Raw genomic sequence first — 144,179 nt, 5'->3', positions numbered from 1 at the left:
TGCAACAGTAGGGAAAGCATTGGATAGCGGGAGGGTAACATTTACTATTCCCACTCCAGTGAGTGCAACAGTAGGGAAAGCGTTGGATAGCGTAGGGGTAAAAATTACTATTCCCACTCCAGAGAGTGCAACAGTAGGGAAAGCGTTGGATAGCGGGAGGGTAACATTTACTATTCCCACTCCAGTGAGTGCAACAGTAGGGAAAGCGTTGGATAGCGTAGGGGTAAAAATGACTATTCCCACTCCAGAGAGTGCAACAGTGGGGAAAGCGTTGGATAGCGGGAGGGTAAAAATTACTATTCCCACTCCAGAGAGTGCAATAATAGGGAAAACATTGGATAGCGTAGGGGTAAAAATTACTATTCCCACTCCAGAGAGTGCAACAGTAGGGAAAGCGTTGGATAGCGGGAGGGTAACATTTACTATTCCCACTCCAGTGAGTGCAACAGTAGGGAAAGCGTTGGATAGCGTAGGGGTAAAAATTACTATTCCCACTCCAGAGAGTGCAACAGTAGGGAAAGCGTTGGATAGCGGGAGGGTAACATTTACTATTCCCACTCCAGTGAGTGCAACAGTAGGGAAAGCGTTGGATAGCGTAGGGGTAAAAATTACTATTCCCACTCCAGAGAGTGCAACAGTAGGGAAAGCGTTGGATAGCGGGAGGGTAAAAATTACTATTCCCACTCCAGTCAGTGCAACAGTAGGGAAAGCGTTGGATAGCGGGAGGGTAAAAATTACTATTCACACTCCAGAGAGTGCAATAATAGGGAAAGCATTGGATAGCGTAGGGGTAAAAATTACTATTCCCACTCAAGTAAGTGCAATAGTAGAGAAAATAATAAATGTATTTTTATTTTTAAATTAATTAATTATTAATACAAAAACAAGTATTACAATTAATTACCAATCACACAAGAATTGATTATTTATAAATACCAATACATTTTTGTTTAATTAATTAACAATTAATTATTAATTAACAAACAATTGTTTTTCAATAACAAACATTAATAAATGCAAATAATACCAATTAATAATTAATTTATAATATATTAATTAAGGATATACACAAATTATTTAAATAATTATTTTTTTCCAATTATATTACTTCCCACCATATTCCCGTATAAACACAATACCCGCTACAAATATTAATTGAATACAATTAACATAATTATCAATTTACCTATTAATACTAATTAATGACCAATTAATACTAATTATTTACCAATTAATAATTAATCAACAACCAATTAATTTGCAATACCAATTATTAATTAACTAATAACAATTGCATTACTTCCCACCCTATTCCCCTATAAACCCACAACCCGCTACAGAAGTAAAATGCAAAATTAAATTAAAGATATATTAATTAACAATATACACAAATAAATTAAATAATTATTTATTTACAATTATATTCCTTGCCACCATATTCCCCTATAAACACACTGCCCGCTACAAATATTAAATAAATACAATTAACATAATTATCAATTAAACAATTAATAAAACTTAATTACCAATTAATACTAATTATTTACCAATTAATAATTAATCAACAACCAATTAATTTGCAATACCAATTAATAATTAACTAATAACAATTAAATTACTTCCCACCCTATTCCCCTATAACCCCACAACCCGTTACAGAAGTAAAACGCAAAATTAAATTAAAAATAATTAATAATTCCTATAAATTATTAATTAATAATCTATAATTAAATTACTTCCCACCCTATTCCCCTATAAACCCACAACCCGCTACAGAAGTAAAACGCAAAATTAAATTAAAAATAATTAATAATTCCTATAAATTATTATTTAATGTACTATAATTAAATTACTTCCCACCCTACTCCCCTATAAACCCACAACCCGCTACGGAATTAAATTACAAAAAAATAAAAAAACATAAAATTCAATAATTTAAAAATATTCTAACATACATTCCAATATTAATACATACTTTTAACACATATACTAACACTTAAAACACTATAAAAAATTCGATGTTTTTAACAACTATATTATGACTGTCGATATTACTTACTTCTATATTATTGCAATCGATATTTCTTACCTGTTTTTCGATATTCTTCACCACTATATTTTTGCAAGTCGATATTCTGTCCATTCGATATTAAAAACTCAATATTCTTGCTACTCGATATTTTTTTTTCGATATTATGTCTAGTTACCGTTTATATTACAGGCATCAATGTGTACTCCATTATCGTATTTTACGATTATTCTAATAATGTATTTTACATTGATTCTGCTATCTCATCTACCATACGTAATTTTATGTTGCGGTGCGATCTGAGTATATTTTCTATGCCTATTGTTAAGTAGCACACCTTATGCAACTAGAAATACGCTAAGCAATTGCACTTTAAATACTTTCCTCACGCCCTCAAACGTGTCATGTGATCAAGGCCCCACGTGGTCTGAAACGCGTAGTGGCAGCAATGGTGTTTGGCACTGAATAAACGCTGGCACGAATATACTTTGGGTTCGCTTCGTCTTTTTCCCAAGGATTTGGTTACCTGTAGACGATTTGATTCATATATGAGCAACCTGACCCTAACATGCTTAATGAATGGGCGGAGTGTAACCTGGAGTCATCGCGCAAGTTGGTGGTTATTTTGGTCAAATATGCGGAGAGTGATCGCGCAGCACTGCAGACTCAGATTGACATTGTCGAGAATGAAATCCGTGCTTTGGATTCCTCTGTTGACTGTGTCAAATTCAGGGAGGAGATGGTCTTTCGTCTTAGCAAAGAGGAGGAAATAATCAAAAAACGCAAGGCGTTTAAATTTCAACGCGACAAAATTGATTATCAAGAAGGTCGGATTTTCACCTTTGCTAGGAAGTTCAATGCCATCAAAACTTCCAAACCACCTCCAATGCAAGTGTCATCCGAGCCAGGCTCAAGTGCTAATCAAGTACATCAAGGGGCATCTTCAATCTCTGACCTGAGCTCAGTACCCGACAGTGAGTCTGACAGTGAACGCCATAGTAATTTAATGCGTTTGGGGTTTACCAAACATTCCCTAGCGCAAGAGGTAGACTGCTTGCGACAAGAACGGCGCGAAACTTTGAGACCAAGACGCCAAAACTCCAACAGTGTAAAAGAATCAACCAAAAGCGCAGAGCGTGCCGACAAGCAGCCTCCAAGCGCCAAGCCAAAAAGAAATTACAACAGAAAATGGAAGAAACAGTAGATGGGCAACATTTGGAAGGGGTAGAAAGCAGCTCCATATCTGTTCTAAATCTCACAGATATTCAATTGAGCCAAGCCGACATCAAAATCCTCCATTTGGGCCTGTCTTACAGTCCAGTCAGCAATTTCAGTTATTCCAAAACACGAATAGACCTATACAAGTTTATTCGCAAGCTGAAATTGCAGAAGTACTTTCGGCTTAACCCTCCAGCACCACGACCCCAACCTCTGCCTATGGCTACACAATTTCATGGACTTAGAGCCAGTGATTTTCAATTGCTGCAAGATCTACAACAACTGCATACTGACTCCAGCTCCAGCCGTATTTATGATGAATTGATTCCTAACGTGGCAGGCCTTACCAAATTTAAGTCCAAATCAACGTTTTCTCCTTTGATGCTGCATGATAATCTAGACATTTTTCACGAATTATCTATAGCGGGCATGAAAAAACTTTATGCATCCACGCTTCGTGAAAAAACGCAACACACCGCACAGAATACCTGGTATATCCAGTTGGTTAAAAAACTGCAGGCAAACAACATCATTATCCGCCAATCAGACAAAGGCGGCAATGTGGTACTTTGGCCTCGTCAACTTTATCTAGATGAAGCCCACAACCAGCTTAATGATCCTCTTTGTTATAAACGGTGTGAGGCAGCTGCAATGAGGAAAGCACAGAATGACTTCTATGCACGTTTGGTCGCTTGGAGAAATACCGGACTTTTGAGTCAGGATGAATTCAAGTACCTCAAGAATGAGTATCCAATCACCCCGGTGATTTATTTCATCCCAAAAGTACACAAGGACCCCGTCAAGCCTCCTGGCAGGCCTATCATCTCAGCCTGCGGGGGGTTATTGGAAAACACATCTGTGTACATTGACAATTTCTTACGGGAACATGTTCTAACCCTACCGTCATTTGTGCAGGACACAGGTGATTTTCTAAGAAAAATCGCAGACACCCCTTGGGAATCTACGTGTTGGTTGATTACACTTGATGTAACAGCGTTGTATACAAGCATACATCATTCTTATGGCTTGAAAGCAATTGTAAATTATCTGGGGAATAGACCCATTATGCTAGCCAATCATAATAAGATGTTACTTGATATGATTTCATTTTGCTTGTACAACAACTTCTTTATGTTTGGTAACCAATACTTCCAACAGGTCAGGGGTGTAGCCATGGGGGCCTGTTTTTCTCCCAGCTTTGCCTGTTTGCACATGGGCTGCTGGGAGGAGCAGGTCCTCTTTGGCCAACACCATGACACCTTTTCCAAACATGTAATTGTATGGCTCCGCTATATCGATGACATCTTTTTGATATGGCAGGGTACCAAACAGGCAGCCCTTGATTTCATTAGTGCACTTAACATCAACACTCTTAACCTCCACTTTACGTCCAACATAAGCCAGGAGTCGGTGTGCTTCCTAGATGTAGAGATTGTGGCCAGCAATGACCAGTTAATAACGCGACTATTTAGGAAGCCCACTGCGGGTAATATAGTGTTGCATGCCTCAAGTCACCATCCGGCACATCTCATACGCAGCATACCCTATGGGGAGATGTTGCGTATAAGGCGTATTTGCAGCACTGACCGAGAATGTGTTAAAGCTCAACAAGCTAGCAAAGCACGTTTTATGCAAAGGGGCTATACTGTTGCTATGGTTGATAGTGCAATTCAAAAAGCCAATCGTATCCCTAGGAGTGAGGCCTTAAAGAAGTCTGTGCCTATCGAAATGAGCTTATCTACTAATCAACCGATCAGATTAATTGTGACCTATAATCGTCAACATCAGGCTCTACGCAAAGTACTTAAGAAAAATTGGAGCCTCGTTTGTAATGACCCTGTCATTGGGGACCTGATGTCAGCTAGTCCGGTCATTACATTCAGAAAAGCTCGTTCGATGAAGGATGCGCTAGTTAAATCCAGTCCTGAAAGTGCTGCGACTAAAACATGGTTGCAGACGAGAAAGGGCTTCAAACGCTGTTCTAGCTGCAAAGCGTGCAGGCATGGGGCTAACAAGATGGAATATTGCATTCCGTTCTGTGACATCCCTCGCCCCATCAATAAATTCCTTACCTGCAGGACTGAATTTGCGGTGTATGTGCAGGAGTGTCCGTGTGGCCTGCAATATGTTGGCAGTACCAAATTGCAGGTCCACAAGCGGATACTCCAGCATATACGGGCCATCAATGGCAGTGATCCCACATACCCTGTTGCACGCCACTTCAAGGAGTGCCATGACAACAAATGTGAACTCCTTAGGTTCTTTGTCATTGACTCTGTGCCCCCGTTGAGACGGGGAGGCAATCGTGAGGCCCTTCTCCGTGCGCTAGAAACCCGCTATATTCTCGAACTGGACTCTAAGACCCCTGTGGGTCTTAACGCTAGTGAAGATTTCTTCACCTGTCTGTAATCATACCATTTTCATCAACTCTGTCCATCAGTTTTAAAGATGTCCATATGTATTGTTCCATTGATGTATAGCCTCCATACCTTTTTAGTATGCAGAAAGAATTATAATTTTTGTAACATTACTATATATTATATTAAGATTGTTTTTAATATAGCACTATTTTTTGCACTTTGTATACTATGCATTATCTTGATTGGCGCTTTGATATAGTCATGCTAGTGTTCATCTATGATGGTTATTTGTATCATATATGCTCACTGACTACGAACATGATGAGGATGTTACCCACTTGGGTCTCATTTGCACATATTGCGTATTTTGCACAGCTTATTTCGTTGTTGCATATGTAGGTGTTCAGTTTTTTTATATATAAAACATTTAAGGTTTGTTTTAAACTGCCACTGCCCGTTGGTTTTACCTTAAATTTAGATCGCACCTTATATTTGTGCTTTCTTTGTTTTTAAGGATTGTTTTACCAACTGTCTATCAATGTTGGTTACTTTTATGTTTTTTACTATAAGTGAACTACAAATATGAACATATATTCTTTCCAATATATTTCTTCCATGTCTATCACGCCATTTATGCGTTAGCCAATCATGCACGTTACACACTTTGCACTTGCACTTTAAATTGCTCCTGCTCAGCCTCGGCGTCATGTGATCAAGGCCTTTCGTAGGCTGAAACGCGTCATGCAGGCATTGCTGTAAAACGAAAATAAATTAATTTTCTAACTTGCATCCTGGGTCAGCTTTCGTCTGTTCCTGTTTTCCCTAAGATTTCTGGTGCACAGGAGCACTCTTGACGAAATACTTTGTTATATATATATATATATATATATATATAGATTATCTACTGGCGGTCGCCAGTAGATAGTTATAGTTAGGACCGAGTTTCCATAGGAAATCTGAAAATTCTATTTTGAATAACTTTGGCGCCGGTTGACGAATCCTCGCGAAATTTTCAAAACTAATGGAGCGCTCCGTTCAGCTTCTACCCTGAAAGTCTTGGGGTGATTCGTCAAGCGGGGGCCGAGAAAAAAGGGGGGTCCCAAAACACGTTTTCCCCATGCATTTTTCCATAGGACCTTTAGTCGAAGGTACAGCCCGAACGGCTGAACAGAATTACTTGAAATTTGGCAGAGAGGTAGTCCTCAGGTCAGGGAAGTGCCCTTTGCAGGTCTGGTGTCAATCTGTTCAGTAGTTCCTGAGAAAATAGCATTTAAAAGCATATAAATATCTATAAGCGCGCACCGTGCGTGCACCGTGCGAGCACCCTAACGTGCGCGAGCGTAATTCTGATTGGTGGTTACATGTTAGTCAACGTTCGAATCGGTCGAAATCAGGAAGTGTCGGCCGCCATTTTGTTTGTTTTCAGTGCGAGAGTGAAAAAGGAAGGTGGCGAACATGAAAAGGGGGCAGGGTAGAGAGTTCCTGACCCCCTAGCCTTTGTCAGGGGGTCCCTGAAGGACCCCGAAGGCAGGAACAAAAATAATTTTTTTTTTTTTAAATCGCGGGGGTGCGCGCACGGTGAAAAACCAAAAAAAATTAATAAATACATTTTTAATACGTAGTTTATTGTAAAATAAATATATAAAAAAAAAATAATACATAAATAAATTAGCATTTAAAAAACCGTACAAATTCACTGAAAAAAACATAGGTTTCACACACGTTATAGTTAGGAATTAGCATTTAAAAAACCTTGCAAATTCACTTAAAAAACCATAGGTTTCACACATGTTTATTATGATATTTCACTCGTAAAAAAACAATGGAATTCCCCCGTTATAGTTAGTTCAGATAACTATAACTCGCGCGACCGCCACTCTATCACAAGGATGATGTCATCAGTGATGTCATGAGTGATGCCACTGACCATGTCATGAGTGATGTAATATGTGACGTCATGAGAAGTGGATTGCGGGTGCGCGAGTTATAGTTATCTGAACTAACTATAACGGGGGAATTTCATTGGTTTTTTACGAGTGAAATATCCACCTAACTATAACATGTGTGAAACCTATGGTTTTTTAAGTGAATATATATATATATATATATATATATATATATATATATATGAACGTAAAACGCCACTGTCAATGCCTTCTCAAGACACAAGAGACGAAGAGCGGACCCAGGTTTTGTGCCAATTAAAGTGCTTTATTCAGTTGCCCAGCCAGTCCGTCATAACGCGTTTCGACCCCCACATTTATTCTTCCATCGACCTTCAGATATACATACATAAAACATATGTAATTTTCAGAAAAACACACATTCACTGGATAATGTCATCAGTGATGTCATCAGTGATGTCATTTGAGATGTCATCAGTGATGTCATGAGTGATGTCAGTGACCATGTCATGAGTGATGTTATATGTGACGTCATCAGCAGTGGATTGCGGGTGCGCGAGTTATAGTTAGCTTAACTAACTATAACGGGGGAATTTCATTGTTTTTTTACGAGTGAAATGTCCAGCTAACTATAACGTCTGTGAAACCTATGGTTTTTTCACTGAATTTGCAAGGTTTTTTAAATGCTAATTCCTAACTATAAAGTGTGTGAAACCCATGGTTTTTTCAGTGAATTTGTATGGTTTTTTAAATGCTAATTCTTATATTTAACGTGTGTGAAACATTTTTATTTTATTATCTTTGTAAGGTTTTTTACATCTTTTTTTTTACTTTTTATTCCCTTTAAACACTATGGTAAAATTTAATGCATTCTGCAATATATAAATGTTCACCTTTTTTTAAAAAAAAACAGGTAAGATATAGTAGTATAACATAGTGAAACTTTTTTACAAATGTCTTTTTTTTTCGTGCGCGTACGGTAAGCTTACCGTAAGCGCACGTTTTGCTTTATGTACGTAATATTTCTACTCTGTTTGCGTATGGTTACGCAATTTGCGTAGACGTCCGTACTGCGTACGCGACGCGTAAGCACATACGTTTTAAGCGTACGCGCGCGTGCACGTTACGCGGAAGTGTTTGAGCGTGCCTGTTATGCGCATGCGTGCGTGCGCTTGTCTTTTATACGCGCATGCGTACTTTTACCGTAAGCGCTCCGTAAGCGCTCCGTAAGCGTTCCGTAAGCGTAACGTGCGCGCACGGTTGGTCATGTTATCAAGAAACAATACTTTTGATTGGTTTAAACTACTTTCAGTTCTAGAACCTTCCTACACCACACCCATTCCCCTCATTTCTGCTTGTGATCCCTTAGGAGAAGGAGCTGAGTTGTCTTTGTGATACGATGGCAGAACAGCAGTCCTCTTCTGAGAGTGAGCCTGGTAGCAGCATCCTCAGAGAGAGAAGGAGGAAACAAAAGACTTCTTTTGTATGGGATTATTTCACCTATCCAGAGGGGCAGAAAAAGGTAAATGCTCCTTTAGTCACCTGCTCACTTTGTGAGCGTGTCTTATCTAGAGGGAATCCAAGGAAGAAGTATTCCTTTGGAAATCACTCTATGGTTAGACACATTAAGGATAAACATCCAAGGACTTATGCTAGACATACTGGAGAAACATCTCCAGTAAGTCACCCAAGCACACCTGCAGAAGCTCAGCCGAGTACATCTTCGGCAGCTCAGCTGAGCCCTTCCTCTGCGGTGGGAGCATCACCCTTTTCTGCTCCTCTGGATATAAACCCTCATTTTGGGAGGGTTACAATGAGGTGCACAAGATGTCATGGCCTTATTGTTCATGCGGAGACCAGTGTTTCCCTCATAAACAATAGGATAGACCAGCACATCTGTGGTCCTTGTTAGTATTCCCATTCTTTCATTCCTCTTTCCCTTTATGAACACAACGGTTCTTTTAAGAGCCAACCTTACCTCTTAACTTTTTTTAAAAAATTTTAAATGACTTTTTTTTTTTTTTACCGTACGCGCATTTTTTATTTTATTTTTTTTTAAAAACAAAACATTTTTAATCACCCTACATGGTCCATGAGGGACTACTACAGAAATGAGAAAAGCATAGAGAAGAGTAGTGAAAAAAAGTGAGCATTAAAGTAAATGTGTGATAATTCCAGAAATTTCACACTTACCTGACAATGAAAATAACTTAAAGAAAAATAAGTGATTTATTTAACTTTCTATAAAGAAGTTTATTTTTCATATTTTTCCTTTCTCAGTCTGTAAAAAAAGATAAAGGTATTAATATTTAACAATACATTTTAGAATACAGTGCAGATATTTTCATATTTCAACAAACATTTTTTTGCCCTTTTTTTGCTGTTTTCAGAATATATTGCATTTTACTGTAAATCGTAAAAGCAATTGCATTCATCACTTAACAGCGGGCAAAAAAAAAAAAACAATCAGAAAGATTGTTTAAAAAAAGCCCAGAATCTCTTCTCACTAAAACATACCGTAATAGAAATGAAACATTTGCAATATAAATCTCACGTAAAAACAATAACTAATTTCAGTAAATATCGTCTGAAAATTCTGTTGCATAAGCATAATCACCAAAATAATTTGTGTCAAAGAAGTCCACAATGCAAATTATTACCTTTCCGTAAGGCCAAATGGTAATTTTTAAAATTATTTTTGATGACATTTCCGATGGTAAACCAATTAAATTGTAATAATGTTTTCTACAGATGTTGCAATTTCTGTCTAAAATTTTGGTTTCAGAAAAATTAAATAGGAATTTGCTAAATCAAAAGGCAAACGTTGCTTGAAAACCAATTGAGAATCATTACACAGTGTCCAGCCTGTTTCACTTTTAAGAAAAACTGTGTAATGACCAGAAGTTACAAAAGGCCCATCATGGATAATTATTGCAACTGTGACAAAAGTTTTGCCAGAAATTGATAATTGCTGTCCTGTAAGTTTCTTTATTAAAGTGTCCAATTTTGTTCCATCAGCTCTACAACGTTGCATCATTAAAGTTACATACTGTCCATATTTCTTTAAAAATAACGTTGAAAACATGTCTGATTTACATTTAGAACATTCCATGTTGTGATTGGCATCTTTAACTAATTTACTAAAAGTCACTGATTTAGTCTCTGGCAATGTTAAATAGATAAACCTTTCAGAATCAACATTAGAGCTGCATGTGTAGAAACAGTTTTCACAACTATGTTCCCATTTATAAGAGAGACCAAACATATTTTCTATTTCTACCCCTTCATCTTCAAGTACCAAAAGGATGTACATCAAGAATTCCTGTGCATCTTGCTGGACATTTTGAGAAAACTGTGTTCGTCCTGAACAAACATCTAATAGATTTCTAATTTCATTCGCACTTTCTATTTTAGCTTTATCAACACTCAGCTTCTCATAAAGAAGACTTAGCACAGAACAGAATCTTTTTTCATGATTTTCTATTATCTGCTCTTGCAAACTTTCAAGATAAAATACAACATTCAGCACTATATTTGCGTAGCAGTTGACACCAGAGCTATTTTCAAAATGGCAACCAACAACCTGTTCAACATTGTCCTTTTTCTTTTTGCTTGCAATCACATCACTGTCTTTTTGTTTTCTCTTCTGTACAACCTCATTACAGATATTCTCAATTCTCCTTTTCCGACAAACAACACGTTTCTCCAACACAGGATACTGACCTAAATGAGGAGCATAGGTTCTTCTTAATCTATTATACTCCTTAACACAATTTGCATCAGCACTAACTTTTGAGTCATCAAAGTCTATCATGAATAAACCAGATAATGTTTTCACTCGTGACAAAGCAACATATGCCATACCTTCTTTGAACACAGTAGATCCAATGTTTACAAATGCACTATCAACAGTTAATCCTTGACACTTGTGAATAGTTACAGCATATGCTAGAGAAAATGGAAACTGCTTCCTACGTACATATAAGTCTTTCACAAGCAAAAAACGGACTGAACAACGACTAATGTCTTTTACCTCTTCAATCTGATCAAATTTTATTTTTACAAACTCAATTCCTTCTTTTTTCTGGTAGTTAACAAAACCCACAACTTTACCCATAGCTCCATTCACTAAACCTTTTTCAACATCCAAATTTCTCCTTAGAAATACTCGACAGTTCATGCAAAGATATAGATTTTTTTCTAATCCAGTTGTTATCGAAATGTTCTTCTCTAGAGAATCCAATTTATTTTTCAGTTCGCCTGTTAATGTAATAGTAATTCTTTCATGTTGGATTTTGTCCACTGCTTCCATTTTCTTAATCTCTTCCTTTTCCAATTTCAAAAGTTCCTCATTTAATATTGAGCATTCACATAGTGTTGGCATTAAGCAGATTACAATATTTTTTTTCTGCAATGTTCTTGTATATTTTCTCTGCAACTATTTCTTCACTTGGAAATAAATTATGTAGCAACCGACTCTGTAATGCTTTTCTGCCAACTTCTGTGAGTAGTCCAATTCTGATATCTTTCAGAATACTTCCATATTCTTCATCATTTGCTTGCCTCATATTGGTAGTGAGTTCTTTGTACTCGAAGAATGACCAAATATTCGCATTACCAATGCTTCCTAATGACTTCTTCGTGTCCTCATGTGTCGCAGTATTAAACACTGGTTGTCCTTTAACTGGAGTGAGCTGCAGTAGATCCCCAAAAACTATAACATGTTTTCCACCAAATAGCACGTCATAGTCTCTTTTTAGAATTTGCTGCATTCTTAAATGCACAAATGCAAGCATTAAGTTTGATACCATGCTTACCTCATCAATAATGAGAACTTGCATCTTCTTCAACACTCTTGAAACTTCAAAACATGCTTCGCCAGTTAGCTTGTGATATTCTATTTTGTTCTCATGCTCCACTGGTAACATTAGCAATCGATGGAGAGTAATTCCTTTTATATTATATGCTGCTAACCCAGTTGGAGCAGTAACAACACAAGATAAAGTTGAATCAGTTTTTTGCTGTAGGTAGCTTCTGATGACTTTAATTAAGAAACTTTTCCCAGTTCCAGCTTGTCCACTCACATACAACCTAATTGGTTCAAATTATGTGCATGTGCACTCTTTATTTTCATGTAGTAATCCGCGATCAATTTTTTTTCTGACTTCTTCATAAATTTGTCGTTGATCTTCATTCAGTTGTTGTTCTAAATCTGGTAATTCTATTAAATCTTCCTGAGCTTGATTCATAGCCGTTTCCACTTCAGTCATGGCTATTGCTGCTTCATTTTCTAAGATTGGTTGTCCTAGTGGATCTTGACTGAGCGTTCCAGAACTTTGGCTGTCTTGAGAACTGTCTCTAGCTACTTCAGCTGCAATTGTAGCTTCCTGTTCAATTTCTTCGTTTAACATTTGGACAAAATTCCTGAAAATACTGCATTCAATGGTATCTTTACATGCATTAAATGAATCCTCATAGCTTTGAAATTCTCCAAGTAGTTCGTCCTCTGAACGCCATGGTTTAAACAACTGTAAAAGTGCCAAGTAGTAAAATTCCTTTTTGTCAGTAGTGTCACAACTCAGCTTCCTGTGATTAATCAAACTTCCTTTTGTTTGCTTCACTAAACATCCTTCCTCACCAATGACTTTATATTTTCCATTGTTGATGTCTTCTGTGGCTTTCCGTGAAAAAATGTAGTTCTGCAGCACTTCATAGAGACACATGTTCTCAAGATGATGACTTCTTTTTGGATAATATGTGTCCAACATGTTTGTTTTCAAAATATCTGTACTTTCTGGGTCGTTCTCGGCCAAATATTCAATTTATCCAACAGATTTCAGTACCCGATTTCGCATTCCTGCAAGGCCTAAACTGACCCAAATTCTTCTTCTTGATTTCGAGTATAGACTTGCAGATGATAACCTATCTGAACATTCGTAGGATCCAATTTCTCGATGCGATAACATCTTTAAACTGAAACTGTACAGCTTCTTACTGACAGTCTTCTCGTGAGAAATCTCTTCCCACATTTCCTTCAATTCTGTTTTTTCAGATTTAGTGATGTAAGATGTGACATACCGAGCAACAGCAATAGAATTGTCTGCCACATACTGAATATCCATGTTAGCATTCCACATGGATAAAATGACTGGGTTGTAGTCATTTATATATTTTGACTCTTCTTTTCTTCTTAGGTTGTACGTATTTTTGGGAGATTTTCTTGTAATAGTATGTCGCACAGCTGACATAAAACTGTTGACTCTTCCTTTTGAAAGAACAGGTCTAGGAAATCCAAATCGACATTTTGTGTAGAATTTATCTTTGGTCTTGTACTTCCGTCGACAGTATTTTCCACACCGATGACTTTGGAAACGTAAAACTTGCTCTTTTAACTTTTTCTCTTCTGTGCTTTTAGGTATAGCACATGTTGCATATTCTTCAATGAAAGGTAACACTGCTTCATCAGCATCTGTTCCAAATTTTGGAGCATCCTTGATCCACAACAGCATATGAATGTGAGGAGCACCTCTTGCTTGGTACTCTTTTCTCCAAAAGAAATCCACAACTTCTCCAAGTGGTGAATTTTTTTTATTGCAGATAAAGGACATCATAGCCTCAAATCTATGATTGAAATATCTGCAAACATTAACTGGATCCAATGAGCACAGTTCTCCTGCTGTCTTGTATTCAATGTTTTTAATGTTTGAATTTGCCTCTCGAAGAAAATCCAGAAGATCATCCCAAGCGTACTCGGCACAGCTTAGGGTTAGGAACCATGTTGGAGTTCCTAAATTCCGTAACATACATTTCAATTCTCCATGGCGTTGGTACCAATATTCATTCGTCCCACGCTGACAAGCCATAAGATTGATCAATTGTGATTCTAAATGATCATCTCGCTGCTGCACTTTGTTCATAAAATCCTTAGCAGACACATTATGTAGATGTGTTCCACTCTTTAAAATGTGGTTTACTGCATAAGATAGTGCAGACAAGTCACTTTCAAATAACAGATGGAACGAATAAGGAATACTTTGACGAAATCTGGGATCTTCTGCATATAATCTTGTAGTCCGATACTCAGAAGCAGGAATCTGGACTGGACGTTCATCATATCGTCCACCTTCTCCTGTAGGAAACAGCTGGGGAAAACAACGAGCTTCCAAACTCTCCTCCCATACACTCACGGGAGTTCCTTGTGCTTTTTTCATATGAAACAGATCAATGGTGTTTGCCATTACTTCTTTTGAATGAAGAGGATGTATGCGGAAATGTTCATACATTTCTTCTTCTTTTGACTTGTATACTTTTTCAATTTGCCCAGTTGGTGTGTCTGTGTCTCCTACTAAATCTTCTTCATCTTCATCTATATAAATTGATTCATACCATTTATTATTCCTTTTCAAATATAAATTTGCTCTTTGTACTTTCCGTACATCTACCAGCTCCTGCCAAATTTTCTTACTCCTTGTAGGTACACCATTAACCAGAATAACTAATGGTTCAGTTTCCAAAGTATCTGTATCAATAGTTTCCATATTTTTTTTTCAAATCCAACGGCAAATAGACTACTCTTCCTTTTAAACCTCTCTGTAAATCTGAAGGAGGTAACTTGCCTGTTTTTGGCTCCATACGTACTATGGCCTGGAACGGATGAACACATTGAATGAGTATAGACTCATACGTATTTAAATCAGAAAGTTCTGCAGGAACTTCAACCAATTCTAAATTATTATGTACAGCTCTAGCTGGCATTTTATTTTCTTCTAACTTGTTATAACAGTATTTACAAATACGATGATCTTCACCCAAATCAAAACAATTTTCAAGAAATATATATGTTGCAAAATCCTTCCACTTATAATTATCTTCTTCTTCACTTTTTTTGTAGAGATCAACATTCCTTGTTTGGATTTTGTAATGGCTTCTCTGGCAACAAATACAAGTCATATTTGGTCTTTCATTAGAGATGATAGCAAATTTTGTAATTTGATCTTCAAATTTCTTATTTACGGAGGGTTCTACATTCTCTTCCACATTTTCCTCAATAACTGTGTCATTCCCTGAACTTTCTTGTTCTGGACCAAAGTAACAAAACTGAATCTCATCAGTAACCTTCTCAACATCTGATACAGATCCACAAAACAGAGCCTTATTCAACTCATTTAACTTTAGTGCTGGACTTTTAGCAAAATACAATCTTGTCACAAATTTCCTAATTTCAGTATGATGAACTGCCAGCATCCTAAAATGGTGAAAACACTTTGACAAACGTTCCTAGATAGACAAGCCAGAGAGTGTCCTTGCAAACCAGTATTCTCTCTCACTCTGCATGGATCTAGTCCTTGAAGCACCTTAATCTTCTGTTTAACACTCTTTTTACTATATTCTCTTAAAAACTCACGTAATTTATCAATAGATTCCTGTCGCAAAGTACAAATACTACTACAATTCCAAGTATACACTGGGGCTTTAGGACGTCTCCCCATAACCTCATCTGCAATCACTTCTTCCTCATTTCTTGGAACCATTTTCTCCTTTTCCATTACACAACCGTCCTTAACTTCATATGCTCGACCACTGGTGTCAACTGCATGCAGCAAACTATTACTTTGAAGATAACTCTCTTCATTAAAAAATGGTTCAGTACTTGAACTATGCATCCCTTCTCCTAAAAACACTTTACAAAAGTTATTTCTTTTTACTACTCTTTTCGTTTTGCTTTGTGACTTCATTACATTAACTATTTTTTCTAATGTACGCATTCTGTTCAAAATTAAAATTAATAGTTTTCTTTTTAAATCTAAAGCCTTAGCTACAATGGCTTCAATATCTTTTTTTCTCTTGTAAAATTTAGCTCTTTTCTTATATTTTTTCTCATCCTTTAGCAAATTGGACATCACTCTTCTCTGAAACATTTTCCTGCGGATCTCTTTAAATGCTGATTTTCTTTTCAAGTTAATTTTTATAGCTTCTACTTGTACATTAGCATTTAGTAAATTCTCACTATTCTCCTGTTGTTTTCTACTTGAAACAGTTTTTCCAATGGGGGCATTTTTTAAATGTTTCCTTTTTCTGAATATATTTTTAAAGAATTCCTTTGTCTGCTTACCAGAAGACCTTTTCTTTTTCCCAACATGAACATCTTCAACTAACTTGGGTCCTCCAGTTGTCTTCAAATATACATTTTTTTTCTGTTGTTTTCGCTGTCTTGATTTTATAGGCATCTTATATTTCCTTCACTGCTCTGGAGCAATACCTGAAAGAAACTAAAAAAAAATACCTTTTTGTAATTTAAATATATTGCTATATTTGTTATGATCTTTTCTTTTCTTATAACACTATCTACCCCTTTCCTACAAGTGAAAAACACAAGAAAACCAACACGAATTTAATCTCTAAGAACAATTCCTGTGTGCACACAGACTCTTGGTGTAATTCTAGGCAGAACACGATATTTCATTTGCAATTCAAAAGCACACTTACTTTTTTTTTTTTGCAATTGTTAATTACTCTAACAGTCTGACACATTTTCTTTATAGTTTACAGAGGCAGAAAAGAGCACATGTCCAATCAGCTTTTTTAGAGCATGTACATGTGTAACCTGGCTGACTGACTGCACTCCTGCAAAGATAATGATCCTTGGTGATGTTGATTGCATTAGCGTTTGTCAGGGGGTCTAAGAAGGCCATAAAAGACTCATGCTGTGATTTTACGCAGAAAATGAAATTTGCTTGCCAATTTCAAAGCACACTTACTACTGTTTTCTGTGATTGTAGGCAGAAAATGAAATTTGCTTGCCAATTTCAAAGCACACTTACTACTGTATTTTCCTGCAAGTGTTAAGTACTCTAACAGTCGCATACATTTTCATTACAGTTTTCAGATACAGAAAACAGCACATGTGCAAGCAGCTTTTTGAGACCATGAACATGTGTGAACTTGGTGACTGACTACACTCCTGCAAAAGAAATCAGCCTTAGTGATGTTGAATGTATTAGCGCTACTCACTGCTACCTGAAACACCACTCACTTGTGAATACTCAGCATGATTCTACAGGATAAACTGTTGGGTGTGTGCTAACAGTCTGCTTATGCAGACTGTATATTTTCAGTTGCAAGAGACATATGCATGGTTACTTCCCAAAAGAACAAGAGAGACACGAAATACATCTCTGACACCAATTCCTCTGTGCTCACAGACTCATGCTGTGATTTTACGCAGAAAATGAAATTTGCTTGCCAATTTCAAAGCACACTTACTACTGTTTTCTGTGTTTTTAGGCAGAAAATGAAATTTGCTTGCCAATTTCTAAGCACACTTACTACTGTTTTTTCCTGCAAGTGTTAATTACTCTAACAGTCGCATACATTTTCATTACAGTTTTCAGATAGAGAAAACAGCACATGTGCAAACAGCTTTTTGAGACCATGAACATATGTGACCTTGGTGACTGACTACACTCCAGCAAAAGAAATCAGCCTTAGTGATGTTGAATGTATTAGCGTTACTCACTGCTACCTGAAACACCACTCACTTGTGAATACTCAGCATGATTCTACAGGATAAACTGCTGGGTATGTGTTAACAGTCTGCTTATGCAGACTGTGTATTTTCAGTTGCAAGAGACATATGCATGGTTACTTCCCAAAAGAACCAGAGAGACACGAAATACATCTCTGACAGCAATTCCACTGTGCTCACAGACTCATGCTGTGATTTTACGCAGAAAATGAAATTTGCTTGCCAATTTCAAAGCACACTTACTACTGTTTTCTGTGTTTTTAGGCAGAAAATCAAATTTGCTTGCCAATTTCTAAGCACACTTACTACTGTTTTTTCCTGCAAGTGTTAATTACTCTAACAGTCGCATACATTTCCATTACAGTTTTCCGATACAGAAAACAGCACATGTGCAAACAGCTTTTTCAGACCATGAACATGTGTGACCTTGGTGACTGACTACACTCCAGCAAAAGAAATCAGCCTTAGTGAAGTTGAATGTATTAGCGTTACTCAGTGCTACCTGAAACACCAGTAACTTGTGAAGACTCAGCATGATTCTACAGGATAAACTGCTGGGTGTGTGCTAACAGTCTGCTTATGCAGACTGTGTATTTTCAGTTGCAAGAGACATATGCATGGTTACTTCCCAAAAGAACCAGTGAGACACGAAATACATCTCTGACAGCAATTCCTCTCTGCTCACAGACTCATGCTGTGATTTTACGCAGAAAATGAAATTTGCTTGCCAATTTCAAAGCACACTTACTGCTGCTTTCTGTGTTTTTAGGCAGAAAATGAAATTTGCTTGCCAATTTCAAAGCACACTTACTACTGTTTTTTCCTGCAAGTGTTAAGAACTCTAACAGTCGCATACATTTTCCTTACAGTTTTCAGATACAGAAAACAGCACATGTGCAAACAGCTTTTTCAGACCATGAACATGTGTGACCTTGATGACTGACTACACTCCAGCAAAAGAAATCAGCCTTAGTAATGTTGAATGTATTAGCGTTACTCACTGCTACCTGAAACACCACTCTCTTGTGAATACTCAGCATGATTCTACAGGATAAACTGCTGGGTGTGTGCTAACAGTCTGCTTATTCAGACTGTGTATGTTCAGTTGCAAGAGACATATGCATGGTTACTTCCCAAAAGAACCAGAGAGACACGAAATACATCTCTGACAGCAATTCCTCTGTGCTCTCAGACTCATGCTGTGATTTTACGCAGAAAATGAAATTTGCTTGCCAATTTCAAAGCACACTTACTACTGTTTTCTGTGATTTTAGGCAGAAAATGAAATTTGCTTGCCAATTTCAAAGCACACTTACTACTGTTTTTTCCTCCAAGTGTTAAGTACTCTAACAGTCGCATACATTTTCATTACAGTTTTCAGATACAGAAAACAGCACATGTGCAAACAGCTTTTTCAGACCATGAACATGTGTGACCTTGATGACTGACTACACTCCAGCAAAAGAAATCAGCCTTAGTGATGTTGAATGTATTAGTGTTACTCACTGCTACCTTAAACACCACTCACTTGTCAATACTAAGCATGTTTCTACAGGATAAACAGCTGGGTGTGTGCTAACAGTCTGCTTATGCAGACTGTGTATTTTCAGTAGCAAGAGACATATGCATGGTTACTTCCAAAAAGAACCAGAGAGACACGAAATACATCTCTGACAGCAATTCCTCTGTGCTCACAGACTCATGCAAAAATCACCACATACATCCCCTCTCAAACTCATAACTCACCTTTAAAATTAGTTAGTTGAGAAAGAAATGTGGCACTCAAACAGCAGACTATCAGAGTCAGAATATTAGAGCTGTACACCTCTCTCCTCTGAGCAGAACCAATTAATGGCAATGTTTCCCTCTCTTTTTTCACACATATACATGTTAATTTCAAATCTCTGTGCTTCCAACTTTTTTTCAAATGAAATCATACATTTCTATAGGTTGAAAACTTCAACACTTTTCCAAATGTACCCTTCCCCCAACTTGACTTCTGCCTGCTACCATAGCAACAGCTCATGGAACACTGCTGTGAGTAGAGAGGTCAGAAGTTCACCACACAATGTTTCAAATCGAAAGACCAAGAGTGCTTCACCTGTCCAACCTAACAGCAAATCCAAACTATTCTTCTGTGGGAACACAATTTTCTGAACCAATACAAAACATGCTTCTAAAAATGTACACATACAGCCTAGTTTTTAGTGTAGAATGCTGTGAAACAGCCAATGAGTTCTTTTTATTTTAAAAAATGTCTTTCATTTCATATTGCAATTCTACTGAAAGACACAATCAGAGTGCATCCAGATCTCCTTGAAAGATGTTCACAGTGTGGATTGTAGGTCACAGCTATGTCTTCTGGAGTGAAAAGTATGCAGAAAAAAGAGGTATGGTGAGAGACCTTGCTTTGCCAAATGTAGACATTAAATGGATTGGTCAGAGAGGGTTAAAGTGGCACCAATTATTGCCTTTGGTGAAAACCTTTCAACATCTCCCACAGCCTAACCTTATTATTGTGCACTGTGGTGGAAATGACCTAGGCACTTTAACTGGTGTAGGTCTGGAAATGCTTATTAAGGACACCTTTGTGCAATTGATGTCGCTTTTTCCTCAATCTGCCTTTGTATATTCTAACATATGCCAAAGGCAAAAGTGGAACTGGTCCAACCAATTTTGTCTGCAGATTGACAAAGCAAGAAAGCACGTCAACAAATCTGTTTCTGCTTTCCTCAGAGACTATGGTATGGGTTCTATATACCACAACAACTTGCGTTACAACATGCAAGACATTTATAGAGGAGACGGTGTACATTTCAATGATGAAGGGAGCAGAGTCTTCCTCTTGAACTTTAGACTCTGCATCGGTACTTACTTGTAGGTACCAAAAAACACTCAATGAACACAACGGCTCTTTTTAGAGCCCCCTAATATCTTAACACTTAAATTTGTTTTTTTCTTCTTTTTTTTTTATTTTCTACCGTACGCGTACGGTAAGCTTACCGTAGGCGCACCCCGCGATTTAAAAAAAAAAAAATTAAATGTATTTTTCATACTTTTATGGCCTTCTTGGACCCCCTGACAAACGCTAGGTGGTCTGCAACTCTCTTCGTTGCCCCCTTTCCACGTTCTCCTCCTTTTTTTATCAGTGTGAGACACACAAAATGGAGGCCAACACTTCCTGATTTCGACCGATTCGAATGTTTACAGTCATGTAACCACCAATCAGAATTGACCTCGCGCATGGCAGCGTGCGCGTACGGTAAGCTTACGGTACGCGCTCGGAGCGCGCCTATAGATATATATAGTGATTTAAATGCTATTTTCTCAGCAAATACTGAACACATGTACACCAGACCTACAAAAGGCACATCCCTGACCTGAGGACTACCTCTTTGCCAAATTTCAAGTAATTCTGTTCAACCGTTCGGGTTGTAGCTTGGACTAAAGGTCCTATGGAAAAATGCATGGGGAAAACGTGTTTTGGGACCCCCCTTTTTCTCGGCCCCCGCTTGACGAATCCCCCCGAGACTTTCAGGGTAGGAGCGGAGCGGAGCGCCCCACCTATTTTGAAAATTTTGCCAGGATTTGTCAATCTGCGCCAAAGTTATTCAAAATAGAATGTTGCGGATTTCCTATGGAAACACGGTCCTAACTATAACTACCTACTGGCGACCGCCAGTAGGTAATATATATTATATATATATTTTATTATATATTATATGTGTGTGTGTGTGTGTGTAAACTTAGCTTACCTGTGATCATGCTGCTTGAAAAAATAATACAAATTTTTAGAAAACAAAAATACTACTCACCAAGCCCCAGAACCTTGACACCTAGCAGATCCTGTTACCAGTCTAGGATGTTGTCCCAGCGGTGCATCAGCTGGTGCTGGGTGCGCTGTATCCCTGTCCCGTGGCACACACACTGTCACAATTGCCCCCAGAGCAGCCATCTCTTCTTCAGGGCATAATCCTTAAAGGGGCTGCTGCCTTCTGCCAACATGTGGGGGAGGTGGTACTGTATCAAAGAGATTTGTGTGGACTCCTCTGCTTTGCTGACAGTGGGGCAGGGCTTCACCCCTGCTAGCCTGCATTACCCACAGGGGGTGTGAGTGGCACTAGCGATGCCTGTTTCTACCATAGTGGAGTAGGTAGAGTGGACTGGACTGTTTGGGATGGGAGGGAGTCGGTCTGGGATGGGAAACTTGGGAAAGAAAATGGAAACAGGAGGGCAGGCCAGGAAAGGAAAATAAAAAACAAAGTACATTTCAGTCATTTGAGGCGGAGGTGGGCTCTCTCCTGTCGGAGGGTAAGCCGCACCGCATTGCCCTCTGTAAGCTTGTGCGGAGCTGGTATGATGGTGGAATCACCCTGCCCAACATACGCCTATACTATTGGGCCTCCCAGCTCATTATAATTATTCAGTGGCTATATGCACCACAAGACGAACCGGCTTTGCGTATGGACACAGGCATATGCTGGGTACGAAGGGAGTCCTTAGCGCCTTGTATGATAAACCCCCGACAGCTACACTAACAGGCCCGACAGCGCACACTGTCAAGATATGGTACATGGCGCAACGAGCGCTTAGTTGGGAGGGAGTGATCACTCGACAGACGCCGCTGTGGATCTCCCCCAAGATAGGAAAGCTACACATGAGTAAAGGGTTTGCGGAGTGGGACCTCATCGGCATCTCCAGGGTCGGTGACCTCTGGAAGCGGGGCGGGGTGCTCCCATTCGAGCAGTTGCAGACCGAGTACCAGATAGAACGGACGGAGCAGTTTAGATTTTTGCAAATACAGCACGCACTGAGGAAGGCTATACCTAAGGGGACGGTCCTACCCGAGTCCTCCCCACTTGAGGATCGACTGCTTACGGACCACCTAGCCAAAAAAGCTATATCGCTGACATATCGCAAGCTGGTTAACCACCAGAAAGATCCCACAGGGATCCTTAAAAGGAAATGGGAGGCTGAGGTGGAGGAAATGGACAAACAGGAATGGCAGGAGTCGCTGGCGTCCCTGCGGGAGGTGGCGACCCCTTCAAAAATAAAACTAGTGCAACTTAAAATACTACACAGAACATACTATACAAGATCCACACTTCACAAAATAGGGTGGGCGGATACTCCACTCTGCTTGCGGGGTTGTGGCCTCCAGGGATCTTTCTACCATACTATATGGGACTGCCCTGGCATCACTGTATGTAGGAGGGAGGTCATGGCAACAATCTCCAGGGTTACCGGCCACGATGTCCCTCCTGAACCGCGGAAATGTTTGCTTAATGTGTGGGACGCTACAGATCTTAACCACGCCGAACAAACCTGGGTAGCCACGGGACTAGCGTTGGCGAAGAGGAATATTGCACAACACTGGGGGGGCGCAGTCAATCCCCTCCCACTTGCAGTGGTGCCGGGACCTGTACGGTGCCATGGTGGCGGAAAGGACGGTTTGTATTAACAGGGGTTGCCCCCGGAAATGGCAGAGGTTTGGGGGAAGTGGAACACGTTTAGGGGCAATATCTGTGAACCCCCTCCAGTAGACTCAGATCCGGACTTGAGCGACTAGAACACTGGCAACATAACGCCATATGAGACACTGGCATCCGGGGGGGGGCAAATACCCGAAAATGGACAATGAGGTGTGTGGGAATGATAGATCTAAATGGATAACAATACGAACAATGATGTTGTCTGATGCGTTCTGTTGTTACAATTTCGTCTGTGAGAATATTGTTGGTATTGACATAAGGTGCACAATTAACATTAATAAAAATTGTTTAAAAAAAAAAACTAAGTAAAAAAGTCACAAAAAACACACACAAATAAATAAAAGGTGGGCTTGGGAAGTGGGTGATCAGATGGTGGTCGATTAGGATGCATTGAGTTGGGAAAGAGAGCAAGCAGGGGAAAGCTTGGCAGAAGCAGTGAATAAACAAAATGACCAGGGGGCATATTATCAAGAAATGGTGTTAAAATTATCGTCACTTTAGCGGCAGAAAACTGCCGCTAAAGTGGCGATAATGGGCTTGATAATATGCCCTTGAGAAATTCCGTAGAAGCCCATGTTCTGGTGTCAACATGGGCTTCTATTGGAATTCTCTGTGGCAAATTATCAAGCCCATTATCACCGCTTAGGGGCAGTTTTCTGACGTTAAAGCAGCAATAATTTTAACGCCGTGCTTGATAATATGCCCCCAGATGCTTACACACCACATGGTACCATTCGTGCTGATTTTTCAGTGTGTAACACAATATTGGCACTAAACCTCAGCACAACATTTATTTTTCACCCCTCCGCGCAACTCACAATTTCTGTTGTAACTCCATGGAATTCCACAGAGTTAAATTCCACAAGTTCTATTGAAGCCTACTTTGGATCTTACATCAGGGTACTGACAGATGCCCCTTGGATTAAAGAAAGCCCCTGCCACCTTCCCGATGTTAGCAAACAGGGTCCTGCCTGGGACGGTGTCCTTCAGTGCTGCCTACCTGGATGACATAGATGTCTACAGTAGCAGCTGAGAGGACTACCTGCTCTACCTTCAGGATGTATGCTTTAGGCCATGCAACAGGCAGGCCTAACTATTAAGACCTGCAAATGACAGATAGGGAAGTAATCTTTGATGTATTTGGGACACCTGTTAGACAGGGGCAAGGTGCAGCCACTCCAAGTCAAGATTTAGCTTTCCTGGTCTGGTAACCCTGCAACTCAGATTGAAATGAGGGCATTCCTGGGCCTCACTGGATATTATTGAAGGTTATGTCAATTGGTATGGCACCATTGTTGCCCCCTTGAATGAGATTACTTCCAAGAAGCACCCCAATGAGGTAATCTAGCCAAAGGTCTGCCTGAAAGCCTTTGACACCCTCAAGGAGGCCATTTGTACACCACCTATATGCAAGGTCCATGACTTCTCCCAGGATTTCATATTGCAGACAGATGCTTCAGAGAATGGCACCAGTGCTGTACTGTCACAGTTAAAGGAGGATAGCCTAAACCAATCTGTAGCCTTCATCAGTAGGAGGTTTCTTCTCAGGGAACAGAGGTGGAGTGCTATTGGAAGAAAAGCTTTGGCTGTGATCTGGTCACTGCAAAAGCTGAAACCACACCTGTTTGGGACTTGCTTGCAAGTTCAGACAGACAAGGACCCTCAGATGGTTTATGCAAATGAGGGTGAGAATCCTACAGCGACTTCACGGTGGAACACCACCCTAGGTCAGACCACTCCAATGCTGATGGTCTGTCCAGGTTCTTCCGCTTTAGTAATGAACACTTCCAGGAGGTTGGTTTGTTCTCCCCACTTTTAGCTGTTGGGGACACATGTTAGACCTGTCAGCATTAGGGTGGGCTTCCCCCAAAATTTGTGCCCCTCCTGTTTTGTTGAAATAGTTTGTGTTGGCCATAGATTCTGTGCACTTTACCACTAATAACAAGCCCTAAAGTGCTTGTGCTCACTCCCTAAAACATGGTAAAATTGGCTTACAACTAATTGGATTTAATTTACTTATAAGTCCCAAGTAAAGTGCTATACCCTATACCCAAAGCTGGTAATAGTGGGCCTACAGCACTTATTGCGCAACCCACTTAAGTAGCCTCTCTCTGGAATCATATCCAGCCTTGTAGAGCCCTCGTCGGTTACAGCCTGTAGCTTAATCCCGCTAGATATTTTCCACTTCCAAAAAAGAGACTTACAGGCACATGCACCAAGAAAAGCTTTTGCGAGTCCTTAATTGCGAATATTAAGGAATCGCAATTAAGGACTCGCAAAAGCCTATGCATGTAGGAATCGCTATTAAAATAGCGATTCCTTAACATTCATTAATTGCGACTCACAAATTGCGAGTCGCAATTAATGAATGGCTTCCCATTCATTCCTATGGGCCTCCAGGCCCATAGGAATGCATTGGAGATTGCGGAAGCAATTTGCGAGTACCAGTAGGCACCCTGTGACACCCTATTGCACCCTTGTATTTGAACTCTGCACACATGTTGCATACACACATGCTCTAAGGGCATGTGTGTGCGCAACATGAAACTTAGAAGAATGCAAATAAGTGCATTTTTCTAAGTTTTAGCAAATTACCATGAAGTCCACCTTCATGGTAATTTGCTCCCGCTAATAGCGAAATCGCTATTTTTTAAACTTTAATGCATTACATTTAAGGAATCTCAATTAGGGATTCCTTAAATGCAATCGCTATTTAAGGAATCGCTATTTTGAGATTCCGTAAACTGCGATTTTTGCATTTGGGATGATGCATCCCAAATGCAAAAATACCGGTCGCAAAGGGGCAGATTCTGAGAATCTGCCCGTTTGCGACCGGTTTTGTGGTTGATGCATGTGCCTATTAGTCTGAATGCAGAAATCTTCACTGCAACTTTGTTATCATTAACTGGTTGCTGCTTGATGTTGGGCCTGGTGGAGATTTCTATCTTCAAACTTACACTCTTCTCTGGATGTAGGATCACTCCAGAGAGGCAATTCTACAGACTGCAGTCAAGAATGGATTCACGTCGTTGGATGCTGGATGTTGTGGGAGCTGTTTAGAAAGTCAGGCCCACTGGTGCTGCACACTCAGAGGATCAACTGTCAGGTTGGTCCTACTCCCACAACGGTTCTCTATGCAACATGTCTCCCTACTGCTAGGGTTAGGCAGGAGGAGTACACTTTGACACTTTTCTAAGAGTTCTGAAGCTTAGAGACACCCTTTAGAAGTGAGAACTCACTTGCGTAGAAGAAACCAGCAGCTGCAAGTGCCCAACTGGGCTTTTTTTAGAAAAGATTGAATTCTCACAGCTTTTTAGGCCCTGTAGCTTAACAGGAGGTCAGCCTTGGAGTCCAACTCTGTCCTGAATACAGGTGGGAGCAGGTCTAGTCCTAGGGGGTTCTCCTCACAAGTTCCAACGGACAGCAGGTAAAGTCCTTCTGTCCTCCACAGAGAGATGACAAGGGTAAGTGGAGAGCCTGAGTGCCATCCCCCTCGAGGGAAACACTCATCCAACACAGAGGCCGCTGAGTCCTAGTCCCCAATGACAAGTGATGCCTACACCACAGAGCTTGCAGATGACGGGTCTGCAGAAAAAGTGCAGACGGACCCCGCCAGAGGAGAGCCTGATCTCACCACATTCCAGGAAGAGCCTGGCTAACTAAGGTGCAGGCCCGAGTGTCGGACTAGAAGGGGAGTGGATGGTACTGAGAGATAGTAGGTTAGAAGGTGGGACAGTTGCATCATTAAATGTGGAGCTCTATGAAAAACAAACACAGGAGACGGTATGAAGGAGAAAGATTGTATTTTTATTTATTTGCCCTCAATTTCCTCCCCCACCCCCAAAAATAGATAAGAAAGAAAAGGGCACAAGTGAAAAAGCAAAGAGTTGTTAAAGACTAGGAACAGTCTTTAAACTTTGAAAAGAAGTATAGAAATAAAAAGAGTCAGCATAAGAAAGGCCAAACAAGAAGAGAAACGAAAAGGAAATAGAAAGAACTTAAAGCAGGACAAAAGCTTACGTGTGACTTTCTTTCTGAGGGCACCAGCTGGGGAGGAAGCCAAACCACCTGGAAGAAGGACAACAAAGAAGAATTTCCACTGAAACAAACATACAGGGAGATTGCATAAATTGGCATGCAGACTTAGAAAAAGAAACACAATGACCCACTATGGAGAGAGACTAAACCAAAGACTGGATTGTAAAGTAAAAGGAACTCCAATAAAAGATTTCGGGCATGCTTACCATGAAGTTGTCTTTGTTATTCGAAGGAGATATGTTCTGACACAGCCTCTCACACTGGGACTGATACCAGTCATACTACCAAGACAAGAGAAAGATGCAGCCTGATGTTAGTGACATGAGTGCGTGGCAGGAAAGGCTTCTTTGATGTCTCTCGAGTTCTGGGGGCTCTACCACCAAGTCATCCTTTCAGGGGAGAAAACAACTCCCCAAAGCCCTTTGTTCCCTTTTATGGAAGCCATTCACACCTCCTGCAGGGGAGACATGATACTGCCAGGTCTCAGTGGGAAACTTAATCAAAAAGGCTACTGGAGTCTTAAAGCAGTGACATAATAACTTTCCACAGCCAATATTTCCTAAATATTTAGATAAAATGTGACTTTATCTTTAAGTTGGATTTTGTTTAACTATAAAAATGAGTGTTTTAAGTATTTCGTTAGCTGCTAGATTAGCTGGAAGGTTAATCCGCCTCAGCTGAGCAGGCACACCCTGTGTATTGGATGAAGGTTTTAAACAAGCTTGTAAGGATTAAAGGTACTCATATTGTGCTAAACTCTACCTCTTACAGCCTTTACTTTCTTCTCCTTTTATAATGACTGAACCTGCGGATAGCAGGGGAGGTTCAGAAGAAGACGAATTAGCTAACGCTCTTAACATTACAGTAAACTGCAGACTGGCAGGAACTCTAAAATTGTTAGAACATGGATTACCTGCAACAGGTGGCCAGGTTACCTTCGTGATTGAGGCACACAAGGTGATCAGATCAGAGGTATTTTATTCCTGAGTAAAATTCCCACCTGCAGATCCGCAGACACATCTATTTCACGAATACATTGAAGTGGATCCATCGGAAGAATACATTCCATACGAGGACAAAAGTTCTGTTAACTTACCAGCAACATAAAAACTGGTTTAAGATCGCCCTCAAACACACACCTTCAGCCGCGATACTCGGTCCGCTTGAAATAGGAAGAGCAACATGTCCGGTCTTAGCGACTTACACTCCACATCCTGATATAGACAATAGACACATTCCAAATAGGGGAAGTGCATACACTTTACAAAGAAGTAGTCAGGCTATACAGACATATTGTCCAGTTTGTCTTGCAAACAGTCACATTACAACCTGCGAGTGCTGCTCCGCCTGGAATAGTACAGACCCAGCCCACACCAATAATTAGTCTGCAAACACTAATGCAATAATGGGTGCGTTTCCATCAAAGAGGGATCAAGTACCATTCTGATTGCTCAAAAAATAGCACAGTTGGAAGCAGTATTTCCCTGTACGGGTCTGCAGGAAAAACACAGAATGTTAACAATTTGCTTTCCAATGGGGATGATTCCCTCACTTGAGGATTGTACCACATGGAGAACAATCTTTGCTGCAGTATATATTCGAATACATGGTACCACAACCATATCAGTTATTCCTGAAGTAATAAAATAGATACAGAACGAGTAAGGGGCAGGACCTGCCCTGAACTTGGGGATGAAACTGATGGGTAATTTGGACCAAGTCTTGGCAATTATGCTGGGCAACATCAAGGGGGAAGCAGCAGCAGTGGCCATACGCCAACGCTTAAGGGAAACAACTCCTGAAAATAAAGCGAGTGCATTACCAAAAATTATCGAGGAAACCTATGCTTCACTAGGTAGAGATAGTTTGGGAGCCAAACCAGGGAAACCACAAATGGTGAGTAGTTCCGATAAGGATAACTCAAAGCAAGCACCCATTTCTTCTAAAAAAGAAATGGGATAATAATCAATCCAAAAATATTAATAATTACAGAAACACTGCAGGAACAATCGTGATAGCATTAGGAAACCCATCAGGTATCAGGATACTGATACATGTTTCTTTCATTCCTTTCAGGGTTCAACAAACAGGGTAACACATCGCGCTTCAGATTTCATTGTCAAACAAGAAGAGCAGCCTAAGGCAAAGACTCAATTCAAAAAGAGCAAAGCAGCTGGCTTAAAAATGGCCAGGTTACTGAGGACTCAGCTTCTGAATGGGTAATGGGCTCTGATGATGCTAGACAACGTGCCAGAAGTAACAATAGCTTGCCAGAACCTGAAGGAATTTCTGGTGACAGCAGTATTGAATGAATACATCACAGTGGAAACACCTGATACGAGATGGAGTGTCCCAATCCCTCTACATGAAATTAATCTCCAAATAGAGTTCAAGAAAAATTAAAGGTCTCTTTTGGGAGAATTTGACATTTGGATATGACATCCTGTTAGCAGAAAAAGATTGGCCGCCTGAATTTATAATGGATTGCCCAAAAGGTGAAAGTGTAATATTGCCTACATTTTCTGACCTCATTCCTGTTTCCTTAAAAAACATCCTAGTGGATGCAAGCGCTAGCTCCAGCATTATACCACAACCATGTAGGGTTGGACGTGGAGTCGAAACACCACGAAATCCCATTAAAAACTACTCCAACTCCAAATTGACAAAATCCTATTGAAACTGAGGCAAAGAAACAGATCAAAGAAATCTCAAACCATCTAGAATACCAAGGTGTGATTGTAACTTGCACCTCGCTAATGAACTACCCTTTGTTTCCAGTAAAGAAACCTGACAACACATTTCATTTGGTTTCAGATTACAGACACTTAAACACATGCACAAAAACATTTGCAGTTCAGAACTCACATAGTGCTGCATTAATGAATAACATTGTGAGGAAGAAATATAAAACAACACTAGATACCTCGAATGGATTCTTCTGCCAAAATATAGATTCTGAAAGTCAATATATGACCGGAATTTCTACCCTCTGCACTCAGAATCAGTTTTGCCGCCTGCCCCAAGGCTATAAGAACAGCCCCGGGTTATTCTCGGCAAGGGCGTCAGAGCTATTACACACTTACGATGAAGAGGCAGTGCCCTACACAGATTATATTTATCTGATGGACGATGGATTACTTGAATACTTGTGCAGGGTGAACAACATATTGGTTGGTTTCGCCAACTTGATTAACAAATTTAACTTCAAAAAATCAAACATCGCCCATCTCAGCGTCCTGTTTTTGGGATATGGGCTGTCAAGTGATGGAAAAAGCCTTGCAGCGAACTTCTCAGAAAAGTGCGCGCTAATCCATCCTCCAAAAACGCTGACGTGTTTACAATCCATTTTAGGATTTCTAAATTTCTGCAGAACATATATTCAAGACTACGCAGAAAGAATCCAACCTTTCTATGACTAGATTTCACAGCAAACAAGTGGATTCAAAAACATAAAGGCACTCAACGTTCAGCTGTCATGATAGATTCAAAACACTTTCATGCACGGGTAAACATTCGCAACCTGGTAATACGGGTCAACCCCGGGTCATCAGGGTATACTTATATCATGTTCAATGAAGGTGTATCGCATACAAATCTCATCTGTACACAAATGCTGAAAATCGATGTGCAGCAACAGTAAAAATTCTGACAGCAGTACAGACTGCTGTAGAGAGAGAAAGAGCAATAGCACACGGGAAACCGATTATTGTCATAACTCTGATACCAGCTTTAGAAGTGGTAACTAAAGCGAGCATTCCAAATGCAAAGGCACTGCATCCACATTGGATACAATGGGCTAATTCTCTCACTGCATCAGATGTAGAAAACAGATATGATCCAAGAATTAGAACACAAGCATTCCTGCAGTACAAACAAGAATACCCTCTCCCGAATGAAATCTTGCCTCTTGATCAGTATGAATACATCATTTACACTGATGGTTCTACCCAACCGGCACTTCAAAGTAAACAGCAGTATAGCGCTGCATGCGCTATAGAAAAAGGTCGCATGTGGGATGGTAAGTTCCATCCCAGCAAAACGACAACACAATCTCTAGGAGATTGTACAGCGCAGCTGGCAGAACTAAAAGCCCTGATACTAGCATACAGTACACGGAATTCCCCACACTGATTGTGTGCGATTGATTTTACTGTGTGTCATCTTACAATTAATATCTTCACTACTGGGGCCAGAATTGGTTCAGAGATTCCAAGGGTTGTCATGGGAACAATTGGCAAAGCTGAAAGCATGCCTGCCACGGGCTCAGGTTATTCACACCTTGAGTCATCAGTGCGTTGGCGTACACGTTGACGGAAATTCACTGGCTGATGAAGCCGCCAAGGCGACAGTGCGTACTGCTGCTGTTTCCACAATCACTCGTTCACACACGAGAAAGGACAGAGATATACTAGCAGCTATCCATGCCACAAAAACAGCTCTGCCGTACTGCCAAAAGGCTTTTCACTCAAGTACTCCTACAAGTTAGATGCGCACAACACACTGTATGCTCAACTTCCAGGAGTGGGGGATAGAGTAATACCAAACAAAGTTCATAGATTATGTTTAATACTAGCTGCACACGAGGGTCTGGGCTCAGCACACGCAGGAGTCACTACAAAAATGTCATTATTAAAGCAGCGTTACTGGCGGTTGGGCCTGACAAAACAAACAAAGGACTATGTCCTTCCGTGCAATATTTTCCAGCAGTTGAAGGGTTCCACCATTCACAGGCCACCACAAACACTGTTACTGATTTCAGACAGACCTCTAACATATGTCTATTTGGACCACTGCGGCTCCTTAAATACTGACGGGGCTTACAAGTACAGCTTGGTGGCAGTGGATTCATGCTCTAGATTTCTATGTGTTTCACCCAAGTGCTTAGCTGACGCTCAAACTGTTATAAAGGTTTTGCGAGTCTTCATTGGGACATACGCAATTGGCACATTACATTCCAATCGTGGTCCTGCGGTTATCTCTAGGGCTTACAAGGAAGCCATGGAATGTATGGGCATGACCTTGCAGTAATCCTCCTCCTACAATCCCAAGGGCAATTCGGTGGTGGAGAGGAAAAACCGGGATCTAAAGCAGTCCTTGACAGCAAGGGTATTAGGCGTGGGTGATACATGGGTCATTCACCTATATGGGGTCCAGAGGGCAATCAACAATATGCCTAGAAAATCTTTGGGAAACCTAACCCCTACTGAAATCTTGTTTGGGACAAGAATGGCGGGACCTGATCTCGATTGTGCCAGCACAGTGGCGGATGCAAAACCCTTTGAACTGAATGACAGTTTGGGTGTTTTAAGTAACTCAATAAATTCCAAGCGTTACAAAGGCACAGGCAAGTCAAACGCACTGCCACTGGGGAAGTGAAACCGGTTCCGGCAAGACCTGCCTGGGTCCTGAAAATTCAGGACTTTTTCAGGGAAAAGATAGCGGACAGAAGAGAGATTGGGCCATCTTATAGAAGAGCTGTACCTGTCCTGGGGGTAGTGGGAACAAGAGCAGTACTTCTTCCACCTCTTGACGGCTAGAAAGAAAAAAGATTTGTCTCCATTGATCTGATCAAACCGCATCATGCTGCCGATCCTCAACAGTAGGCCGTGTGGGGTCCTGAGTAGCCGCAGGACACCTCTTGCTAATATACAAGAAGTTCAGATGGAAAGACTAATAACCTTTCAAGACTCCACTACGCAATGTGAAGGAGTAACAACTAATGGAGCACAAATCACACCAGTTGAATTTGAAAAACATTAAGAAGAATCAACAACACAATTTGCAATTTGGCCCAACAATGATGTCTACATTAATGTGCCTTCAAACGACACATATGCCAGTTCGACAAAACCTGCGTCTGGCTTCTTCATCAACTTTGATGATTTCTCTTCAGATTCAAATGAACCTGATCAAACGCCACCCACTTCAAAGAAAGAAATATTTCGCCAATTCTATCTTTTGCTCAAAAAGACTTATTTTGTGTCACCTTGGTTGCATATTTGGTTCGCAATAGGGGTAGTATAACTGTTAGTTTGGATTGGCACAGTGACTGTCTTTAGTCTGCTTCTAAATCGACATTATCTCCCAGAACGCTCTGCAGTACAATCTGTAAACATGGTCCTGAAACCACATATGTCATCACACCGTGAAGAGACTTGTCCCTGGTGAACATTACAGCAATTCCAATACCGGATGGTATAGTTTGGGATAAGGTTTCTTATGATATATTTGGCCCCACTGAACATTTGAAAATTCAGCATTTGTCTAAAATGTCTTTAAATTATTTCATTACCCCCAGTACACTCTCTGGTGATTGGGACATTGAAACTGTAAATGCTATGCTTACAGATTTAGAACAGTCTGCTGCCTTCTATTACAGGGAATTGTATGAAGGTACAACTGACTATGATACCATGTTTTGTTACCAGCATTATGGTCATCATTTTTTGCATAGAGCAAGTGTATCACACACTGTTAATGTGTACCATCAATGGGAACATTGCCCAACGCCACCTAAAGGTAGTTCTGCCACATTCGCAGAGAAGTTCTCATACTTTTCGGGATACAAGACTTCCAACCCAGAATAGTATTATTACAAACTTGCACAGACTAATGCAACTGCGAAGAAGATTATCCTGACTAATACTAAACTGATATATTCAGCACCTTTTATCTCCCAACTGTCCATACAGGGTTTCAACTACTGAAGGGACACCATAGACACAAAATCCATCTGGAGGTCAAGAGAGTGACAGGTTCAGGGAACTGAGGCTTTATTTAGAGCTTGCCTCATACCAGTACAGATGATTTTCCTGAACTGAACAGTACAGCAGACTACCTGTTATGAGTTTTCAAAAACAAAAGACCTGAAAACATCAAGCATCCCTTCACCCACACCTATTAAGGTTTTCACAAATAGCATACTAACAAATGAGGGGACACATGGTACAAGTACATACAGCTCACCAACTCCCGATTGGAAGGGTTGGTTGGTTAGGCCTGTAGACATGAATATGTGTAATGCAAGATGCAAGGGTACCACCAAAAGGTTTAGTATCCATAGGCCAGACTCATGCTATGTACACACAGACGACCCAGGGGTAGTGACTTCCTATTGTGTTGGGAAGTTGTGCCTAAATTGGCTAAAAACCTTGACACTATCAAGGGTGAAACAACACTTGTCCCTTCTGTCAGACAACATGGATCTTAGGGATTTCTTGTTAGGTCCCAAGAAACCAAGTAGGAAATGCTTCTTGTATTCCATCTACAGTGAACTGCAGAAAATCTCCCAATAGAAAGCTGCTGAGAGACTTTGTGAAATCGATATAATTAACATAGAAAAGGCTTTAGCTGTGGTAGACAATGGCATGACCTCACTCTTGTCTCGTATTTATTCACTGGGCAACATTGTGTCCTCAGCTATCTATATAATGGAACAAGATTTGTCTATTTTCCAACATGGGCAATCACAGCTTCCCTCTATTATGCTTCGGAGCTGGACGCTTCAGTCATTGTGTTCTGGCCACGTTCCATGGCGATACATTAAAGACACAAATCTGTTTTTGGCTTACAATCTGACTGACAGACAATTGACAATGGCATGCAGAGATGCGAAGTACACCATGCTGCTCATTGAAAAACTAGAGAGGTTACCTTTTACTGTACCTGAGTCACCATCTACAGAATGGTTAATCCATGGATATATCACACTGCCAATCAAGACATTCCAATTCCAGTACTGACTGAAATATTACCCAGTAGGCAGGCATGAAGCATTGGGGTAAGGGTACATACAAGAAACCTGGGAGTTACCGTACGCATATAGGTGCGGGAACAAAGACAAGGATGTTTTTCAGAGTGGTTAAAACTGCGAAAAGGCCTTGAGTGGGTCTTTAGTGTGTAAGGAAATATGGCTGGACGGAACATGTAATGGGTCAATAGAGAACTTACTACCTAAATGGATCTCCAGCTGCCTTAATTCATCAGGTTTTTGAGTTACTTTCAAATGGGAGTTACTTGATTCTGAATGACCAAGGCTGCAGTGGTATGACGCCCGGTATTCCTTATCTGGCAACCGTCAACTCCAGCGCTGTTTGTTGTAAGCAAGTATTGTTTCCACCAGTTTGCATAGTTAGGGAGGGGCCATTGTGGCCTTCACTTAAAGATATCCAAAATAGGGTTTGATTCTCTGAGCAGGCTGAAAGCCATGCTGTTTCAGCATAATGTGGCCCTAACTTCAGCCCAAGAGAACTTTGATCTTCAAGTGGCAAGTTCCAAGGCAGAGATAAAGGCTCTGGTCCGTAAGAACTTCCCTCTCCATTTCAGAGAAATTATCCATCGTATCTTTAACATGTCGAATACGAGTGGTATTGTACACTTATTCAATTGAATTGTATCAGACCTGTTAACCACTTTTCAAACCCTTTTCTGAGTGATTCCATCATTCATACACTCTGTACTTGGAAGTTTTTTTGGAGGGCTTCCTTTGGTCCTGATTTCAGTAGCGGGCTTCCTGATTTTACTCCTATTGCTTTGCAATGGATGTCAACATCACTCGAGACATGGAGAGAACACTACTGGATTGACGTTATCTTGAGCAATTGGTGTTCTTCCTGGGTATACCTCGGCTTCGAGAGCTGAGTGAGCATTGCTTCCTGTCTTTCAGACTGGCCTGGCTTGACTGTATCCTGCCAGTATTCCGTTGCCTCTTTTGCAGATCCGGACATGTGTTTGACCTCTGTTTGACACTTCCTTTGGTTGCGCCGCCGGACATAGACATGCTCCTGATGCCTTTGCGGGCCCATGTGCACAGTTTTCCACAGCTTATTCCCATGTTGATGATTGTGTTCCTAGAGCCTCAACAGGGTGCTTCAGCTCCTGTTGGAATGGAAATCGGCTCCACCACGGATGTGCAGGCATCAGTCTCAGGCACACAGGCATCTAATTCTTCCCCAACGGCTGCGGTGGGAACTAGTAATGACCACCTCTGCTCCCTTAATATCATACTGGAGGTGCTAGAAGGACTTCCTCCTGTGGATTAATGTTCAGTGATGTTGAGTCTTCAGGGCAGGATTCTTAAACAATCTGGCCTCTCCTGTGCTGGGAACCGTTTGGCAACTTTTTTAATGTACCAAATTGAATGTCGAACTGACTTTGTTTTTCTTCTCTGCTCTATCTGAACATAGTGGCTTTCAAGGTGCTCAGAAAAACAATGACAATATGTATTCAAACTTATGAAGGACCTTTTTATGAACGCTTTTTAGGGCAAAGTGCTTTCACTATAGTCCTTACTTTTATGGACATTCTTTAAGACTTGTTAATTGTTTTTTCGTATATTTTTATATACACGATTAGTATGCTTTTTTTGGGGCTTTGCTATCTTTACCTAGCTGACCTTGTTGACTTTTTGATGAGCATTGGGTGTCATGTCCTTTAGGTTAGTCCCATCCTGTATATATTGATTGCATACATTGTGTCCCATCCATATGAAATAACGGTCTTACACATGTGACCTTTTACCTAGTAGCTTACTTCTGTCTCTCCGACATCAGGCTCTTGGTACCATCTCTTAATCCATGTAACTGACATACATAAACATGTCCCCAGGCACGGTAGATTTATTATATACACCACTTTTTCATCCATGGCCAACAGCCAGCTGTGCATGATCATGTTTGCTTAGAAAAGGATTAGCAGCGGATTAGCGAATGTTATAAAAATATATTGATTCTAGAAAAACCCCGGAGTGACCCCTTACAGACACAGAGGAGAATTTCTTCCAGGCTGGACCAAGATTCTGCAGGCTGAACCTTCGACAGGCAGAGACCTGACATCCCTTGCGGGGTGTCATCCTCGACGCAGAGACGGGGTCCTTCATTCAGAACTATCAGGTGAGGGATTAGTACTTCCATGGGGGATTCTTGGCTCAATTAGGCTTATTTAGGATCTATTCTGACATTTACATACACAGGCTTTACCCACATACCTAGGCTAGGTAAATTGTAGGTAGGCTATGTATCGTAGGAGTACGCCAATGCTATTGTTTTATATAATATGTTTTTATTCATCTTATTAGCACTAAGGTAGAAATGTATCTACTTGTTGTGATATTGGTTCTAGCGATTACATTGATCAATCTCTGGACTTCTCTGGAATGGGTCGAGACTAGAGGATGGAAACCGTCAGACTGCAGCTCTCATAAAAACTGAAGTCTCATTATTGTTTTTCTTTTCATTCCTATTTCCCCTTCAGCATACTTGCGGCTTCCCTGTTTGTATCACAGAACTGAAGGTAAACAGGAGAGAAAGGTGGCGCACACATTACTCCCTCAGGAGCAAAGGCTCTGTAAAGTTAAAACAGTTAGGGTCTGATGTGCAAAGTCATTTTGCTGTTGCAAAGCTGGAGATTTGCAAAATCACAGATTTTGTAACTGTAAAATAGCTAAATATCAGGCACTAAACCCATTCTGCGTTTCATTGACAGGTTTGGAAACTGACAACACATTGCTATTTGGAAGGAGCATGTTTAGAGCATGCACTTGAAACAGTGATAAGCGACTTATCAAGGGATGTATCAAAGTTTTGTGAATGTAATCTGGTCAAAAACAATGAAAAGTTGTCAACTTCCCAGTTGGGGTGGTGCAGCATTTGCAAATGCATCCCATTTGTGAATCTTAAAAAAAAGTTTGTTGGGAAGTAGTCAGTGGCCAAAGGTACAATGCTAACTCGCTAACTCTTAATCAAACTTTAAAAAAATTAAACTTTTCTTTTTAAATGCAGTACTGTTTCCATTATGAAAGATGGTCTGCATTATAAAAAAAAACATTTTGTTTATTTAAATGCAATCACAAACTTGGTGACCTGCTGAACCTAACATGCCACCATATTTGTGATGGCATCCAATTATAGTGAGTTGCAATTAATGACTTACCGCATGAAAATTGAGATAGGTCAGATGGCGACCGATCAAGTTTTGGAAACTTTTCCATTCATAAATAGTTATTATGCAATTTGGAACCACTTTTTGCAAAGGGAAATTTGCTACATCGGGCCCTTGATTTCGACAGCCTTGCACATGGTAAGAGGGGATTCCGATGGTCAATGGTGTGACAGGTCAGAAACATAGGGCTTCCATCGTACAGCATGGAAAAATTATTCATGTGTTAAACAACTTCAAACAAAAGGCCAAAGAAGTATCCTGCTCAGTATCGAACAATAAGCCAAAATATCATAGTTGAATATTGACCGCTAAAATATAGAAAGAAAGAAAATGAGACAACCAAACCTTAGTGCGAGACCCAAAAGAAGTGTAAGAAAATCTTCATTTGTCAGCATTTTCTTTTTTGTATGACGTAGATTTTCTTGTTCCCTCTTTTTCTGTAAATGATTCACATGTTCAGTAGCTGCTAGAAGCATAGCATCAATGTGAAGAAAGGAAGAGAAAGTCCATGGATGGTACTCTTTCAAGAATAAAAATGGTAAAACGTTTAAAACTGTGATTAGTTTGCTCTGTTTGTCCATTGGACTGAGAATAGTAATAAGAGCCTTGTAAACAGCCTTTGAGAGGAATGAAAAACATGTAGTTTCTGTCTGACTTTATTGTATGTGGTAACCCATAAAGAAGAGGATGAAAATGTATTTAAAAACTGATCCATTTTTTCATATGCATGTAATTTAGGCAAAGGGGAGAAAATAATCATCTTTGAGAAAGTATCAACTGTAGCCATGATGACTTAAAACCATTCTGAGGGAATTCAATTTATTATGGTATAAGATCCATTATATATATTATGATGTTGGGCAAGTTTCAGAAGCTACTAGCAGAGGATGAAAATATCCAAGAGGTGTGGAGTGTAACAATTTGTTTAGACCATGGGGCAAGAGATGACACATTATTAGACAACAGAATTGACTTTAAGCATCAGAAAGAATGTAGAGCATCATCTAACATGGTCTTGTCTCCTCTAGGGCCTGGAATTGGTGAATCATGACATACACATCACATTCATTTGCAGTCTCTTATTAGCACTGACTCTAGCTTGTGGCTGAAATCCAGATCTTATGTCATGTGTGTGAAACTTTAAGCAGAAGTCTTAAGATAAAGATCCTCTAACTACTCAGGATACATATGATCTAGTACCTCTTTGACTGTTTGTAAAAAAAAATACTGAATACTATCTTTCACCCTAAGAAAATGAATAATAGGTTGATCATGCATACATTTTGCTTCAGGATAAAGACAAGGCATTGCCCCAACACAATCTTTGAATCAGAAATACAATTTATGGTAAAGTGGTATAGAGAAAAGAAAAATACCCTTTGGGCTTGACCTTGACACATGCATTGAAGGTTTCATAAACAATGTAAGTCCTTGTGATAGGTTCAGATTTCAAAATGTTCCTTAGTGCCTATCAATAAATGTATAAATAAAATAAAATAAATAAATGTATCCAGTAATAGCTGTCTTCACAATTTGTAACTGTCTTTTATTTACAGAATAGTACTGCTAACTTTCTGACAAAATATTGGACGGATAGAGAGCACTGTGTTTTGACCCGTTACTTTTTTGCAGGTGTAAGAAAACTCCTCCAACGGATCGTTTGGAATCATTATTGGAAATCTAGTAAACGTTCTTTTGAGTATATTAAATACTATTTCAATCTTGGCAGTCCCAACAAATCCCCCTTTCATATTTTGCTTCTTTAAGGCATAAGTAATTTCAACAATTCAATATGTACAATATTTAATAATCTAACAATAAAAATTTCAAAATCCGAGGAGGCTTTGGGTTTCTTTGACAATATCTGGAATTGGAGTTCAAAATATAAGGGGTAGCTGATAATCTTTTTAGGTTCATAGACAAAGTAGGTGTATTCAGCCTGAATCTGAGATACTTAATCATCTTTTTTTAAATTCATTTGTTTTAAGTTTAAGTCAGTGGGTGTTGCTAGAGCCTAGACAATACTAATGTCACATGCTATCTATATTCAGTAAGAGTTTAAAAAAAAAGAAATGATTCAAATTCAAAGTGATGTCAGCAAAAACTGAATCAATGAAACAATGGAAATTGGCAGAGGCATAGCACAATCTGAACGACAGTGCACTGATCTTAAAATGTATAAATTGGGTGCAAAAGCCTTTTTTTAGTCGTCATTGTCCTTCATGTGCAAACCATAGCAAGTGCTTCAAGTTTGGTAAATACTTGCATCCCTAGTACATATTCTAGAATGTCTTTACTAAGAGATAAAGGATATTGATCAGTGAATGTGGTTTGATTTAAACCTCTAGTCAAAACAAGTTCTGTGATCTTGATGTTTCATTGGAACAAAAAACCTAGAGTACCACCTGATATGATAGAGTCAATACATTGGAAACTCTCCTGTAGATAAGCTTTTGCATCTTTTCTTCATTCTCCAAGACTAGATGGACAAAAATAGTACAAATGGTATGGCAAAATTATATTCCGAATGATTGGGTAATGAACAAGCCTCAGGTTTAACAAAGACAATAAAATATGCATAGAACTAAGGTGGCACTGGAGAAAGATTGGCCACAATTAGGTTTGGAGTGGATATGGAAAATTTCACTTCTTCAGTATGTGACTAATAACATCCTAAATCAAAACAATGGTCATAACAAAACTGAGAAGATAATGGAATTTTTCTGGTAGTACAGCTGACATATGGATTGTGTCTTATAAGGCAGGGAATTCAGAAAAATCACAGCATACTTTGCAGTATCTATGAGATGAAAAAAGGTACTTGAGTGTTCCTAAACAGAACCTGAAATAGCTATGAAGCCTCTGTTGTATTGTAAACATTCTGGACAACCTCAGGCATCTTCCTAGCTCTCATAGAGTACTATTCTAAAGAGTCCACTAATGATCAAAATCGATTCCACGTGCTCCTCCATCCAACAGCATCAATACCTTAATTATCCTTCATTGCTTAGTTCTTCAAGTGAGTTGCAAGATGAACAATTACTGTTAGAACTACCCAGGAACTACTCAGGAAGTACCAATATAAGGAAGCAATCATACCTGGACTTTCTTCCTGTTCCCATAGGTCAGCTATTTACTCAAATCACCATGTGGATGTACAGGCCAAGCAGGAATCAAATGTCTAGAAATAACTCAAAAAAGACAAAGTGCAGCATTTAGGGGATGTCCCTTTCCATCCTTTGTCAAAAGACCTTAGGCTTCTTCTGTTTGTGTATCTTTAGAACTAAAGTTTTTTTCTTATCTGTAAGGGTAAATGATTCTGGTAGAACTGGGAAGCCCCACTTATCTCTCCAGAGGTCAATATTCAATTAACAGAAGTATATTAGTTCAGAATATGAAGAGGGGGAATGAGTGTGGGATTTCTGACCTTAATATCTTCTTTTAATCCACAATGAAATAACTTCATTTGGGAGCTGTCCGCCCAAGTAATCTTGACTGCTAATTGCCCAAAACGAGTCACGTAAGTGAACAAAACCACACTATGTTGCTGAATATTATAGAGAGTCTCCTCAATTGAGTGCTCAATATGAAAACAGTCAAATAACATCTTAAGGTATGAAGGAAAGCATAACTTTCCAAGCAAGGATAGAGTTGGTAATTTAAAATGTGACCCAATCTAAGGCAGGCCCAGTGAGACAATGGATTGCATCACTCACATCGATTTTGTCATCCAGAGTAAAAGGCAATGCCCTTTTTGGGGGGTTTCCAAAAATTCCCTAAATTTCTGCAATCCCCAGAGATATATAGGTGCCAAAGGTGATTTCTGATATGTCAGTAGACATTAATGGTATTAATATTATTATTATTATTATTTTAGAGCCATATTTATGGGGTGAAATTGTTGAATGTGTGATCATGGTCCTGAGAACTGTCCAGAGCAAAGGCATGTCTATGGAGTAATTCGCATTGCAATTTGTCAAGGATCTGACACTGAGAATGCCCTTCCAGTTCCTTTTCGATTGTCTGAAGAAATTATGCATCCTGTGCCACGGTGCCACCACACATTTAATGCACATGTGAAAGATTCATGTGTCTCTTTAAGAGTGTGCTTCTTAGCAATATGTAGCAGTTCGTAAATGCAGATGATGAATGATAAAGAAGTTGTTAAGCGAGGTACTCAGATAACCCTTATTGAGGGTTGCAGAAGAGTTAAATATAGAGGTCTTCCAGGCAGGAGAATCCAACTAGGAACATTGAAGCACAAAAACAAAGCAAAACAGTTATAGAATTTATTTAGCATGTGATTACCCACACAGATGTCCTTGCACTGAAAGAATAACAAGAAATGGCCACGGTAACTAAATCCCAAGTGTCTACGAGAAGATCACATAATTAACATCTATACAACCAAGCCTTTCTGTAGGGTGAAAGTACTGGCAGTTTGACTTTGAAAAACAACGGGCCCCTGTAAACAAGATGTACTTGCCAATAACAAGGAAATTCACAATTGAAAAAGAAAGCCAAGGCTAGGCGATGCACAATACAAAAATGGGCAGAAAAATCTAGTACATGAATTATATAGTGAATACCAAATGGGTAAACATGCAATACTGATGATATTGTCCAATGTATTTATTAAATATATTCTATTCTTTAAAACACATTAATTTTCAATAAAATATAAACAGTTTTGTGGAAAACATTACATATACAAAAAGATGTCCACAGATATACACCAAATATTGTTACTGTTGTCTCAAAAGTTCAGTGAATACAGTACTGGCAGTTTGTGCAGGGTTATAGTCAGAGAATTCCACCATTTGAGAGCTGCCACAGAAAGAGCCCTACACTGAGTATGATTCCAGTTAAATCAGGGGTTAGAAAAAAGCAAGTCACCATGTGAGCGAAGTGCATGGCCAGGGAAATAGATATTACATATGTTCCTGAAGTGGAGTGGTCCTGAATGGTGAAGTTACCTTGCAGCGCAGCTCAGTGTCACAGGGAAAGAGCAGGAATGCGCTGTATTTAACCAATATGGTGTATTCCTGCCCCTCCCCTCTGCACTGGCACTATTTTGGTACCCTTGCACCATGGTGCAACGGTGCCTTTGTTGTAGGCAGGGTTGTTTTTCTGCAGGAAGGAGTATCTTCCAGCACAAAAGTAATCCATAGAGACGTTTTCCTCGTTCTATGTGTGCTGCAGAATGCTGCACACATAGGAAGAGGAAAAAAGGAGGAGAAATAGATATTTCTCCTTAATACGCCTCACCTGGGGAGGCATACCTTCTCAGCACATTCCCAATTTTACCAGGTTTGGTTAATCTGGGAATGCATTAAAAACCATGGAATTTGCGTGGAAACACCCCCTGCAACACACATGGCACGCCTACCTTTAGCAGAGTAATGAAGCGCAGTGAATTGTACTGCGTTGCATTACTCCATATTTTTGAAGCAATTCAAAGCCACACAAAGTGACTTTGCATGGCTTCATAAATACGACTTCGATGTTTGCATCATGCATGTACCACATTGCGTGGCGCAAGCATGATAAAAAGCCCTCATAAATATGCCCCTACGTTTTTATAGGCCTTGCAGGATTAGGAGGGCCAGACTAGGAAGGGACCAAAAGGTAAATGGAAAAGGCCTAGTAGGAGAGGTGTATATAATCCAGAGAACCTCAGTTATGCTGGAGTTAAACTTCAGGGCACTGAGTTGCAACCAGGAGGTCACGTGATATGATGGAACATTTCAAGAGTTCAAGAGGGGCTGGCCCTGTTTTGCCGAAGGAAATGATCAACTGAGTGTTGTCTGTATAATTGGTGCAGGTGACTTCAAAAGACCTCATTATTGTAGTCAAAGGATGAATATAGATATTAAACAGGGTTGTATGTAAAGCAGACTGCTTCTTCACCCTTTGACCCAATGTGAATGCCTTGTAAGCCTACACATTAGGAGGGAGGTAGACTGTTTGATGTCTATCCGCTCAATAGGATTTTCACCATTGATGCGCCATGCCTTCAGGCCAGGCCTTTGCAAGTCTGGATAAAATTATAGAATGAGATACTGTATTGAATGCAGCACTACATTTCAAGGAGAACTAGGGCAACTGGACTCGCTTTATCTACTAACAGATTTATTGTTTTTTTATTGAGAGAGTTTTTTTTTTACTTTATAGAACATGTTGGAAATTGGGTCTCTAGTTGACAGAGGTACACACCCTGTCCAAGTAGGCCCTTTAGTCAGGGTAAGCTAGATACAGCCTAAAAGATAACCTGTCGTCACCCTCTGGTAGCTCATCACAGAGCAATCAGGCTTATCTAAAGATGCAATGGGTAAAGTATTTGTGCAACACACACAAGCAGTAACACAGTAATGAAAACACCTCAAAAAAACATCCCACAGGGTTAGAAAAATAGATAATATTTTTATGATTAAATCAAGAAAAAATGACAATCATCTAATAAGTAGAACCGGAGTTATTTAATCAAACTAATATTATTATTATTATTTAGAATTTGTAGAGTGCATAGCTACCCAAGGGCATCCCAGCGCTAAAGTCTAAACAGAGGTTGTGGCTTCAGTTTATGAAGCTGATTGTTGGAATAACCAGGCCTTAGGAAGTTTCTGGAAGTGAGGATAACGGGGTTCAGCACAGATGGATAGGGGCATTGTGTTCCAGAGTCTGGCCACATTGTAGGAAAATGATCTACTCCGCTTATTACCCTTCTAACTTTCGTAATGACTGCAAGATGGAGACTAGTTGAGCAGAGGCAGTTTCCGGTATGGTGAGGGGTGATGAGAGGTCTGTTGATAGCCGGGCCGATACCCCAAAAGGCCTTATGGGCTATGGATAGAGCCTTATATTTGGTTCTCTCAGATACAGGTAGCCAGTGAGGCATCTTCTGGCTGACTTATTTTTTGCCACCCCCAGCAATAGTCTAGCAGCACCGTTCTGTGCAGCTTAGAGTTTCCTAAAAGTTGCTTTGGGTGCTCCAAGGTGGACAGTTTCTGTAGTCCAAGCGTGATAGGACCAGGGCCTGTATCAGGGTCCTCCTTGCCCTCATTGGAAGGACAGAGAGAACCTTGCAAAGTAGTCTAATAGTGCCAAAACAGGCACCAGCTACTCTTACTGCTTGGTCTTCAAAATTAGGGGCGCTGCCCAACCAGATGCCCTGGCTTTTTATCTTGGTCTTTGGAGTCAGGGCAGGCCCCAGGCTGTTGGGCCAGATCTGTTTACGGTCTAATTTGGAGGTGTTACCCAGGAGCATTCGCTCTGTTTTTTAGCCATTCAGCTTGAGGCAAGAGTGTCCACTTCCCCCAGGCAGGTTTCAAAGTCAGAGGGGGGGTTGGTGGGCTGTTGGTGGTGATTACCAGCCATGTATCATCTGTGTAGGTGACAATTTTAACCCGTAAGGTAGAATGATATCCGCCAGTGGCAGCATATATACATTAAATAATGTGGGGCTCAAGGAGGGCTCAAGGAGAATCCCTGAGGGACTCTGCAGCTGATCGCTAAGGTTCTAGAGGCTGACTCCCTGAGAAGACCTGAAAGGTTCTATTATCTAGGTTCGATTGAATCCATTTAAGTGCCTCACCTGAGATACGTCTCCTCCTGACTGAGTCTCTCCAATAGGATATTGAATTTCACAGATACGAAGGCTGAGCTCAGGTCTAGGAGGATGATGGCCACTGCTCCCCCTTGATAAAGGATCAATTTAGATTCCTCCACCACTACGAGCAGGGCAGTTTCAGTTCCATGTTGAGGACGGAAGGCTGTTTGTGTGGGATGTAAAAGATCATGGGTTTCCAGGAATTCTGAGATGGTTGAGCTCACATGCTTTTTTAGGGTCTTAATGATCACTGGGAGCAGGGATATTGGGCAATAATTACCCAAGTCATCCGGGTCCATGTTTTTTTTTTTAAGTAGAGCCCTCACCATGGCATGTTTGCCAAGGTGCAGGGACTCAACCGGTAGCCATAGACTGATTTATTATTTCAATCATGTGGGGAAATATCACTTTTCCTACTTTGCATAGTGCATGGGGGGGAGCTGGATCTAGGGGGGAGCCTGAATTTATTTGCAGGAGGATTTCTGATAGCCTGGCTGGATTCAAAGGGACAATTATATTAAGAGCATGGTCTGGGCTGGACTTGTCTGTTACAAGTAGGTCACTAGGGGGAGGTGGGCTAGGGAAAACAGTGTAAATGTTTTTAATTTTTCCTAGAATCACCACATCACTCAGGGGAGACCACAAGAGCAGATTCGGGTCTTTGGAGTTCTAAGAGGTCCGTCGTAGCGTGGAATATTTCTCTGGGGGTGTTAGCTGCTAAATTAATTCTCTCTTCATAGTACATTTCATGGGCGATTTGTATTTTGTTTTGATAGCGTTTTATGGCTTCTCTGTATTTCTGTTTGCTAACGGGGTTATAGTCTTTCCTCCATTTCCTCTCCAATCTTTTACAATCCTGTTTGAGTGATCAAAGTTTGGGGGAGTACCAGGGTGAGAGTTTCTCTCTCACTCTATGGCAGGGTTGGATTACGGTTTTACACTTTCTAGAGCTGTTGTCCAGGCTTCTACTGCTAGTTTGGCCCCTTGGCCTGACTCTCTTGGTGGTACATTTTGTATTGACAGAGGGAGTGGGTAGTTAACGTAAATGGGAATCAGGAAATGATCGGTCCAGGGCAGAGGGGTGGGATCGCACTATAGTGCTTAGAGTCATAAAGCGCCAAATGGGGACATCTGGTCATGCCAGAGTGGGGTAAATCCAAAGTTCAGGCCATCCACGAAGGAGGGCAGTCCAGCTACAGGACTCACGTAGGTCCTGCTGAAAAAGTACCTTGGATGGAAGAAGGGTTGATGTCAAAGACTCGATGCAAGGAGCAGAGCAGGTGATACGTCGATCCCGTGGATGGACCCAAAGCATTGGTTCCGATCCCATAAGCCGATGAAGGCTTTGCTAATTAACCCCTTTACAATGCAGGTGATACGCCATCGAGCCGCACAGTCCGTCTTCATCAGACTGCGCAGTCTTTTGAAGTGATGTTGTCAGGCAGAGCTGCATTAAAGGGAGATGTGTCGTTTCTGATCGGCACAAAGCTGTTGATGCGTGGATTCTGCTGGCTTAGCACAGGACAGAACACAGAGAATTAAATCCAACCAATCCCTCTCCTATCCCAGTCCTTGCACCCTGGGGGTCCCTCAAGGCTTCTTGCTCTCACCCACACTTGTTAACCTATTCATTGAACCCCTCACCAAAATCCTCGAAGCATCTAACATCCAATACCACATGTATGCAGATGACACCCAGCTGTACATGAAAATCTCTTCAAATGGAGTTATCAAGTCACTCAAAGGAACCTTACACAAAACCCTTAACTGGCTTATCCTCAACCATCTCAAACTAAATGCCCTCAAAATGGAATTCCTCCTTATTTCCCAGCCTAAGCAAGCACTCATCATTGAGGAATACATAAAAAATCTGTCTGCTCTCAACTGCACACCACATATCATTGACTCTACGAAATCCCTGGGTATAGTGCTGGATAGGAACTTGAGCATGTAGGATCACATTAGTGCCTCTACCAAAGGAGCGAACTTCAAACTGAGCATCCTAAGGAAACTAAAACATTTCCTCCCCCCTGATGACCTCAAGTCCGCAGTACAAGCTTTAGTCATTTTGCGTCTGGAATATGGCAGTGCAACACTCTGCGGTCTACCTAAATACAGACTGGCCCCCCTAAGAGCTTCATTGAATGCAGCCGCCAGACTCATCACAGACTCCAAGAAGTACAACCACATCTCCCCGGATCTGAAAACTCTCAACTGGCTACCTTTCGAAGCAAGGATGCACCTAAAACTTGCCTGCATTACCCACAAGGCCCTTCACTTCAACACGCCTCTCTACCTCGCAAACAAACTTGAGCTATTAGGTGGCGCCCGTACCTCCAGAAGCTCCAGCACCCTCCTACTTAAACCAAAGAAATTAAAAAAAAAAAAAACCTACAACCGCTCCTTCTGAGGTATCACCACAAGAATCTGGAACTCCCTTCCAACAGAAATTAGATTAATACAAATCGCATGACATTATATTTACCTATTCTTGCTATCTGGATTTCTCTCTAATTCATTTGGCTCTGCATAACCGAATTTAGCCGTTAATTGTCCAAATAAAGCAGGCCAAAGCTCAAAGTCCGAAAGTTCTTTGCTCAGCACGTTACAGTCCCAAAGATCTCCAAAGGACCAGAAATCGTGCAAGCATCTGTCATCGCCTGTGGGGTCAAAGAGGGTGTGCAGTCATCCAAACCGCCGAATGCTAGCCCCCCTCCCTATTCTACTACTCTTTTTATAATAACATTTCGGGATAACATAAAACATTTTTAGGCTACGAAAGATGGTGATTGGCTGATTGGAAAACGTCCAATTTTACATCAGTGGATGTTCTCATGGATTTTGCTGGTTCATTTCCTCCGTCTATGTTGCCCTTATGCAACAATGTTGAAGGTTTGCTTGTTTGTCCCAATTGTTCATTTAGACCAGTTTTTACTGACAGAAGTTTGGCAGTCCACCAAGTTCCTATCCCTGACCAGGAACACTGTGCTTTGAGGTTACTTGGATGTTCACGGAGCCATCCGAGTCTGCGCAGTAGGCATCGCGCTCACGAGACGGTGGCGACTTCTGAACTCCATTTCGGACGCCATTTTTAGGTAGGCCCAAATGCCAACTTAAGCGAAACAAACACAAAAGAATAATTAATACAAAGAAATGATGATTCTAATGTTAAACCCTCACTAATTCCTTTATGTATTAGTATTTTCCTAGCCTTTAGCGACATTTAAAGCGAAAATACTCACCATTAGGATCCAAACAGGAACGCAAACATCACATTAGCAACATAAATCATGCGATATCCTATTACCACATGTACTACTATTAATATTTGTACATATTTCAGTTATTAGAGTTATTTTGCCATGCAAATAGCAATAAGTCCCACGTGTAATTGGTGTTTACAAAATTTTCAAAAGGTTGGTAAGTATACCACAGCACACAGTTAGTAAAATGATAATAGGTAGGTTATTTAACTAGTATTTTCATGCAAAATAGAGGAGGTATACAAAATGATGTTTTACCTGCGCTATCACCTATACCACTGTAAGGGTTGCAACTACACCCTTACCCAGGCTGCAGTAGCAGACCTGTGGTGCCATTGTGGAGTGCTTCCCAGGGGTGGCATAATACATGCTTCAGCCCCTGGTAGGCCTCTGAGGTACCTATTCCCTAGGTACATAGTATACCATATACTAGGGGCTTATAAGGCACTCCAGAATCTAATTAGATATGTACCTAATGTACATGCAAACCATTTTAGAGAGGAAGCAGCTAGGCTGTGGTCCTGATTAGCAGGGCCACAGCCAGACTAAGGTCGTAAAACAGTGAAACACCAGCAAAAAGTGGGGGTACCCATGTGAAGCAGATCCTACTCTCCTACAGGAGGGACTTTGTTGTCAGGAAAAACGTTTATGTCGGCATTAAGGAAGAGAGTGTTATTAAAAGTCTCAGGTGAAGTAGTATGGTGCTGGGGAGTAAGAATGTAGGCTACATGGTGGTTCTGAGAAATGGGTGAGGGATTAGAGTCCACTGGGGTTTTGGGAGGGGCACTGTTGGTATGGGAGTTCTCAACGATGGTGAAACATTCATCAAATATTTCTAGGTTACGATTTGCTGCTTGTATCAGGAAAATCCCATTATAAATGGTTATGGTAACCGTCGCCTTGAATGTGGGTGAGGAGACTACAGAGAGTCTTAGGCCATGAGGTATTTTCTTAGAGGAGGAGCTACTGAGTACTGAGTAGAGGGCATTTCTCCATTGTGCCCTTCTTTTAGAGTAAAAGATCAAGTCTTTTGTGATAGTTCCTTTTTTGAGGGAAGTAATAAGGGTCAGAGATTTGGGTTTCTGGGTTTGGCTTAAGGAGTCTGTGTTCAAGGGATTTGGCTGCATTTTTTGATAGGTTCGGTGGGTAGTTGATTGTATAGCTATTCTGACCTAGCCTCATAAGACTGGCGCCCAGACTGCTTGGTGCATAGGATGCCATGGTTCATTAAGATGTCGAAGGGCTTGCGTTGAGGAGACTCAGGAGTAGGGTAGCAGAGGGGTGGTGGAGTCTAGTGAATCCTTAGTGGCGTAAGTGGGCATTGGTATTGTCTGAATAAATGGATCTGCAGGCGACAAGAGGCTTACGGAGGAGCCCGTTACCCTTGGTGATGGCGTGAATCAGGGGGTAGCAGCAGTGATAGTGGAGTGCTGTGATAATGGCCCAAGTAGTGGGTGTGGGACACCAAGAGGAAGTTGAGGGGGTATGTGCGTAAGGACAGTGGTGCTTCATGGTGAGTTAGCAGAGAGGGCAAGGCTGACTTGGACAGTAGTATTTATCTATATTAGGCCAGGATTAATATTGTGATTTGAGTGTGGCCTGCAGCGTGACAAGGCGTTCTGAGATGGTCACATCATGTGAGCAGTGTGAGGAAGGTAGGAGCTGTAAGAAAAGCAGCGTGTAGTGTGTTAGTGTTGCAGAGATTCTGCCTATGCACAGAACTATGCACAGGAAACCAGGACCTCAGTGAATTGTGGTGTACCAAAACTCACCTCAGAACCCAGAACCCCTTACCCGACCAGCATCAGTGTCCCATTCGTTATCCGAGTTTTACCTCGGCGGTCCCAATATATAGACAACCCAGAACAAGCGACTTAGTGTATTCTCAGAAATGGTGGGAATCAGAAATACCTGTTCGTAATTATTCTCATATCAGTCCACAACAAGAGTACACAGAGACGCGGTAAAGTTTAAAGAGTTTATTTTATAAACCTCGTGTCCTAAGATGCAGTACTTTGGCTAACATAAGCAGACAAATGATTAAGATCAAAACCATCAGCATAGTTACAATACCATAGAAAATGAAAGGAGAAATCATAATAAAATGACAGTGGATGACAGCCACCTTCCTTTCGCTAGTAAACTAATATTATTATTATTAGACTAATAGAGGGTCTCTAGGCTGGAATGGGGGGCATTGTTGTAGCGCCAAGCCGGACTGACCTGAGTGGGACCCTGTCCCGGGTGCTTGTGCTGTGTGTCTCCCTCGCTGCTCCCTCGCCGCTGGACATCGCTGCTTCAAAGGGAAAACTACATCTCCCGTGAGCCCCTGCTTCTCATTCTACTTCCGCCATCAGCGCGCCCGGAGGCGCTTGAAAAGCAGAAGCTCCCCCGGTGGAGCTGGGGGCATTGTTGTAGCGCCAAGCCGGACTGACCTGAGTGGGACCCTGTCCCGGGTGCTTGTGCTGTGTGTCTCCCTCGCTGCTCCCTCGCCGCTGGACATCGCTGCTTCAAAGGGAAAACTACATCTCCCGTGAGCCCCTGCTTCTCACTCTACTTCCGCCATCAGCGCGCCCGGAGGCGCTTGAAAAGCAGAAGCTCCCCCAGCGTCGCGGGACGCGCGCGCGGGCGGCGCTGGGCTGAGCCCGGGCAGAGGGCGGGCCGTCTGTGGCCGTCAGAGGCCGAAGGAGGCTGGGCTGGGCCACGTCCCTTTCTTCTTCAGTAACTGTGAGTACATACGCCTGGTGTGTATCCCCGCTCTGTTTCCAGAAAACTATGTCTACTCGTTCTGGAAAGTTGTTAAGGAACGAAGGCGCAAGGGGGCCAAATGCCGCAAGCCCCATTATAGGGACTATGGACCGTTTTATCACCAGGGTGGCGGCGGTGATTGAAAAGGAGATTGCCATGTCTGAGCGGCGTTTATCTGAGGTTTACCTCCCCTCAAGACGTTCATCCCTGGGGATCGACGCTCAACCATTTATACCGGCCAGTGCCCAGGTCCAATCAGTTTCTCCTCCTAGTGTGCCTAGTGTTTCCATAGACCCCCCCCAGTTGGTTGGCATAGAGCAAAATATAGGTAGGCTAGAAAATTTGGCTGCTCTTTTTCCTATAGTCACAGCGGAGGATGATGGCCTTGGTAAGCTGTCCACATCATCATTCACTAATCACCCAAGCGAAGTTATCAGTGATCTGGAGCCCTCAACACCGCTCACTTCGCCCTTAGCTCTACCAGAAGGGGAGCTAGTTAGGTCTACCAAAAACTCCCAAACTCCAATCATTAGACAGGAGAATAGGCCCCTAAGTAAAAAGGTTCGAAAACGTAAAAAGGGTTGCCTAGTGAGACAGGCCGCTCTTTACCAAAGCTTAAGAAAGCCTTCTGGAGCTGGTATGAGAACCACAAGGGGTAAGGCTATAGCGAATGAATCTGACATAGTTGGGGATGTTTTGAATCCTTCCGAGGAGTTATACCCAGACGCAAATACTGTCAAGCCTTTAAAGCTCCTTGACTTAGCAACGGCTGAAAATATTTTTGAGAAGGTCTACAGCCTCTTGAATCCGTTGCTAACACAAGTTAAAGGTCTCGGGGAAAGGATAGACAAACTTGAGCAATCAACCCTTGACGGCTTTCATTCACTTAAAACAACAGTTAAACAAATAATTAGAGTGACTGAAAACAAGGACTTGGCTGCAAATGGGAACGAGCCCTTACCTCAAAGAGACCCTAAGCACCCAATATGTCTTAACAAGGGTGTTTCTAATAGTCCCTTAATTCCAGCTCTCATATCTCCTCCCCGTCCCAAAGTAGGACCACAGCAAAAGGGTTCATTAACTCACATAGAGCCTGATAAAAATAAGCCTAAGCCTCTCCAACAAAAGCAGCCACAGATAGCAAGTGGCAAAATGGAAGTCTCCCAAAAACCAGGGGCATGTAGCGATTTTAACAGGTTAGCGCTAGAGAAAGCCCCTAGGTCCGCTCCCCATCCTACCACTATTTCTACCCCTTCACTGGCCTCCAGTAAGCCAGTACGACGGATCCCCCCAGTAAACCTCCCACCAGACTGTCAACCTTTTGTTGCAGTCATGGTCAATGTGCCCCCTCTAAAGGAAGGCCAGTTGGAAAATCATCAATCACTTAAGAATAAGTGTATCCACTGGCTGAAGGCAAATAAGCCAATCCCGCTGGGTGTGGATGGCATTATCTTAAGTGTCCGCAGAGTAGACTGGGTAGGGCAGGGGAAAAAAATGCAGGAGGGGGATTGTATAATCATAAATTTCCAAGACCCAAGAGTAGTACCATCGATTTGCACCCCTATTAAAAGTATGGGGGCTTCGGGGGTTAAAGTGGTAGATCTTTCCTACTTTTACCCCAGGCAAATTGTTGACTCTACTGGAGGAAGTTTAAGTCCCCCTGCTATTGGCCAGAACTGGGCTGGGGTTTCAGGGGATATTAGGGAGAACCATTTGTGGACAGCAGGACCTATCTGACTGGAAATTGGGTATAGAGCAGATCCAGTGGAAGTATTATTTATCAAAAGAAATCCTACAAGTGGGATAGGCGACTCTGTATCCACCCTGCGTGATCCCCGCTCCCCTCATATTCCTCCGAGGAGGCCCACAGGCAGGGGCATTCTGGCGCCCAGCGACACCCCAGCTGTGTCGGATCTAGTCCTTAAGGTCTTCAGCTGGAATGTCGCAGGGATCGCAAGAAAACTGGCTCTACCGGATTTTATTGCTTCGGTTGATGAGCATTCCCTGTGCCTTTTCCAAGAGACATGGAGCTGTGTACCGGTCCATAGGGTGGGCTTTTCTTCCTATTTCTCCCCTGCGCAGGTTTCGGATTCAGGGAGAGGGCGTCCAGCGGGTGGCCTCCTCATTTGGGTCGCGGCTTCTCTAGATTGTAGAATCATGGAGTTCCCCACAGGTTCCCCAGACATACAAAACATCACCCAATTAGATCAAAGGGGAAGAGTTGTCTTAAATGTTTATAATGTTTATGCCCGGGGAACCGTGGGCGGGAGAAAGTCTCCTGTAATATCTCTCCTCGAGACCTTGTTAAACAATACCCCATATAAGTCTCGTACATTGGTTGCTGGTGATATGAACTGTACGTTCGAGCCCTTGAGCTCGGACGTTTCCCTCGACCAAGAGGAGGAGGATACCAGGTGGGGGATTCCGCCCCTGGAAATCCCACCGATTAGAAGATGGTCAGAAGTGGCGCTCCAGTTATACTCCCTGAGCCTTGAATTCAACTTAAGGGCAGCAAATGGGAGGACATCCTCGGATAGGTTGGGTGCCCACACATATAATAGGCCAGGACATACCTCTAGGTTAGATTATTTTTTAATAGACGTATACCTATGCTCTTATGTAAGGGACATGCAGGTGGTCCCCTCGACTGAAAGTGACCACAACTTGCTTTCTTTAAGTATGGTCCAGTGGTGGCGCCCTTCAAGTAAGGATAATATAAATCGGGTAGCCGCACCTCCGGATGACTCTGAAGTCTTCCCTTGTGGTAGACGAATAAAATGGGCCAAATTGGTTTTATCAGAGCCAAAGGTAGAAGAAATACAATTTCACCTAAATCACGGGGTATCAAACCTTGGAATCTCCTCAGAAGGGGTGGGTAGAGTGAGTGGGCTCTTTGTCTCCCTGGTAGAAGCCTTAACTAACGTCTTTACATCATACCATAACAAGTTGGGTAACAAACACTCTAAAAAACCAGTTGTTGGTTGGTATACCCAAACATGTAGGGTTTACAAGGCTAAGCTAGTTGAGGCGCTCAAAGTCAAGTCCCGTAGTGTGATACAGGAAGCAAGGAAGGCCTACAATAAGTCCCTTAAACTTGCCAGGAGGGAGTGGGAAGATAAATACTGGGAAGACCTGCTCCAGGTCAGTAAAATTAGGGACTCAAGGGCATTTTGGCATCTTATAAGTACACGGAAAAACCCCGATGCACTTGTGAGACCCTGTAACATCCCGCCTCAAAGCTGGGTAAAGCATTTTGGGTCCCTATACCTCCCTCTAGATGGGGATCGTAATGTGGGGATGGATTTCACACGAACAACTGAACCTCATGCCTATGATCTCTTCACTCCGTTAGAGATTGAGGGGGTTATAGGGTGGGTAGCCCCTCGCAAGGCAGCGGGCCCTGAGGGCCTCCCGGGGGACCTTATGAGGGCATATCCAGCGGAATGGGCACGGGTCATAGCAGCTCTACTAAATGATATCATGATGGGAGGGGCAGTGCCAGAATCCTGGAAAGGGGCGGTGGTGGTCCCGATTTATAAAAAAGGGTGCAGGGAAACACCGGGGAACTACCGACCCATAAGTCTGATTGACTCCACCCAAAAGATAGCTGGTAAAGCTATCCTTGGAAGGATTCTCCACTGGGTGGAGGAGAACAAAATCCTATCAGACTTTCAGGCAGGTTTTCTGGTTGGAATGGGGACAATAGAGCAGGTGTTCAGGCTGGTACTACTGGGGTGGAAGGTGGTGGAACTGGGCAAGGGTAGTCTTTACTTGGCCTTTATAGACCTGAAGACTGCCTTTGACCTAGTCCCCCGGGAAGATCTTTGGAGGGTACTTTATGAGTTGGGATTACCCCTTGTCCCTTCTCGTTAGCCTTCACGCCCATACCTTTGCTCAGGTCCGTTGGGGTAAAAACGGAGAACTCACTGAGAAGATTCCAGTGTCCAGGGGCGTAAGACAGGGCTGTGTCTTGGCACCCACCCTATTTTCACTATATGTGAACGGGGTGGTAAAACATCTACAACAAGAACCAGCCGACGCCCCCTGTCTCGGAGGAGTCCGTATCCCCACACTGCTTTTTGCGGACGACACGCTCCTGATTTCGAAGACCCCTCAAGGCCTCCAGAAATTACTAACGCGCTTTCAGGAGTTCTGTGCTGCAAGAGGATTAACAATAAATGTGGACAAAACAAAATATCTAGTCCTAAATCCTCTTAAGAAATTGGGCCGTCCACCCACACTTAACTCGATCCCCTTAGAGAAAGTAGCCGAATTCGATTACCTCGGTATGCGGATCACGGATAGGATGTCTTGGGCTAATCATATTGATAAAATGGTCCTTAACCATAGGAGAATGGGAGGTGCTCTCATGAGGGAGTTCAGGGCCTCTCCTAGGAGATCACTTACCCCAGTAATTGATATCTACAAGGCTAAAGTAGTGTCATCAGCCTTGTATGGGGCAGAACTGTGGGGCCACTGCCGTTTGAACACCCTAGAGACAGCGGAGAGCAAGCTATTGAAATCCTTTATCTCCGTGCCCCTGAGCACACCATCTGTACCAGTGCGGTTGGACACGGGCTGTAAAAACATTAAAGACCAGGCCCAGCTTCGTCCGCTCTTGTTATGGACACGAATCTGGAGGGGTGAAGAACTAAAATCCTATGCTGATGCCCTGGGGGAAATAATGAGTCTGGGGGGTTGGGCTAAGATAAAGTGGCTAAGAGAAACTAAAAAGCTTTTGGAGAAGATCGGTCTAGGAGGCTGTTGGTCATCACGTTCAGCCCCTCCAAAAGAAGTTGTGAAGGCGCTTTATTGGAAATGGTGTGCGGAGCGTCTAATTACAAACTCTAACCACTGCAAGTCCACTGTCGCCTTTTTGCAAATTAAAGACATTGTGGCTTTTGAACCCTACCTGGACTTGATCACTCTCCCCTTTGACCGAGCCCTTTATTTTAAATTTAGAGTTGGATCCCTCCCCCTAGGTGCAGTGGTATCGAGCTGGTCACCAGCGGCCCGTATTTCTCCCAACTGTGCATGTTGCCCAAGCAGGGTTGAGTCCATTGCGCATGTCTTATTTGAATGCCCGGATTATGCAAGGCCTAGGAGTTCCTGGTTGAAACCCCTCTGTCGAAATATGGGCACACGTAGCCACCTGGAAGCCTTGCGTATCCTAACCACGGACACTTCCCCCCCTCTAGTGTGTGGAGTAGCAAAATTTTTAAAGTGGTTTTGGCTTATTCGTTGTAAGAGATTGTCAGTAGCTGTTTAATTCCTTTTTAGCTAATTTATTAACGGGCATTTCATGTCCTTTTATCTTTTTATGAATTTCATACTGGCTTCTTGTAGCTTTTGTTTCTTTGTGTACATTGTAATAATTGTATTTTTAATGTGCTTACAAGATATCTTGCATATCGAATAAAAGCTTATGACTGACTGACTGACTGAAAATGACAGTGGATGACAGCCACCTTCCTTTCGCTAGTTAACTAATATTATTATTATTAGACTAATAGTGGGTCTCTAGGCTTGAATGGGGAACCCCATACCGTAAAGATCAGCTTAGTGGAATCACATCACAGGATCAGGTATACTCTGCTCCTGGGAAAGCTCTTCTTCCGAATGTGTATAAAGCATGCAGCCTGCAATATTAAAAGCACTCGACTTTCAGGTATTTGCAGCTGCGTGCGTGTTATGGCTAAATAGTGGGCCGATCAACCTGAACCAAACAACATGCCCCGTCTAGCGACCCAGACTGTTTCTTTACACAATGTTCAGACCAAGGTCGCAGCTCACTGTTAGGGATGTGAACAACAGACAGTTCTCATGTGAAGCAGAGGCGAGCAAGCACTTCTCAATTAATAACTTGTAACTACAGAGTCGTGTGCAAAAGCAGCAAAAGTGGCAAGATGGTTTTCTAACATCTAACGCGGTTGTGCTAACTTAGCATTGTAGGTATATAAATAGCAGTCCTCCCTTCACACCCCCTTAATCGGACCACTAACCAGTAGGAGCGCAATTTCAAGAACGCAGAGTTCAAGTTCGATAGAACGGACTAAGGGCACAAATTGTGAATCCATATAGGGTAAGTGAAAAGTTCGAAGAAAAAAGGAGAGAAAAAAACCATCTAAAGGAGGAAAAAAAAATATCATCAATGGATTTTCAACGAGAGAGAAAAAAGAAACGCAACCCACAGGAATTTCGGATGACTTCCAAGTTAATCCATCAAGGTATAAGCAGCGGCTTCCAAGAGGAAATCATTGGAACGTTCTGCAAAATTATCTGCCATCCAATTCAGCAAGGGGAATGAACACACATGTTCCTCGACAACCAGAGCCTCTAGTACCATCAGAGGACAACTGGCTTGATCTTCGAGATAACTTCTTGCCAAGAATTCAGCTGCGGCCATTCCGATGTCCCAATTCCCTAGGACTCCATGTGCTGCACCACAGGCCATAATCCTGACACCAGAACAGTCCAACTCATGAGCCACTAAGGGGATCATTAGCCGATCATAATCCGGGGCGGGAGACACCGAGTTTGACAAGCACAAATCCAGAGCCCATTGGAACGGACACTCTAGGCAATGAAAGACAGGCTGTACGCAAGTAAAGTAGGGAAACCGCAAGGACAACCCATAGGCTATACTCAAGGTTGCCAGTGGTAATGTTCCATAGTATTCAAGCATCTGGTTACGAAGATGGAGCAGCCGGGACATGCTGTAGTGTGACGCAAGTTGTGCATCCATAGCGTAGTACGCAGATCAACAAAAGTACCCCAGCTACGAGGGCGAGAATCAAAGGGAGACCTCCGAAGACGCTGGAAAAAATAGAATGAAAAAATGCCAGGATCACAACAAAAATAGTTTGAAAGGAGGTCACGAGGCCGGAGCCCACAATTTTGAAAAAATGTGCCAGGCCACTTGTTGACGAAGCATTAAAGATAGTCTGAATTAGGGCCCCAAAATGAAGTGGGAGATCAGTATTCAAAAACGCTTGAACCTCTGTGCACGTGTTTGCTACGTGAAGGACAAATGTTTCCCGGGATGAAGTCAACGCGACTTCTTTTTGAGACAATAGAGCCCTCATTCTGCTCATCTTGTTGAACTCTGCTTTCAAGGTTGGAATGGAAGGCCAGATGGATACATCGAGCCGTCCATGCGGGGGTGGGAAAAGGATGTTATTACAGCAGAATACTCTCTGTGATACAGTCACTATGTAGGGAATTCCCACTAACATCCCACAGCAAGCTTCATTATTTAATAGCAAATAACTACCATTAGCCAGCAGCGTAAAAGACGGTGTTATAACTGGCAACGGGATCCCTTTCAGGACGCAAGCTAAATTAGGAGCGTGCACATTACATGCACCATGCAATTGAATGTGCCGACACACCACGGAGTGATCCGGAGTGGAAGTGCACTCTTCTCCTTTTAAGTAAACCTCTTTTCCGTCCCTCACACATCTGTACGTGAATGGGAGTGACCAAACTTCGTGCAGGAAGGCAGTAGCTAGTTTTTCATATCGGCCTAGGGCATAATGTTTCATGCACGAACTGAACTTAAACAGGGGGAACGGCAATCTGATTAACCCGTGGATAAGCCACACAGCGGAGTTTAATTCGGCAACAGAAAAAGGTAAGGGTTATAACTTCTCAATGTGCAGCAATGAGTATGTTGCGTCTTTCATGGACATAAACTGTTGTTTTGCAGTTAAATTGAAAGGAAGGAACAAAGATGAAGTATTCATGTAATCCCAAGGGACTTTCCCAGCCTTTAACGTTTGCAATGTCCATGCAAACTGCATAATAGAACGCAATTGATTTTGACCATGATACAAAACAGACAAATCATCCTGCACAATGTCAACAACAGATGAAACAATATTATCTAACGTATAAATTCTGGAAGACAGGGTGTTAATGCTATTATCTATAACAGCCAATACTTTCTCCATATTGGCTTGATCAATAGCTCGTAATCTGGATGCAGCTTCAATCTGTGATAGCTTCCAAACTTCGTTGTAAACAGCATATACCCATCTTTTGGACCTGCCAACCGCAGGACCCTTAACGAAATCATTCAAATCTATTTTGTTGGTCAATTGTGATAAATGAAGTTTAACAGATGCTAAGGTGGAATGTTGCAGCCAAGATTGACATAACTTCCCTACTGAGTAGGTAGTTACAGTGTGAGAGGATTCCAAACGGGGGTCCACACGATATTGCGTATACCCCGGATTCAAATCCAGAAACCGATGTTGACAGGAATCTGAGCTCATTTGCCATATTAACCCACCCTTTCGGATCTAATTTGGAAATATTGAAGGTTGTGTTAGAAATGTATGACTGCAACGTAGCAAGGGACTGATCCGTATGATTATTCCAATTAGGATAAGCACCCAGATCTGGAGTAGATGGAGAATTCAATTTTTTAGAAGTAGCCAATCCAAAACAGGTGGTCTGAAAAATTGACGTATTAAAAAATAACATGTGGTTCGGGATGAGGCAGGCACGATGCAAAGCTTCTGTCCCTGTACCTTCCATGGTTTAGAATCCCAAACAGATTTAAGATCGATAGTATCTCTCCACAGATCATAACCTACGGTTGCCAACTCGTCCATAAAGGACTTGGAAGACAACAATTTAGTGTGTGTCAGTCTAACTTTCGAGGCAGACTCAGCCGCCACTTTAAAATAAAAGGAGGCCGGATTCGACACACTGAAATCTGAAAAATATGTGAATTTGTCCACTAACGTGGTGGAGCTGCCCAGCCTAGGTGCTGGACAGTGTTCCCATTGCGTATAATTTACAAAATTTCTAAATGTATTTGCTTTGTGCAGGAAATGATTGCCATAATGTTGATAGCAGAACTGCTCATCATAATTAGCAGTATCTAAATACAAATACTCAGCATCAAATGCAGCATAATATTTCAAATCAGAAAACAGTGCTTCTATGGCTTGACCATCCCAATCATCCGAGCGGATGTTCTACTTAACTACATTACCCATAGAAACACGAAATACATTTGGCACATTGATTACGTCAGTGGGACCATGAATTTGAAATTTAACAGCATCCCACGCGATCCCATCCAGTACAGGCCAGGCAGTAATGTTCACAAAAGTCTGGTCCCTTTTCATGATATGTGATGAGGAGTGGGGAGCCAAAGTTCCATCAATTAGTCTAATTGTAGATCTTTCTTTCAGGTAGTGTCCATTTATAAGTCTAAAAAAAACTACCACAAATCCAATGGACATAAACAGAAAAATACTTATGAGCACCAGCCAAATGTAAGTCCAAGGGGGAATTAAAACATTTCTTTTAAACCAGACAGCAAAAATTGAAACTTTTGTTGGGCAATGGAAGTCATTGAATTAGTGTCAAATGAGTAGCGTGACTGGTTAACTGTGGTGGATTGTAAAACAGGCAACGGGACATCCGCAGGATAAGCATACTCAATATCTTCAGGTAGACCACCAGCTGTCGGTGGCAACAAAGGACCACTAACTGTATGCATCTCGATGGCAACATCAGGCAAGGTGGTAGAAGCTGGGGCCAAAACAGAATTTCTCAGCATCGCAAGGCAAGAAACCGCTGGAGTCATACTAAGAAGAATCGGCCACTCGCTGTAGCTTGACATTGTCAATAGAGATGTACCTGTTATCCTTGCGACCAGGAAGTGGAGGTAAAATGACTGTACGTGTACCCTGTACTCCAAGCACCGGAACTGGTGCACGATAAGAGGGGCCGAACTCCTTCTTGTTCTCCACCTTCTCACGGACCAGGTCACCAACACGAGGTAGCCAGTCGACTACCGGAATCTGAAGCGCAGCATCAGATGTGGAGGGCACGTGTTCCTTCGCTAGACTGTCTCTGGCTTCTTGTAGATTCTGCAATACAGCACAGTGCTCATCTACGTCAAAGGGTGCGGCTGACGCCTCCATGTCTAGACCATCAAGGTCCGGGACAAACATTCGAATGCCATCATGTATGGGGTCCGCCCGCCAGAGACCTCCTAGGGAGATTATTAAGTGCACGTTGTATCTTATACAAGTGGGCTAGCCAGTTCCGGCCAGTACCTAAAACCCTAGCTGTCAAAGATTGCTTTTAGTCACGGTTCATTCGCTCCACCACACTATTACCCTCAGGTCGGTAGGGAGACGAAAATTTGACTTGGACCCCCAAATTTCTCATGGTTTCTTTGTACGCCTTAGAGGCGAATGCAGGGCCCTGATCAGAATGGAAGGTACCACATGCAAAACTTCCAACAAAGACACGCAAATCCCTGATGAAAGTACGGGCATCAGCACTCCTTTGTGGCCATACCCACAGAAAATGTGTGCACAAATCCACTGCAACCAAGATGTACTTGTACGCAGTATCAGAGGTGAATGGACCGCAATGATCTAAATAAACACACCCTAGTGGTTTATTAGATATGTACAACTGAGTCTGTGGTGGGCGCGTCGCAGTTGAAGGTTTTATCTGCTGGCAAATGTCACAATTAAGAACATAAGCTCGAGCTTGTTTACATAAACCGCACCACCAGTAACGTTGTTGTAACAGAGATACAGTAGCTGCAACGCTGGCATGGGCAGACGCCATGCCCTTGTGAGCCGCTAATATCAAAGATGGTCTGCAGTCCACGTTGGGAATCAATCTGTCACCAACGTCGTTAATCTTCACTAACGGGACGTTATCAGGACTTAAGCGATAATGGTAACGAGAAGGTAAACCTCTCGGATAATTTGTTCCCTTCTCTGAAGCAGCAATAGCTGGCAAGATGTCATCATCGATCTTACTTTGCGACCTTGTAACTGCTGCTACTAAGTATGTCACCACTGCTGTTTTTGCTGCCTCATCAGCTAGGCTGTTGCCGACAGCATGGACACCAACTCGTTGGTGACCAAGAGTGTGAATAACATTCACGAGAGGCAGATGTTCTTTAAGTTCTGCCACTCGAACCTAAAGCATTTTATGCTTAAATGTTCTACCTTTGGTATCACGGTAGTCATTTTGAGACCAAAAATGTAGATTGTCGTTGTAAGATTGAACACAATAGAACGAGTCACTCACTATAAGAGTGGTGACCCGGGAATCGTCAAACTCCAGTGCAAGCACCAGAGCACAAAGCTCCGCCAACTGTGCGGTACAATCACCCAATGACTGCGTATGCACGACATCAGATTGGAATTCACCATTCACGAAAGTACCGACCACAATTGCGCAGGCTGCTGAATAGGCATTCTTCGATCCAGTCGCCGGTTGCGCAGAACCGTCAGTGTAAATGACACATTGGTAATCCTCGAGCGGGCGCAAGGACAGAGGAGCTGGATGAACGAATTCATACTATAAGAACTCCTGAGTCTGTAGTGCTGCGTCAAAGATATATGTGACGTTGGGCGATGTCAAGGAAGTGGCCCATTGTATCCACAGTGAATGCAAAGCTTTAGAATTTGGTACACTCACTTTGGTCACCGCCTCAAGTGCAGGATATGGCGTGACCACCAACATGCGTTTCCCTTGTGATAGGGCTCGTTCTTTAAGAATCGCCATCTGCACTGCCGTCAAAACTTTCTCGACAGCAGAAAATCGCAGTTCAGCCGAAGTGTACAGGTGCGATTTGTAGGCAATGGGGACAGTGACGCCCTCATTGAACATTAAGTACGTGAAACCCACTGCGCCTGGCACGATTCTAATGACCAGGTTAGTGTGGTTATCACGCGTCAGTAAGTATTTTGAAGCAAGAAGGTCAGCTTGCAAAGATTGCAATATAGCTGAATGCTCCGGCAGCCAGCATGATTGGAAAAAGTAGGTTGTACCAAGGCATAAAGCGGCTTGATACGCTGGGCATAATCAGGAATGTACGTGCAACCAAAATTCAGAAAGCCCAGCAAAGATTGTAATTTCTTCAGTGTCGTAGAAGCACGTAGGCACGCGCACTTCTCTAAGAAGTGCGGGGCCAACCCTCGACCTTCATTGTTGAGTTCGTATCCCAAAAACAACACTTTATATTCTGCAATGTGAGACTTCGCAAAGTTGAATTTGTAACCGAAGTCTGCAAACAAAACAATAATGCGATCAACGCGACACAGATGCGGCCATAACTCGTCCTCTCTGAGATAAATATCATCCACATACGAGTGCGCATCAGGGTCAATGCTCTCTAACAGAGAGACCACACGAGCAGCAAAGACCCCAGGGCTGTTTTTATAGCCCATCGGTAATCTTTTGAAATGTTTTTGTTTGCCGCCCAAGGTAAATGCTGTCCATTGACTACTAAGAGAGGACAGGTTATGGCTGTAAAAGCCGTTGGAAATGTCACGTGTGGTTTTAAACCGTTTTCTCACGAGACTATCGACGAGAGCCGAACTGTGGGTATTCTGTACTGCGCATGTCCGGCAATGGGAGTTTAAATGCCGGTAATCCAAAGCCAGGCGGTACGACCCCACAGGCTTCGTCACAGTGAATAAAGGATTATTCATCGATGACACACATGTTTCAATAACACCTTGATATTCCAATTGTTCAAGGATAGCCACGACGTGAGGTCTTGCTTTGCGACACATGGGATATTGGGGTTGTGGCTGGAGCGTGGACCGCAACGGAATCTCATGGCTGGGGGACAATTTATCCCAGCCTACCTGATTACGATACAAAGCAGGTGCAAGCACCAGAGCCCACTCCTCGGCGAACTTCTTAGCTTGGTCCTTCGGCACTGTGTGTGCAAAGGACGGGAGGATCACTTCCTCCCCTCTAAGAGCATCTAAAATGAAAGCCGGGGGCCAGTCTGCCTCCGCCAATAAAATATCGTACAACGAGGTCAGATTATCCCAAAAAATCCCTTGAATCGTGCGTTATATGTCACCTTCATTTAAAAGGACTATATTATACATTCTGTCAGGGGGAGCCACTCTAGTGCCAGCAGTTTCTACAGTAATGAATGTGTCAGTTGCTGTCGCCACCAGATATGGACGCAGTGCTTGCTGCACTACTGTAACTTCCGCCGCACTGTCGAGCAGCGTTAGTGCCCATGTCAGGTTCTGAAGCTGCGTCCGCACTATCTGTGGCATACCTCACTGTTAGCGCAGCAACTTTCTTCTTCTGAAACGGGGGTCGTTGATGTGCAGACTCGTCCTGCTTGCCTTTGTCGTCAGTCTGACGGGGTTGCTCACGACCTTGGGCACCCCCGTCCTTTCCCACGGTCTCCGCCACCGGACTGTGAAGCCGATGTTTCCTGTGAAGAACGAGGAGAACGTTGTTCAGAAACCTGAAATCTATCAGGTGACTTAATACTAGATGGATCGCGCAGATCATATGTGCGGTGACTAGACAACTGTACGGGTGAGGCAGGACGAGACCCCTGTTTCTGTTCCTGTTTCCCCTGTTTCTTTGCCCACCAATTTTGTTTAGGAAAATTTGGGCGTTCGTCTTTACCAGACGATCTCACCTTAGTTTGCTGTACTATATCAGAAAATATTACAGTTGGTTTAACACCTAAGGCACTGCGCCTATGGTCCTATAGGCTTCCGCAATTATTTTAGCGAACTCCTTAGGCCTGTCGAGTTCGTCCACGCGGTCCAGCTTATTAGCCACTTGGACCTGCATTGCATCGCCTTTGAGGTTTCCCATTACCAAAGAAGCAACCACATCGAACACCCCGACAAGCCGCATTCCTAATTCAACAGCAGCCTCCGCACCGTGATTTTCTTGAACACGTTTAATGACAGAGGGAAGTACAGACATAGACGGAGTGCCGAAGCACTTCGAGTAGGTCGTGGCAAAGACCTTGCCCCAGTTGTCACAATTGGCCATATCTGGGACTAAGTCTTTCGGCAAACTAATGGTGAGATTCCTGTGTTTCTCCACAGGAGTGGTATGCGGAAAAACCGCCTCCAGTTTGTCAAATTTCTCAGCAACCCAATAAGGTAAATCATCCTTATTTTGGGGGCGCTTGCCCATCACCGAATTAACCATAACAGGACTAATAACCACCGCGTGGTGGTCCGTTGGTTGTCCCGCAACAGCAGGTGCCCCCAACTGCACATTGCATGACACTGCACTAAAGCCCTATGCACTATAATCAGGGCTGTGTGTAGTACCCGCAACTCAGCCACCGCGACCGTGAGATAGCAGGGATGAGGCGTAAATCCGGCCAGCACCGCATGGGGAAGGGCGCCATTAAACCAAATGGTATGCTGCCAGGCATAAATAGGAATTTCTTGTGTCCTATACGGCGTATAGACTGCAAGTAGCTGCGTGGGAGTAAAGGAATGAAACGTATCATCGTCTGCATTTACCGCCGGAAAAGTCACCCAAGAGTAAAACAACTCATAAGGGTAGGACGCATCAGCGCTCACCACAAAAATAACAGCCATCCCATAATCCGGCACCCCATATGTCGTCAAATGATGGCGCAGAGGTGCACGGCTATGTGCAGCAATGTCAACCGCCATAAGGACACACAAAAGAGTAACAACGATTTTAACAGAAGCACTAGGGTTCAGGAAAAACCTTTTTAATGATCAAGCTTGAAAGAACCTATTAGTCGAGAAACAGGTAGGTTAAACCCGTCACTCCCGTTATACGGAAACAAGAGTGTGGGAGTCGTCGACTAATATAAGCACTACTAAGGCATTTCAAACCAATCGACCAAACGTTAGGTGCGCCATGTTGCAGAGATTCTGCTTATGCACAGAACTATGCACAGGAAACCAGGACCTCAGTGAATTGTGGTGTACCAAAAACTCACCTCAGAACCCAGAACCCCTTATCCGACCAGCATCAGTGTCCCATTCGTTATCCGAATTTTACCTCGGCGGTCGCAATGTATAGACAACCCAGAACATGCGACTTAGTGTATTCTCAGGAATTGTGGGAATCAGAAATACCTGTTCGTAATTATTCTCATATCAGTCCACCACAAGAGTGCACAGAGACGCGGTAAAGTTTAAAGAGTTTATTTTATAAACCTCGTGTCCTAAGATGCAGTACTTTGGATAACATAAGCAGACAAATGATTAAGATCAAAACCATCAGCATAGTTACAATACCATAGAAAATGAAAGGAGAAATCATAATAAAATGACAGTGGATGACAGCCACCTTCCTTTCGCTAGTAAACTAATATTATTATTATTAGACTAATAGAGGGTCTCTAAGCTGGAATGGGGAACCCCATACCGTAAAGATCAGCTTGTGGAATCACAGGATCAGGTATACTCTGCTCCTGGGAAAGCTCTTCTTCCGAATGTGTATAAAGCATGCAGCCTGCAATATTAAAAGCACTCGACCTTCAGGTATTTGAAGCTGCGTCCGTGTTATGGCTAAATAGTGGGCCGATCAACCTGAACCCAACAATATGCACCGTCTAGCGACCCAGACTGTTTCTTTACACAATGTTCAGACCAAGGTCGCAGCTCACTGTTAGGGATGTGAACAACAGACAGTTCTCATGTGAAGCAGAGGAGAGCAAGCACTTCTCAATTAATAACATGTAACTACAGTGTTGTGTGCAAAAGCAGCAAAAGTGGCAAGATGGCTTTCTTACATCTAATGCGGTTGTGCTAACTTAGCATTGAACGTATATAAATAGCAGTCCTCACTACATTAGTGTAGATTAATGAGGAGCGTGGGGTGAGGGGGAGGTGTAAGAGTGTGGGGGATTAGGTATCTGGACAAGGGGTGTAGGGAGGGAGATGCGGGTAGTGTATGACTGACTCAGATCAGCATAGGGGTCGTAAAGCACGATATGTGTGGTTGAGGTAGCTCTTGATAAGAAGAATAGCTCTCACCTGCGTATTTGTGGAGTGAAGAGTCGGGGCATTGAATCATTTAGGGAAACATCCCTAGAGAGTGGGCAGTCCAAGATGGCCGCCCCATTTACTGTAGAATACAACTCATATAGTTTAGTCTTATAACACTTTCCATTAATGGGATGTTATGGGAGGAGTCCTGCCTTCTATGAAGTTACAGGCAGCTAGCATGTTCCCCAGGAAAACAAGGCTTGTTGGTTGCCAGTCTAGCAACTGTCCCCTGCTTTCGACTAATTATAGAGGGAACTCCATCTGATGTCCTTCCCACATCAGTTGTGTTTTTGCATTTCTTTCCACACAGCACTGTTTTAGCGATAAAAGCAGCTATCCCATGGCTCTTGTGTCAGCTCCAAGGACAGTCAGGACAACTCTGCACCTGGGCTCCACAGGTCAGGTAAAATGAAACTGACTGTCATGGCTTGGTCTTAGACCTCGCATCACCTTTAATCGCCAATGGTTTCACGTAACTCTACCTGCAAGTGACGGAATGTCACTAGTGGTTTTTAATAATGACCGCAATGATAAAGTTTCACTGTATTATTTTGAAGTGATTTTCTATTGCTTCTAAAATGTATAACTCTGGTTATATGTATCTGATTCAATTTGCCTTGTTGTCTCAGTTAAGATAAAAATCTGCTTTATTTTTATCAATTGGTGTTGGATTTCTTACGAGCCATGTGAATTACGTATCTTGGTACTCTGAAATGCTTAACTCATGTTCCTCTAGTAAATCCTGACTGTTCTTTGCCGCACTACAAGGACTGAGCTAAGGATTTATTAGGGTGAAACCAAGGGCCACTTCTGGGGTTTATAACAGCATTGCATGGTGAAACCTAACCAGCATCACCACATGGTACTCTACCTTCCTACAGTGAGGAATTGAGTCACGAAAGATGGAGGTGCAGTGTGGACCTCATAAATAAGTCATGTTAAGGCAGAAAAACAAATAACTCCACAGTTAATTCATATTAAAAAACACATGACTGCGAAAGAGGCTAACATTTTACAGGATGGTTTAGTAACGTTTATGGCTGTACAGGTTTTTGCTTCCTTATGTTGGCACCGACTTGTGCATATTTAAGTATTTTGATGTAGACTGTCAATATACTGGTTCTCTTTATTACTCACATACTTCCAAATCCACAGATCACATTTTAGTTCTAATCTTTCTTACATTACGAATATGATGTGGGATTAGCTTGAAGTTTACACTAGATCATGCATTTGTTCTCAGTAGCGGCTGGTGGTGCGGCAAGGGTGGGGGGGACAGGGATGAAGAATAAAACCCAAAACAAACTAAATGAAACTTACCTGCTGTCAGCCACATTGCCGATCTTCTGCTTGCTACTCACTGCAGCACAGGCACCCAGACTCCCCTACGACCAATCCAGATACACTGCCTAGATGTACGCTACCATGAAGACTGGGAGTCTGTGCCTGCTGCCTCCAACCCACCCACGCAGCTCGGGTTGGAGGCAGCTCAGGGCGCATGGCGGTTTGCCCGTCCTAAGACGGCCGGACAAACCGACATGCACACTGATAGCAGTGCCCACCACTCCCCCTCAGTTACTGCCTCCGCGATGGCCCCGCCCCCAAGACACAATTATGTGAAGAAAAATAAAACAATAATAAACCCATTATATTATTGTTTTATTTTTCAAGTTTGATGTTGGCAGGGGGGAGATGCTCCTCCGCCATAGCGTTGGAGCCGTCACTATTTGTTGTGCATGAAGTTGCAATTTGTTCAAATGTTTTTTTTCCCATCTGCTCGCTTTGAACAGTTATTAGGTGTTTCTTCGTATCACAATCTCTGTCTGTCCTTAATCCTTTAGGGGCAGATTTACAAGCCCCTTGCGCCTCATTTACGCCGCCGCTGCGTCACGTTTGTGATGCAGCGGCGGCGCAATTCCTGCGCCATGGTTATGGGTACTTACAATGTGACGCATCTGGGAGATGCGTCACGTTGTAAAGCCCTGCGCCACATGTAGGTGATCCTGCGCAGGGGGGCGTTCCGGCGCAGGAACGCCTCCTAAAAGTGGCTGAGTGAAATCCAGCAATGCGCCACTTTTACAGCACAGATGCGTCACGCATCTCTGCCGTTTTTGCCCCATGGTGCACTGCATTGATATGCGGCGCATCCATGGTGGCGGAGCTGGGGCGCACAATAACTGGCGCATCCCTGCTGATATGCAGAGATGCGCCAGTTATTGTAAATATGCCCCTTAGTGTCTTATTTGGTATGTCATCTGGGATGATCTTTCCCTTTGTGCCCATGAATTCAACGTTTTTGGACGTCTGAAAGTAACTCCTGTTTGCCCTTAAGTGAGTGCGGAATCATTTTACCCGATAAGGAGATAGATGGACAGACAAGAAAGATGCAGCCTGGATGTCCAATATTGATCAAAGATTCTCACATGATGGTTTTTTTTGCTACTGTATCGTCTCACAAAAACAAACTGAGGGAAATACTGCTAATGGGCCTTATGCTAGCAGGTAAACAAATGTTCCATTTGAATGCAAATCAATGGTGGATTTGGGTACAGTAGTCACGCAGCTGCAAAGGAGCTCATTTGCTTATGCTTTAGGCAGACGCTCTTCTGCTTGATGTTCGTGATACTCGATGCCCCTAATTTGTTAGCTAAACAAATTCCAGCGCTGTATCCCCATGCAAAGGCGTGTATTTTGGCACTTTCTTAAAGATATTGTGCCCTTTAAAAAGACCTTAACACAGTGATCCAAATCGAAAAAGTCGGTGCTTCAGATGGATCATCAAAAGTATACTTTGCATTATCCTTCTCTAACCTAAATATTACGACTCCCACCTACGAACATGTGTATCCCGCTTTACACATGCTACATTGGATCTATGTTAAGGAATGAGTTTAAAAGTACAGAACTTTACCAGAGCTCTGGAGTGATGGCAATGCACAGGAGAGCGGGAATTTTAAGTAATACAAAGGAAGAGAAAAAGGAGAAATTGTGGGCGGCAAAGGAATTGATTTGTGTTGAAATAATCTTTGTAAAAAAGGAAGTGAGTCACTAGCGCGCAGGGTTTTTGAGATTTATGAGCAAACACTGACTCCATCAGTGTACAAGCAGAACTCAAGCACACTTCAGTCACTCAGTAGAGAGTCAACAAGGGCATTAAGATGCGAAAAAAAGAGAGGTGCTCTATAATTCAAACAAGAGAGTTTTCAGAACAGCACGTCTCCATGTGTTGATAGTATGAGGCTGATGCGATCAATTAATCAACAAAGGCTTAAGAATGAACGGACAGATATTTGCCTATATATGAAAATATTGGTTCTATACATAAGAACTGTACTTACTTTTCGTCTAGCTACCTAAACCTGAGAGGTGTTGAAAGAAGTTAAAACATATGTTGCAACTAACCGTGGTTGTTAAATGTTGAATCGCTGGAGTGAGTGAGAGAATATGGATAAAAGTTGTATGTCAGTAAACGTAGGGAAACATTGTTCTACAAAAATATTGTGCCCTAAATATAGTTACTTCCAAAACATAGTGAAGGCAAGGATGTCATGGAATTTTTGTAGTCGATACTTCGGCCCTGCACTGATATACTGCCTATGACATTCTGGTAAAAAAAACTTCATGGATGATGGCCTGCAGTGTTAACATGTTTATTGGCGTATCAATGTAACACTGAAGGAGATGCTGAATCAAGGACGGACTCCTGATGGATGGAACGGCATAGATGTTGGGGATTCAGAAATAAAGAGTTTGAAGCTGAAGGGGAAAAAAAAGATTGGAAATATGTGCACAAAGATTTTTGGGAAAAGGCGGCTTTGGGTATTTTTGGAAATGACAAGGCAAAGTCACACATTAAGGATATATGTTGAAACAATGGCAAAGTTAATACCTGTCCAGGTTTTCTGTATTCTAGCAATTTGAAAACGTTCCTGGGGTTTTCACATCCCATTAGGGTCAGCTGCTGAAGAGAGGCTGCCCTGGACGAGGATGGAAACCTCTGCAAAGAGAGAGAACATACACCTCAAGCTTCTACATTAACAGCCGCTCTATTTTTATCGATTTTTATTGCTTGTCTTTGTCTCGGTTCTCTGAACACAAAGAAGATCTGCAGTCGCAAATGTATGATGGATTGGAGCAATAATAAAATATAAGAGATAAAGTACCCCCAGTCTGCATTATAATACTTTTCATAATCACTGGGGAGTTCTGTGGCCATAGAGAGTACCGTTATAAGGATGTAAAGCTCCCAGGTGGCTTGCAATATTCGTAAAATGTATGACAGAACCTATGTTTTGCTCAAACTACGTGGTCTCGTCATTACCCATCCCTCAAACCACTTAAATCCTTGTTTTCATGCCCTTTCATGCGGAAGAGATAGTATAGTTGCAGACATGAATATTAAAAGCAGAATGTATTGCAAAATTAAACATATCACAAATGCAGTTTTCGTTGTTTTGTTTAAATTGCAGCTATAGTGAAACTGACAGACCAGCCTTGCACCTGGGCTGCTGGCTCTGGTAGCAGGCAGTATGACGTTACAACTCACCTGTACTACCTTATTAGAGTTGAACACCTATGTCATTTCGTTATTACAGGCGAACTCAGAGGTCACAAGTCGCCTGTACTAAGAAATTTAGAAACTGGCATTTAGACAGAGATAGCAGGCTCCCGTGTATCACAAGGTGTTAATGTACAGGCATTCACGAAACTGCAGTTCGAGATGTTGAACAAATGATGGAGACTAACATTTTTAAAATAAAGGAATCTAAAAAAAAACCAATAAGGGGCTGGAAGATTTTCATGGAACAATGTAAGTTTAAGGGTTAATGAAATCATCGAGTAGTAAGAAAAGGTTGCTGCAATATAGTTTTTAAATGATTTATTGATAATCTTTATTGAAATAGGCTGTATCCTCCTTCTCTGTGTAGGCCATCTACCTCCTGGAAGTGGCTAGGCAGGTAAAGATGTCACCACAAGGTTGATGTCATTGAGGTTTTGCATAATATTAATGCTCTTGCTTTGTGTTTTAACAAAAATGCACAATGAGCAGCATTTACTGCTCTCAGACAGGTCTGGCTTGATGGAAACAATAAAAGCAAAAAATAAAGTAATCGAGATGGTACCTTATCAAAGAGGTGGCAAGATGCTGAAAGCGCTGGTTGATACAAGCTAAATATATTTCTAGGCAGGAGTTTTTCATCTTATTTACGTGTTCACAAAACTTTCATCATTCACGCTCAAGCACTCATTTTCATACTTAACACACCACTGACTTTCATCCAGAATTTCATTGGATGGCCTGCTTTTTCTTTCGGAGATGATGCTGTTTCCAATGATTTAAAAGAGCAGGAAGACATTTGAGAAGTAATTGTTTGGAAGGAGGGACTTCAGAGGGAAAGCAGGGGGTGAGGGGATGACTCATGGGAGAGATGGTGTTTATAAAAGGGGAGAAAAGGCAGAGGAAAGGAAAAAGAGTTGGAGCTGTGAGTAAAATGCCGACTGACTGAAAGGATGGCGACGAAGAGAATACGAGGACAGCAGAGGACTTTAAGTGGAAAAACAAAGCGACAGAAATGTGAGGAAATTCTTCTTGGTACTTGCTGGAGAAAAGCTCGCCCTATACTCTGTTATGGGGCAACAGTACAGTATTGGCTGGAACTCGTCAGACATCACTGCATCCGCACAGCTTCCAATGGCTTCCGCTTGACATATACAAAATAGCCCAGAAGGTCGAAATTTCACAATTCTTCATTCAGTGACTATGTTGATTTGCCAGATGATCTGTAATTTCCTACTATTACTCATTTTCCATTGGCGTACAATAAGTGGTTTGATTAACATTTAGACATTTCGTTAGAAAAATATCAGCACACAATAACTTCAAACATATACCACGAAGATTCAGAGAGGAGCTCACTTATTAACTCCCATAAACAGAAATAACCAAACTTCTTTCTTGAATAATCTGAGGGGATGGAGGAATGAAGACATATAAATGTTGCTTTGTGTGACGAACACAGAGTAGAGTAGACAGGGTTCTCCATTAAAGGAAATGCCTTCATTTGATATTTTTTTCCTTGTACTTTTTGGATCTGAGCTTATGATGGGGACCACCATAAGCATCTTTATGATCACTGTGATCTCTAAGGACTGGTCTCGAAGTCGAAGCTTGCCCCCATCCAATCTCATTCTTCTCTCTGCGGCTTTTACCAATATCGCCATCCAGACTTTCGCATCAGCAGAATACCTGCTCCGGATCGTTTGGAGAGAAATGTATATTCTTGCAGCTTTTCAGAAATCCCTTTTTGTTCTTTACCCCTTGATAGTGTTCTCTAGTTTTTGGATCACTGCCTGGCTCTGTGTCTTCTACTGCATCAAGATTGCCACATTCAGCCACCCCGTCCTCTTGCGCCTGAAGCTGATGATCTCTGGCTTGGTGCCCTGGCTTATTCTGGGCACTCTGGTGGCATCTTTAGCTGTCAGTGTCTCAGCAATTGGGCATCTTCAAGAACTGTATCCTAAAAATTCTACTGCATTGCCTCCTGTCATCGAAGGTACAATATACTCATACAGCGCCTCTTTTGTGATCTTCATGTTCATCCTGGGATATTCTTTGCCACTGTCAATGATAATAACTTCAGTCGTGATGATTCTTGCCTCACTATACAGACACACCCAGAGAATACAAGAGAACTCCACAGGCTTCAGCAGGCCAAGCTTGGAGGCCCATAAGGGGGCAGCTAAGACCATCCTGTCCCTGCTACTTCTGTACATCTGCTTCTACCTGTGTTTGATTCTAACATTATCTGATACATCTGGTCACAGACAGAGTGTAATTTTCTATATTTATAAAAATATGTTTGTTCTATATCCACTGGTACACGCACTAATACTTCTCATGAGTAATCCCAAATGTAAGGCAGCAGCCCTGAAAATTGTATGTCACTGCTGGTGCAAATGATTTAATGAAAGGAAGGCTCTTTTGTCACCAAAATGAATTCCTTCTTGGTGCAGGATGTTCAGCCCACAAGTGACCTACAATTCTTTAAAAGTTTTGTGCCTTATTTAAAAGCTCCTTGTGCCGCTGGTGTGTCACTTTTTGTGATGCACCAGCGGGACAGTGTGGTGCCCCATATTTACAAGGACACATAAACTTTGTGTGAAAGGGGTGTTCCATGGGTGTTGCTGTGGGTGTTCCCACGCAACACTCATGGATTCTGCCACATTCTCAGATTTACAATGTTTTGCAAACCTGGGAAGGTGCAACGAGGATAAATACCCAAATGGCTTGTGGAACTGTGCTGCATTACTTCCCTGTAAATATGGCCCTTTGTTAGAATCAAAGGACTCAATTTTTCAAACTCGGGGCTGAAAGAAATGTTGGAATGTCACCAATTGTAAATCAATTTCAAGTTCAATGTTCAAAAAGGAGGGTTGCAGCAGGTTCTTATTTGGTAAAGCGTGTTCCCCGTAGACGTTGAAGGTCCAAAATCAACATGAGTTAATGTGCTGCCACTAATTCTGCCTGGATCAATTTGCGTTTTGAACTCGAGAAAGAAGGTCTGAGTTTTTCTAATGAAGACCCAGCTTTCCCTCCATCCTCTAGGGCCTGTTGTGGCAGTAAACACAACTCACAGACATAAAGCAGGAAGATAAAGGGAAGTACTTGGGCATTTCAGATCCTGCAGTGCTCCAAATAAAGAAAACAAAGAGTCACAGTGCCTGAATACCATCATGAGTGACAGGCAGCGCTCTACAAATCCAGCTTACAGAAGACTCTAGAGCTTTTAAACACCACAGTAACGTACTTCCATTTCCCCATTTCACCCTCTCTGATCTCTGCTGCCACTCAAAGTTAGGGTTGAAAAGTGGGGTTGCATTACTTGAGGCTCTCAAAAAAGCAATATCCCTTGCATGGAAGCCTCAGGAGGCTTCAAAACCCCCAAGAAATACCCAGTGGCTTCCCATCCATCTTTCAGTGATCTCCTTCGAATTAATGATGATGATATCAGATCCTCGTAGCTGCAGCAGGGGTTCTACACCTAATGAGGCTCTTAATTAACCCTGGGCGTAGTTTGCAAAGTAGCGCTAAGCTACGCTACGCAAAGTGCACTTCGCACTACGCAGGCTACCCGTAGCTACGCGTTGCCACGCGAACTGCGTAGTGCGGTAGGGAAAATGTGGTTCGCAATGATTGCACAGTACCGGATGCTTGTCCGCACTGTGCAATCATTGCAAACGGCATCTTGCACAGTGCAAGTGGTCGTTTTCTGCTGCTCGAGTAGATTTGTACTTGAGCGGCAGCCTTCTCAGCGCGGACTGGTAGTTTCTCATTGCGAGCGGTCGCGAGCACACGCCACCACTCGCAATGAGAAACCTGACCTCCCTGCGTTGAGAATCTCGCCGGGAGGTTATTTTCCACGCTCACGATCGGCAACTTGATTTTTTTTGTTTAAATATCTTTATTACAATTTTCAATTTTCCAAATACAGCCAAGCTGAACAGTGTTACATTTTCCACTTTTTACTCCTGTTGTTTTTTCCCCCTCTTTTCTTTATTCTGTAACAGAATCATTTTCGCTATGCCATTACTAATACTGTTCCGAGCATTTGCCATCTAACAACCATGGCACAGGTAGCCTCTGTGGTGTAAGAGTTAACATAAATGTACCGACTGGTGTGGAAGCCTGCATCTCATTCGGACTGTCACCTCCTATCAGGGGGGCAGGGTCCATCTACCTCTTATGTGTCCCCATAATGACAATGAGCCATGTACAGCGACATCAGTTATTTTAGGGGTGCGTGACTCATACGTAATGGCGCTTTAAAATCACAATAAACGTTGGTGCATGGGCGATAAACAGTTACCATCTCAATGCAATACAAAATTTCTTTACTTACAACAATTAAACCACAACTAACGAAAGGAAAATAAATAAATAAAAAGAGAATGAGAGACATCAATTATCTAGCAGAACGATCGGCAACTTGATGTTGCCGATCACGAACGAGGAAAAAGTCTCGCCAGGATGTTGATTTTGCTCGCTCGTGGTCGCCAACTTGACGTTGAGGACCACGAGCAAGCAAAAAATGCTCGCTATGCTACGCGTTTTTGCACAGTGTTACGTGCAATTCACGTAGTGTGTAGTAGCACAAACTACACACGCTCCCCGAGCGTAGCGTAGTACTATGCCCAGGGTTACTCTCAATGAAGAAAAATCTCTTTGACAGGAGCTTAGAGTGGTTTCATAACACATAACACTATCCAGCAGCTTCCACATTCCTCTCCTGGCTGCATCTTGTAGCCAAATGATATATTAACATCTGGATCCACGGGGTGTATGTCATTTACCAGAAGAACATTATTGTTATCAGAGAGCTCTGAAGTGGAAGGAGTGACCGTTGCAATAGAGTTATAGAGTGCAGATGGGAAAAATGTGGTGGAAATGTATTTCCACCTTTCCTGGGGGTATCATCTTTAGTATGGATCATTTAAGTAAAATGGGTAGCAGTTAATTCACATAATACCCTTAACATTATATGTTACAGAGCAGTCGTGGAGGGACTTCACCTCTCACTGTCTCATAATGGACAACTAGATGAGGATTCTTAGAAAGGAGTATGTCCGAGTTCATTGAAAGTCTTGCTGATAGTCAACATTGACTCAAAAATGTCAGATTAGTATCTTCAGCCACAGGGAGATTTTCAACACTAAACACCATCCCCAAAACTATATTTTATCTTAAAATCTCCACTAGCAAGCCATTAGAAAATATTTCTGAATACCTGTAAATGGTGAGAGACGTGTTCAGGGCTGGCTTTAGAGCGGTGCAACCAGTGTCACCACACCAGGTGCCAATCTTCTGTGCATTGTGTTTTAAAATATATCATGGGATTAAAAGCATCCGTGCAAAGTTCCTTGTGTGTCCAGTAACTTACAGGCAACAATAACAAATGTCAAGGTGGGACTGGTGATTAATGAACCTGCTGGAGAGAGATCAACTTTTGTCGAGTGTCAGTTTTGACTTATAATAAGTAGTGCAACACTCTACCATGCAGATGACAGAATTGAATTTTATGTAGATAGCTCAGTCGACAACTGCTTTTGTCACAGAGATCCTTTTGTTACTTGCATTTCATAAGTTACAATCCTAATAAAGCACAGTGAAGTATGAACTGTCATTAAAGAGTAGCATGCAAACTGCAAGTTTTACGTTAGAAATTTATGTTTTTTTCCAGTGTTTCGTTTTCCTAACGTAGCCCATTTTTATGCAGGTGTTTGCTTTTTAAATTGAATTAGGAAAATAGTAGAATCCAGTTAAGACAATCATGAAATATAATTAAGGAAGTGGGGAATTGTGTGCTGCTGTGAATTGCAAAGACTAACTAAGATGAAGTGTTTTTAATAACAGCCTACGACTAGAAACGAAGAGTTGAGTGCTTTAATAATGTCAGCAGAACTACGAGCTGTTAATGCAAGCTGCAATTCAAATACATTTTTTGTACTTTTTATCAGAATGCTGTATTGTTTTGTTTGCATGTTTGTTTGTTTTTGAAGCAGGGAAATGTTTGACCAGCTGCAATGCTTTTTAATCTTTCACATTATTATTTGAAAATTACTGTTTTTAAGACTTCCTTAATTAAAGAAGTGAAAAGTATTCAGTGCGTTTGTTACTGGAATGTTCATCTAGCTAAAGAAAATGTTTGTGTTCTTTGAGTATTTATTAGGGCGGTGCATGGCGAAGACATAAAGGGCACTAGCTCACTGATGGGAGAGTAGAAAGATTACTGAACAAATTAAATGTAACTAATTTACTGGCACTAAGACATACGAACAGGAATTACAGACCAGTAAATATCTTTGTGTGTATTTTTAATAATTATATAAATTATGAGGGAAGACAAGGAACCACCCAACAACGTTAAATAAAGAAATATAAACACTATAAATATGAAAATGTAAATAATATATAAAATATAAAAATATAAATAATCTAAATGTATATAAAACATGCGCAAAAATAGGAACAATATATGATTTAATTAAGTTCGTTGAAAGAAGATGGAAACATTCCTATACAACTTGCAATGAAGTACAGCCAGTTTAATTATTAATATGCTGGTCAGATAGCTCTGTGGGTTGGGTGCTTGCTTCAGAGATCCATCTGTCTGTAAAAAGGGGTTTAAATCCTGACATGGTCAACGCTCCCTGGCGCAGTTGATGAACTAACTATCGTGGACTTGGTTTGTGTGGTATTTGCAGCGCTACTAGACAGAAAACATGCAGCAGCTGTCTATCACAAGAAATTATTTGTAGTGCTTCAGAAACCTTGTGGAAGGAATTGTATGGGTCATCTATGCTTACGAATTCAAAGACAGTACCCGGTGTAAAGCAGTGTGAATTATGTACGGTGCCTAATACACAGGTAATGGCGACACTGCGACTGAAGGAATTACAATCCCGAAAGGGGTTCCAATCTGAAATCCATCGGTCACTGCCCTCCATGTAATGTGCCCCAAGTCCAAAGTGACATAGAATCCTCTTTGTCCAGCCTCAGTCTGGGCTTCTGTTCAATTCGACCTCACTTTTTCCTAGCTCATCGACTTTATAGATACAATAGTAGTAGTAAGTGGTAATATATTTATTTAATCGTTGAAATCAAAATAGCCACGAAGTAATTATTTAAATAAAAGTATTACAATTATTGTATAATCAACAGAGTATACAAACACATAAATATTACAATTAACGATACATTGTTGCTAAAAAAGATTCACAAAATGTTGAAACCTAGCATGTGGAAAGATCCAGATGCATCAGATACCTGTTGCAATTACAAGATCTTGAGGCACACCATGGATCTGGTGCACTCCACCCAGCAAAAGCTGATTAAAGCAGCCTGAATCACCGGGTGATATACAGACAAAAATGAGGAATAACCAGCAGAATTTTTGTTGTTTTCCTGCTTCCCCCAGAAATGAATCATTTCAAAGGGTACCTTGAGACTTCCACTGGTAATACCTTGTGCACTATTCCTACTTTCCCCGAGTTATCAATGCCTCTCTGATATTGATAAATCTGGGGAAGTGAAGTTACAAGGCCCGTATCCAGGAACTTAGAATAAGGCCTTGATGGGTTCATCCCTGGACTGACCGAAAACAAAAACTTGAAATCATTGTTGAGCCGTCAGGATGTACTATTTGGAGTTCACTCAGAGCTGGACAATGCCTAAGCCATGACAGCACTGTTCTGCCACCAGTACATACCAGCGACGCCTAGTGTGTTTTTATGTAGTTAGTTTGGGGGGTCTCAGATGCAAAGTGCTGTACATAGCATCATGCAAAAACAACACTTGATGGACAGAACGCAGAACAATGTCATACATTCACCACAGTACAGAGATCTAGGCCTAAATCCGTCGTTTTTTTGCTCACCATGCCATTCCAGTTTGAACCCAGCCATATGCAAATCAGTCTTGACCCTGTGCCTCATGGGAACAGTCCAGCCCGAACTGCCAAGCCAGGTCCTCCCTGGACTGGAAACAAGCATCCTAGGACCGGTTCGGGGTTTCACCCCTCTTTAGCCAGGATAGCTTGATTCCAGTGGCATGGAGAGCACGGGACTCACGTCTGAGCATACCCGTCCCACTTGGGGTGACAAATGCAAAAACAACAATTGATGGACAGAATGCAGAACAATGTCATACATTCACCCCAGTACAGAGATCTGGGCCTAAATCCATCGTTTGTTTGCTCACCATGCCATTCCAGTTTGAACCCAACCATATGCAAATCAGTCTTGAAAAGCGATGGATTTAGGGCCAGATCTCTGTACTGGGGTGAATGTATGACATAGTTCTGCTTTCTGTCCATCAATTGTTGTTTTTGCATTTGTCACCCCGAGTGGGATGGGTATGCTCAGACGTGAGTCCCGTGCTCTCCATGCCACTGGAATCAATCTATCCTGGCTGAAGAGGTGTGAAACCCCGAAACCAGTCCTAGGATGCTTGGTTCCAGTCCAGGGAGGACCTGGCTTGGCAGTTCGGGCTGGACTGTTCCCATGAGGCACAGGGTCAAAACTGATTTGCAGATGGCTGGGTCCAAACTGGAATGGCATGGTGAGAAAAAACAATGGTTTTAGGGCCAGATCTCTGGAGTGGGGTAAATGTATGACATTATTCTGCATTCTGTCCATCATTTGTTCTTTTTGCATTTGTCACCCTGAGTGGACCGGGTAGTCACAGGGACTATGGCAGAGAGTAAGGATGCCAATTGAAGACCTTCACATGGAACAATTTGTCCCATTCCTCAACCTCTAGCTCTGTTGGAGAGCTCATAATACCCAAAGGAAGAAGAGGGCCAATATTAGTACTTTGTTCTATGTATTCCTCAAATAAATGTAATGTGGGTGATTCTTTATTCCTTGGGAGAACTACAGTTATATGCATTTTTTTAAATTTGACATCCTTGACATGGTATTCCCCCATGTGTGCTAAACTCGTTTTTGTTTGCTTTTAGGATTCTGTGTAGTTTAGCTCTGCTAACCCGTAGTTAAGTGCTTGTGGACTCTCCCTTAAACATGGTATATACCTAATTTGCACATTTAATGTAATTATAAGTCCCTTATAAATGGTACTGTCTAGGGCTTGTGAATCCTCCTACTAAAGTACCACTTTAAATCATGTCACAGGCCTGCCATTGCAGTCTGTAGTGCATTTTTAAGCTGCCATTTCAATCTACCTTCCTTTTCAAAATTAGGGTCCGCAGCCAGATATGACAACTAACTTGTTCTGGGAGCCAGTTCTATCAAACGATGAAGTACGATGTCAAAATCTATTTACTTAATAAACGACTCGTTCGCTTTGATTCTGTCCCCATTTTTTAAACGAGAAGCGTCCAGAAACGCAGAATCGAGCCGTCCGGAGGTGTTCCCAAGTCTGATTTCGTCCGCCACAGTATGATGCGTACTTCCTATGTGCTGAATCTGTCACCAAAACCAACACATCTGAGCATCCTGAAGGTGAGGATTTCAGCTCTGAATCGCGCCGTAACACGATTCCTGTGAACAAGACGGTGCAGCCATGTATCCTATCACACATGTCATCCCTATACTCTGCCTGTATGAACACTACTACAACCTCAACCAACGTGATCACCGCAGAAGGTAAGTCCGAAAACTACCGCCCTACAAAAACGCCAATACAGCGCAAAAGCCTACATAAATTAAAGCAGGGGCGAAACTACAGATACACATGGGATGGGTGCAATATTTGCAGCAATGTAGATGCAAGGGGGGTGGGGGCAATAGTTACAGCAAATCAGACACAAAGGGGGGCTGGGGGGCAAATACCCCCTAAAAGTAGATGCAACTCTGGAGTATGTGGGCAAATACCCTCTTAATAGTAGGTGCAAATCTGGGGTTTGGGGCAAATACCCCCAGCACTGTGTTTGTGAACAATGTAACTGGTACACATGCAAAGTGCCTCAATCCCTACAGCCGGAGTACATGCTGCAGGAATGTCTAAATGAACAAACACAAAATTCAGTTCCCATTAATGCATTCCAATGCTGTTGCCCCAAAAGTAACAGGCAAATTTGAGGAATGGTCAGAGTGGAGATGCAAGTGCTCTAGGAACTGTTAAAAAAAAATAAGTCTCATCATTCAATAAATTGTCCCTTAAAAACCTGTAAAATATGGGGTGGCTGATGTGCAAACAATACAAACCAGCCACTTACAGCAGCTCACGGATTGTATGTGTGTATGTGAAAGCTGTCATAGCCTGGGCTGCCACCCATAATTGGCAGTTAACGGCCATATAGCCCTCTGGGTGTTGAGTGCAATCCAAAAGTGACCAGCATATCCTAGGATTGGCCCTGCTGGTAATTGAGCATTGAGTTACTGGACTTTTTGAACCCCAGGTGGCACAACAACACACATCTATGGCTACTCACTTGATGGGGCAATAGCCCCCTAAGCAATGGACTGCTCTCAAATGTGCCGCCATCATGAAATAACATCCAAAGCAATCACCACCTCCATCCCAGGGAATCAACCAAGGGCAGGAATGACCAATCAGTGACCACAACTACCTACAAAGGGCAACTCGCAACCTATAGCCACACACAACTCAGACAAGGCAAGCCTAAGTGGAGGATACTTGCACATGCCAGTGTACTCAAAGTGTCCGTCACAATAATCAGTCAGGAATATACATTGGCAGACAGCAAGCTGCAGCAAACACATCTACATATTCACTCTCACTAATGTTTTGGTATACTCACATACACATAATCCACACATATGTACATTTCAACATATCCACACGGCCTGCATGGACCTAAAGGTTTCATGAACTATGACCTCTCCCACATACACTTACAAAGTACATGCTCATCTCTTAAAACTCCCCTACACACAAGCACTTTAGAAGCCCCCTCTGGTTCAGGCACACGTAAAAGCAAGTCTGCCCCACAAGCTCCAGCCATGTTCACAAACTCTACCAAGCTGAGTCAAACTAAATCACATTTTCCCTGCCCATCTCACATCGACACCTACACTTGCAACCCACCACTCTTCATCACTATGTACACACCAGCTCTCACATACATAGCATGCACACAATGTACCACACTCATCATCACAGCCCACTTGGATATGCACACTTCACACATCACATGGCTGCAACTCCTGAGGCTTGAGCCGGGAGGAGGCAAGCTGCTACTTCGCGCTGGGTATTTGCTTCCTTAAATTTATTTTAACCACCACTTGCTGCTAAAATTCTTGTGTGGAGACTTTTAGGATTTTAAATACATTGGGAAACATTGGGATACGCTTTGCTTTTTGCACAGCTTACCTGCTCTGAAGGGGTGGATCGGCAGGGCCGGGGTCCGCCATCTTAGGGGTAGGCTGGTCGGCGGTCCAGCTCCCTTTTCGATTGCTGCATTTTAGGGCGCATGACGCGGACGCGCAGCGCTGCAACTCCTGTAGCTTGAGCCGGGACAACGCAAGCTGCTACTTCGCGCAGGGTATTTGCTTCCTTACATTTATTTTAACCACCACTAGCTGCTAATATTCTTGTGTGGAGACTTTTAGGATTTTAAATATATTGGGAAACATTGGGATACGATTTGCTTTTTGCACAGCTTACCTGCTCTGAAGGGGCAGATCGGCAGGGCCGGGGGCCGTCATCTTAGGGGTAGGCTGGTCGGCGGTCCAGCTCCCTTTTCCATTGCTGCATTTTAGGGCGCATGACGCGGACGCGCAGCGCTGCAACTCCTGAGGCTTGAGCCGGGAGGATGCCAGCTGCTTCTTCGCGCTGGGTATTTCCTTCCTTAAATTTATTTTAACCACCACTTGCTGCTAATATTCTTGTGTGGAGACTTTTAGGATTTTAAATATATTGGGAAACATTGGGATACGATTTGCTTTTTGCACAGCTTACCTGCTCTGAAGGGGCGGATCGGGAGGGCCGGGGGCCGCCATCTTAGGGGTAGGCTGGTCGGCGGTCCAGCTCCCTTTTCGATTGCTGCATTTTAGGATGCATGACACGGATGCGCAGCGGGCGCACCACGGGCACGCCGAAGGCGCGCCTAAGGTAAGCCCGTCTGAGCCCGTCCACGCTCGGACTGCACCTTGCGCCAAAACCCCTGCTCAATTAATCATTGGTAAGCTACCTCCTCACAGTTATACCACCAAGCAACTTTTAGCTTTGAATAGGGGTACACGGTCACCCGGCTGTGTATGCGTCACACCCGGGACTGTGCTGGGCTCTATTCCAATGCTCTGCCCAGCGTGTTCATCAATCTTGCCAGGTTTAGGTATCACTGAAACTTTAAGGGAGGCTTACGTGAAAGGTTCAAACACAAAAAAAAATACGGCTGCACTTACGTTCAACTGCCTATTAGTAAATGCACGCTCCTTAGTTAAACACAGTGTTGAGTGTGCAACACTAATAGAGGATAACAAAATCAAAATTGCCTTTATAACAGAAACATGGACAGATGATGCATCTGGTCCTGATCTGGGGATAGCCACTCCTCCTGGTTTCTCATGCCATACAGCAAGTAGACCGTTTAAAAAAGGAGGAGGATTGGCGGTAATTTATGATAGCTCCATCAAAGCTACGTTTGACATAATTAGCAAAGTGTCCTATGAAGCACTGTCCTTCTCCTTTACCCTTCACCACTGTCACTTGTTTAGGGGTTTTATTATCTATAGACCACCGGGTCCTAGGAACCCGTTCTTTGCGGAGGTGGGAACACTCCTTGAGGAAGGGATGACTCTGGATTCACATACCATTCTGGGCAATTTTAATTTCCACTTGGAAGTTGACACTGATAAAGATACAGACAAATGTCTTGATCTTATGAGTAGTGTAGAGTTAAAACAACTGGTAAGGGGTTCTACCCATCTGGCAGGGCACACATTGGATGGAATCTTTTCAAATTCCTCATACCTTCTGGTTACTGATGTTCTCCCGCTAGCTTGGTCTGACCATTATGCCATTAGGTTTGAGCTAACTTGCCAGAAAGTTCAGGGCAGGGACTTTTCCGTGGGGAAGAGTAAGGAAATTAGAGCTTGGAACAAGGTTGTCGGGAAAGATCTTACTGATCTGTTATTTTCCACACAGAGATCTCTCCTTCTAGAGGTCGAAGAGGCCTCTGTTGGATATACAGAATGGATTGATGATGCCTGCCTTACTCTTGCCCCTAAGAAAATAATTATCTCCAAAAGGATACAGCCCACGGCTCCCTGGTACTCGCAAGAGCTGAAGTTACAAAAGGTGAAATGTAAACAACTGGAACGGGCTTGGAGGAGGGACTATCTTCCAACCGTAAAAGCGATCTACAAAAAAGGCATTTTGTGCTATAAAAAACTGTTGGCGGAAACCAAGCGCGTGTTTTTTGCTAATCAGATCAATTTAGCCAGTAACTCAACTAAGGAACTTTATAAAATTGTTACTAGGCTAGCGCACCCACTATCGGCCCATTTTACAACTTCCCTGGACTTCTGTGAAGAAATTGCTTCTTTTTTTCAGTCCAAAGTGGAAACTATCTTTAATACCTTTAAAGATCCTGTGGGTAATATCCCAGGACCTAAGGTTTGTCCTGTATCTAACTATACTTTGGATACTTTTCTCCAATAGCTTACCTAGATACTCTCAAACTTCTGCTATCTCTGCTAAATTGGGGTCTCCCCTTGATCCGTGCCCGGTTGCGATAGCAAGGCTAGCATCTGAACCCATAGCCTTGACTTTGACTGCTCTATTTAATGCTATGTTTTCTCATGGGTGGTTTCCTAAACGATGGAAGATGGCTTCGGTGCTTCCTCTGCTGAAAAAGCCAAGTTTGGATACTAATGATCCAAGCAATTTTCGCCCTATTTCGCGCCTTCCTCTGCCTGCGAAATTGGTGGAAAAGTACATGAAAACCAAGCTGAGTGCTTTTTTGCGTGATGCCAATATCTTGGATCCCACCCAATTTGGTTTCAGAGAGGGGCATAGCACTGAGACTGCCCTTCTCAAGCCCACCGATGAGATTAGGAGAGGGCTGGACCAGGGCGGTAAGGCGATGTTGATTCTGCTTGATCTCTCCGCAGCCTTCGATACGGTCCACCATGGAGTGTTGATGGACCGTTTGCCGGCTTGCGGATTAAGGGATACTGCTTGGACTCTTATTAAGTCCTTCCTTTCCGATAGATGTCAGACAGTTGCTCTGGGTGAATTTGTCTCCAAACCTTTCTCCCTCCCCTGTGGGGTCCCGCAGGGATCCTCCCTGAGCCCTACGCTCTTTAATGTTTATGTATCTCCTCTGGCCCCTTTGATTGAGTCTTTCAGCTTCTCTTAAACATCATATGCTGATGATACTCAAATAGTAATCTCTATGCAACCAGGCCAGGAGAGGGCGTCGGGGGAAAGGTTACATGATTGTATGGGAGCTGTGGGTGTCTGGATGACGCAAAATTGCCTAAAGCTTAATGCTGGTAAGACTGAGGTGATCCTATTTGGCAATAATGTTAATCTTTGGACTCATAGTTGGTGGCCGTAGACTATGGGTTCTCTTCCAGTCCCTTCCAGAAAGGTCAAAAATCTGGGTGTAGTGCTGGATGGGGGCCTCACTATGCAGGACCAGGTGAACGCCGTGGTCTCCGCCACCTCCTATATTCTTAGGAGTCTTAGGAAGGTGTTACCTCTTTTGCCGGCGGATTGTAAGCATACAGTAGTTACAGCCTTGATTATGTCTCGACTTGCCTACTGTAATAGTCTCTACCTGAACATGCAGGATGGCAATATTCGAAAACTGCAAATGCTCCAGAACTCAGCAGCTAGGCTGCTCACTGGAACGTCTAAATTTATCTCCATTGCCGGCTCCATAAAAAAACTTCATTGGTTACCGGTAAAAATGCGAATTCTTTTTAAATCTCTCTGTTTAGTTTTCCGTGCACTTCAGGACTCGGGTCCGCTTCATCTGAAACAACAGTATGTACCAGTAAGACCACTGCGCTCCTTAGGAGCAAAACTAACTGTACCTCCCATCATAAAGAAAGCTAGATGGGGCGGTAGAAGTTTTGTCGCAGGGGCAGCTAAGGCTTGGAATGAACTTCCTTTTAGTTTGAGAAACTCTAAGGATCTATTGTCATTCAGGAGAGCGCTTAAAACATGGCTTTTTTTATTCTTCTATCTACTTAGGTGTAGGGAGGACTGCAGCAAGCGCCGGGACACCCTAGGGTAGCTGTGCGCTATAAAAGTCGTACTAACATAACATAACATAACATAACATAACATAACACCAAATCTCACAACAAGACACTTACATAGCTCAATGAATATGTATTCTGTCATTTGCACATCACCATGCACCCACCCAAATCTGCTCACTCTATACAGCTTATCACTCCAAAAAAAGATGCATCCGATTCATAAACAACATACATCAAGTTTGCAACAACTCACATGTCACCATTATGCACCCTAAATTACATAACTGTTGCAAATCCCCTCACATACACTCATGAACTTTGTCACATAGGACTAGTTTAACCTTGTGTCACTATGGCCAAGTCACATCCACACGTGACGTCCATGGCCAATGGCCTAAAGGACTCATGCACTGTAACAACTAACCTCACTCATCCAAAATGCACTGGATTTATCCACTTTTTTTCAGGAGAAAGTTCAATCTATTTATTCCTCTTTCTCTCCGGCCGGTCTCCTACCACGCCAAAATCTATTCCAGACACGCCCAGAATCAGGTCTCTGCTCAGTGCGTTTGGCACAGAAGCATCGCTGCTAGAATTGAGTAAATATAAATCATGTTCGCCAGGTGATCCTTGCCCGGCTAAGTATTTTAAACCGATGGCCGATTGATTCAATCAGCAAATCAACACTATTTGGAACTCCTCCTTGATGACGGGCATCTACCCAACCACCTGGAAAGCGGCCTATGTCTTGCCAATTCAGAAAGAAGCAGACGCTGATCCAGCAGAGCTCAAGAATTTCAGGCCTTTCTCTCTCCTGCCTGTCCCAGCCAAAATGCTTGTGAAGTAAGTCCAGAAGCAATTGTCTTATTTCTCTGAGTCTAAAAATTGCCTTCACAACTCCCAATCCGGATTTAGATCTGGTTATAGTACAGAGATAGTCCTTTTGGAAGTAGCCAAATCTTTTGTGAAACCTTAGACCAGGGCAGCTCCGCAATACTTGTGTTGTTGGATTTATTCGCAGCGTTTGACACGTTATCTCACTGCATCCTACTGGAAAGACTTGAGCTCCTGGGAATGACAGGTACCACGCTGGCCTGGTTCCGTTTGTTTTTAGAGGGCCGGTCGCAGCATGTACTGCTCCGTCCCCACATCTCCTCACCCAAACCCCTTATGTGTGGGGTGCCCCAGGGTTCAGCTCTGAGCCCCATGTTATTTAATGTTTATCTTACCCCGCTTGCTTCTCTAGGCGAGCTATGGGGAGTGAAAATGATCTCTTATGCTGATGAAACTCAGCTGGTGTTCTCTTTTAAAAAGCACTCGGAGGCAGCTTGTGACAACTTTAAGAATTGTCTGATTAACATCTCGACCTGGATGACGGATTGGTGCCGGAAATTAAATGCAGACAAAGCAGAGGTATTATTTTTCAATCAACCCTCTCCTCCAACCTCTAATCTCTGGTGGCCGTCGGAGCTAAACCCGCACCCATCCCAGTGGATTCTCCTAGGAATCTCAGGTTTAAATTTTACATGCACCTCTCTTGCAAAGCCCAGATCTGCCAAGTCTCCTCGGCCTGTTTCTGGAAACTAAAAACCTTGTATAGATTCCTGCATTTCCTACCTATGGACTGCAGGAAGACTCTGGTCCACGCTATGGTTAGGTCAAAGTTGGATTGCGCAAATAGCCTATACCTGGGTCTTCCAGATTACTTGATCCAAAAACTGCAGGTTATTCAGAATGCTGTGGCCAGACTCATTAGAAATGTGCCATTTCGTCACCACATCTCTCCCCATCTGCGGAGTCTTCACTGGCTGCCTGCCCGAAGGAGGATAGAGTTTAAGGAGCTTACCATCACCTACAGAGCTTCCAGGGATAAGGGCCCTGTGTACCTGAGACAGAGACTCCAGAAATATCACCAGACAAGGGCCCCCTCTCCAGCAACTTCTTAGTATCCCCCGTTGTGGTACTGAAAATTCTGGACCCGTGTTATGTACATCGTCGTACCATGACGATTTTGGTATCAACAGACCGCAAATGATTAGGATACTATGCATAAGCATTTAAGCCATATTCGGGTGAAGAAATCACCCTGAAATCATAGTTTCCGTTCTGATCCCTCGGTTTCCATTGAACGACAGCCATACTGTGGTTGCCCTCACATAGGCCAATGACTAGGCCAAAAATCGAGTCTGAAGGACACATACACCTTTGCTGACTCCTCTGTGACCTGGGCAAGCTGACTCCACCGCCTGAAGCCAAACCTGTTCGGCCAGTTCCTTTCCCAGTAGCCGAATGAGATTAGTATCAAGGAAGGCATATCATAAAACCCTTTTCATCAAACCCAAACCATGCCTAATCTTACACACACCTGCCCCTGTTTCTTGCTTTATGGCTTGCTTTACGAGGAGGAGGTGCCCGTTTTTATTGGGGGTTCGTCGATATCTGATGAAAGTACTAAGCCTCGCCGGGTAATTGATTGAGGGCTAGACAAACTGAAATGCGGGCTTGTCATCATGACTCTGCTTTATCTTTGTAGTGAAAATATGTGAATGGTCAACTGTAAAATAAGGAATGTTTGCCTAAAGCATAATATTTTGTATAAAAAGAGAAGGCTGGCTTTGTAAGGTTGAGCAGTCTCCTGAGAATATTCACCGTGTTGTACTTCTAGGATAGCTGTTACTGGTTGCGGCCAATAAATACGATCTTTGACTTCACCAAGAAGACTCTGTGTTTCTGTAGTCTGATACAGGAAGAACTCGAAGTCTTAGGGTGTGTTCCCTGGCACCGCTGGGTTCTGGAAAACCCAGTACTTCAGTTGGCGCCCATTGTGGGGCGATTTCAGCGGTACCGGTCCAAGCCAGAGGTTCGTGAGGAGCTTCATGTGAAAATTCTGGAGGAAGGCCGCCACTTCATCGACCCCTGCATGTCGACGTGGTCCGAAAGTCTTTGCTGCGAGGTTCCCCGCTTCCCGACGGCTACGAAGGACTGCTGCCCTGACTATCGCCCTGTTTTGGACCCTTGATGATTGGTAGAGCGAAACGATAGACGGGTCTTCTGGTGACGTCATCGATATCTCAGTTAAGTATAAGTGGAGCATCTCCCAGTCCTTAGTTTGGTTCTTAGTTTGGTATCCCCTTGGGATCTTTGATTTGGAACTTGCAAGTACCAAAGCCGAGGGACTCGTGTATTCACGAGACTATCGTATTCGATAATCCTTTGAAGTTTGAAGCTAGACTAGAGAGCGAAGATGCCTGGTCTTAGCAGACTTGGAGATTTGTTTTGTCTTGGTTGTAATAGGGATTCCCGATTGGAGGACTCGTGTCCAGTTCCTCCGATTGGAACTCCAACCTATGAACTATATGTGAAACATGGCGTAGGCGTTAAGTCAATAAGGACATTGTTCCCTGTTGGCGGCGAAACAAAAAATGTTGATCACCTGCTCAACAAAAGAGGAAAAGGTTGGAAGAGTGTAAAAAGAGGAAGAAGGAAGAGGGGGGGGGAAGAAGAGGAGAGGGGAATAGAGGTGGGATGAAAAGAGGCAGAGAGAATTTCCCCAGTCTCAAGGATCCACTCCTGAAGGGGAGGACTCTATGAAGCCTCTCGTGAGCCCTCACACACCCCGAAGGATGTCTTGCTTCATCATTGGGCTAGTTGTTGCTCCTCGTCGGGCCGGCGCTGCAATGCCCGACGGTCCCCCGAAGGGTCTCTCTATCGGAGGTCTTTTAAAGAGAAAAGCCGTAAGGTGAATGCGGGTGTGTGGGCAAAAAAGCAGTGAGGTGGATCCGAGAAATAAGTGGTTTGATGCGTGCAAAGTGTGTGGATTAAAAATGCCTAGGGGTGTCCAAAAAGGTGGATTTTTAATAGTATATCGATAATCCTTTGAAGTTTGAAGCTAGACTAGAGAGCGAAGATGCCTGGTCTTAGCAGACTTGGAGATTTGTTTTGTCTTGGTTGTAATAGGGATTCCCGATTGGAGGACTCGTGTCCAGTTCCTCCGATTGGAACTCCAACCTATGAACTATATGTGAAACATGGCGTAGGCCCCATCACATATAATGAAGTATGGATCCGATACACCAGGAAAAATGGTGCTTTAAAATGGCCCCAATATGGTAGTTTTGACACAGAGATTCTGGATAATCTGGAGGTTAAACTTTTTAAGAAGAAAGCCCGGCCGGCGATGTTTGACTCTTTCCGCCTATGGCGTGAGGAAGCCAAACAGAAGGAAATTAAATTAGCAAAGAGAAATAAGAGAGAAAAGGGTATCTCGATAATGCAAGCTGCTATGCAGTTTAAAGATAATGAAGAAGAACAGATGAGTGAGCAGTTGCACAGGCAACGTAAAATGGTGATTGATAAATGTTATCCAGTTTTGCCGCTTCTTCAGCAAGATGCAGCAAAAGAAATTGAGAAAGATCCTTTAATGTCACACTTGTTGAGTTCACCACCCCCTTATGCGCAGAGTGCTACAGCACCACCGCAACCTTTAGTTGTGCAACCCCCAAATATTGTGCCCCAGGTTCTTCCACAGCCGCCAGATCCTCTTCAGTTGGCTCCTACTCCTACGCGCAGCCCCCTCAAGGGCTGCCCACTTTGCTACCTGCTTCATCTGTACTCCCTACGACTTTGCCTACTACATCGACTGCCTCTTCTGGTGTTCCTCCTGATACTGCCTCTGCGTCTGCATCTACGTCTGCCTTGCCTCCCTCTGTTTTTCCTCCTGTTCTCTTGTCGACTTCTCCTTCTATCCGACAGAGAATGACTGATACTGTTGCTAGCATTATATTTCCTCTCTTCGGGTCAGCTGGTGTGACCCCTAATTTGGAACGTAAGCAGTCGCGTAGTCAACTGCCTGATTCTCGAGAGAGAGAGAAGCGTTTGACCATATGGCGCGTAAATGGGTTACCTTCCCTTTTAAATATGATGTGGAGTCTGTTATGGATGTCTTCCGTCAATGGGAAGCACCAAAACAAAGATACGTTTTTTAAAAAATGTGTGTTTTCCTTTTGAGGAATTGGAGGATAAAGAGTTAGAAACAAATCCGCCTGAGTTGTGCCATGTACAGTTTGAGTTTTCAAAAGGCACGATTGTGGGTTCTGATGTTGAGAAAGCACTCACGACGTTGTTGTCCTTTAGGAATAAGGATCTTTCCCAGTCACTGTTTGAGCCTGACTCCTCAGTTAAGAAAAAAGTGAGACAGTACCCAATGAGAGAAGTCCCTCCGGTATGGAAGGAAGCCGTTGCGGCTGATGCCGCTAATCAAATGGTGCTGCCCCAGCTCATTTTCAGCGTGTTTGGGTACATGTTCCTTGGAAGCGAGCTGAAGTTTTAGCCCTCAAGCAGACTTTGCCTGATCCTCGTAAAAACCCTGCAGGGTATTATAAGGAATTATCACAGACTGCAGACTCATGCATCATGAATTTAGCCGACATAGACATGTTATCTGGGAATGTTGTTCCACAGCCTTTGTGGGGATTGATTCGCCATGCAGATCACGCGCAAGAATTAGGTGACACATGGGCTAATATTAGAACTGCAAATGATAGACAAGTTGGTGGTGCCAAGCCTGAGCCTTTGGTAGCAGAACTTCCTGCTAGGATCATTACTTACATGAAGACTTTAATGCCTGCGATGCGTGTGAATTGGGATAAATTGTCTGCGTGTAAGCAGAAAGAAAGATGAAACAGTGTCTGATTTCTTCACCAGGTTTGAGGAAATGTTTATCGACCACAGTGGTCAAGATATGAGTACAGAAGGTGGTCAACGGTTGTTCGTTGACAAGTTTGTGCACAATTTGCTTCCCGAGCTGTGTAAGAAATTGAAAGATTCAGAGAGTTCTTGGGCCGTTTCCTCTTCAGCACAAATATTGGCTACTGCACAGTACTACGAAAATAGGGATAAAGATGAGAAGGATAGAGCAGAAAAGAAAACTAGAGAATTGAAGACGAAGGTTCTATTACAACAGGCGTATCCGCCACGTGGTGGTCAGAGTAACTATCAGCAGCCTCAACAGTTTCAGAGAAACTCGCAGAGGTTCGCGTATTCTCAACCACGTGTTCCTGTAAGTCCCAATCAGTGTTCATATTGTAAAGAAGAGGGTCATTTCAAGTATAGTTGTCCTATTTTGTTACAGCGTGCAAATGGTGCTTCTGGCGCAAGAGGTCGAGGTGTTCAACAAGCTCCTAGAGGTAGAGGACGTGGAAGTTTACCCCAGAACGCGCGTTCCCTTCCGCCTCAGAATTCAATGAATAGTTTTGACCAGCAAAATAACGCGTCTGGTAGGACGGCTCAGTACTATGCTGATGACTACTATGCGGAAGATGAGAATATGGAAGGTAACGATTGCTAGGACAGCCATAGACAAAGAGAGGGAGTTGTTTCAGTTCCAGTAGATCAGAGTGGACCATATGTTAAGGTGATTACATCAGGTGTGTCAGAGCCTTTTCTGTTGGATACTGGTGCTACAAAGAGTTCTATTATGCACTCAAAACTCCCTGGCGCACCTTTGTCTGGCGAGATGAATGTTTCAGTAGGTTTTTCTGGCGCCCCGGTTAGAAACCCGATTTCTAGTCCTATGTCCCTTTCTGTTGGACCTTGTGAATTGGAAGCACCCCTTATTCTGACGACAGGTTGTGGTGAAAACTTGTTAGGATTGGATTTGTTGTAAAGATTGTATGCAACATTATATTGTTCTCCTTCGGGAGTACAAATTACACTGGGTAGGAAAGTGATCTCTCCAATGTATTTGTCGAAGGATAAACTTCCGACAGAATTGTCGTTTCTTCCTGATATTCTTTGGGCTACTGGTCCTAATGATGTGGGTCTTTTGGAAATACCGCCATATGTTGTGACATTGAAAGCCAATGTTAAATTGCCACGCATTCCCCAATACAAGATCTCTAGTGAAGGTGAAAAGGCGTTACTAGCGATCATTTATGATTTGATTGAAAAAGATGTAATTGAAGAGACAAGAGGCAACGTTTGTAATAGTCCTGTTCTGCCTGTTTTAAAACGTACTGACCCTTCTCAGCCACCTGTTTACAGGTTCGTGATTGATCTTAGAGAGGTCAATAAAATAGTTGTGCCACAGTTTCCAGTTGTTCCTGATATCACTGCCCTATTGACTATGATTCCAGCTTCTGCCACCTGGTTCTCGGTGATTGACTTAAAGAATGCTTTCTTCAGCATCCCGATTGCCGAGGAGAACAGGGATATTTTTGGCTTCAGTTTGGGAGGGCGAAGCTTCCGATTCAAACGCGCTCCTCAAGGCTACTGTGAAAGTCCATCAATATATAGTCAGGCCTTAAAAGCACAGCTTGATGCAATTGTTTTACCTGATGGCGCTACCCTTATTCAATTCATCAACGATTTGCTAATCACTGCAGATACTGAGGAAATTTGTAGAGAAGCCACCTTGTCGTTGATGCGTCATTTGTCTGATTTACATCACAAAATGTCTCTTTCAAAACTGTAATATTGTCGACAAGAAGTGACCTACTTAGGTCATCTCTTATCGAAGGAGGGAAGGAAACTGACCCCAGAAAGAATTCAGGCAATTGCAAAATTGAGTGTGCCAAGGACACAGAGAGAAGTACGTGCTTTCTTGGGCATTACATCATACTGCAGACAGTGGATACCAAATTTCTCTTTTCTGGCCAAACCTTTGGTAGCTTTGACCTGTAAAGATACACCGAATCTGTTCCATGGTCTGAAGATTGTCAGAAAAGTTTTTCCGAATTACGTGATGCATTGTGTTCGGCTCCTGTGTTGGGTACCCCCGACTACAGTAAGCCCTTTACATTGTATGTCCATGAGAAGGAGGGTTGTGCATTGTCAGTGCTGACATAGTCTTTTGGAGACAAGCAGCGTCCATGCGCATATTTTTCGTCGACTTTGGATCCGGTAGCGAAAGCATTGCCGAGTTGCTTGAGAGCCACAGCAGCAGCAGCTGTTTCTATTCGACAGTCTGCTGGGTTAGTGATGAATAATATGTTGATTGGGATGGTTCCACATGCAGTGGACACGTTGTTAAACAGGACCAAGACACAGCACTTAACTAGTGCTCGATTGTCAGGTTACGAGTTAACGCTGTTAGCGAGTCATGGGCACATAAATAGGTGCAATACGTTGAATCCAGCCACGTTATTGCCGATTTCAGTAAAGACAGATGATGTTGAACAGCATGATTGTTTTCTTAGGACAGAAGAAGAAACGAAAGGGAGAGTAGCTCTTAAAGATACTCCTCTTGTAAAGTGTGATGGTACCTTATGGGTGGATGGTTCATGCTTCAAGCTTCCGAATGGTGAAACGACTGCAGCATATGCTGTCACGACTTTGCATACGATTGTTGAAGCTGCACGTATACCACATAATTCAGCTCAGGCAGCAGAGTTGATTGCACTTACGAGAGCGTGTGTGTTATCGAAAGGAATGAAGGTGACCATATATACTGACAACTAGTATGCGTTTGGTGTGGCTCATAGTTTTGGACGATTGTGGAAAGAACGTGGGTTCCTGACTTCGCATGGAGCTAAGATTCAGCATGGTCAGTTGGTGAATGAACTTCTTGAGTCACTGACCTTGCCGCTACAAGTCGCGATTGTGAAATGCAGTGCACACAAGAAGGTTACTGATGATGTTGTCGTGGTAATGCATTTGCTGACGACATTGCAAAAGAAACAGCAAAAGATGTGATGAATCGAATGTACGTTGCAGGCCCTGCAAGATGGGTTGGTGACGTTGGAATGTGTGAAGATACGATAGAGAGTGTGAAGTCTCTTCAAGCTGAAGCTTCAGAGTAAGTGTTGAGTGTGTGGATAGAAAGTACGGGTAAATTGGATGAAAATGGTTGTTGGGTTGACTTGTCAGAACATCGGCGATGGTTGTTACCCGATGCGTATGTGCTTGCAGTGGTGACAATGGCTCATGGAATGGCCCATATCAGTGTGAAAGGGATTTGTAAGTTGTAGGCTCTAGTATGGCAAAATGCTGGAATTCCTAAATGTGCAGAGAATGTGGTCAAGAATTGCATGGTGTGTCTGAAATACAATCCTGGTAGGGGAACCCCAACTCCAGCTGGTCATTTTGCACCTCCAACGTATCCGTTTGAGGTTTTGCAGCTAGATTTTATCCACATGGAAAGGTGCAACAATTTGAAATATGTACTCGTTGTTGTTTGTGCCTTTTCAAGATGGGTAGAAGCATATCCCTTAAAAGAAAACACTGCCTTATCCACAGCTAAAGCCCTTGCCAAAGAATTCTTCCCTAGGTTTGGAATGCCAAGAATGGTCTGGAGTGATAATGGGAGTGAATTTGTGGGTCGAGTGATGAAGAAAGTATGTGAGGGGCTAGGTATCCAGCAAAAATGTCACGCTGCAAATCACCCCCAATCAGCTGGACTAGTAGAGTGCTATAATGGCACGCTCAAATTGAAGTTGGCAAAAATACAAGCGAGTTCTGGTCTTAAATGGCCTGACGCTCTGCCCTTAGCACTCTTATCAACAAGAATGACTGTGCATTCGCGAGTGGGACTTAGTCCCTATGAAATTGTGTTCGGCCACCCGGCTAACATATGGGGAGTGCCAAGGCCGACAAAATTCAGTGAGATCAAACACCCTGTACTGTTTGATTATTTGTATGAATTGACGGCTAAATTGCGTGTTTTACACCAACAGGTTCACGATACTCTGCCTCAGGTCTCTAAAGCTCCAGGACATCTTATCGATCCTGGATCATGGGTGCTGGTCAAAAATTTCCAGCGGACAAGCAATGACCAGCCCCGCTGGACCGGCCCCCATCTCGTCCTTCTCTCAACAAGACCAGCTGTTCGAGTGGAAGGGAAAAAGAATTGGATCCACGGCGTACACTGCAAGAGGGTCCCTTTGCCTCTACCGTATGACCGGTGGGTCCAGGAGGGGATCGCTGACTCTGAGACTGAGACCGTGCCTCGTTTTCTGCCTTTTAGTGACGCATGTGTAAAAGGAACACTTTCTGAGCAAGAAAGTGACAATATTTTGCAAGAAGCTGTGCCACCGTCAATTCGATTGAACACTACAGAGCCTGAACTCTTGTTCCAGGACCAGACAGTACCTGGAAAAACTCGCTACAATCTGAGGCCGAGAACTATGGACAAATAAAAATTCCTTTTCTTTGCTATTTTTGAAAGTGCAGCTCTCTCATCTGAGAAACTTTCTTATTTTTGTTTTTTTCGAACCGCCATCTGGGTTCAGCTGTAGGGTCGTGGTTGCCCAAGTCTTTGGAGTGCAGCTGTAGACGTTAGGTCGACAGTTCTGGTCGGTCTAAGGGAGTTGCCCTGGACTGACAGAAGCATTCCTTAGCATAGAACACCCTACCACCACGAGCAGCAATTAGAGAGGATGGAGTTTTTCGAAAATGAGAGACCTGCCAAACAGATGAACTTTAAAGCCAGAATGTGTATAATGATGACAAAGAAACGATTTTTGATATTATGTATTTTCATGTTGCTTAGCGTAATGGCGTTTTTAATAGGATATGTTTTATTCTCTTTTCAAGTGACATTTGCACCCACTACACAGCCCATACCTCCTTCTACTGTTTCCTCGCATTCTTTTCACCCCCTGCCTGAACACGAGTCTGCTAGAAGATTAGAATTTGTCAATAATTCATTCATTCAGCTTCTACACCAACACCAACTAGTAGTTAACACAACTAAGTGTTGGGTGTGTGTTCTTATGCCTCATACTACTGATAAAGGTATCCCTTATCTGATCCTGCCTTTCAGTCATAATAGTTCTGTGTGGGCATATAGAACGATATATATATACGCCCATGAAGCCAACCCCCTACGTTCTGTGAAAGACAATGCTAAGAATAGTGCTCTAGTTAAGGGTATAGTAGATATGATTAGGGGAGATATTTCCTATGAGACTATCCCGAGAGATGAGACACTAGCATATATTGGATGGAACATAACAGGATATGGAGTTACTCTGAGTGAGAACCAGCGAGCAAAGAGATCCTCCCCGATTTGGATTGTACCCCATCAGGGTCACCTATGTCTGCAAGGTAATGGCAAGAATCCCAGAGCTCAGTTAGGGAAAAGTATCTGCACTGAAACATATGTTTTTGCGTCTCAGACTTCCCCTTCGTTCTTAGCAGCTAAGGGTACCTATTTCATCTGCCATAATAGAGCCTATACATGGTGGCCTCCTGACTTCTCCGGCACATGTTTTGTTTCGTTCCTGTTGCCTCCCACCTACACGGCCGCGGCAGATTACCATAAAACAAGGATAGTTAGATGTGTCATCAGTAAAGAAGACACTGCAGGACAAGAACTTGGAGATTTCGTAAAGGGTTTTCTGCCGTTTTGGGGGCCTATGGTTAACAGCAGGAATATAAGGCAATTGACAAGGGTGGTTGAATCCACGGTAGATGAAACCGCCGGTGCCCTTAGTAATTTGACTGCTGAGCTCCAGTCGGATCGCCTTATGACTCTTCAGAACAGGGTCGCATTAGACGTCATACTTGCAGACCGAGGTGGGGTATGTACAGTGATCCAATCAAGTTGCTATGTTTTCATTCCAGATAACGCTCCGACAGTTTACCAGGCCATTTCCAAACTGCATAAGATCTCCGAATCTATTCACGTGGATAAAGGAGATTGGTCATTGATGGGGTGGTTCTGGGAACTGATATCCGCCTGGGGATGGATGATTCTGATAGTCATTGGGATGATCTTAGCCATTCTTTTCCTGTTCTGTCTGTGTGTACAGTGTGCTCCTGCAATATGTGGCCTCTGTGCTACATCGTGTGTAAGGAAACCTGTATCAAGAGACGAGCTAAGTAATAGGATGATGCTACAGCAACATCTCAACGACTTTATGAATATAGACCTGGACACAGACCTAGACTCAGACTAACGTGAGGATAGGTTATTGCCTATGTAAGGGCAAAAGGCGGGTCTGTGGTACTGAAAATTCTGGATCCGTGTTATGTACATCGTCGTACCATGACAATTTTGGTATCAACAGACCGCAAATGATTAGAATACTATGCATAAGCATTTACGCCATATTCGGGTGAAGAAATCACCCTGAAATCATTGTTTCCGTTCTGATCCCTCGGTTTCCATTGAACGACAGCCATATTGTGGTTGCCCTCACATAGGCCAATGACTAGGCCAAAAATCGAGTCTGAAGGACACATACACCTTTGCTGACTCCTCTGTGACCTGGGCAAGCTGACTCCACCGCCTGAAGCCAAACCTGTTCGGCCAGTTCCTTTCCCAGTGGCCGAATGAGATTAGTATCAAGGAAGGCATATCATAAAACCCTTTTCATCAAACCCAAACCATGCCTAATCTTACACACACCTGCCCCTCTTTCTTGCATTATGGCTTGCTTTACGAGGAGGAGGTCCCCGTTTTTATTGGGGGTTCATCGATATCTGATGAAAGTACTAAGCCTCGCCGGGTAATTGATTGAGGGCTGGACAAACTGAAATGTGGGCTTGTCATCATGACTCTGCTTTTTCTTTGTAGTGAAAATATGTGAATGGTCAACTGTAAAATAAGGAATGTTTGCCTAAAGCATAATATTTTGTATAAAAAGAGAAGGCTGGCTTTGTAAGGTTGAGCAGTCTCCTGAGAATATACACCGTGTTGTACTTCTAGGATAGCTGTTACTGGTTGCAGCCAATAAATACGATCTTTGACTTCACCAAGAAGACTCTGTGTTTCTGTAGTCTGAAACAGGAAGAACTCGAAGTCTTAGGGTGTGTTCCCTGGCACCGCTGGGTTCTGGAAAACCCAGTACTTCACCGTTTGGCTCAAGCCAGGATCGGTGTTCGAGCTTTCTCAGTGAGGACTGCATCTTTGTGGAACTCCATGCCTAAACACCTTTGTAAGGCAGAGACAGAACTAGTATTTCGGAAAACTTTGAAGACCTGGTTGTTTGCCCGCTCATAGTCCATTCCTCTCGTCCTTCCTCTACTGGATCCGTTGCTAGCACTGGAACACCTCCGGTGGAGGTAGCCGCACGCTTTATAAGTGTCCTATTGATTGACTGTTACAACCTTGTCTATCACGATATACCCCTATCACATCTACTGATTCCTACCTTACCTTGCACAGGATGAAAGCAGTTCAACAAGCTTGCATACGCTGGCTCACACCCCCACATGTAGACGAACCACATTGGGATGACGTCATCCACAAGAACTGCCTATCAACCAAAGTCATACCACACACTCTCAGACATTCTCCATATTTGCCCGACCCCACTCACGTAGCAGTCTCCACTACATGACAAAGTTTGAAACACCAGTCTTATCGCCTCTACCCTTGTGCGTGCCATCTCTTCACATGCAACATTAGCCTTGCTAAGCACACCTGCAGCTAGGACTTACAATCTAAAGTCCACATACTCCCCAGTGTGCCAAAGAAGAACATGGATGTGACACTGGCTCCAGTGGCATCTGCACGGCAGACAGACACACTACACTTCTGTGCACCCACTGTCCACTCAGCTTACCACATGTAGCACAGACTAATACACCAGACATCACAGCACTGCTAGATCAGCTCTGTGTGACCTGGCACAGCATCACACATAGCTCAAAGGACACCAGTATTAATGCAGCACTAATGACTACCTAGACACAAATCTTATGATCTATTACTAATGATGTGTGGCTGTAAACATGACATTACATCTTGGACAGACCAAACACAAGATCAACTCGATGTAACCAGACAGATGAAGGCTGGCATGTATCACATGAGAAATAGAAATCCCTTGACTTGTAAGATCGCACGCACCATGCTGAACAGGAACATCTGCAGATGAACAGGAACATCTGCAGATACTTAACTTTTTGGAGGCAACAGGGTGTGAATACTCTGAGAACCCAGCTCAGCTAGCACTCACCATGGGCTCAGCAAATGCATCAGATGAACCCACAGCCATGATTGGATTGGAAATTACCTACAGTGGAATGCCACCTGTGTCAAGCTTTGTCATGTAGTTCCTATATAAAGTACACAGGATCTGTGCGTTTGGACAACATACACTGTAGGATTGGTGTCAGACAAACTCTGATCACCCCCACTGGGTATGGTGGCCTTCTTGTGCCAACTAGCTCACAGTGCCACTAGAATCTCCTCTTACCAAGAAGAGAATAGTTCTTGCCAACCATCGAACATGACAACCCTGATCCCTCAAGATACTCCTTTTTGCTCAGTCACTCCTGCTTACTTAGTCTGGGCATTTTCAATAAGAATCTAATGAACAGTTCTTATTCTGGTGTAGAATAGATCAGCTGCAACAACCATTAGACAGTATAAGATATAAGTGATTAGCAGTACGATAAAGGTAAATGGATGGTAGAGCTCTACCATCTTACTATAGTCATGAATACATATGAGTATATAAAACAGATGATAAAAGATGCGTACTCCTACAATGCCTCCCTAACTATATGTACCTAAGTGTACCTAACATGTAAGTAGGTGTTAAGCCAAGAATCCCTCTAGGATTTAGTCAACCCCATTACCTGAAGTGAGAGACTGTGGGACCCCTTCCTGGTCTCAAGTTGGACACCCTGCGAGGGTTGTTAGACCATTGCGAGTTGGAGTATCTGCATGCAGGAACCTCAGCATCATTTGTCATTGTATCAGCCGGGAAGTCTCGGTCTCCTCTGCCTTCTCTTAGCAAGATGTGATGCATATATACCCATAGGTCTCCCCAGGGGTCCTACATTGCTGTATTACTGTGCCAGCCTAAGGATGACGTGCATGAACTTTGTAGATAGATTTTATACAGGAGATGGTAGTCCTGCTGTGATTCCAGGAATCCTCATGCATAATGTATGATATTTCGAACTAGGGAAAACCCCCGTTCTGCATGCAGTGTAATATCTAGGTAAAAGGTCAGTCCCTGTAAACCGTGACAGGTGTAATGTAGGGAGAGAATATAGGTGAAGTGTAATGAGATTACCAGGGCCTATATTATGACACCCAGTGGCAGCTCGCCAAGGGAGTGCTGCATGGTGATAGGGCTGGGAGAGGGAGGGGCAGGGTAGGGTGGAAGTGGAGTCCGACATAAGAAGAACAGGAGTAAGGAAAGTGTTTAAATAAATAAAACATTTTAACTTGCGTGCGCTGCATCGCCTAGTTTGCAAGTGCGCCATGCAATGCCTGGGTGTTAGAGGAGGCGTCGGTGTACATACCAACAGGAGCAGATACTACCTGTGGTGGCTCTAGGAATGCCGCCATCAACATGGGAATACGCTGCGGACACTGCAGAACATGGGCCGTTATCGTGTCCAGTAAAGCATCAACGTCCGGCTGCACACATGATGGGAGTGTCAGACAGAGATCCAACACACATTTTTCTTCGCAAAACAGGCATCGGACGACAGGTAAGATGCAGTCCATCCAGACTGGTCTAAATGGCAAGACCCAAGAAACACTTAGTTCTCTTAGGTGAGGTGTGCCTAGAAGTTGTACCATGCAGAAAAATGACAATCAGGATCAGCGGCAGCCCTCCAAATATGCTTCCAAATACTGAGTGTTTAAAGTTTGGTATAACTCAGAGGACCGTCTGAAAGATGCTTAATAGTCCAGAACCTATGGTCTTAAATAGGTGGATAATGCCTGTAGTATCAGACATATTAAAGATACGATTTACCATTTCTGTGAAATGGAAAGTGCAATTTGTACATATAAGTGCCTGTATCTCTGCCGAAGACCTTGCTACTTGAAGATCAAAAGTCTCTCGAGTGGAGGTTAAGGGCACGGGTTTCTGAATAAGCATGGCTTTCATTCTGCTCAAAGAATCAAACCGTATTAACTAAACATTTAGTGAAAGCCATAACATTGCCTCCGTGACTGTATGTGTTGGAGGAAACAATACTTGCATACAGCAAGTAACCCTGAAACTCACAGTTACCAGATATGCAATGCCCAGAAGCATCCCACAGCACCCTTGATCATTGAGCATCATGTAACTCCCATTTGAAAGTAGCCTGAACACTGGAGTGATCATGGCAGCTGTGGCACCCTTCAAGTGACAGGATACATTTGCTACCGAACTATTACAGGCCCTGTGAAATGTTATATCCTGGCATATAAGTAAGCCACTTAAAGAATTCTCACAGTTTGTACCGCTTAGAAACACTTCTTTTTCCCCACTCCGGCTTTGAAATCTGTACGTAATTCCTAAGATTCGTTGATGAATTCCCTACCCATTTCTTCATATCTGTCTGCCTGCATTTGTTCAAGGCAATATTGAAATTAAAAAATAGTGACCGGAAGAGTTACGTGGCCATGGATTAACCATTCTGTGGACAGTGCTTCTGCCACTGAAAAGGATAATCTGTCCAGTTTTTCAATGCGCAGCATTGTATACTTCGCTCACCTTTGTTCCATTTCTATCTGTTTTTCTTTCAGATTGTACGAAGAAAACAGAGATGGTCTGTTTATGAAATGCCAAGGCACATACCCTGCACACACAGATTGCAGCGTCCAGCTTAATAACATATTAGAACGCGATTGCCCGTGTTGTAATATGGACAAATCTTGTTCCAGTACATCGATAGCAGATGATACAATGTTGCCCAGTGAATATACTCTGGACGTTAGTGTTGTTAACCCATTGTCGACCACTGCTAGAGCTTTCTCTAGGTTTATACGATCTATTTCTCGTAATGTTTCCGCGGCCTCTTGTTGTGATATTTTCCAAATCTCATTGTAGACAGCGTAATAGAAACATTTGTGACGTGGCTTCCTAGGACCTAACAAAACAATCCTGTAGGTCAACATCCTCTGAAAGTAAGGATAAGTGTTGCTTCACCTGTGTGAGTGTGGAGGTCTTTAGCCAATAGAGGCATAACTTGCCAACACTGTATGATGTTACTACCCCAGGGTATTGTCTCTGTACATAACGTGGATCTGGCCTACTGATACTAAATCCTTTCGTTTTACCCAAGAATCTTTCCTGACAGTTATTGGTGTCTACAGGCCAAATCAACCACCCCTTCCAATTGGGGTCTGATCTATTGTATTGCATGACGTCATCTAGTGTAACCTCTTCTTGAGATGTTACTTTACCCTCAGTGTGTGATGGTGTGGGCATCTGAGGTGTATTCAAATCTTTATTCTTGATTCATCCAAGACATGTCGTTTGCTGCACCATTTCATTCAAAAACATTATTTGCTGCAGAATAAGGCATGCTCTGAATAGTGCCTCTGTTCCCTGTACCTGCCATTCCCTCATACCCCAGACCGATTTTAAGTCTGTGGTGTCTTTCCATAAGTCGAAACCTTGTTCAGACAATTGGGAAATAAAGGTAGCAGAATAAATCTGTTCGATATTTGTAAACATATTTTTCCGTGCTGGTGTTGGTGCAACCGTATAATAATATGAGGCTGGGCCTGATTTATTAAACCCTGAAAAATACAGAAACTTCTGTGCAAATGTTTTTGATTTGTTTTTCGGTGGTGTTGGGCAATGTTCCCATTGGTGGTATGTGAAATCATTTCTGGGATTGGCAGATTAATGAAGAAAGTGACAACCATGATGTTAATAGAGCAAAACCAAAGGGGATGATGGACGGAGTGTTGAACTTTGCAAACACTCACCCCCAGTCAACTGATCTGGGTTTAATCCATCATCACTCTTTTGCTTACTCCACCACCCCAGTTCAGACATGGCCATATGCAAATCAGTCCGACCCTGTTCCTCAAGGGAACAGTCCAGCCCAAACTGCCAAGAAATGTCTTCCATGGACAAGAAACCAGCGCTGGGGCCACACCCATAGGAACCTAGAGCAGCAATCCACTGCAACCATGATATACTTGTAAGTCCCATCAGATTGTAAGGGGCTGCATTGGTCCAAATAAACACACTCCAGTGGTTTGTCTGCTATTAGTAATGGTGTCTGCGCTGGACTTGTTACTGTGGAGCCCTTTATCTGCTGGCGGATGTCGCATTTAAAGACGTAGTCCTTAGTCTGCTTTCAAAAACCAGGCCACCAATATCTCTGTTTCAATAGAGAAAGCATTGCTGTAACTCCTGCATGTGCAGAACCTATATCCTCATGTGCTGCTAGGATTAATCCTAACCTGCTATCCATATTTCGTATTACTCTTTCCCCCACTCCAGGAATTTGAGCAAATGGAACATTGTTTGCATCTAACTTGTAGGAGTACTGTTTCGGGATGATTTACTCTGTTCAAGTGTTCCTCCAGGTCATCCTCCATTAGATAAATATCATCCAGATTTTGAAGAAATTCAGTTACACTGGCTGAAAACAACCCTGGACTGTTCTTACACCCCTGGGGGAGTCAACAAATTTGCCTCTGGGACCCTAGCGCTGAGAATGCTGTCAAATATCTGCTCTCAGTTGCTATATTTTGGAAAAAAAATCAATTTGAGATATCCAGCGTTGTTTTGTATTTTTTCAGCACAATGTTACTTATTGATGCGCCACTGAGTGCATTTTGAATTGCAAATGTCTTAGTGCAAGTGTTTAAATGTCTGTAATCTAAAACTAGAAGATATGTGTTGTCTGGTTTTGATACAGGAAACAAAATGTTATTCATTTGAGAGGTGCATGTTTCAATCACCCTTTGGTATTCAAGTTGATCCAAGATCTCCTGGACCTGTTTCTTAGCTTCTTGCTTTATTGGATACTGCCATTGTGCAATTGGAGTATTTTTAATGGAATCATTTGGTGGGTTGGCTCCTCATCCCATCCAACATGATTTTTGTATAATGCTGGGGCTTGGGTTACCGCCCACTCCTGTGCATATATGTATTTTAAACATTTGGGAATATGGTCGGAGAATGCTGGTAAAATTACCGCTTATCCCCTAGGGCAATCCATGACGAATGCTGGCGGCCAATCCTGTTCAGCTAACAAAATGTCATAGCCAAACGTTAGGTCCTTCCAAAAGAGACCTATAACTGTCCATTTGAAGCGTAATCTCATATAATTTGTGTGGGACACTTAGCCTAGTATCAGGTGTTTCCACCGTGATATGATCATTCAAGTCTGCTGTCACCAGAAATTCCATCAGGTTTTAGCGAGCTATTGTTACTTCTGCCGCACTGTCTAGCATCGTCAGAGCCCATTCCCTGTTCAGTAGTCGAGTCCTCAGAATTCTGGGCATGTCTGCTCTTTAGACCTGCAACCTCCTTCTTTTTGAACTGTGGTTTTAGTTTGGCTTTATCTTCTTTTTTGGAGGTATAGTCTTGAGCATTCTGCTTGTCTCTGGACTATGTACGATCTTCTTGTCTGTCTGACTGTCCTTCCCTCTCAGAGTTTTTTGATGAACCCTGAAAAGAACGAGAGGAACGTGTATCAGTATTGTGATACTTGTCAGGCTTCCTAATTTTATCCCTACTCCTAAGGTTATACCTCATTTCTGAGGGCTCCTGTGGAGGAGATCTACCTCTGGACTGAGATCTGTTTTCTTTAACATTTTGGTTTTTGTTATTATCCCACTTCGTTTTAGAAGAAGTAAGTATCTTCTTGGAAGTTTCCTTCTCGGGACTACCCATCAGTTGTGGTTTTAATGCGTTTCCACCCAAACTGTTCTTGCCTAACTCTGCAAACGCAGTTTCAATTATTTTGGGTAGTTTGTGCTCCTGTTGTAAAGGACTGAACTCCCTTAGGCGATGGCGGATGACCACTAATGCTGCCTCCCCTTTAATATTTGCTAATATTATGTCTGATACCTGGGCATAGTTACCTAGTAACTTCATCTCTAAGTTCAGAGCAGGTTCTTCTCTGTACTCATTTTGTATGTGTCTTAATACATCTGGTATAACTGCTAATGATGGGATACCATGAGTTCTGGTATATATGGCAGCGAAAACTGTACCCCATGAGGTACAATCCTCTATCTGTGGTGTTATCCCCATGGTTAAGCACACTGTCTGAATTCTGTTTTTGCTAGTATTTGGTAATACTGCTTCTAGCGGTGTTATCTTCTAGCTATCCAGAAGGGCATTTGTTCACGTTTTGCGGGCATTTTACCCATTACTGCATATAATGTTTGTGGTGTTATTTTAGTTGCTGTGTTCTGAACATGAGCTGTATTTGTTGTTACCATTGCTGGCTGGACCGTAAGAGTCCTCATGGGCTATTGTGTCATGTTTCTGTAAAGTTTTATTAATTCTTTGTGAAGTATGAGTAAGTCTGGTCCTGGCATTGTTTCAATGTCAGGATGTGGTGTGTAGGCTGCTAGTATTGGCCAAGTCGCTCCTTCTCTTCCGAGCTGACTAAATCTTACTCTTCTTCTAGGATGGGGCAGGGTGTCTTTAAACCAGTATAAATGTCCCTGGTACGTGAGCGGAACCTCAATGTCCTCATTTAGACAATATTCTGCCGTTGGTTCATGTTCCGTGTAAAAATTAAAAGTTGTTCTTGCATTTGCTGCTGGGAATGTAACCCACAAATAAAATGCCTCTATTCTGTATGATTCGTGTGGCTCAATCACTACAGCTACTTTGCCACCCCTAGGTGTTAAACCATGCGCACGCAGCTTCAGGGTGACTGTATTTCTAACATTAGCCACAAAATGTATTGTGTTTGCATATTCCTCATCTTCCGAGAGCGGTAATAGCCGGTCTAGTGGGTCTAAGACCTGGTTAGTCATTGTGTTTAAAACACGAAAATAACTTTTCAAGGGAACCAAGATAAGGTGTTTTGCACAAATGTTCGGACCACTGTGTCCTTCAAGCTTGATTAACCTACAGCCAATAAATAGGATATTTTGCCCACATAGTATTCAAACTCCACATGTACCCAGATGTATTGATGAGACTGGTGACTCTGCACATGTTGACATATGTTAGCATGACCTGTGCGCAATTGGGACAGAAACAGATAAAAGGATGGCAAATGTATGTCACCCCCATATCCACAACTGATGTGGGTGATAACACCCAGCAAATGTCAAGAGGTAAACCTGGAATACACACTATAAAGCTCACATACTCCATGGACCACATGCAATCCATGACATACTATAACCTTTGTGTACTCACACCAATAATTGTACATGAATGACAGATGACTTATGACCATATTTTGGAACACAGAGATCAGCATCCAGCAACTTTAAACGTGCTTAAATATGCATATACTGCAAAGGTTTTTCTGAACAAACACAAGGCCAATACCACTGAGCACCATAGCTGGGACCTAACAGTGGCACAATAAGTAAGCCAAAATAATCGAGGCCTCAATATTTAAGTCACCTGTTGCAGGGATGCATAGCATAGCCTATTCACACTTGTTTGCTCCAAAAACAACAAATGTGCTGGCACATTTTGGGTGTTTGTATTACCCCAGAAGCTTACCTCCATTGCACATTTTTCTGTGCTTAGTGCTGATCACATGAGCATGATACCACAATCACTTTCCTGAACATGACTGGCTCACATCTCCCTGATGAAAGGGGCATGACAGAACATCTATCCCAGTGCATATGCATCTTACTAAATGGATCTTGTTGGAAAGGCGTTCGCCGGAGGGGGGTTCGATACACGTCTTGCCCACCCCTTTGACCCACCTCTCCCAAGTAAGCCGAACCAGGCGCGCACACCCTGAACGGCACTGCGAACAGAGGGACACCACACGTATGCTTCGTAGGACGATAGGTTCTTTATCGATGATTTCAAGGGATCTTTATGACCCAAAAGGCAAATGATACAGCAGTGGCACAACGTACCACAAGTTAGTCGTGGGGAATGGGGGTAGCGGGACAGTCTTTCAAGATAGTGTCTCTGCGAAATACCCTGCGGAAGCTCACAATCCTCGAGCTGGAGGGTGTCGTGTCTCTGGGCGATCTCTTCCCGAGTCGTCCTCAAGCGGAGCGCCGCGAGTCTCTCAGCAGGCACAGGTGGTCGGAGTTCAGGAGCCGCGATTCCGTCAGCAGGGCTCAGATGGTTCAGTAGCTGGGGGCCGCGAGTCACTCAGCAGGCCTAGGTGGTTCAGTGCTCGGGAGCCGCGACCTCGTCCGCAGGGCTCAGATGGTTCAATAGCAAGAGGCCGCGAGTCACTCAGCAGGCCCAGGTGATTTCAGCGTTCAGGAGCCGCGACAGCGTCAGCAGGCTCAGATGGTTCCAGGTCTTCTCTACTTTCGTTCCTCCGGCACCCCTTGTTATACTCCGCTTGCTCTTTGAAGTCCGGAGTCCTCGCAGAGGGGGGGACTGGGGTGACGGAGGGGGTTCGGCGGGATTTCCTGCCGCTCAGTCCTTTAGTCTTTTCAGGTGGGTCTGGGAGGGACCCCAGACGCTCGGCAGGGGAGGCGCCTGCTCCCCAGGGGCCTGGTGGCCGATCGAGTCCTCCCGGGGAAGGCGACCCGAGGTGTGACTGGGCTGGCGCCTCTGGGTCTGGCTCGAGGGTTCCCGCTCCCTCGGGTGGACATGCGTGGTAGGGTGTTTGAGTCTGTCAGGCCTCTGGCCGGCCCGCGGAGCGGGGGTGGCTGGGGCGTCCGGAGCCGGAGATGTCGTGTCTTGAGGGTGGTTGCAGGTTGGCTGGATGATGGAGAGGGCAACGCCGTGAGGCCGGTCTCACACGCGTCCCCCCCAGCTGAAAGGCGTGGAGAACTACCCATCCACTGGGGGGTTCTCCTCGCCGAAGCGGAAGAATCTGGACAGGCCGTCGGCGTTGGCATGATCCGCCCCGGGGCGATGTTCGACCGTGAAATCCATTCCTTGGAGGGAGATGGACCATCGTAGTAGTTTGGGGTTCTCCCCCCTCATCCGCATTAACCATTGCAAGGGCCGGTGGTCCGTCTGTACTCGAAAATGGGTTCCGAACAAGTAGGGCCGCAGTTTCTTGAGGGCCCAGACTACGGCAAAGGCCTCTCGCTCTATAGTACTCCAACGCTGCTCCCTCGGCAGCAGCCTTCGGCTGATGAAGGCTATGGGCCGATCAATGCCCTTGTCGTCGAACTGTGAGAGTACGGCCCCGATGCCGTGTTCGGATGCGTCGGTCTGGACCACGAACTCTTGGGAGTAGTCGGGGGCCTTGAGTACGGGAGCGGTGCACATGGCGGTTTTCAAGGCGTCGAACGCCTGCTGGCACTGGGTGGTCCACTGCACCTTCTGCGGAAGCTTTTTGGAGGTCAACTCTGTGAGGGGCCCTGCGATACTACCATAGTTTTTAATGAACCTCCGGTAGTATCCCGTAAGGCCCAGGAAGGCTCGAACCTCTGTCTGCGTGGTGGGGGGCTCCCAGAACTTGATGGCATCGATCTTCGGCTGGAGAGGAGCGACTTGGCCGCTGCCCACCTGATGCCCCAGGTAGACCACGGAGCCTTGCCCGAGCTGGCATTTGCTGGCTTTCACTGTTAGGCCTGCTTTGCGCAGGGCCATTAGTACTTGTCGGAGGTGCTGGAGATGCTCGTGCCATTGAGAGCTGAATACGGCGATGTCGTCAAGGTACGCTGCGCTGAACTCCTCGAGTCCGGCCAGGACCTTGTTCACCAACCGCTGGAACGTGGCGGGGGCGTTTTTCATTCCGAACGGCATGACCCTGAAGCGGTAGTGGCCATCTGGCGTGGAGAAGGCAGAGCGCTCTTTCGCTCCTTCCGTGAGAGCGATCTGCCAGTATCCGCAGGTCAGGTCGAAAGTGCTGAGGAACTGGGCGGCCCCCAGGCGGTCGATGAGCTCGTCGGCTCGGGGAATAGGGTGAGCGTCTGCGCGGGTGACCGCGTTGAGCCCCCGATAGTCTACACAGAATCTTAGTTCGGGGGCGGCCCCTGGGGAGGCCGCCTTCGGGACCAGAACCACCGGGCTGGCCCAGGGGCTGTCGGAGGGCTCGATGACTCCTAGGGTGAGCATTTTCTGTACTTCGGTCTTGATGCAGGTGCGGACTCGGTCAGGCACCCGGTAGGCTCGGTGTCTCACAGGCGGGCAGTCGCCAGTGTCCACGTCGTGGACACACCAGTCGGTCACCCTTGGAATAAGGGAGAAGAGGTCTGCGAATTGTCCGAGCAGCTGGCGGCAGTCGTCGGCCTGTCGGGGAGTGAGGGTGGCCGACAGTTTCACTCCCTCCACGGACCCGTCCAGTTCTTTCGTGCACAGGAGGTCGGGCAGGGGTTCGGTGTCTTCTTCTGCCCCCTCATCGGTGGCCAGTAGCAAGCTCAATTCCGTCCGTACAAAGTGGGGCTTGAGACGGTTTACGTGGAGGACCCGGAGGGGGTTCCGTGGGGACTGTACGTCGACCAGATACGTGACCTGGCTCTTCCGTTCGACCACCTTGAAGGGACCAGTCCATTTGTCTTGTAGGGCGCAGGGTTTCACCGGAGCCATGACCCAAACCTGCTGGCCCGGCTGGAACTCGACCAGGGTTGCGTTTTGGTCATACCAGCGCTTCATTTCTTCTTGGCTGGCCTCGAGGTTAGCCTCTGCAAGTTCTCTAAACTTCCTCGTCTGGTTGCGGAGTGCCAGGATGTAGCGGAACACATCAGGGGGTGTCCCCCGGGGGCTTGTCTCCCAGCCCTCTTTGACCAGGCTCAGTGGCCCTCGGACGGGATGTCCGTACAGCAGTTCGAAGGGGCTGAACCCCAGAGACTTTTGGGGAACCTCCCGGTACGCGAACAGGAGGCAAGGGAGGAGGATGTCCCACTTCCGGCGCAGGGGCTCTTCGAGGCCCAGGATCATTCCCTTTAGAGTTCTGTTGAAGCGTTCCACCAGGCCGTTGCCCTGGGGGTGGTAGGGGGTCGTGAACTTATACGTGACTCCGCACTGCTGCCACAGGGACTTCATGTAGCGGGATATAAAGTTCGTGCCGCGATCACTCACAACCTCGCGGGGAAATCCGACACGGGAGAAGATCCCCATGAGAGCCCGGCCCACCACGGGGGCCGTCACGGTGCGGAGGGGGATGGCTTCGGGGTAGCGGGTGGCATGGTCCACCAGGACAAGGATGAATCTGTGGCCCTGGGCGGTCTTCGGGTCCAGGGGTCCCACGATGTCGATGCCGACCCGCTCGAACGGGGTACTCACAACGGGGAATGGCTGTAAGGGGGCCTTGCGCTTTCCGCCACTCTTCCCACTGCCCTGGCACGTGAGGCAGGACCTGCAGTGTGTTTCTACATTCGCCCGCATCTTGGGCCAATAGAAGTGGGTCACCAATCGCTGGTATGTCTTGTCTTGGCCTAAGTGTCCTGCCAAGGGTACATCGTGGGCCAGGCCCAGGAGGAGGCTCCGGAACCGCAGGGGTACCACCAGTACTCGTGCTGCGCCTAGCTCTGCGGACTTCTGCTCGCTGTAGAGGAGGCCATTGTCCCAATAGACCCAATGGGTTCCGGTTTGGTCACCGGCGACCTGGGCTTCGGCTTGTTGTCTAAGTCCCTCGAGGGAGGGGCAAGTGGTCTGTTCCTGGCAGAACTCTTCGCGGGAGGGCCCCCCTTCGCAGCGCCACTGGGCCAACTCGGGCAGTTCTTCGAGTTCCATCGGGGCCTCTGGGGCGGAAGGTTCCGGTCCTTCCCCTGGGTTAGTGTCTCCTTCCCCCTCGGAAGGAGGGTGGTCTGCTTCTGGTAGGGGGTCCCTGCTCTCGGGGACAGTGTTCGGTAAGAGGGCTTCCCCGCCCTTGGAGAGAGGCAATCGTGCGGTCATGGAGCGCGTGGTGGCGCAGACCCATTCTGGTAGGCCCATCATCTCCAGGTGGGCTCTTCGTTCTACCTGCCCCCACGGGGAACTCTCCAGGTCGTTGCCCAGGAGGCAGTCTACGGGCTGCGAGGTCCGGACCGCTACCTTCAGTTCTCCGGAGACCCCTCCCCACTCGAAGGGCACCAGGGCCATCTGGCAGAGGCTCTCAGAATTGTCGGAGGATATGACCGGACAGAGGGCCCCGGCCAGGATCTGGTCTTCTGAAATTAGGCTGCCGTGGACCGCGGTGACACTCGCCCCGGTGTCGCGGAGGCCCTCGACTCGGTGGCCGTTGATGGTCACCCGCTGTCGGTACTTTTCTGTGTTGGCGGGCAAGGGTGTCCCGGGGACCATTTCACGATCACCAAGGGAGACCAGGGCCATGGCCGCCGGTTCCCATTCCTCGGAGTCTTCCATTTCTTCCCCCAGAGCCACGGAGGCCATCTGCCGGGCCGTGGGGTTGGTCGTCGTGGTTCGCTGATACTGGGGACACTGGGGGTCATTGGCGTAGTGCCCGGGCTGCTGGCAGCGGAAGCAGGTGATCCTAGCTCGTGGACCTGGTCGTCCTGGGGCTCCGGTGCTGGCGGGAGACTGGGCCAAACCCGTCGCTGGTGGGCTGCTGGGGGGGCTGGTGGAGGACCCCCCGGCAAAGTCTCTTGGTCGGCCGTGGTTCCCCCCGCCCCTCTGGCGGGGGGGACCCTGACTGTTGCGGCCGTAGTCCCCCACGGGGCCCCGGGTGGCCCGGGTGTTCACCCAACGATCAGCCTCAGCGGCCAGCTTCCGAGGGTCGGTAAGCTTACTGTCTAGGAGATGCTGGCGCAGTTCTATAAAGCAATTGGCCGCTAAATGCTCCCAGGCGATCAGATCGAACAGTTCTTCGAAGGTGGAGACCTTGCTGCCCTTGATCCAACCGTCCAAGGCGCGGCTGTAAAAGTTCACGTATTCGACCCACGTGGTGCCCGGTATCTTTTTGCAATCTCGGAACCGTTGTCGGTACATTTCGGGGGTGAGTCCATACCGGCCCACGAGGGCTTCCTTCATGTGGCTGTAGGAGTTCATGACCGCGGAGGGCAGATCGAGCAGAGTGTCCCTTCCTTCGCTTAAGAACCGGCCCCATAGGCCAGCCCCCCAATCCTTTTGCGGGATTCGATGTGAGGTCATGGCGACTTCATAGGCCTTAAACCACTGCTGGATATCATCGTTCTTATAATACTCCTTTACCACATCCTTGGGGATGTGAACTTTGGTTTCCCCGGTGGGAGCGGGCGGTGGATTCCCGGGTGGCTGTGACTTTTCGTGTCTAGCCCGCCACTCAATCTCCTTCAGGCCGCGCTCATGTTCTAGCTGGAGTTTCTTTTCGTCGTGCTCCCTTTGGAGTCTCTTCTCTTCGAGTTCCCCTTGTAGCCGCAACTGCTCGACGGCTAACTTCTTCTCTGCCAGTTTTATCTCTCCCTCGATTTTTAGTTTTGCCAGTTCCAGTTCGTGGTTGCGGCTTCTCTCCCGGTCCGCTAGTTCCTCGGGGGACAGGTTCCCCTCTGGCCCGTTGTTTCTCGCCGGGGTGCTTGGTGGTTCATGGGTAGAGTCTCTTTCCGTTTGGGTCGGGGGCGCCCCCGTCTCGACCCAGGCTTTCAGTACTTTCTGGAAGTCTTCCTTTGTGCTGAGTCCGGTGGTAGCGATGCCAAGGTCTTTGCAAAACTGTTTTAGTTCCCTATGCGTGTAATAGTCCAATTGATCCTCTCGGAACGGTGAGCTTATTTCGGTACCTGCGGCACCCAGGGAGGTTTCTCCTTCCATCTCTGTTTGGTAGTGCGTCAGTCGTTCACTGCACGCTCTCTTTCGGTGTCGGCTCGGATCCCGTCGTCTGCCACCAAATGTTGGAAAGGCGTTCGCCGGAGGGGGGTTCGATACACGTCTTGCCCACCCCTTTGACCCACCTCTCCCAAGTAAGCCGAACCAGGCGCGCACACCCTGAACGGCACTGCGAACAGAGGGACACCACACGTATGCTTCGTAGGACGATAGGTTCTTTATCGATGATTTCAAGGGATCTTTATGACCCAAAAGGCAAATGATACAGCAGTGGCACAACGTACCACAAGTTAGTCGTGGGGAATGGGGGTAGCGGGACAGTCTTTCAAGATAGTGTCTCTGCGAAATACCCTGCGGAAGCTCACAATCCTCGAGCTGGAGGGTGTCGTGTCTCTGGGCGATCTCTTCCCGAGTCGTCCTCAAGCGGAGCGCCGCGAGTCTCTCAGCAGGCACAGGTGGTCGGAGTTCAGGAGCCGCGATTCCGTCAGCAGGGCTCAGATGGTTCAGTAGCTGGGGGCCGCGAGTCACTCAGCAGGCCTAGGTGGTTCAGTGCTCGGGAGCCGCGACCTCGTCCGCAGGGCTCAGATGGTTCAATAGCAAGAGGCCGCGAGTCACTCAGCAGGCCCAGGTGATTTCAGCGTTCAGGAGCCGCGACAGCGTCAGCAGGCTCAGATGGTTCCAGGTCTTCTCTACTTTCGTTCCTCCGGCACCCCTTGTTATACTCCGCTTGCTCTTTGAAGTCCGGAGTCCTCGCAGAGGGGGGGACTGGGGTGACGGAGGGGGTTCGGCGGGATTTCCTGCCGCTCAGTCCTTTAGTCTTTTCAGGTGGGTCTGGGAGGGACCCCAGACGCTCGGCAGGGGAGGCGCCTGCTCCCCAGGGGCCTGGTGGCCGATCGAGTCCTCCCGGGGAAGGCGACCCGAGGTGTGACTGGGCTGGCACCTCTGGGTCTGGCTCGAGGGTTCCCGCTCCCTCGGGTGGACATGCGTGGTAGGGTGTTTGAGTCTGTCAGGCCTCTGGCCGGCCCGCGGAGCGGGGGTGGCTGGGGCGTCCGGAGCCGGAGATGTCGTGTCTTGAGGGTGGTTGCAGGTTGGCTGGATGATGGAGAGGGCAACGCCGTGAGGCCGGTCTCACAGATCTGTGGATTTGGCTGACTTGTAACCAGTAAAAGGGGCTGCAGGCTAAGGTACTGTAACATGCATGTCCAACAAAGGTGTGTGAAAAGGTGCATATTCACCCCTTCCTTGCTGCTGTTCTGCCTTAAACCGTCTGTCCAGGTCAGGGAAGATCCCCGCTAAGATGCAGAGCATGTGAGGTGTCAGTGTTTGGCTCCCGCCCCTCTTGCCAAGATGTGAAAGGCCCAGCTGGACCTCTGCAATCCTCTTGGCCCAGCCATAAAGGTCCTGCCACCTCTTGCAGCAATGACGGACGTGCCAAATCTCCAACCCTGGCAATGGTCCACCAAATCCTGGACTTCTCATAGGAGTTGACCTGTAAAGATGACATGGTGACAGAACATTAGTGCACATTGTACAATTTTATGAGTCAGACACCTGTACACACAGTCAATGCTCAGTTTGGCAACAATGTCTAAGGTCTATGCTTATGGCAGGCTGTGCAGTGGTCCTGGTTTCAATCATGACTCTGTCCCATGAGAACAGTGATATTATGTTCTGCACAGTACACACAGTAGTGTACCTGCCCACAACAGTTCTCTACACACTTTTAAAGTCACAGATGACATTTTACCTGCTTGCAAATGAGATTCCCAGTGGTAGTATAGCATGCTGATTACACATGTCCAAGGAAAATGCAGCATGATCATCACTCACCTGCTCCTCTGGTTTGCCTTACATCTGGCTGTTCAGTGGCAAGAGGGTTGCCAACAGGTCCTGGTCCTCCTCGCTGAAAGCTGGGGCCCTGTCCACTGTACGTGCCATGGTCGGTAGCTTCCAGAGGATGTGAAAACAGCAGCAGAGAGATGGGGAGATGCAGGAATGATGCAGGTAGTACAGGCAAGTGAAGTCTCCTTGGAACATATAGACATATCTAAACAGCAGAGGCAATCTCAAATCCAGGCTGCAAAAGTGATAGGTTTGTGTCGGTCGCATTATCCGAATCGTCCAATGCATTACATTGCTTGAATTCGACATGCCTAAAGCAACGTTCAAAAGCTCATCATCGTGCAGCGAGTGATTTCGATACATTATTGATGGGAGGATACTGAGTCGTTTTCACGCAATTACGATTGGTATTGAAATGTGCATCAGTCACCACAACAATCAAAATCCAGTGGCTGGGCTTGAATTGTTTCGAATGTGGCTACCGTGTCCTTTGAATGCTCACCCTCGTCGGTCACCACAACAACCAGCATCCATTGGCTGGGCCCAAATCGTTTTGGATGCAGCTACCGTGTGCTTTGAATACTCACCCTCGTCAGTCGCCACAGCAACCAAAATCCAATGGCTGGGCCCCAAACATTTCGGATGCAGCTAGCGCGTCCTTTGAATACTCACCCACTTCGGTCATCACAGCAACTAACATCCAATGGCTGGGACCGAATCGTCTCTGAAGCGGCTACCCCATGCTTTGAATTTTCATTCTGCATGGCAAAAACTACTGTCATAGTTGTAATTTTTGAGCAATCCATGTCTATATTCATGTTTTTATGAACTAAAATGGACATTCATCTGCATAGCTCACACACCCATGAGGAGCCAAATTTGAGGGGCACATGACACACTGTAATTGTGGCTAATACCAACAATTTTTACATGTTTTGAATTTTACACTTCTTAGCTTGGTCACAGTGCCAATGACTCCAGGGGCATGTACAAGTGCATAATTTAAGATCATCATGGCATTAGGTGAGTCTGTAACCCAGTGTACAGTCAGTGTGATTCCTGACTAGAAATAAATGTGTGTGATTCATGGTTCAAGTATTTACTTTTGAATGATTAGACGTGCCAAGATGCACCCAAACAAATAATTGATTGATTGATTTAAGCTTTATTTGACAGAAATGTCATAAAAGCTATAAATAAAAATACATTATTTTTCTTAAAAATATGAATACAAACATGCAGCATTTTCAGTTTGCTCAAACAAGCAGTACAACAAAGTGATCAATTGAGCCCTTAATGTGATAATACATGTATCATATTCAAATTGTAAAAAAGCAATACAACAATAGTAAATGCACAATTTAGTTAATCAAATACAAATCTACAATAAAACAGAATAAAGACAGTCAATACTTTGTCATGATAATGGAACATTAATATACTAAGAACTTTTTAAGTTTTCCCTTACATAGCAGCAGAGGTTTAGCAGATAAAGTGCTTGTGCATAAAAGTTAAAACAGGTTTAATGTTATGGAATGTAATTATCACTATCCTATTTAGATGAAAACTATACCATTCTTGAGAGACCTTTCCACCTTATGAGCCATGCTTGTCCCAGGAACTTTGCTATGCAGCATGCAAAAAGCGGCCTAGGGTCAGACCTAAGGATACGCAGTGCTGTGTGATGGCCCTGTGTGCCCAATTGCTGGCAAAGCAATCTTAGCCATTGAGCCTGTGATGAATTATATGCCGGGCAAGCGAACATTACATCGTCAATGCTTTATAACGGGGCCTTGCAGCATAGGCAGTCTTTTCCATTGCTTGTGCACCACTTTGCTGTCACCTCACGAACGGGAAGAGTTCCAAACCTAAAATGTATGTACAACATTCTATCCCTCGGTACCCGGATTCAAGAAAGGGCTCAAGATGTCTAATTTGTTTATGGGAATAGAATTCTGTTATTAGTTTTCCCGCGTTAGGTTTGCAATTCTCCCGTTGGTCCACCCATTCCCAGTATAGATGTTTAAGTTCTTCTCTCCTTGGGGGATCCTGGCAATCCCAACAGTCTGGGAGTCCAATGGCTGTCAGCGTTTTTCTGATGTTTGAAATCCAGCCTATTTTGCAGCCAGTTTCTAGGCGGATAATCTCAGTAAGGGCTTTGGCATGGGAAAGAAGCTCAGGAGTCTGTCTAATGCGAGCCCAAAAGAGCACTGGGCATAGCCCGGCTTCGTCGCCTATCGACCGCCTGCCCATGCCCAGCAGTAAAGGGATGAGGGGTACATATTTGGGTGCCATAACCAGATCTCTTCAAAATTTGTGTTCCGATCTGCAAAGCTCATCAAGCTTATCAAACGTCTGCTCCGTAAAGAGCAGAACTAGCTGCTTTAGCGTCATGTACTTGAAGGGTGCGAGCTACCGGCCAAGTGTGTGAAAGGCGGTGTTCTTTCCCTATTACTCCAGCCACTCGCTTATGCCCCATCAGCATTTGCTAAGTGGGGTCTCCAGAACATTTTGTCAGAGAGTCTACCTTTCCGAGGGGAACCCCACACAGCAGAGGGCCATTCTTATATGACCTGTGGAAGTTGAAGGCCATAAATTTGGTTTTTGAACTGTTATGACCAGTCCCCGATTATCACAGAAGAGTTGGAATCTGTCAATAAGGCGTTGCAACCCCGCTGGGGTCTTAGATATCAGTAGGGTGTCGTCTGCAAACAACAAGGATGGTATCTTATTGCCCCCCAGGGTGGGAAAGTCTGCAGGCACCTCCTGGAGAAAATCAACTACCCCATTCACATATAGGGAGAACAAAGTTGGGGCCACAACACAGCCCTGTCGGACTCCTCTATTGACAGGGATGCATTATGTTAATTGCCCCTGCTCCCCCCACCTAACCTGGACAAAATTCCACTCATGGAGCCGGATCAGTAATTTGAGGACAGAAGGGGCATGCCCATTCCACAGAGCATCATCCACAACTTGGATCTGGGGACCAGGTCGAAGGCAGTCTTCAAATCGATAAATGTGAGATAAAGACTGCCCTTGCCTAGCACCACTACCTTCCAATAGATGAGGAGGAGTCTAAACACTTGATCCATTGTCCCAGTCTTTGATCTGAATCTGGCCTGATACTGGGAAAGGGTGGCTTCATCCTCAGACCATGACTGTATCCTATGCAGAAGCACCAGTTCAAAGACCTTCTGCATTGCATCAATCAGGCTGATTGGTCTATAATTTGAAGGGTCATACCTAGCTCTCTTTTTGTAAATGGGGACCATTTCGGCGGCCCTCCATGATTCCGGAACTGGTGCTCCGCTGGCTACTGCATTTGCCAGTAATAGGATGTAGCGTGCCCAATGGCGAGGATCGGCCAAGAATAGATCTCCAGGCAAGCCGTCGGGACCCGCTGCTTTAGAGAGGACAATTGTGTTTATTGCAGCTTCTATCTCCAGTAAGTTAAAGCACTCCTCTTCTATTGTGGGCCCGTTTGGCGCATCTAAGTCCTCTGCTATAATGGCCTCTGGCATTGAATAGAGCCCTTTAAAGTGGTCATGCCAAGCCTGACCAGTGATGTAATTTGAAGGTGAGCAAGCACCTGACATACTTCCTCAGTTGACCAATTTTCAAAACAGATTGGTATCTTTGGATGAGCATGCTTCCTTAAGTTGCTACTAGTGGGATTCATCCCATTCTATCTTTGCCTCCCGCTGGCCTGCTTCATAGGATTTTCTAGCGGTTTTTATGAGCAGTCGGTTTTTCTCTTTAATAGCTTCAGCCAGGATTGATCTTTAATTATTAGGAAATGCCACACTATCCTGAGTGTTATTAACAAAACATATTGGCATGAACTGAAGATCAATCATTACAAAAATGCAAAAGGAAGGACTTTGTTTTCAGAGAAGAAGTGTATCCAGTGGAACATATGGGGCCTGATTACGAGTTTGCTGCGGGCCCCCAGCACCAGAGAAAGACAGCCAAACTTGAAGTCAGACCATGCAGATTATGGTTTTAATCCTGGGGGCGGTTTGTGCTGCGATGGCCCCATGATGGTGCCTTTCTAAAGCTCAAAAGAGAGCCATTGAAAGACAGTGGCGTGGGATCCTTGCAGCACATTCCTGCTGGGGAAGAAATGCACCATTTGGTGCATTTCATCCCATGCAGAAACTGGGGGTGCAGAAATACAGGGGGCACAGGTGCCCCTGCATGCACCCCATGCACAGAGGCAACAGGAATACCCCCTGAGTTGCCTCATTGCCACCCTTTCCATGGCGGTCTCACTGCTGTGGATAGGGTTGCAGTGAGGCAACTCACAACGTGCTAGGTGGTGTCGCACTGGCAGTATATTGCTGCCTCAAAGCGCTGTGCCAGTGCTGCAGGATCAGGATCCCCAGCGGTTGCAGTAATCCAGTAGCAGTCCAACTGCTGAACTTGTAATACAGAAGGTTGGGGATCAGCATGGCAGTCCAAAGACCGCCACTGCGGCTGGAGCGGCCTGATGGACTGCTATAATCACAATTAGGCCCTTAGAAGACTAACCTGTAGAAAGAAAAATGGCAATACTTGAGTGCAAGAATGAATTGTGTTTTTGCATGTTTACCCTGCCACGCTGCACAGTACTTTTCAATTACGAGGCTGACCTACTCAAAATATTTCAAGTAGTGCTTCAACACATGGCATTAGAGTTTTGTTTGACCATTAAATTGTGATGGTAGCCATTGGTAAAGAACTGTAATGGCCAACTCTCCTCCTCACCCAAGAGCATCTCATCAGTTGTATGACACAGTTAACACTTGTAAGTTAGTATGAATGTTTTCTTCTCTACCCCGACGACAATCACCCATATATAGGATAAACTCACCCTACTTAAAAAATCACTTCACACACACTTACAGTAGTCTGAGGGAGCTATGTGATCCCCTCTCCTCACATAGACTCTTTTATTAGATACAACCATAGAAAGCAGCTGAAATCTGTCCAATTACTTAAAATGTCCAAAAGCAGGAAATTGACATATCTATGCTAAAAGAAGACACATCACTTCACAGAAGTCGAAAACAGTCCCTTTGGACTCCTGCATGGCATTGATGTCAATATGATAATGTTGGGCGGACCACCACCAAAAGGCTGTAGGTGGTGGCCAGCCCCACATCTAGGGCAGCGGTCTGACTGCCTGATTATGATGCTGGCGGTTAAGGAACACTTGGGAGGGGGAAAGATCCCCGCCTCCAACAAGCTTAAGGAGCCTGTCGAGGTGGCGGTCGGAGCCTAATCCCTACAAAGGAGGCGGTACCCACTGATGCACCGCTGTAGGGAATAGGATGTCAGTTTCAGACAGTCTTTTCGTGGCAGTCCCACCGCCATGAAATGGCTATAGGAAAGTGACTTTGGGGGGACCCTAGCAGGGCCCATGTCACCTGTGACCCTCCTCTATGTGCCCAGGGGACACATTTGGTGCCCCCTCAAACACCCATGCACCTTGTGCCAGGCATCACATGATGCCTGGCACACTGTGCATGGATGTTTGTAGACATGCATTTTGCTATTGCGGCTTATTCTGTGGCACCTTTCCAGTTCACAGCACAAGCCGCAATAGTTAAATGCATGTTTCCAATCGCATTCACAGCAGTGGGATCATAATAGAGCAGGAGGAGTCACCAACTACATCTTGGGTGGTCTCCATCCCGCAACGATGGTGGTTGGCCGCTCGTCCAACAGTCATCATAAAGCAGGCTCATTTATTAAAAAGCAAAATATGACCCGAGCCATTTCAAGATTGTAAATGTGACATAAAACAGTGATTTGTATTAAATAAATAAATAAATATACATATATATATATATATATTCACTTAAAAAACCATAGGTTTCACACATGTTATAGTTAGCTGTACATTTCACTCGTAAAAAACCAATGAAATTCCACGTTATAGTTAGATCAGGTAACTATAACTTGCACGCCCACAATAAACTGCTGATGACGTCACATATTACATCACTCATGACATGGACAGTGACATCACTCTTCACATCAATGATGACATCTGAAATGACACATTGTGGATTGCGGTCGCGCAAGTTATAGTTACCTGATCTAACTATAACGTGGAATTTCATTGTTTTTTTACGAGTGAAATGTACAGCTAACTATAACATGTGTGAAACCTATGGTTTTTTAAGTGAATTTGCAAGGTTTTTTAAATGCTAATTCCTAACTATAACGTGTGTGAAACCTATGGTTTTTTCAGTGAATTTGTACGGTTTTTTAAATGCTAAGTTATGTATTTATTTATTTTATTTTTTTCTGGTTTTTCACCGTGCGCACACCCTGCGCGCACGGTGCGCTTCGCACACCCTGCGCACGCTGTGGGGACTCGCTGCGCTTCGCGCACCGAGCACTCACGTTGCGCAGTGCATTCGGTGCGTGCCTCGCCTTTTTTTACACAGTAACAATTTTTTTTTCTCCCTTGCGGGTCCTTCAATTTATTTAATAAATGTGATTGTTATTTCGTTTTTTTTTAATTATTTTTTTTTGCCGTGCGCGTACGGTAAGCTTACCGTACGCGCACGCCGCGATTTTTTTTTTTAATTATTAAATGTATTTTTCGTACTTTTTGTTCCTTCGTGGACCCCCTGACAAACGCTAGGGGGTCTGCAACTCTCTTCGTTGCCCCCTTTTCACGTTATCCACCTTTGTTTTTCAGTGCGAGAGACAGAAAATGGCGGCCGACACTTTGTGATTTCGAACGATTCGAATGTTTACAGTCATGTAACCACCAATCAGAATTGAGCTCGCGCACGGCACCGTACGCATACGGTAAGCTTACCATAAGCGCACGGAGCGCGCTTACAGATATATATATTGATTTAAATGCTATTTTCTCAGGACCTACTGAACAGATTTACACCAGACCTGCAAAAGGCACATCTCTGACCTGAGGACTACCTCTCTGCCAAATTTCAAGTAATTCTGTTCAGCCGTTCGGGCTGTAGCTCGGACTAAAGGTCCTACGGGAAAATGCATGGGGAAAACGCGTTTTGGGACCCCCCTTTTTTCTCAGCCCCCGCTTGACGAATCTCCCCGAGACTCAGGGTAGGAGCGGAGCGGAGCGCCCCACCTATTTTGAAAATTTCGTGAGGATTCGTCAACCGGCGCCAAAGTTATTCCAAATAGAATGTTGCGGATTTCCTATGGAAACACGGTCCTAACTATAACTATCTACTGGCGACCGCCAGTAGATAATATATATATATATATATATATATATATATATATATATATATATATATATATATATATAGCAAGGCGGCTTCGTCAGACAGGAATGGAGAATCCTGTCAAAATATCCACAACCGATTTCTAAACAGAAATGTGACGACTCCAGGTAGGATGGATAAAAAAACATTTATTTCATCTTCGAGGCAGGCTGGCAGTTCATTCCGCGCACTCGCCCTTAACTCCTTACGCGTTTCAGCTTCCCTTTCAGCCTTGATCACAGGAGGGCAGTTGCATAAAACTAGTATAAGGATCACATGCTTATATAGCTCGTCAGACCATCCTATTGGCGAAGGTCTGACCAATCAAGTGTCCGTGTTTTAATGCACACAGATTCGAATTTGAAGAAAAGTTTCTTTAAACTGCTAACTGAAAATTTTAAAAAAAGCATTACAATTCATCTCATGCAAACGTGTGTAAAATAGAAAGTGCACTGGACTTGCCTTCTGCATTTCAGTCTCGAGGGTTTGTTTGAAAATCCTTCCAAACCAGCAGGCAAAGTGGAATACTCTGCTTGCATCCCTTGCCCGACTGTTTGTAACAATTTCATCTGGGCACAGTCCCGTTTTATTTGTAGAAGAGGTCAGGCGGGTCAGACTTCACGTCCATAAATCCACACAAAGCTTCTCCATTAATGCAGCCTCTGACCACAGCAGGGCGGCTTCATCAGACAGGAATGGAGAATCCTGTCAAAATATCCACAACCTATTTCTAAACAGAAATGTGACGACTCCAGGTAGGATGGATAAAAAAACATTTATTTCAACTTCGAGGCAGGCTGGCAGTCCATTCCGCGCACTCGCCCTTAACTCCTTACGCATTTCAGCTTCCCTTTCAGCCTTGATCACAGGAGGGCAGTTGCATAAAACTAGTACAAGGATCACGTGCTTATATAGCTCGTCAGACCATCCTATTGGCGAATGTCTGACCATTCAAGTGTCCGTGTTTTAATGCACACAGATTCGAATTTGAAGAAAAGTTTCTTTAAACTGCTAACTGAAAATTCAGAAAAAGCAGTACAATTCATCTCATGCGAGCGTGTGTAAAATAAAAAGTGCACTGGACTTGCCTTCTACATTTCAGTCTCGAGGGTTTGTTTGAAAATCCTTCCAGACCAGCAGGCAAAGTGGAATACTCTGCTTGCATCCCTTGCCTGACTTTCTTTAACAATTTCATCTGGGCACAGTCCCGTTTTATTTGTAGAAGAGGTCAGGTGGGTCAGACTTCACATCCATAAATATATATATATATAACCAACTGGCAGTCACCAGTAGGTAGTTATAGTTAGGACCTATTATCCATAGGAAATCTGCAACATTCTAATTAGAATAACTTTGGCGCCGGTTGACGAATCTTCGTGAAATTTCCAAAACTGGTGGGGCGCTCCGGTCCACTCCTATCCTGAAAGTCTCGGGGTGATTCGTCAAGCAGGCGCCAAGAAAAAAGGGGGGTCCCAAAACATGTTTTCGCCATGCAATTTTCCATAGGAACCTTTAATCGCAGCTGCAGTCCAAACTTCTGAATGGAATTACACCGAATTTGGCAAAGTGGTAGCACTTGGTTCACTCGTGCCTTTTGGTTAAATGGGGTAAATCCGTTCAGTAGTTGCTGAGAAAATCAAAAGTAAAATCATATATATATCTATGGCCTCGGAGGATCCGCGCACCCTATGCGCAGCCAGCGCGCACCCTCCCGATCACGAGATGCATGCTAATTGGCTGTCAACTGGCTGTCAACACTCCAAACCAGGAAGTGTTGGCAGCCATTTTGTGCCTCGGTAGAAGCGAGGCTCAAGAAATCAGTGGATCAAGTGTGGAAAAACGTATAAAGGGGGCAGGGTAGAAATACCCTGACACTCTAGACCTGCTTAGGGGGTCCCACAAGGACCCCCAGGGCCCAATTTAAAAAAAAAAATAAATTTAAATGGCAAAATGCGCGCAGGGTGTGCGGATCCTGCCGTAAAAAAAATAAAATGATGTACGGGCTCCCACTCTTCTATACTAATTAGCCCCCGGGGTGGCCAAATCCTGGGAGAAAAAATATTAAATATGATGGGGGGCCCAGAGAGGCCCCCCAGCCCCGGGAACCACCACCCCTTGGGGCTACAAAATAAATAGGTGGGGGGCTCAAAGGCCCCCCCAGCCCCGGGGACCGCTACCCCCGGGGATTTAACAACAAATGGGTAGTGGGGGCTGAAAAAGGCCCCCCAAGCCCCGGGCTTTCTATATTGTGGGAGGGGGGCCACGTGACCCCCATCCTGGAGCCATTGATAGCCCTGGGGACCGCCACCCCCCAGGGCCGGCTCCTGCATTGTCTCGGGGTGTCCACCCCAGGACACGGCTCTTTGCTATGGCAGGGCGTGAGCCGAGGCTCCCGCCCTGTCATAGCAAACTTGGTTTGGATTTTGAAAGAGAGAGCAGGAAACCTTATTGCTTTTCCACACAGGGAGCTGCATGTTAGCAGCTCCCCGTGTGGAAAAGCAATGCCGGCTCCCAAAGATCGTGGGGAGCTGGCTGGGACCATGGGGCATTGGGGCTCACCCCACGGTCCCCATCGTTGTATATAGGCCCTATGGTATGATAGGTGCTAATTTTTTTTTTAAAGGCAAATTAGGAGTCATGCACCCAGCGCGGCGCTCAGCGCGGCCCCCTGGTATGCACGTGTTGGGTGCACGACTCGTCTCGCGTTGGGTGCACGACTCCTCTCGCTGCCCCCTGGTGTGCACGCGTTGGGTGCACAACTCCTCTCGCGTTGGGTGCGCGATTCCTATCGCTTCGGGTGCGCGACACCAAGCAAAACAAAAGTAATATTTTTCAGATATACATCAAGCTTATGTGTTTAGATCTGAGTGTCTCTAAAAAGACCCCTTGTGTTTATTGGGAGATTTTGGTACCTACAAGTAAGTACATATACAGAGTCTAAAGTTGTTGAGGAAGACTCTGTTAGCCTCATCTGTAAAATGTACACCATCTCTCCTATAGATGCCTTCCATATTAAAACGCAGAATGTTGTTGTAAATGGACCCCATCCTATAATCTCGGAGATAAGCAGACACAGCTTTATGGACATGTTTCCTAGCTTTCTCAATCTGTGGACAAAAATGATTGGACCAGTTCCATTTCTGTCTTCGGCATATGTTAGAATAGACAAAGGGAGTGTGGGGGAAAAGTGACTTCAATTCTCCAAAGGTGTCCTTCATAAGCATTTCCAGACCTACGCCAGTCAAAGTGCCTAGGTCATTGCCACCACAGTGCACAATTATGAGGTCAGGTTATTGGAGATGCAAAAAGGATTTAACCAATGGCATCAATTGGTGCCACTTTAATCCTCTATGAGAATCCATTTAATGTCTACATTTGGCAAAGCTAGGTCTTTGTCAATAACTCTGCTTTCAGCATACCTTTGGCTCCAGAAAATATAGCAGTGTCCCACAATCCACCCTCTAAGCATATTGAAAGGAGGTCTGGATGCACTCAGAAGGTGTCTGTATGTGAAATGGCAGCTTGAAAAGTAAGATGTTTCTACAATGGTGGATAAGATGCAGTTTTGAAAAAAAGAAAATAAATGATTGGCTGCTTGAGAACATTCTAGACTGAAAAGTAGGGTGCATGTTTGCATTTGTTAAAAGCATGTTTCCTATTGGTTAACAAAAACTATTTGAAAGAAAGATTACATAGAATAAGCTGATATTTTGAAAAGTCAAGCACACTTGCTGTTTGGAGTAGCAACATTGTGTGCTGAACATGTGACCTGTGTGCTCAGTTGACTGTTCCATGAACTGTTACTGTGGTAACACGCAGTAAGCAGGTTGGGGGTAGGGTTCAAACGTATGTCAATTGGAAAGGGTTGAAATGTGTAACCAATAGAAATGTGTGTTATCTTTTGAATAAATGTGGGAAGCAATGTGATTTGATATTTACATGTATATGTGTGCAGAATGAGAGGGAAAGTTTGCCATTTTTTGGTTTTGCTAAGAGCATTGCAGTACAGACATTCTGTATAAGAAAATCTGGTGTGTGACTGACATACTTCTTAATCTACAAATCAATTTGAAAGGTGAGTTATTAATTTGTGAGGGGTTGTATGTGGTGCCTTTGTTTTTAATAAGAGTAATGTGTTTCTCCAGCTAAAGTCCAGGGATTAGTGTTGCTTGTCTAGAATCACATTGTGAGTCTGTCTGCATTTGGGCATCCATTGTGACAGAAGCATTTGGGTACTTCATGTCTTTGTATACACATAGCTGCTTAAAAACCTATCCTGTTTTAAAACCTGTCATTTTGTCAAGTTTTGGTAGAATTAGAAGCAAGACATTGCTTATGCATTCAGAAAATGAGTCAGGCGTTGACACTAAAGTGCAGTACTGAAATATGTAGAATGTGTGCAGTTACCTTACTCCTTCCAGAGTAGTGAATGTGTTTTGGTAAAGTTCAGTGGATAGTGTTGCTTGTCTAGAATCACACTGTGAGTCTGTGTGCATTTGGGCAACCATTGTGAGAGAAGCATTTGGTTACATCGTGTATTTACTGACAGATAACTGTTTTAAAACATGTCATGTTTTCACGTTTTAGTTGCATTAGAAGCCAGTCATTGCTTATGCATTCACAAAATAGGTCAGGCTTTGACACAAAGTGCAGTACTGAAATATGTAGATCTTTCTGTCTGATGTTATCAATCTGTCTCTTGGCGCCGGGAAACCCTCAGGGGTAGCTGTTCACGCTCAACAAATTCAATTAATAAATAAATAAATAAAATTGTGTGCACTCCCCTTAGCCCATCCACAGTAGTGGATGTGTTTGGTAGAGTCCAAGGGATAGTGTTGCTTGTCTAGACTCACAATGTGAGTCTGTGCATTTGGGCAACCACTGTGAGAGAAGCATTTGGTTACATCATGTCTTTGCATACACAAATCTGCTTAAAAACCTTTCCTGTTCTCAAGTTTTGGTAGAATTAGAAGCCAGCCATCGCTTATGCATTTGGAAAATGAGTCAGGCTTTGACACTAAAGTGCAGTACTGAAATATGTAGAATGTGTGCAGTTACCTTACCCCTTCCAGACTAGTGAATGTGTTTTGGTAAAGTCCAAGGGATAGTGTTGCTTGTCTAGAATCACACTGTGAGTCTGTGTACATTTAGGCAACCATTGTGAGAGCAGCATTTGGGTACTTCATGTCTTTGCACACAGATAACTGCTTTAAAACCTGTCATGTTGTCAAGTTTTAGTAGCATTAGAAGCCAGTCATTGCTTATGCAATCGCAAAATTAGTCAGGCTTTCACAGTAGTGTGCAGTATTGAAATATGTAGAATGTGTGCAGTCACTTTACCCCTTCCAGACTAGTGAATGTGTATTGGTAAAATACAATGGATAGTGTTGCTAGTCTAGAATCACACTGTGAGTCTGTCTGCATTTGGGCAAACATTGTGACAGAAGCATTTGATAACTTCATGTCTTTGCTGACACATAACTGCTTAAAAACCTATTCTGTTTTCAAGTGTTAGTACTATTATACGCCGGTCATTGCTTATGCATTTGTAGATTGAGTCAGGAATTCACACTGGAGTGCAGTAGTGAAATATGTAGAATGTGTGCAGTCACTTTACCCCTTCTAGACTAGTGAGTCTGTTTTGCTAAAGTCCAACGAATACTGTTGTTTGTCTAGAATCACACTGTGAGTCTGTGTGCATTTGGGCAACCATTGTGAGAGAAGCATTTGGTTACTTCATGTGTTTGTTGACACATAACTGCTTAAAAATCTATTCTGTTGTCAAGTTTTAGTCGTATTAGAAGCCAGTCATTGCTTATGCATTCGCAGAATGAGTCAGGCATTCACACTAGAGTGCAGTAGTGAAATATGTAGAATGTATGCAGTTACCTTACCCCTTCCAGACTAATGAGTCTGTTTTGCTACAGTCCAAGGAAAATTGTTGCTTGTCTAAAATCACACTGTGAGTCTGTGTGCATTTGGGCAACCATTGTGAGAGAAACATTTGGTTACTTCATGTGTTTTCTGAGACATAACTGCTTTAAAATATATCCTTTCGTCAAGTTTCAGTAGTATTAGAACCCAGTCATTGCTTATGCTTTTGCAGAATGAGTCAGGCATTCACACTAGAGTGCAGTAGTAAAATGTGTAGAATATATGCAGTCACCTTACCCCTTCCAGTCTAGTGAGTTTCTCCTGCTAAAGTCCAGGGAATAGTCTTGCTTGTCTAGAATCACACTGTGTGTACTTGTGCAACCACTGTGACAGAAGCATGTGGTTACTTCATGTCTTTGCTGACACATAACTGCTTAAAAACCTATCCTGTTGTCAAGTTTCAGTAGTATTAGAACCCAGTCATTGCTTATGCATTCGCAGAATGAGCCAGGCATTCACACTAGATAGCAGTAGTGAAATGTGTAGAATGTGTGCAGTCACCTTACCCCTTCCTGACTAGTGAGTTTTTTCTGCTAAAGTTCAGGGAATAGTCTTGCTTGTCTAGAATCACACTGTGAGTCTCTGGGCACTTGTGCAATAATTCTAACAGAGCCATGTGGTTAAGTCTGATTTGTGGAGTGGTGCACCACTCAATGTTTAAGACAAGCGGTAGTTAATTACTCCATGAGTATTGTGATTTAAAAGGCTGGAAAAATTCTTTATTTTTCAAAATGTCAGCCAACGAGTTTCATTCATAAGAATGAACTTCTTCAGGGCATGCGTACCAACTCCTGGTTGGGGAAAACGATAGTGTCGGATGTTAGTCCGGGCTGCACGGGCCACCTTGATAAGGGCCGATGTGCGCTAAGTCTGGTATTGAGGCTGAGGGTAGAGCTGTCCGCTTGTAAAGGGTTTGTGCACACTCAATTAGATTGACTACTTTTTTTAAAATCAACACGGGAACTACACAGGGTAGTGCAGGCACTGTCTCCGCCGTTGTGTGGAACCATTTTTTGCAGAGCCATGTGGTTACTTCATCTTTTTCCTGACACATAACTGCTTAAAAACCTACTCCCCTTGCACTCCTCTAGTGACCCATTCAGCACCATGTACTAATCCATTCACTGCGCCAAAACCCAAGCACTTATAAATTCACCCAGGCACTCTCCTTGCAGTACTCTAATCATTCAGTCAGTACCCAAGTACTCATGTAGTGAGCCAGGCCTTAGCACATGGACTGCTTCAAACCCCTATCCACTATGCATGTAGTCCTCTAACCACCTACACACTTGTGTTTTAGGCCTACAATTCCCCAGTCATTATCCATACACTCCTGCAAACACCCTATTACTCATCTTGCACTCCATTAGTGACCCATTCAACACCATGTACTAATTCATTTACTGCAGTAAAATATAACCAATTATAAATTCACCCAGTGTCTCTCCTTGTAGTATTCTAATCATTCACTCAGTATCCAGGTACTCATGCAGTGATCTAGGGCCTTAGCACATGCACTGCTACAAACCCTGATCCAATATGCATGCAGTCCTCTAACCACCTACACACTTGTCTTTCACACCTTCAATTTCCCAGTCAGTATCTATACACACCAGCAAACACCCTGCCACTCCCCTTGCACTCCTCTGCTGATCCATTCAGCATGATGTACTAATTCATTTACTGCGCCAAAACCAAATCACTTATAAATTCACCCAGGCACTCTCCTTGCAGTACTCCAATCATTCAGTCAGTACCCACGTACTCATGCAGTGAGCCAGGCCTTGGCACATGGATTGCTTCAAACCCCTATCCACTTTGCATGCAGTCCTCTAACCACCTGAACACTTGTCTTTCACACCTTCAATTCCCCAGTCAGTATCTATACACTTCAGCAAACACTGTGTCACTCCCCTTGCACTCCTCCAGTGACGCATTCCGCACTGTGTACTAATCCATTCACTGCGCCCAAACCCAACCACTTATAAATTCACCAAGGCACTCTGCTTGGAGCACTCTAATCATTCAGTCACTACCCAAGTACTCACGCAAAAACCCAGGCCTTAGCAAATGGACTGCTTTAAACGCCTATCCACTATGCATGCAGTACTCTAACCACCTACACTCTTGTCTTTCACACCTTCAATTTCCCAGTCAGTATCTATACACTCCAGCAAACACCCTGTCACTCCCCTTGTACTCCTCCACTGATGCATTCAGAACCATGTACTCATCCATTCACTGCGCCAAAACCCAACCACTTATAAATTCATCCAGGCCCTCTCCTTGCAGTACTATAATCATTCAGTCACTACCCAAGTACTCATGCACTGAGCCAGGCCTTAGCACATGGACTGCTTCAGACACCTATCCACAATGCATGCAGTCCTCTAACCACCTAAACACTTGTCTTTCAAACCTTCATTTCCCCAGTAGGTATTCCTACACTTTCTGCAAACACCCTGTCACTCCCCTTGCACTCCTCTAGTGACCCATTCAGCACCATGTACTAATCCATTCACTGCGCCAAAACCCAAACACTTATTAATTCACCCAGGCACTCTCCTTGCAGTACTCTAATCATTGAGTCAGTACCCAAGTTCTCATGCACTGAGCCAGGCCTTAGCACATGGACTGCTTCAAACGCCTATCCACTATGCAGGCAGTCCTCTAACCACCTACACACTTGTCTTCCACACCTTTAATTCCCCAGTCAGTATCCACACACTTCCAGCATACACCCTGTCACTACCCTTGCACTCCTCTAGTGACCCATTCAGCACCATGTACTAATCCATTCACTGCGCCAAAACCTAAACACTTATTAATTCACCCAGGCACTCTCCTTGCAGTACTCTAATCATTCAGTCAGTACCCAAGTACTCATGCACTGAGCCAGGCCTTAGCACATGGACTACTTCAAACGCCTATCCACTATGCATGCATTCCTCTACCCACCTAAACACTTGTCTTTCACACCTTCAATTCCCCAGTCAGTATCCACACACTTTCAGGAAACACCCTGTCACTCCTCTTGCACTCTTCTAGTGACCCATTCAGCACCATGTACTAATCCATTCACTGCGCCAACACCCAAACACTTATAAATTCACCCAGGCACTCTCCTTGCAGTACTCTAAACATTGAATCAGTACCCAAGTACTAATGCACTGATCCAGGTCTTAGCACATGGACTGCTTCAAACGCCTATCCACTATGCATGCCGTCCTCTAACCACCTACACACTTGTCTTTCACACCTTCAATTTCCTGTCAGTATCCATACACTTCCAGCAAACATCCTGTCACTCCCCTTGCACTCCTCTACTGACCCATTCAGCACCATGTACTAATCCATTCATTACACCAATACACAAACACTTATAAATTCAGTCACTACCCAAGCACTCACGTAAAATCCCAGGCCTTAACACATGCACTGCTGCAAACCCCAATCCACTATGCATGCAGTCCTCTAACCACCTACACACTTGTCTTTCACACCTTCAATTCCCTAGTCAGTATCCATACACTCCAGCAAACACCCTTCCAGTCCCCTTGCACTCCTCTAGTGACCCATTCAGTACCATGTACTAATCCATTCACTGCACCAAAACCCAACCACTTATAAATTCACCCAGGCACTCTACTTGCAGTAATCTAATCTTTCAGTCAGTACCCAAGTACTCATGCAGTTAGCCAGGCCTTAGCACATGGACTGCTTCAAACACCTATCCACTATGCATGCAGTCCTCTAACCACCTACACACTTGTCTTTCACACCTTCAATTCCCCAGTCGGTATCCACACACTTCCAGGAAACACCCTGTCACTCCTCTTGCACTCTTCTAGTGACCCATTCAGCACCATGTACTAATCCATTAAATGCGCCAAAACCCAAACACTTATAAATTCACCCAGGCACTCTCCTTGCAGTACTCTAATCATTCAGTCAGTACCCAAGTACTCATGCAGTGAACCAGGCCTTAGCACATGGTCTGCTTCAAACACCTATACACTATCCATGCAGTCCTATTACCACCTACACACTTGTCTTGCACACCTTAAATTCCCCAGTCAGTATCCATACACTTTCAGCAAACACCCTGTCAATCCCCTTGCACTCCTCTAGTGACCTATTCAGAACAATATACTAATCCATTCACTAAACCAAACACTTATAAATTCACCCAGGTTCTCTCCTTCCAGTACTCTAATCTTCCAGTCACTACCCAAATACTCACGCAAAGACCCAGGCCTTAACACATGCACTGCTGCAAACCCCTGTCCACTATGCATACAGTCCTCTAACCACCTACACACTTGTCTTTCACACCTTCAATTCCCTAGTCAGTATCCATACATTCCAGCAAACACCCTGTCACTCCCCTTGCACTCCTCCAGTGACCCATATAGTAACATTTACTAATCCATTCACTGCGCCAAAACCCAAACACTTATAAATTCACCCAGGCACTCTCCTTGCAGTACTCTAATCCTTCAGTCAGTACCCAAGTGTTAGACCTGGCACCTTGGCGTGAGTTTCCCTTCCACTTTTTGATGGTGTGCCTCGATTGTTTTGCTGGTGTTGTCCGCTCAGGGCACTGCGCCACGGCTAATCCGTGCTGCAGTGCAAGTGCTCCCTAGGTAAAGTGTACCTGTAATTGATGTCCATGATTGGTTTATTGGATTCACTGTCAGTCCCCAGTAAAGTGCACCAGGGGTGCCAGGGCTTGTGAATGCCAATGCTGCTGGTGGGCTTGCAGCGCTGTTTGCGCCACCCACAGAAAGCGGCCTTGTAAAATGTGTCTAGGGTCTGCCACCGCAGACCCTGTGCGCGGTCTGGGACCGTCGCGCTGACTGCGCAAGTGCCCCCACTTGCCAGTCCCTAAACCTTCCCTTACCTACATATTAGCCACCCCTCTGGTAGGCCCAAGGGCAGGGTGCATTGTAGGCATAAGGTAGGACATGCCCTGATGTGTGTGGCATGTCTTAGTAGTGAATTACAGCCCTTTCCGTTTTTCACTATTGAAGCCTACCTGCTCTCCATAGGCCAGAATGGGCTGCTGGAGTCACTACACGCTGTGACCCCAGTGGACTCAGAGAGCATGGTAGAATGTCAAGTTTAGTATGCCTGAACTCAGAATAATAAAATACTTCTTGTAGCCAAGTTTATTTTAATATCCTGGGTTTGTAAATACTACTTTTAGAAAGTTAGTATTTACTGACCTGACCATCTCAGTCCGCCTCTGCTGTGTGTGCGTGTTCTGCCTAGCAACAGTAAGGAGCAGGGTTGGGGAATCACCAGAGACAGGTTGGCTGCCAGGTGGTGGGTAGAGAGATGACCCCAGGATGGGTGGGAGGAGTACACCTTGACTCTTGAATAGACCTGTGCTCTGCCACCACAAAGCTGGCGCCGCCCCCTGTGGGGCAGCTGATGTCTCTGCCCTGCTGCTGAAAGGAAAGAGCAGAGTCACCATAACAAAGTGCTCCAGAACTGGACTGAGCCAGGCCTAGGCCCCCTGGCGCTAAAGAACAAAAGAATCATGGTATAAAAGTAGGAGCCTGGCTCCTAAGAAATCAGAATCCTGTTTTACCACAAAGAACCTCTGCCCGACTAGAAGGAGAAGGAGACGCTGGAGGAGCTGGCCTGCTGCTTGCCTTGCTGAGAAAGGAGAGGAAGAGACTAATGAAAAGACTTTGCTGCTTTGTGCTTTAAACATTCTCCAAGGGCTTGATCTGAGCTTGCCCCCTGAACTGAACCCCAGGACCAGTGGGTTCTCTGTGCTTTTGCTCGTCCTCCGATTCGAGCCGTGTGTGCATCCCGCTGGAAAGAGACTGCGCCCCTCAACGCCCCTCCTAGGGTCGTGACACTCAGGAGCTCGCCTGCCGCAACCCCGTGAGAGCCCCGCTCCGCCCGGAGCCGCTCTCTGTCCCCGGGCTAGGCCGCCTGCACCCCTGTCACCGCCTGCCACTGGAGTGCGCTGAACGCGCTATCACCCCTCCCGCCGGAAACCGTCCGACGACTGTGATCTACGCCGGGTCATCCAGCTGCACTGACTGTGCCCTGTGACCCCGCTTCGCTATCCCCGGACCTCTCAGGCCGCGCCGCCCCCGCTGTGGAGACCCCCGTGCACCGCCGTGCTGAGGGTCGCTGGCCGCGCCTGCCTACCTGCCCACACCCGCTGATCGAGGACCCAAGACCACTTCGTAAGCTGAGAGTCGCACCGACCTGTGCCGACTCTCCACATCACGAAAGAAGTTCCAGTATCGGGCTCGGGGCCCGCACCGCCTTATTTCCCTGTTCGCAGGAGCCGATCTCCGGGAGTACTGGAACCACAAGTAACATTTGCAAGAGACTACAAAGTATCCATTTGAAACTACGAACAGAGAACATTTGCCTGCGTTATAACCTGGTGGCCTAGCGAAAACGTTATTGGTCTTGTGATAAGTCTGCTGAGATATATATACTTATTTTTACATAAAGAAGCGTATTTTTCTACATATCCAAGTCTAGTGTCCGTTTCTGGGGGGATTGATGTATTTAGTGTGTGTGTGATTGTGAGTGCTTAACCGACAACGCCTGAGGAATCGCCTTGGCTGCTCACGCCACGCACCTAGAGGGTGAGCAAGGGTCATTCACGAGGGGTTATCCTGCGCCCTGGTGTAGAGGAGAGGGTTCCTGCTTGACACAAGGGCAACCTTGCGCCGACCCGAGATCCCCGACTCTAACACCAAGTAATCATGCACTGAGCCAGGTCTTAGCACATGGACTGCTTCAAACGCCTATCCACTATGCATGCATCCCTCTAACCACCTAAACACTTGTCTTTCACACCTTCAATTCCCCAGTCAGTATCCACACACTTTCAGGAAACACCCTGTCACTCCTCTTGCACTCTTCTAGTGACCCATTCAGCACCATGTACTAATCCATTCACTGCGCCAACACCCAAACACTTATAAATTCACCCAGGCACTCTCCTTGCAGTACTCTAAACATTGAATCAGTACCCAAGTACTAATGCACTGATCCAGGCCTTAGCACATGGACTGCTTCAAATGCCTATCCACTATGCATGCAGTCCTCTAACCACCTACACACTTGTCTTTCACACCTTCAATTTCCTGTCAGCATCCATACACTTCCAGCAAACATCCTGCCAGTCCCCTTGCACTCCTCTAGTGACCCATTCAGTACCATGTACTAATCCATTCACTGCACCAAAACCCAACCACTTATAAATTCAGCCAGGCACTCTACTTGCAGTACTCTAATCTTTCAGTCAGTACCCAAGTACTCATGCAGTTAGCCAGGCCTTAGCACATGGACTGCTTCAAACACCTATCCACTATGCATGCAGTCCTCTAACCACCTACACACTTGTCTTTCACACCTTCAATTCCCCAGTCGGTATCCACATACTTCCAGGAAACACCCTGTCACTCCTCTTGCACTCTTCTAGTGACCCATTCAGCACCATGTACTAATCCATTAAATGCGCCAAAACCCAAACACTTATAAATTCACCCAGGCACTCTCCTTGCAGTAATATAATCATTCAGTCAGTACCCAAGTACTCATGCACTGAGCCAGGCCTTAGTACATGGACTGCTTCAAATGCCTATCCACTATGCATGCAGTCCTCTAACCACCTACACACTTGTCTTTGACACCTTCAATTCCCTAGTCAGTATCCATACACTCCAGCAAACACCCTGTCACTCCCCTTGCACTCCTCTAGTGACCCATTCAGTACCATGTATTAATCCATTCACTGCGACAAAACCCAATCACTTATAAATTCACCCAGGCACTCTTCTTGCAGTACTCTAATCATTCAGTCAGTACCCAAGTACTCATGCAGTGAACCAGGCCTTAGCACATGGTCTGCTTCAAACACCTATCCACTATCCATGCAGTCCTCTTACCACCTACACACTTGTCTTGCACACCTTAAATTCCCCAGTCAGTGTCCATACACTTTCAGCAAACACCCTGTCAATTCCCTTGCACTCCTCTAGTGACCTATTCAGAACAGTATACTAATCCATTCACTGCGCCAAAAACCAAACACTTATAAATTCACCCAGGTTCTCTCCTTCCAGTACTCTAATCTTCCAGTCACTACCCAAATACTCATGCAATGACCCAGGCCTTAACACATGCACTGCTGCAAACCCCTGTCCACTATGCATACAGTCCTCTAACCACCTACACACTTGTCTTTCACACCTTCAATTCCCTAGTCAGTATCCATACATTCCAGCGAACACCCTGTCACTCCCCTTGCACTCCTCCAGTGACCCATATAGTAACATTTACTAATCCATTCACTGCGCCAAAACCCAAACACTTATAAATTCACCCAGGCACTCTCCTTGCAGTACTCTAATCCTTCAGTCAGTACCCAAGTAATCATGCACTGAGCCAGGCCTTAGCACATGGACTGCTTCAAATGCCTATCCACTATGCATGCAGTCCTCTAATCACCTATACACTTGTCTTTCACACCTTCAATTCCCCAGTCAGTATCCAAACACTTCCAGCAAACACCCTGTCACTCCCCTTGCACTCCTCTAGTGACCCATTCAGCAGCATGTACTAATCCATTCACTACGCCAAAACCAAAACACTTATAAATTCACCCAGGTTCTCTCCTTGCAGTACTCTAATCTTTCAGTCACCACCCAAATACTCACGCTGAGGGATAAAAAGTAGATTTCCCGTATATAAGGGGTATCGGACCTATATTATGTTAGCATTATGCATCTATACGTATACTCTCTGTTTGATATATATTCTTTTGCATTTAGGAAATTCGTTTATTTCCTCCCTATATATCTATTGTTAAAAGAGTAGGCCAAGAACCATACAGACGCCATCTTCTGATCATATGCTCGAGCACGGGCCGTGATCACGTGTTGCAGTTGTCAGGCCCCAGTTCATCTGAGTTACTGGTAGCAGCTGAAGGTAGGCTGTTTTACTCGACTGTTCTAAGACTCAAGGTCGCATCTGGCTTTGGGGGCGATAAGCGCATTCCTGGAGGCACCGTGTCTACACTCCCAGGCACCAAGACAAAAGGGAGTCACCACTCCTGACCTCCTGTGTAATAGATAGCCAAGCCTTTGTACTGATCTGATGTGTGCCATATATTGTCCTTCCCTGGAGCTCGAGGGCCAACTGGTATTTTTCCTTTTACAGTGATTGTATGTGTTGAACCGAAAAGTATATAACCTCATGTTTGAATACGAGCCAATAGTCTTCTCGGCGCACCTGATGGGTGAGGTTTGGAGAGTCTCCTCTATAGAGTATTTTGTTTAATAAACGATTGAACCTTCTTCACTGCCAACTAACTGATTATTTGGTAATGGTATTGGGACTATTGGTAGGTATAGTCCTTTAGTTATTTTTATGGTACATCAGTTGGCGACTCTGCCGGGACTCCGTGACTGAGTCGTCCTCCCTGTAAACGGGTGGTAAGTGTAAGGGGTAATTCTGGTCGAGCGGGTGGACGGAAAAAGGATCCTTTGAAATTTAGCCATCTTTGGTATGAACTTACTCCGCTCTCAAAATCAGAGTATCCCCTGCTGCTAGTGACCCTTCACCGGAGTCCTACGGGCGTAACCCAGGAGCTGACCGTGTTGGTCTTCAGGAGTTGGCAGTGGAGAACACGCGATTGTACCTGTGTGCCCAGGTGAGTGGAATTGTTTTGATGTTCTTGGCATGCGCTGTTGAGCAGTGCTTTTGAAGCAGTTAACTGTGTAAGTATTTGGTGGTCAGTGTACCATGGAGAATCTTGGGGGTCTGACGGGGCAGCAATGTGGTGGCTGCACGTATAGACGCTTAACGGACCTTTTGTGAATAATAAGAGACGCCAATCGGACGCCCGGTGTGGCACGTGTGGTGCGCGCCCGGCCGGACTACTCTCGGAAAAGACTGTGGCTGTACCTGGGTAGCCTTGGGGACACATCTGAAGCGGTGCTAATGAAGCGGGCTTGGTCAGAATAGTCCCAAGAGTGAACCAGGAAGGCTGCGGGATGGTCTGTAGGTCGGTCTGTGGTTATACCTGTCTGACGGTCTCTTGGTAGTCTTTGGACTGCTTGATTTTGGTATCTGTCGGTCTTGGAATCTGAATTCGATTGATTCTCCATGAACAGGAGTCAACGGGCTCTGTTCTCTGTTTGAAAAGACGTCATTTTGAATATTTTTGTATGTATATGTATATTATTGTCTTGTGTATGTTTGAATGAGCGTGAGGTTGTATGTTTTTTGAATGTTTGAACATGGCCATGTTTGGAAGTTTATTTTTATGATTGGATGAGGAACGCGTGACGACAATAACCATGCCGTGTTTTTGCAAATTGAGTTGTTTTGGATGTTGTTGTCGCCCTAATCAATCAATCAATCAATCAATCAAATAATTTGTAAAGCGCACTACATACCCGTGAGGGTTTCAAGGCGCTGGGTGGGGGGATGCTGCTGCTATTGGTCGAAGAGCCAGGTCTTAAGTAGTCTCCTGAAGGTCAGCAGGTCTTCGGTTTGTCGTAGGTGGAGGGGGAGGGTGTTCCAGGTCCTGGCGGCGCGATGGGAGAAGGATCTGCCTTCGGAAGTTGTTCTACGGATGCGCGGGACCGTGGCCAATGCGTGGTCAGCAGAGCGAAGTTTCCTGTTGGGTACGTAGAAGGAGAGCCGATTGTTGAGATAGGCTGGTCTGGTCTTGTGGAGTACGTTGTGTGCGTGGATCATTCACTTGAAGGAGATTCTCCTGTCGACGGAAAGCCAGTGCAGGTTCCTCAGGTGGGGCTGATGTGGTTGCGGCGCGGGACGTCGAGGATCAAGTGTGCAGAGGCGTTCTGGATTCTCTGCAGTCTGTTGATGAGCTTGGACGAGGCTCCGGCGTAGAGGCGTTTCCGTAGTCGAGTCTGCTGCTGACTAGGGCCTGTGTGACTGTTTTCCTTGTGTTTTGTTTGCCAGGATCCATCTGTAGATCTTGTGGAGCATGTGGAGGGTGTTGAAGCAGGTGGAGAAGGCTGCATTGACTTGTTTGGTCATGGTGAGCTTCGAGTCAAGGGTGACTCCCAGATTGCGTGCATGGTCGGTGGGGGCCGGGGGGTCCCCAGAGACATGGGCCACCATGAGTCGTCCCATGCTGAGGGGTTGGACCCGAGGATGAGGATCTCTGTCTTGTCTGTGTTCAGCTTAAGACGGCTGTCCTCCATCCAGTCTGCGACGGCCTTCATTCCCTGGTGGAGGTTGGATTTGGTGGTGAGAGGGTCCTTGGTGAGGGAGAGGATCAGCTGAGTGTCGCCGGCGTAGGAGATTATGTTGGGGTCGTGCTGTCGGGCGATGCGTGCTAGTGGTGACATGTAGATGTTGAACAGCGTCGGGCTGAGGGAAGATCCTTGAGGAATGCCGCAGATGATCTCGGAGGCATTGGACCAGAACGGGGGAGGCGGACTCTCTGAGTTCTACCGGAGAGGAAGGAGGTGGTCCAGTCCAAGGCTTTTCCCCGGATCCCTGCGTTTTGGAGTCGCGTACGTAGTGTGCGGTGGCAGATGGTGTCGAAGGCTGCGGAGAGATCCAGGAGGATGAGGGCCGCCGTCTCGCCATTGTCTAAAAGGATCCTGATGTCGTCTGTGGCGGCGATGAGGGCGGTTTCAGTGCTGTGGTTGCTGAGGAATCCTGATTGGGACGGGTCCAGGAAGTTGTTGTCTTCGAGGTGACGGGTGAGCTGGGTGTTAACTATCTTCTTGATGACTTTTGCTGGGAACGGGAGCAGGGAGATGGGTCGGAAGTTCTTGAGGCCGCTCAGATCTGCCTTGGGTTTCTTCAGTAGGGTGTTGATCTCTGCGTGCTTCCAGTTCTCAGGGAAGATGGCGGTCTCGAAGGAGAGGTTGATGATTTTGTGCAGGTGGGGTGCGATGGAGTTGCTGACTTTGTTGAAGATGTGGTGCGGGAGAGGGTCGGACGGGGATACGGAGTGGATTGTTCCCATGGTCTTGATTGTGTCCGCGATGCTCACGTTGGCCCAGGTTGTCAGGGTGTCGTGGGCGGTGGGGTGTGGTGGGTCCGGTGCGGCGAGGTCTGCGGGGGTCATCCGGGGTTTGAAACTGTCATGGATGTCGGTGATTTTCCGGTGAAAGAAGGTGGCGAGGGAGTCGCACAGGGCTTGCGATGGTGGGATGTCATTGGCACTGGAGCTGGGGTTGGAGAGTTCCTTCACGATGGTGAAGAGCTCCTTGCTGTTGTGTGCGTTGTTGTCAAGGCGGTCTGTGAAGGAGGTCCTTTTGGCGGTCCTGATGAGGTCGTGGTGGTTGCGGAGGGTGTCTTTGTGGGCAGCGCGGCTGTCTGGCGTCTTGTCACTGTGCCATATGTTCTCCAGTTTCCGGCAGGTGCGTTTTAAGTCGAGGAGTTCCGGGGTGAACTAGCTGACTCTTTTGATGGTGTCTCTGCTGGTGGGATTTTTCAGCGGGGCTACGGTGTTGGCGCAGTCGTTCATCCAGCGTTCGAGGGTGAGTGCACCCTCATCGGGTTTGGTGGGTTAGTTGGAGGGTTGAGTGCAAGGCTTGTCTGTAGTTGTTCTTGAGTGAATAATGATAATGATACGCATTTGGCTGAAAGTCAACCTGCCCCACCTGAGGGCAGCCCAAAGTTTTGATATGTATGTAAAGCATGGTATTACCCCTCTCTTGTTTAATACACTATGGCATAAATATACTAAAGATAATGTGGAATTACAATGGCCCTTAACCGGGTCTTTTGATGAGAAAAAGATACATTTTCTGCAGGATCGATTGTTTTCTAAACGTAGTCGCCAGTCGATGTTTGACTCCCTAAGCCTGTGGCAGAAGGAAGCAAAGCGTAGACGTATGCGAGAGGAGAAAGTATGTAGGATGAAAGGAAATCAGACGATTACGCAGAAAGCTATAGCTTATGATAAAGCACGAACTGAACAAGGGATTGATTGTGCAGACAGACAATTTAGATTGCAAGTAGATAAGACCTATGTGGCTAGGAGAGAAGCGGAAGATAAGATAGAGGATTTATTGGATACTCGTCCACCTCCACCTTATGCTCCGCAGCGTATATATCCTGTTGTTCCCCCGACTCTAGTACAGGCCCCTTCGGCTTCCGCCCCTGTTGATTCCTCTTCCCTTGCCTCTCCGGGAACGTCCTCTGTTTTGTTTCCCTCAGTGTCTGAGACGGCTACTTTATTGTTTGTTACACTGCCGTCTTCCGTTACGGCTACAGCTGTTTTGTCTCCCCCCACCCCTCTGTGGGCCACTGTTGGACTTGGCCCTTTTTGCAGGGTCATTCCTAAACGTTTTGCCTTCCTCCTGTATTTGTCTGACCTGGTGTTGACTGTTTTATGACTCTGGGCACCTTACCACTGCTGACCAGTGCTAAGGTGCATATGCTCTCCCTATGGGAAATTGTATTATGTGAATTGACTTCCATGTTTGGCTTATTTGGTTTACTATCAGTCCCTAGTAGAGTGCACCAGGGGTGCCAAGGGCTTGTATATCCAAATGCTGCTAGTGGGCTTGCAGCACTGGTTGTGCCACCCACAGAAGCAGCCTGGTAAAATGTATCTAGGGTCTGCCATTGCACAACATGCATGCAGTCTGGTACTGTCATGCTGACTGGGCAAGTGTCCCCACTTGCCAGTCCCTAAACCTTCCCTTACCTTCATATTAGTCACCCCTATGGTAGGCCCTAGGGCAGGGTGCATTGTAAGGATAAGGTAGGACATGCCCTGAAGTGTGTGGCATGTCCTAATAATGAATTACAGCCATTTTCGTTTTTCACTATTGTAAGTCTACATGCTCTCCATAGGCCAAAATGGGCTGCTAGATTATAACACTCTATAATCCTAGCAGGCTCAGGAAGCATGGTAGAAATTCATGTTTAGTATGCCTGAACTCAGAATAATAAAATACATCTTTTAGTAAAGGTTATTTTAATATCCTGGGTTTGCAAATGCTACTTTTAGAAAGTTAGCCTTTGCGTGCCTAACCATTTCAGTCCGCCTCTGAAGGAGAGGGCTATCTTCTTTGTGTGTAG

This window comes from Triturus cristatus, chromosome 11 (genome assembly GCF_964204655.1).
Source record: "Triturus cristatus chromosome 11, aTriCri1.1, whole genome shotgun sequence".
In the NCBI taxonomy this organism is placed as follows: Eukaryota; Metazoa; Chordata; class Amphibia; order Caudata; family Salamandridae; genus Triturus; species Triturus cristatus.
This window is presented reverse-complemented; position numbering follows the sequence as displayed.